This window comes from Heteronotia binoei, chromosome 20 (genome assembly GCF_032191835.1).
Source record: "Heteronotia binoei isolate CCM8104 ecotype False Entrance Well chromosome 20, APGP_CSIRO_Hbin_v1, whole genome shotgun sequence".
In the NCBI taxonomy this organism is placed as follows: domain Eukaryota; kingdom Metazoa; phylum Chordata; class Lepidosauria; order Squamata; family Gekkonidae; genus Heteronotia; species Heteronotia binoei.
This window is the reverse complement of record NC_083242.1, coordinates 24,826,655-24,970,833: the sequence shown is the minus strand read 5'-3', so window position 1 is coordinate 24,970,833 and position 144,179 is coordinate 24,826,655. Positions and strand designations below refer to the sequence as shown.

The 144,179-nt window shown below is 44.8% G+C and overlaps 2 protein-coding genes across 2 annotated transcripts; both read right to left on the bottom strand.

Annotated features, from left to right (window-relative positions):
• Positions 1–28,411: 28,411 nt before the first annotated feature.
• On the bottom strand, positions 28,412–29,081 carry BHLHA15 (basic helix-loop-helix family member a15). Its single transcript, XM_060260723.1, has one exon. The coding sequence runs from the start codon at positions 29,055–29,057 to the stop codon at positions 28,539–28,541; it is 519 nt and encodes a 172-aa protein (XP_060116706.1). The 5' UTR covers positions 29,058–29,081; the 3' UTR covers positions 28,412–28,538.
• Positions 29,082–39,373: 10,292 nt separating this feature from the next.
• Positions 39,374–122,160, bottom strand: LMTK2 (lemur tyrosine kinase 2). The gene is made up of 14 exons (XM_060260534.1): positions 122,014–122,160; positions 99,820–99,953; positions 94,525–94,669; positions 78,489–78,562; positions 76,211–76,329; positions 74,378–74,465; positions 63,283–63,416; positions 60,680–60,764; positions 56,733–56,854; positions 55,695–55,844; positions 52,049–54,893; positions 42,583–42,718; positions 41,064–41,316; positions 39,374–39,412 (listed from the first exon to the last, which is right to left on the bottom strand). Exons 1-14 carry the CDS (start codon positions 122,147–122,149, stop codon positions 39,388–39,390), a joined length of 4,446 nt encoding a protein of 1,481 aa, XP_060116517.1. The 5' UTR covers positions 122,150–122,160; the 3' UTR covers positions 39,374–39,387.
• Between the last annotated feature and the right edge of the window lie 22,019 nt (positions 122,161–144,179).

Sequence of the window (144,179 nt, the reverse complement as noted above, 5' to 3'; positions counted from 1 at the left end):
GAATGGTGGCAATTGGATTGCTGGGCCTAGAAGTGTCATTTTCAGTCTTACTAAAGGGACGTTGCATTGGAAGCCATCCATTGCCCTGGGCAATGTACAGGGGAAGAACAAAGCTCCATTTTCTCTCTCTCTCTCTTAAAAATGGATTTAAAGATTTCCCTTTACGCAATCTAGGTGTCCAACTGGCCCACTGATTTTTAGCCTTTTGGATGGAACTGATTGCAACAGCTGGCAAAGCGCGGCCAACTTTACCAGCGGAAGAACTCCACTCTGGTGCCTGGAGGAGTGGGAATCGCCTTCTCTCTCACTCCGGAATGAAGAGTGAACTTTAAATGTTGCAAGACTGGGTGGCACAAGCAGAGCACAGCCTGTATAGAACAACACTGGCATAATTAGGGTTTGTAGAATCTTTCGGGCTCAAGTGCCGTGTTCTACTGGAGAAAGTTTTCCTTCCAGACGTTTCGTTCTCAGCTGCGGAGAACATCCTCAGTGGCGTTGCAGCCGGAGCAGGCGCTCTGGCCTTCTTGGCTTCTGTGCATTGACTCAAGGAAAACTTTCTCCAGTAGAACACGGCACTTGAGCCCGAAAGATTCTACAAACCCTAATGATGTTACCAGCCGTGAAAACCTGAAATCTTTGATAACACTGGCATAGTTTTTAAAAAAATCAGTGTAGTCTTGATTGAAGTTCTGGTGCAACTTCCTTAGGAGGAAAGGCAACAGTTTTGGACTTTGGCCAGGGATGTGGGGAACTAGGCCTGACTCTGGATCCGTACAATGCCTTCTCCAGTCCAGGGTCCCCAAAATCAATTGCTACACTCCTGCAGTCTTGAGCCAGTGTTTTTGTTGGCCAGCCAGGAGACAAAAGATCAGGCTTCTAGTATATATAATCAGCTGTGTCCAATCCGGGGGCTTGGTACAGTCTACCAATCACAGAGGCCAATATTACACATGTCAGAGAGTGTTTTTTTCCCATAAAGGGGGTTCTGTAGGCCTGAATGCGCAGCATCCCAGGTCACTTCATTAGGCCAAAGCCCCTGGCGTTCTTTGTTCAAGCCCTCTTGGTGTGTAGTTCTTCCGGCAGTAAACACCATTATTTCATTTCAAATGGGACAAAGTTTGAGTCCAGTGGCATCTTTTAAGACCAACAATTGTATCTGAAGAAGCGTGCATGCTCATAAAAAACTTACACCCAGAATTAAATTTTGTTGGTCTTTGAGGTGCCCCTGGACTCAGACATCTGCCCTCCTGGATCTGCATTTTAAATAGTGACTAATAGCAGTCCATTTTGGGAACTGCGATCTTAACAACCTACTGGGTGTCAAATGGCACTTCAGGACCCACTGATAAGCCACCCTCTTGGGGTGGGGTGGGGTGAAAAAGCACCATCCTCCTTCCGAAATTCTCTTGAAGGGAGTGTTTTGAAACTCTGTCACCCCCTCCTGGCGGGCCTTATCATGGACACACAACAATGAGGGCCTTTGTGCGGCAGAGGCGATGGGCCAGGGAAAGCACTTGGCATCTCCAAACAACTCTTGAGTACATTTCAAGATTACTCCTCTTTTCTTCCTTTGCACGTACATTCCTCTCCCTCACCCCCCCCCCTCCCGTGAAAAGTTTGGTTCTGTTCCAGTGACAACTTCATCGCTCTTTATTTCCTTACTAGAGAGACAGTGGAAAGTACAAAGTGCTGACGCGCACAGCGATCCCAGCTATGATGAAAGAACTGGGAAGGGGCTTTCGATGCGCACACGCACATATCTTGGGCACAGATTCCCTTGTCCGTCTCCCGTTCACCTTGTGTTTTCCCAAGCAGGTAGAAGCACCCAGTAATCTCAGTCCCCAAACTGTGATTAAGGGTCTGGGATGGGGGGCGGGGAGAAGGGTATGCAGCCCCCTACTCTACTTACTTGGTGGTTTCAGCTTTCATTACCACCAGTCATAATGGTGGCTGAGGCTAAGTAGTTGAGGTTCATAGCCATGATTCTGAAATCAGACAACACAATAAATCCTGGTTTGATCAGGCTCCGGTTGGTCACGAAGGCTGAACATAGGTAGAATGCATCTCCTTAATTGCATCATCCTAAAATAGTTCTTCCCCCTCCCTCCCCCTTCCCTGCTCCCCCCCCCCTTTTTCTCTCTTCTCTGAAGAAGTTTGTTTTGTTTAGATTTCTCATACCATTTAGGTGCATTAATTAGTTGTCAGCAACCAATTTACTGTATGTAATATACTTTGTTCCTTTATTACTTTTTTAAAATTCTGCTTGCCTACTATGTAGCAATGTGCCGATATGACATTGTACATATCTTTAATAAAATATATCTTTAATAAAAAAATTTCTTTACCTTAAAAAAAAATGCTGAACGTAGGTGGTTCAAAGAACTCAAGTTGTTTTTGTTTCAAAACGTGGACTTCGAGCTTGGGTTTGTGGCTGGCTTTTTAACGACAAACTGGGCTTTGTTCTGACATCTGAACTCATGAGTCACAGTTTTGGTGCCCCTGACCCTTGCAGCCCCCCCCCCCCAGCTATGAGGTGCTTTCCAAGCTGGGGAGGAGGCTGGTGTTTTCCATTCTCTGCACAGTTCCTTGTCCCTTTTTCTCTCCTCCCCTCAGAGCGCCTCCAGTTTCAGGTGTGTAGCCATGTTCGTCTGCAGTGGAAGAGTCAGATTCAAGTCCAGCAGCACCTTAGAGACCAGCGAGATTTACAGGGTATGAACTTTCAAGAGTCAAACCTCCCTTCATCATTTATCTTGAGAACTTGTTTGTCTCTAGGGTGCTCGAACCTGGCTGTCATAGTATTTGAACACTGATTATTCCCTCTTCCCCTCTAATCTGAAAAATACACATTCCTGAATTAACTGCCATAAGCCTATACCAGTCTAATTATTGCTTGTCTGGGTGTTTACCTTGTGTTGCCTGCCGATTCAGCAGTGTATGGGCCCCAGTTCCTTGGGTCTAAGCAAACAACTTGTAGGTCCAGTACCTTACCATTGGGGCTTTCCGAGAACTGCAATTATTCCAGGTTTGAAATAATTTCTTTCCCTCCCTGCCGCTCCAGTTTCCTTGCTTCAGTTTGAGTTTGAAGCAGGCCTGAATTTGTAGGCTAGGAAGGAAAGAGAAAAATCTGCATTTCATTCACAGTATGAGACTCCTTCAAAGGGATGATTTCCCAACATTTGAACCAATCTTTAATTCTCCCAAAACCACCAATGCTTAGCGGGGCCACTTTTTTCTTTCTGTGTTACCCTTTCCTAAAATAGTAATAAGTCTGGGAAAGTGCATTCAAATGGCCAATGGAAGCCCCCTGCATTAGATGTAGCCCATGGAAATCTTCCAGGAAAGTGCGGCATCAGGGAGTCATTTTGTTTCCCACCAAAGGAGGAGGAGGAGGAGAGAAGCAGAGAAACGACAGCAGCTTCATCCAAGTGTTCTCTTTCTGCAACATACAAAACTGCTCATCCATTTTGTTTCCTTTGTAACGTTTTTATTTTAGGTCTGTCTAGCAGAAGAAAAGAAACAACGTGGACGAGCAGTTTTGTATTTCACAGAAAGAGAACACTTCTTATATTGCTTTTGTTTAAGCGGCTAATTTCATACCATACCAAACCTTTAATGGCCTAGCAATTGCAAATGAGAATACGCAGAATGTAAAAAGTTTAAATGTTGGAGATAAAAATCAAAAAAGAAACAAAGATTACATAAGCGTTCGTACACTGTCAGATTTAAATTTAAGAATATCTGCCAAAATTTTTGCCACAGTCTCGGTAACCGCCCACTTAGTATCATTGAGTAAATAATGGCAATGGCTAATTCGTATGTGCTCTGTTACGGACCATGGACAAGCCCGGCAATACCTAATATATTGAAGTAAGGGAGAAAAAATTGCTTTGAAAAAGATGGTGTCCTGGGGAAAATTTAACCAGATTGGAACCAAAAATTCTTGATGTTGTGGTTTTTGCAATTTTAACTGGCATAACCTGTACATTGTCAAGCATAAGTCATAAGGGCTAGAAACATGGTTTTTAAAAAAAACACCCAGGAAACTACAGTTTTGTGCCTGGTCTCACATTCTGTGTGTCTTCATCTGTGTCTTCACTTTATCTGGGTGTGTAAGAACTGCAACACCTCTCTGCAAGTACAGGGATGTACCAGTTAATCAGTGGGAAGTGGTTCAGTTCTGCCACCTCTGAGCCAGGTGGGGTTTGGAAGGCTTTTGCCGTTCTGCTTATGCCTGAACCCTCTACTTACTTAAAAACGGCAGGAATGGGGACTGAGATAGCTAGCTTCAGGTAGAGAATCTGTTTGCAGCTTTCTTCCTTTTATCCATTTTGTTGTATACAAGATGCAGTAAATCTCTCAAGGCCATGCTCTGTGAGTGAGGCATGGTTCTGGAGTGTGAGGAGGAATCTTTGAAGAGAGAGATGCTGGTGGAAGAGGAAACTGTGCAGTATATCCCCTTGCTCCATGTTGTGGGCCTTGATCCTTCCTCAGAGGCAGAAGAGCTTGACCAGCAGCACCAGTCCAAAAGGAGCATCCGATGAAAAACCCCAAGAAGCGGGTGGAAGGGGTGCCGGTGTGAAGATCCTGAGATCTGATGATTGCTTTATACATCTCTGCTTTTTTCTGTTTGTTTTCATTTTCAAGGGAAATATCTGCAGTGGCAAGCACAGTATGCTGAATTGCATGATGTGCTAATTTTATTGGATGTATTGAACCCTGTAATAAACAGTCATTACTTTATCTGTGTGTGTCTGCTTCCCCAGCCAGACCAAAAACACACCCAAAAAGACAGCCCCAAAACACACCCAACTCCTGCCCATAAGCAAGGCCACATTAGCAATGAAAGGAATGCAGAAGAGGTCAGTTGAAAAAGCTGAAGGGCTAAGGTGACAGTGGAACATAATGCTGGATCTTGCGTCATGGAGCTGTAAAGTGGAAGCGATGGATGGCTGTGGGATACACAAAAGGCCATCTATGGTTTGATTAAAGCAGAGCTCACTTGACAGAAAAATCTATGGGTAAAGGTAAGAGGTCTGCTGGCACAGAAAATGTGGGCAGAGGAGCAGAAGAGCTGCCGACAGAGGGGCTGAAACCTGCTAAGGTTTAAAACAGCTAAGAACATCAGAAGGGCCCTGCTGGATCAGATCAGTGAGGGTCCATCTGGTCCAGCATCCTGTCTCACACAGTGGCCAGCCAGTTCCTCTGGAGGGTCAACAGGGCAGAGAGACTGAGGCCTTCATAAGAACATCAGAAGGGCCCTGCTGGATCAAAGCCGTGAGGGTCTCTCTGGTCCAACAACCTGCCTCACAAGGTGGCCAACTAGTTGCTGTGGAGGTCCACCAAACAGGGCATAGAGATTCCTTCCTCCAGTGTTGCTGAGCACTGGTATGCAGCGATTTACTATCACTGGATTTGGAGGACTAGTGGCCACTAATGGTCCTCTCCTCCATTAATTTACTTAACCCCCACCCCATTACAAAACTATTACAGTAGCTGCCACAACATCCACTCAAAGTGAATTCCATCATTAATCGTGGGGTAAAAATTTCCTTTTGTCTCTTGTACATTGATAGTCCATCAACTCCTCCATTGGGTGCTCCCAAGTTCCAGTACTATGGGACAGAGAGGAAAAAATTCTCTGTATCTTGCTTTCTCTCTCCCCCCCCCCCCCATGCATGAGAAAAAGAGGTTGGATTTATACCCCCCACCCTTCACTCAGAGTGGCTTACGATCTCCTTTCCCTTCCTCTCCCCACAACAAACACCTGTGAGGTGGGTGGGGCTGAGAGAGCTCTGACAGAAACTGCCCTTGAGAGAACTGAGGCTTGCCCAAGGTCATCCAGCAGCTGTACATGGAGGAGGAGGGAATCAGACCTGGTTCTCCCAGATTTAGAGCATGTGAGCTTATTACACCAAACTGGCTTTCAGGTTTATAACTATAAACCTCTGTCATGTCTCCCTGAGTCATTTTCTAAACTGAAGAGTGAGATTTTTTTTAGTCTTTCCTCCAAAGAAGGGTGCTCCACCCCCCTAATCCTTTTGGCTGCCCTCCTCTCTATTTTCCCAGCTCTGCAATGTCTATTTTGAGATACAGCAACCAGAACTGAGGCTGTACCATAAATCTATATAAGGGGCCTTACAATATTGGCTATCTCTATTTTATTTATTTGCAATCCACCTTTTCACTGAAACTCAAGGTGGAATTCAGTCTTTTCCGTAAGGCAAACGCCAAAAGGCAACACCTTTCCATCTGGCGTTTGATCGTTAGCTACGGAATCTGATGCAATGATCACATCTAATCTACTATGCTACCATCAAGACCAATAGATGCGGCTGGTGTCTATTAAGATTACTTTAATGCCGCCTATTGGGGATGGGCACAGACCCAAACCCGAACTAAAATCTGGCCCAGACTATACCTTGTTCGAGGTTCGAACAGTTCGGTTCGGAAGTCACATGTTCGGAGCAGGAAGTCTCCGAACGTTCTGCCCAGTTCGGAACCTCTTGTGCACTTGGCAAAGAAACTCCACCCATGGAGTTTCGTGCGGAAAAGTGAATATGGGTGGGATATTTCCAACCATCGAGGGACCAATAGTGACAGTCTGAAGATGACAGGCAAGTCTGATTTCCAATGACAGGCATTGATCTGACTTCCTCAGGATGGGGGGGGGATGCATATAATCACTGGAGGCGCATTCTTGCATCTAGTTTTTGCAAGTCTTGTTCTTCTTGCATGTGAAAGAATATCTTTTGGTGGACTGAAAGGGGGAGGGGAATTACTGGGGTGGGTGGAGAAACCTGTTGAATCTCCTGGCCTCTAAACAGACTGCCAGAGTAAAAGCATCTTCTCTCTGTTTTTTCTCCTTTCCTTGCATTCAGAGCTACAATTCTCTCCCCCTCCCCCGGGTCTTTTTTTTTTTTTTTGCTGTGAGGGGTGGGAAACATGAATAGGTTTTTTTTTTCATTTAAAACATGGTTTTGATTTGATTTGGGGGGTGGACTGTTCACTTTTGCGGGTTCTGAAAACTGGCCTTTTCTCTGCAAGCTGGCTGTGGGGTCCCCTTTCTGCTCCTCCCAAAAGCACCCTGTTTCTTCCTGCATAGCTTGAGTCTCTGCCTGGGGAGTATCCTCTTCCACTCAGGCACCCAAACTACCTACACAGTTTCGGGGGGGGGGGGGCGGGTTTGGCTAACTGCTGTCTTCCCTGGCTGTGGGGGTCCCCTTTCTGCTCCTACAAAAAAGCACCCCGTTTCTTTCTGCATTGCTTGAGTCTCTGCCTGGGAGGTTTCCACTCTCCTCTCTCACTCAGGCAGCCAAACTGCCTACAGATTTCTGGGGGGGCCTGGCTAGCTGTCCTCTCTCCCAGCTGTGGGGTCCCCTTGCTGCTCCTCCCAAAAAGCATCCTTTCTCCTCTGCCACATATTCCCACACATTCCCTTAGCTAGTCCACCAGTGCCCCCTCCCACAGCTGTGCAGTGAGTCCTAGTTCCCAGGCTTGGTTGTCCTGTCACCTTCCCAGGTAGGATGGAAGGCTTGGCCCCAGTCAGTCATCATGTCATCAGGGCTGGGTGGCTGGTCCCAGAAAGACGCAGCCACCTGCAGCCATGTGGGTGGTCCCTGGGGAAGTACTCTGGGAGTCTGATGCCTGTAGCTTAACCAGGCCCACACTGTAGTGTCTCAAACTGACGCTGGACAACTCCCCCCAAAACAGTGTCCTGGGTGCACCTTGCTTGGTGGTCTGCTACTTGGACCCCCCCCCCAAATCTGATACGCATATAACACGTGGGCCATGTGGAGGGTCACCCCAGGGAGGAATTGCATGCATTGAAGGCCTCTAGCTCATCCAGGTCAGTTTTTGTCACTTCTGAACCAGCAGAGGTGACATCCCATTGAAAAGCATTGCAGTGAATGACCTTTTTTTAGGGGTCTGTAACTCAGCTCTCCCCCCCCCCCCAAGTCCAATGCGGATCAAACTTGAGAAGGGTGATCTGGAGACAACCCGCCATTTTGGAGTTTCGAAACCCCGTGGTGGGGCTTTTTAAAAACCCGGACCAGTTCACGAACCAGGCTGTGGTTCAGTTTGCAAACTGTTCCGGGAACCGGTTCGGTTTTGTTCGTGAACTGAACCAGCATTTTCTGGTCTGTGCCCATCCCTACTGCCTGTTTATTCATTATCATCATACTGAAACAGCACCTAAGTGTCATTTTAGTCTAATGTTTTTATAGTCGTTTTTATCCTGAATGTGAGCCGCCCTGAGCCTGCTTCGGTGGGGAGGGTGGGATATCAATCAAATTAACACCCAGATCTCTCTCTCAGTCTTGGTCAGTTCCACCCACTCCCTCTGTGACCATCTATTAAAGTAAGGACCTCTTTTTTATTCCCAGTGTACATCATGAAGCATTTATCTACTCATCCAGTTTGAAGAAATCTCCCTGGGGCTTCACATAACCCATTTTGCTCTGTGCTGAGGAAAACTTTATTTATTTATTTATTTATTCATTCATTCATTCATTCATTCATTCAGTCATTCATTCATTCTATGACTTATATCCCGCCCTTCCCATAAAATGGCTCAGGGCGGCTCACAGCAAACAATAAAAACAGAGTTTAAAATATTATTACATATATAAACATTTATAAGTCAGAACATTTAAAACCTAAACCTTAAAATCTTAACATCACATCTATACAGTATGATTCACAGAAGTGTCTTTTTTCTTTCTCGTTGCAGACCTGGCGCTTCTGTGCATGAACAGAAGTGCTTTTTAAAGCAGCTACTCATCTCTCTCTGGGTGTAAAGTGCCATCAAGTCCCAGCTGGCAAGGCAAGCGATTAAGCAGAGGTTGTTTGCCACTGCTTTCCTCTGCAGAGCCTTCCTTGGTGGTCTCCCTTCCAAGTACCAACCTTTCTTAGCTTTTGAGACCAGACAAGATCAGGTCATACCATACCAGTCCACATCCCCACTAAACACTCTGGCTGTTTCTCTGTTGCATTCTGGACTTGTGGATTGGACCCACCTAAATTATATATATATATGCAAGCCTGTAGGTTACGTGCTAGAATGTGTTTCAAAGAATAGGGGTTTTTTTGAGGCTGCCAAAAACAAGAACAAGCCCTTTAAAAACCCCTCTTTAGCTGTTACGATTCAGAGCATGGCGGAGTGCTTTCACAATTTGCGTCACAGCAGTGGCAGCTTCTTGATAGATGTCACTGCTTCTCCCCCACCCCTGCCAAACTGGAGAGGGTTTGGAAAGGGTGAAACACTCATCTGTCTTTTACAGAAGGCTGCTTTTTAAAAAAGACACGTGTGTCTCATGTTGCCATTTCCCACTTGGCTCTGAAGTGGTACAGGCCTAGCCGAAATCAAGAAAAGCAGCTTTTGTAGGAAACGGCTGTGTTATGTGATTGTTTATTGTTTGGTAGGTGTTCTTTGTACTGGCCATGGCATCTGTTATCCTTTTTGTACGGCAAGATTCAAATCCAGGACCCAGCAATATTTTCCAGGATTTGAGATTCAAAGCTCCCTTTGCCAGATACAAGTAGGAACAGGCGTATCTTTATTGCAAAGCTTTTGCAGTTTGGGAATTGACCTGGCATCCCAGGGAGGAGAGCAGGCCAATGAATAATAAAATAGCCTGGCATGGAGACCTGGTCCGGAGTGTCAGACCGAGGAGAACAGATTTCAGATTCTTAAAAGCTCACTGGATCTATAGCTTGCAGGCATTCCCTTGTTGCCTAAACTAGATTACAGGTTTATAGTGTGGATAGAAGAGGGACCCCTTGCCTTTTGCCCTTTCCCAGCAGAACTTGGCCACACCATATCTGGCCACCAGTGAGTACTTTCCTCATGCAGATCACCTCACAAAGTGGGATTTCCTGTGTCAGCGCATTTCCACAAGTGAGGGATGACTCATAAAAACAAAGAGGTGCACCATTTTATTCCCATATAAGCACTTCTGGGCACGAGAAGCTGCTTCTTCAGATGTGAATGGAATCCGGTAGTTTTCTAGAGACCTCGCATAATTTTATTCCAGGACAAGTTTTTGTGGATTTGAACCATTTCTTCACAAGTGGTATCTTACATACTTTAAGCGTCGCTGGACTCCTCTTGTAAAAAAAAGGAAAAAACCCACAAAAACAGTAATGCAATTTTATTTCAGCGTAATTTTTTTTAAAGCCCTTTATGGAGATGTAACTCACAGTGTGATTTGCTTTGCTACGTCTGCATCTGCGCCCAACCAGGATTTCCAAAATGCACCCCCAGCCCAGCAGTGCAGGCTTTCCTCCTTCTGGGAACCGAGCAGCTTCCTCATGAGCAGGAACATCTCTTACAAAGAAGCTGCAAGAAACCTCAAGCTTCTTCCCAGCCCTGCCACAAAGAGCCCTGGGAAATGTAGTCCCCCATCTGCATGGCTCATCCAGGGGCTTGGAGGGTTTGGCCGGGCAGACCAGGCAGAGGAGCAGAATCAGAGGGGCCAGAGGTCTGGCTCAGTTCCGTGGAGCTTTCTGCTAGGCACAGTGGCCAAAAAGGGTGGGGGGGGGGAACCGGTGTATTTTTTAAGGAACCAAAAAATTGCATGAACTTTGAACAGGCTAAATGGTACACATAAATGAACAGTTGCAAGTGATTACTATAATTTAACTAGAAATACAGAGGACTATAGCATCAAAAAAAGTTTCTGGGGCAGCTGACAGCTCATTTTCCAGCAATATTTTCCAGGGCTTCTTCAATGACAGCTTACCACTCACGTGTTTACAAAAGGCTTTTCCAGGACACAAAAACAAAACCCACTTAAGCCAATTTTACTGGGCAGAAGCCCCAGAGAGGGGGCCTCTTGCCATGATGGTTTCTGCCCCCTGTAGGCCATGAAGTTAACTGTGCCCTGCAGTGACCTTAGTGCTGTGTGTCTCGTTGCTATCTATGCAAGGTTATAGGATGGGGGAGACTTGGCTTAGCAGAAGTATGTGCGAAAAGGATCTAGGGATCTTAGTGGACCTTACGCTGGACATGAGTCAACAGTGCGATGCGGTGGCTAAAAAGGCAAATGCAATTTTGGGCTGTATCAACAGAAGTATAGTGTCCAGATCGCGTGATGTGACGGTATCGCTTTACTCTGCTCTGGTAAGACCTCACCCGGAGTATTGTGTTCAGTTTTGGGCTCCACATTTTAAGATGGATACAGACAAGCTGGAACAGGTCCAGAGGAGGGCGATGAAGATGGTGAGGGGTCTGGAGACCCAAGTCCTATGAGGAAAGGTTGAAGGAGCTGGGGATGTTTAGCCTGGAGGGGAGGCGGCTGAGAGGTGATATGATCACCATCTTCAAGTACTTAAAGGGCTGTCATATAGAGGATGGTGTGGAATTGTTTTCTGTGGCCCCGGAAGGTCGGACCAGAACCAATGGGTTGAAATCAAAAGAGTTTCCAGCTCAACATTAGGAAGAACTTCCTGACCGTTAGAGCGATTCCTCAGTGGAACAGGCTTCCTCGGGAGGTGGTGGGCTCTCCTTCCTTGGAGGTTTTTAAACAGAGGCTAGATGGCCATCTGACAGCAATGAAGATCCTGTGAATTTAGGGGGAGGTGTTTGTGAGTTTCCTGCATTGTGCCAGGGGTTGGACTAGATGACCCTAGAGATCCCTTCCAACTCTATGATTCTATCTGCATACTGTATGGTAACATTCATTAAGTATCTTTCTCCCAGTGCCAGGAGTCTCAAAGCACAGAGAATTGACTGGGATAGCCTGGTTCACCTGCAGAGAAGGGGCTGTTGGGACTGAACTCTGGGGGGAGGGAATGCCTTCTTTTGGCGCCTTGAGCTTTGAAATGTGTAACTGTCAGTCGCAATGTTTCCTCTAAGTGGAGTTAGCATGATCTAAATCACAGATTTTTAGCCTCTAGCTCACACATTTTTGTCTTAGCTCAGGAAGGATGACCCCAGAACACACTATTCTGTGCAGTAGCTCACAACTTTAATGCCAGTAGCTCACAAAGTAGAATTTTTGCTCACGAGACTTTGCAGGTCCGAGGGAATATGGGTCATAAGATATATGTAGAGGGGCTTTGCCTGCCAAAGCCAGTTGTAGCAAGAACTACCTGCCTGACATGTCTTCTTTCTAATAAACTGACTCTTGTTAATCTCTTGGGCTCGTTTAATGGAGAAGAACTTGACAGGTCCTCTGGAAGAAAACAAAAACAAGGCAGAGTCTGGCTCCTTTAGTTCTAAGTAAATGTATATCAGATGGCAGCCTTATACTCCACTTTTCTCCAAAACAGGCTTACAACATTTTTCCTTTCTCTATTTTATCTTCACAACAATCCTGGGAGGTAGATTAGAACAAGTGTGTGTGTGACTGCCCCAAGGTCACCCAGCAGGCTTCCATGGAAGTTTAAATTAATTTTATTTCCTTAATGATCTCCCAAATTACTTCACTGCTTTGACTCTCGAAAACCCCCACCCTGAAGATATTGCTGGTCTCTAAAGTTCCACCGGACTCAGGTGTCAGAACTTGTAACTTTACTTGTCTATGCTTAGTAAGAATCATATATTGTTAGCCTAACTGACTCCATGTTGAAAATGCTTACTAACCCTGTAACTTTGCATTTCAAACAAATACTAACCACTGAAGGGTGACTGATAACCGCTGGCAAACATCTGCGCATACCTTTGAAGCTGGCAGGCCGGAGAAGGACAGCGGGGTTCCTTCCTCCCTGATGGGAGATAAGGAGCCTGGGAACAGACTCCTGGGTGTGAGAAAGAATTTATTGTTTTATGTTGCCAATGTATAAGAATGTACCGATGGCCTTGGAAGCCATCAGAGTCAACCTGCTTCTTCATGGACAAGAGTTCTCAAATAAACGGATTAACTTTTTGAAACAAAGTGATGCGTTTCCTTTTGAAGTTCCCAGTTCTGACATCAGGTACACCTGTTCTTCTGCAGAGCAGCACAACCACCCACTGATATTAACTGTGGCAGGGTTGCCAACCTCTAGGTAGGGGCTGGAGATTACAACCAGATCTGTTCCCCTCAAGGAAATAATTGCTTTGTAAGGCAGGCTCTATGGCAGCAAACCCAACTGAGGTCCCTCCCCTCTCCAAACCTCACCCTCCCCAGGCTTCACCTCCCAGATCTCCAGGAATTTCCCAACATGGAATTGGCAATCTTAGTACCGTGAAAATCATGCAAGGTGAAAAATGACCTCTGATGTCTTGCATTTTTTAAATTTATTTTTAGTGCCTGCGTACTATCCACGTTGGCTGAGATCTCTTGCAGTGGCCCCAGGTGGGCAATGGGTGTGACGGAACCGGCCTGATTCTGCCTTCAGACTCTGTCCCATCAACTCCCCTTTGAGTTGCCAACTCCTGGAGGGAGCTTGTCCTCTTCCCACCACTAGGGCCACCACCTGTTCAATTTAGGGGTTCCTGACCGAGAGGAACGGGACTCCCAATCCCCCTTGCCGGTTCTGAGGCCCGGCCTCAAGGTCCTCTGCCAACCCAGCACCTGGCTATGACAGAGACCAAAATCCTTCTTTGGGAGACCCCTGGAGGATTCGCACCCTTGCCAACTGTACGCCCAGAAACTGGTTTTCCCTCCTGCAGCCTTCTGGGAGACCAGCCTGAAAAACTTCCTGTCTCTCGAGGAGGCCTCCTCAGAAGTGCTGCTTCCAGACAGGAGGGGAGGGGGAAGGAGGAATAGACTAGGCCAAAGCCTTGCCTAGAGTTTAATAGACGCCTAGCCAACTCCTAGACAAGCACAGGCCTAAAATGGCGTTTCTCCACAATGGGTATGAAGAACTTGCAAGTGCAACTGGTGATGTGCTGTGGGGCTGTCAGAAGCAAAAAAAAAAAAAGAGAAAAGAATGGAGGCCCTTCACACTGAACAGATGTATTGCTCACTTCCTGGTGGGACCTGGAGTTTTTCTGGGCAATCACTGCTTTTTACAAGCCCCCCACAGCCAAGTGAAAATAAAACCTTTTCTATCTGATGATTTCAGAATTGAGAGGGGCACCCTTCAGGATGTCCTTTGTGGCAGAGGCCTGCAGGCGTCACTCATAACTAATATAAAGGTATAACAACGAGCAACATACCACATTAAATTGCTGATGGGATTCTACTACCTATGGCAATGGAACCCCTCTTTGTCTGCTGTTATGGAGATGCTGGGCCAATATAGCCAGTTACCAGGCTTAAAGAGAGATTATAAAGGGGAGATTAGACCAGGGGTCCCCAGTGTGGCATCTGTGGGTGCCATGGTGTTCACTGACACCTTTCTGACAGCAACATTTATCGGTCAAAAATCTGGGAGTGCCAACGTGCATAGTGTGTGTGGTGTGATGACATCACTTGCAAGTGATGTCATGGCGCCAGCGACATTGCATACCGGCCACTCTAGGAGTTTCTGGAACCATAGAGTTTTCCTGGAAGTGTCTAGAGCAGCCGGCACGCAACGTCGCCAACGTGATGGCATCACTTGCGAGTGATGTCATCGTGCCAGTAACGGGAGGGGATCCTCCCACTGGCCCACTATGGCCTGAGTGGAAGTACCCCCACCCCACCTGGGAGCTTGGCAGCCCTACAAAAATCCAACCCATCTTACATTAATAAATGGATCTGAATAATTATTATTTTAAAATAAAAGGGGGAAGGGAGACACTGTTTTCAGTATCTCCAGTTGCACTACCACTGGTGGAAAGGATCCACAAAATCCAGGCCACAGTTTCAACACCACCAGTCTATACGATCTTCTTCCTAAATGTTGACATTTGTGCTAACTAACTGGACAAATACTTCCCTCCAGTTTTGGCATCCTTAAAAGGAATATTAATATCCTTGCCAAAAAGAGGGGGGAACCAATACAAACTTCTCCCCCCCACACCACAGTCTTACAAACGCAAGGCTGAACAAAGGCTGGGTTGATATTTACCCAAGGAAAGTGTACTCCTCAGTAGTACGCTGTGTGCTGCTTGTAAGTGTTGATTGCATTGCCAAATACCCAATATCTTTGTCTGCAACTATCATACAGATATTGTTACAAACCAAGTAAGATGATCCCCCTTTTCTGGTCCTTTGGCCTGGATTCTTGCCCATGAGAACAAGACAACTTTTTCAACCCAGTTGTCCTCTAAAGAAGAGCATTTGGCATTGTCAAACCAACGAGCTTTTGAACTAGAAATTCATTGCTTGATTTTGAGATATCAGAGCAGTACAGTTCATTTTCCACAGGTGTAGAGCAGAGGCAGAAGGAAATATCAAGAGGGGGGAAATTAACCTTTGTGGAATTAATTGTCAGAGGAGGCTGTAAATTTCACTTTAGCTTTCTGAAATACTGTTTCTTAGAAGTTGTCATTCCTGTGGATGACAGGCTGTAAATTTCACTTTAGCTTTCTGAATTACTATTTCTTAGAAGTTGTTGTTCCTATGGATGGCCCAGACTCACTCAGTCTCATCAGATCTTGAAAGCTAAGCAGTATCAGCTCTGGTTGGAACTTGGATGGGAGACCACCAAGGAAGTCCAGGGTTGCTACACAGAAGCAGGCAATGGCAAACCACCTCCGTTCATCTCTTGTCCTGTCTTGTACTGCCTGGGCTAGGCCAATCTCTTCAGATTTTGGAAGCTAAACAGGGTCAGCCCTGATTAGGACTTAGGTGGGAGACCAACCAAGGTAGTCAAGAATTGCTATGCAGAGGAAGGCAAAAGCAAACTACCTCTGAATGTCTTCTTGCCTTGAAAACCCCATGGGGTCATCATAAGTCAACTGTGATTTGGTGACATTTTTCACCACTATAATTCTTGGCCAAGTCTGTGAATTTCCTCTTCCAGGTTAGAATCATAGAATCATAGAGTTGGAAGGGATCTCCAGGGTCATCTAGTCCAACCCACTGCACAATGCGGGAAATCCCCCTAAATTCACAGGATCTTCATTGCTATCAGATGGCCATCCAGCCTCTGTTTGAAAACCTCCAAGGAAGGAAAGCCCACCACCTCCCGAGGAAGCCTGTTCTACTGAGGAACCGCTCTAACGCAGGAAGTTCCTCCTAATATTGAGCCAGAACCTCTTTTGATTTAATTTCAACTCATTGGTTCTGGTCCTACCTTCTGGGACCACAGAAAACGATTCCACAACATCCTCTAGATGACAGCCCTTCAAGTACTTGAAGATGGTGATCATATCACCTCTCAGCCGCCTCCTCTCCAGGCTAAACAGGCTCAGCTCCTTCAACCTTTCTTCATAGGACTTGGTCTCCAGACACCACACCATCTTCATTGCCCTCCTCTGAACCTGTTCTAGGTTGTCTATATCCTTCTTAAAATGTGGTGCCCAAAACTGAACACAATACTGCAGGTGAGGTCTTACCAGAGCAGAGTAAAGCGATACCATCACTTCACGTGATCTGGACACTATACTTCTGTTGATACAGCCCAAAATTGCATTTGCCTTTTTAGGCACCATATCACACTGTTGACTCATGATCCAGCGTATGATCCACTAAGACCCCTAGATCCTTTTTGTACATACTACTGCTAAGACAAGTCTCCCCCATCCTATAACCAGGCATTGGATTTTTTCCTACCTAAATGCATAACTTTACATTTGGAAGAAGAATTGCAGTCCTTCTCTCTGAATCAGAGACACAGAGTGGCTTACAATCTCCTATATCTTCTCCCCCCACAACGGACACCCTGTGAGGTGGATGGGGCTGAGAGGGCTCTCACAGCAGCTGCCCTTTCAAGGACAACCTCTGCCAGAGCTATGGCTGACCCAAGGCCATTCCAGCAGGTTCAAGTGGAGGAATGGGGAATCAAACCCGGTTCTCGAGAGAAGAGTCCGTGCACTTAACCACTATTCCTTCATCCAAATCATTTATAAAGATGTTGAACAAAACAGGTCCCAGGACAGATCCTTGAGGCACTCCACTTGTCACTCCTCTCCAAGAGGATGAGGAACCATTCACAAGCACTCTTTGGATACGATCTGTCAATACAATCTGTCAATACAATCTGTCAACCAGTTACAGATCCACCTAACAGTAACAAACCACATTTTACCAACTTGTCAACAAGGATAGTATGTGGAACCTTATCAAAAGCCTTACTGAAATCAAGATAAACGATGTCTACAGCATTCCCCTGATCCAGCAAAGTAGTCACTTTCTCAAAAAAAGAGATCAGGTTAGTCTGACATGACTTGTTCTTTAGAAAACCATTCTGGTTCTTAGGTTCTGAGGGAGCAGGAGAGAATGAGGATGCTGGGAATTGGAGAAGATAATGGCCAGTATTCCGGATGGTCCCCTGGTCTCGCCTACCAGACCTCATAACTTTTCTGGCCCCAGTGAGTTGTGGGAGCATGAATCTAACCAGACTTTATGCCACCTTCTCATAGGAAGTGAGGAGGAAAGCATCAGATTTAGAAGCAAGGCACGAATGAAATTGCTGGTGCTGGATGTAGAAAAGGGGTTTCCAACCTTTTTTCGCCCGTGAGCACTTTGGAAATCTGACACAGGGTAGTAACGTACAACCCAAAAAGGTCTGTTGCAGAAGGTGGAGCCAACTACATAACGTGAGGGGAATGAGGGTACGCACAACTCAGGCACTCTGTTAATGGGATGCTTTTAAATGCAAACATACTGTTTTAAAGTATGTTTTCTAAACGACTATACATGTTGAGCTAGCTAAGAAATACTAATCTCTCAGCTCTCCCGTGTCCTACCAGAAGCTCTGCTGGGCAAAAGTCCTCCTGGCTCCACCCACTTTTGGCAGGCACCAGGAAAGGTGCTGGGCACCATGTTGGGGGAACCCTGATCCGTAAAGCATTAATTAATTAATCCTCTTTCATAGTTTGCCCTTAGATCATCGGGGGTTTTTTTAATGTTCTCATAATATTAATTGGGTAACTAGATTAATGCCTAATTATGCATAGTATTTCCTATATCGTAATATTATACACACACACACAAACCAAATGTACCAACTCCAGGAATTTGCAGCAGTGTGAAGTCGGCAGACACGTGTGCCTATGGGAGAGAGAGACGACCACGCAGAAGCAATTATCTTGCCAAACCCTTGATGATGATGATGACGATGATGATGATGATGATGATCCCAATCCAACTGAAACAACAGCACAGGACAATCTATTCTCAGTCCCCCTGATTTGAATGGGATATGATCATGCCTCCCTCTTCTTGCATTGTGATTGTGACTGGAACGGGCTGTTTGAATGCCCCTGTAATACAATCCAGGCTTCATTGATGTGCGTGAAAATCGCTGCGACGTGGAGCGAAGGGGATCAAAAGCTTGGAGGCAGTTCAAGTCCCCCCGCAGAGCCTCTCGAGCCACCTTTTTGCCAGCGGGGAGGGCAGCATTGTTCCTAGTCCTTCTGCGGTTAATAGCCTTTATCCTGTTCTTACTAAATGATGCAAATGATTTGACTTTCCACCAAGGGTTTGTCGGCTGCCAGTCTCTTGTGAGTAAACTGTAGTGACCTTTCTAAACAGCTCTCCTTTCTTCCTCTGTGCTGCGGCAGAGTCTCGTTTTCAGGAAAGTTTCGCCCCCCAAAAAGAGAGTTTGGAGCGAAGCTGCTCTCAGAAAGGCAGAAGACCTTTAACCATTTCATTTGGTCTCTTCAGACCCTCCATTTAAAGGCAGCACCCGGCTGTGCCTCTGGATCAGGGACTGAGCGTCTCCATCCTGCCCTGTCCCACGTGCTTCAAAATGGCCTACTCTTGTGCTGGTTAGCAACCTCTCCCCCCCAAATCATGAATGCTTGAAACCTTAATTTTGGTGTGTGGAAAAACGGGGTGGGGGAGGGAGTGGGGGGTTGGAAAGGGCCATCAAGTTGCAGCTGACTTTTGGTGACCCTTCGTGGGGTTTTCGAGTCAAGAGACGAACAGAGGCAGTTTGCCATTGCCTGCCTTTGCCTTTAGCCACCCTAGACTTTCTTGGTCTCCCATCCAAGCACTAACCAGGGCTAAGCCTCCTTAGCTTCTGAGATCTGATGAGACTGGGATAGCAGGGGCCATCCAGGGCAGGGGAGGGAAATACGGGTGCTACAAATCTCTTCCGTAAAAGAGGAGATTGCTTTTTTGTTGTTTAACTTTTGAAAGGAAGGGCACCCACCCTTTCCTTCAGGGTTCTTCCCAATCGCATACAATTTGTACAGAGAGCCAGTTTGGTGTAGTGGTTAAGTGTGTGGACTCTTATCTCGGAGAACCAGGTTTAATTCCCCACCCCTGCACTTGCACCTGCTAGCATGACCTTGGGTCAGCCATAGCTCTGGCAGAGGTTGTCCTTGAAAGGGCAGCTGCTGTGAGAGCCCTCTCCAGCCCCACCCACCTCACAGGGTGTCTGTGGTGGGGGAGGAAGGTAAAGGAGATTGTGAGCCTTTCTGAGACTCTGTCCTTGAAAGGGCAGCTGCTGTGAGAGACCTCTCAGCCCCACCCACCTCACAGGGTGTCTGTTGTGGGGGAGGAAGGGAAAGGAGATTGTGAGCCACTCTGAGACTCTGTCCTTGAAAGGGCAGCTGCTGTGAGAGCCCTCTCCAGCCCCACCCACCTCACAGGGTGTCTGTTGTGGGGGAGGAAGAGAAAGAAGATTGTAGGCCACTCTGAGAGACTGTCCTTGAAAGGGCAGCTGCTGTGAGAGCCCTCTCAGCCCCACCCACCTCAGAGGGTGTCTGTTGTGGGGGAGGAAGGGAAAGGAGATTGTGAGCCACTCTGAGACTCTGTCCTTGAAAGGGCAGCTGCTGTAAGCGCCCTCTCGGCCCCACCCACCTCACAGGGTGTCTGTTGTGGGGGAGGAAGGGAAAGGAGATTGTAGGCCGCTCTCTGTCCTTGAAAGGGCAGCTGCTGTGAGAGCCCTCTCAGCCCCACCCACCTCACAGGGTGTCTGCTGTGGGGAGGAAGGGAAAGGAGATTGTGAGCCGCTCTGAGACTCTGTCCTTGAAAGGGCAGCTGCTGTGAGAGCCCTCTCCAGTCCCACCCACCTCACAGGGTGTCTGTTGTGGGGGAGGAAGGGAAAGGAGATTGTGAGCCACTCTGAGACTCTTCGGAGTGGAGGGCGGGATATAAATCCAATATCATCTTCTTCTTCAGTTCCCTGTGTGAACAGAGGCAGCCAAAACCAGTCAATTCAGAGCAGTGATGGGAAGGAGAATCTGTTTCTTTATATTGGTTTATTCAGATTGCAGGATCCCCAACGTGGCACTTACCATGGGTATTCCTGGTGCCCGCAGCCCACATTCTCCTTCCCCCAAAGAAAGAGATGAAGAGAGATGGTTTGGCCTTGCCTGCTTCTGCACAGCAACACTGGAATTCCATGGTGGTCTCCCATCCAAATACTAACTAGGGGTGACCCTGCTTAGCTTCTGTGATCAGGGTGTTACCTGATACCTTTTGTTAAAAATCCAAAACTGTCCACCGTCTCAACAACTGCGTAAGTAAAAGCTTCTCTCTACTGTGTCACAGTCTGTACATAGAACAAAGCAGTAGACGAGTGCACCTTTAAGACCAACTAGGTTTTATTCAGAATGTAAGCTTTCGTATGCTCTTAAGCAGACTTCATCAGACATATGGGAATGGACGCAGCAATTCTTAATATAAGTGTGCAGTGTGGAATCATGGGAATGTTTTTAGCAAATAAAAAGAATCACAAATAGGATCTGTGTTTGTTAGCGTAGGACAAAACGGCTGAAAAAACACTAAAAAGCAGACTGCTGTCGTAGGAGTGCCATAAATCTAGGTAACGTATGGGATAAGGTACTTAGAAACTGGGTTTTTGGAAAGAAACAAACTAGAGTCTCAAAGAATGTGATATATACTTCAAAAGAAGAACTAGGTTTGGGGTGTACCACAGTTGGAAGCATATTGTGAAGCATTCCAAATAAAAATGTTGATGGAACTGGATGGAAATAACAGAGATAAATGGGTAAGATGGGAAGATAGTATAAATAAAGGAGAAGGTAGATTTGGCATATTTACGCAAGAAATAAAAAGGGACATAAAAATACAATAGGACCAAAACAAGTGGGACTAAAAATATGGGGGGGAAAGAAGGCAACGTGGATGCCTACAATTTCAAAATGGGCACCGTTAGAATCATTAAGTAGGGAGTCAAAACAAATTGAGAGAACCTTTTGGGAGAAACTGAAGGAAAATGATATAAGGAAAGTGAAAGATATGTATGATACCCGGGGCACTTTAATACCAATGCAAGATTTATTAAGAATAGTAGGGAGTCAATATTGGTTAGGTGTTAATGGTTTATATAGTATGTTGAAACAACAGAATTATTCTGGAATATTTAAGGATGATACCCAGATGGAAGAACTATATTGAAGTAGGAAAGATGAGAGAAAAGGTTTAACAAGAAAGATATATATTATGAGGGGAAGTAAAGATTATATGATAAGTATAATACAGTCAAAGTGGGAGAAAGATGTGGAACTCTCGGAACAAGAGATAAATAAAGTAATAAGAAATACTCATTACCCCGTTCCTCCCCCCCCCCCCCCCCCCGCTTGCAGCCCTCCCAGCCAGCAACTGAGCCGCTCTTTGCCTGACTTGCCTTGTGCAGCTGCTGCTGGCATCATTGCCAAGTTTGCCTCTCCCACACAGCTTTGTCAAGGGGGCTTTTAAGAAAGTGCCTGCAAGCTGCAGTGGGGGTCATGGCCGGTGGGGCAGGCACTCTGACATAATTTTCAAGAGGGCCCTCAAGATTTTGACTGCTTAGGGGCCTCCACAGGATTTAACCCGGCACTGCCCGTAGGGTTTAGGGTTGCCAGCCCTGGGTGGGACAATACCTGGAGACTTTGTGGGTGGATCCAGGAAAGGACAGGGCTTGGGGAGGGGCCTCAGCATGGTACAATTCTGTAGAGTCCCCCATTTTCTCCAGAGGAGCTGATCTCTGCCAGCTGGAGGTCCATTGTAAAAGTGAGAGATCTCCAGGCCCCACCTGGAGGCTGGCAATCCTAGGATTCAAATCAGAGATGATTTGCATGGCAACCCTGAAGTTCCTTGGTGATCTCCTATCCAAGTACTAACCGGGGCTGACCCTGCTTTGCTTCTGATTTCCTGATGAGATCAGGTTAGCCTGGGCCATCCAGTTCAGGATGCTTGTGATATACTCCTGTTAAGAACCCCAAAAGAGCCCTGCTGGATCAGACCAACGGTCTATCTAGTCCAGCATCCTGTCTCACACAGTGGCCAGCTAGTTCCTCTGGACAGCCAACAACAGGGCATAGTAGGGTTGCCAGGTCCGACTCAGGAAATATCTGAGGACTTTGGGGGTGGAGTCAGGAGATTTTCCCATTCCTTAAATAAATAAAAATACAGCAGTACAGTTCCCCTGAATAGTCTTCATTTCCTCATCCCCCCCTCCTTTTTTTTGCCTACCCTGGCAGCTGCACTTCTACTAAATGAAAGTGAAATTTGTCATACCCTCACAAATCCCCTTGTCAGGCTTTGGAAGCATTTCCAAGCATGGATTTTTTTCGTAGCAGGAACTCCTTTGCATATTAGGCCACATAAACATAAATCAAATTAAACATAATTAAACAAAACATCCCTGATGTAGCCAATCCTCCAAGAATCTTCCTGTAAGAAGAGCCCTCTAACTCTTGGAGGATTGGCTACATCAGGGGTGTTGTGGCCTAATGTGCAAAGGGATTCCTGCTACAAAAACGCCCTGGCTTTTTAAAGGGACATGCACATACACTCACAAAACAGCCATAAGAAACAGCGTTTGCAAGCCCACACTCTTGTGATCTCACTGGGGCAATTTACTCATGGGAGTTGCTAAATGTAGCCAGCTTCTTCAGAGAGGAACAGGAAAGGAGAGCAGTCTAGGGTTCGATCTCATTTGTTAGGTCAGATCTGACACAAATGGAGCTTTGTGGGACTGGGCCATGTGTGTCATAAAATGTAATATGAGGTAGCAGAGATATAAACTTTATAAAGGACACAGACAAACACAATTAAATATATTAATTTTTACTGAAAATACAAACATGTTTAAAACTCTTGCAATATTTTGTTTAAAATTGAAAGGCGGAGGAATAGTGGGATTTCGCAAGGCAATTTTAAAAATAAAGCATCAAGAAAAAGCACAAGAATCACAGCAGAAAATATAAATATAAAATGCTGAGTCTGGGAAAATAATGGAATGGCATTGCAAGTTTCTCTCCCCCCACCTGGGGCCGACCCAATGGCTCTCCAGTGTAATATCTCCCTTTGGCTGTGGGTTCCAAGGTTAGAGTACTCACTAGGTCAGGTCCATTCAGCAGAGACGAGCTGGCTCAAAGCATCAGCCCTTTATTTGCAAGGACACAACTCTAGGAAGCATGAGCTTCAGCTGGCTATAGGAATGCTGAAAAATGAAACATGTAACACATTGCAAAACAGACACAGTTGCCTATCGATCTGGGCACAGAGACCTTAATGGAAAATCCATTCCACGTTTACCTTGCAGCTTTGCAGCTGGCAAAGACAAGGCAGAGAGATTTTTCAAAAGGATGAGAAGGGGGGGGGCAGGGAGAAAAGTGGTGCTTACCCCACCCGGTGCTTTCCTGCTGCCAAGATTTAAAGGCACACACAGCTTCCAAAACACAAACAGTTGCAAGCATCTTTTAAGTCTGCTGAGATTTAAAGGCACACAGTGGCTGTTGGGGCGGGGCTTCCCCCCACTGGCCAGTTGGTTGTTGGTGGGGAGGTGCTTGCAAAACCAAGGGATCTCCCACTGGGACCTGGAAACTGACAAGCATAGGACATAGAGGCCAAGGCCTCCCTGGCTGATGTGGCCTCCTGGCTCTGGGATTCAGAGGTTTAGTGCTCCTGCACATGGAGGTTCCACTCGGTCCCCATGATAGACCTATCCTCCATGAATCTATCTAATGCCTTGTAAAACTGTGGTCATCACTCCATCCTCTGACAGCAAATTCCGCATTTTAATCACTCTCTGTGTAAAGTGGTCTTTCCTTTTGCTGTCCTGAACCTACTGCCCATCAGCTTCGTTGGATGCCCTCAAGTTGTAGTATTTTTGAGAGAGGGAGAAAAATTTCTCTTTGTCTAACTCTCTCCAAGCATAATTTTATAAACTTATCATGCCTGTCCTTAGTTGGCTCTCTTCTCAACTGAAAAGTCCCAGGTTCTTCAGCCTTTCCTCATAGGGAAGATGTTCCAACTCTCTTGGTCTCCCTCCTCTGTACTTGAAAGCCAGTTTGGTGTAGTGGTTAAGAGTGCAGACTCTAATCTGGGAGAACCAGCTTTGATGCCCCACTCCTCCCTGGGCATCTGCCGATGTGACCTTGGGTCAGCTACAAGTTCTCAGCAGAGCTGTTATCTCAAGAGCAATTCTCTCAGAGCTCTCTCAGCCCCACCTACATCACAGAGTGTCTATTGTGGAGAGTTAAAGAAAGGAAAGGAGACTGTAAGGCACTCTGAGACTCCAAGCGAAGGATGCAGTATAAATCCAGTATCTTCTCTTCTTCTTCCAGCTTCGCAATGTCCTTTTGGAAACATGGTGACCAGAACTGTACACATTATTCCAAATGAGGCTGCATCCTAGATCTCTCCAGGGGCATAACAATAGCAGCCATTTTATTCTCAATCCCTTTCCTAATAATCCCTAGCATACAGTTTGCCTTTTTCTCCACTGCAGCACACTGGGTTCACAGTACAACCCCAAAGTCTTTTCCCCTCTCAGTCTCTGAAAGTTCAGGCCTCATTAGCCTATACTTGAAGTTGTGATTTTTTTTGCCCCAGTGTGCATCACCTTACACTTAGCAACGCTGAACTTCATTTGCCACACTGTCACCCACTCACCCAGTTTGTGGAGGTCCTCTTGGAGCTGTCTTCACAGCAGCCTGGGTTTTCACCTTCCTGAATAATGTGGTGTCATTTGCAAATTCGGCCACTGCACTCCTCACCCTTGGTTCCAGATCATTCATGAATAAATGAACCAACCCCAATACTGATCCTTATGGGGCCCCACTGCTCACTTCCCTCCATTTAAAAAAAATGTCCATTGATTCCTACTCTTTGCTTCCTGTCATTTAACCAGTTTTTAACCCAGAAGAGAACCCATCCTCATATCCCATGATTGCCAAGTTTACTCAGGAGTTTTTGATGAGGTACCTTGTGAAAAGATTATGTCAAACTTTTTAAAAAGCTCCGCCTTAATACTATGAAAAATGCATGCAAAATGTGTCTTCCAGGACAAAAAAGATCCTAAAGAGGTCTATGACATTGAGGGGGAGGGGGGGATGCAGCACTCATTTGCTTTAAAGGGCCTGTTGGAAGATGCACCGATAAATAAGTTCAACGTGGAGCCCCTTTCAGGTGCTTCTTCTGCAGCTGTTCTCTTCCAAGAAGTAGCAGCAGCAGCAGCAGCAGGACTTCCTTTGTTCATTTTGTCTCAAACATCACAACAAAGCCCTTCTCTGTCTCCTTTCCAAAGCTGCCAGGGCTTGTTTGCTTTGCCATTAAAACGCAAAGTGGTTGAGCCTGTTGTTTATATTCCAGCAGGTGCTGCTGGGCCTTGTCTGCCTTTGCCTATCTCTGCTCCACTCCCCGCCGGGTACTTTTCTCCGATATAAAAAACATACATTTTACTAGTTTGTAGATCATCACACGTTATACAGCAAGCCCGATGATAGAAAAGGCATGCCCTTAAGTGTGAAAGAGAGAAGGAAGAATGTCTCTTTCAAATATAAGGCATATTATTCTCACTCAGGGGTCCCCAACATGGTGCCTGTGGGCATAGGGTTGCCAAGTCCAATTCAAGAAATATCTGGGGACTTTGGGGGTGGAGCCAGGAGACATTGGGGGTGGAGCCAGATACATTGGGGGTGGAGCCAGGAGACATTGGAGACGGAGACAATTATGTGACAAGCATAATTGAACTCCAAGGGAGTTCTGGCCATCACATTTAAAGAGACAGCACACCTTTTAAAATGCCTTCCTTCCATAGGAAATAATGAAAGATAGAGGCACCTTCTTTTGGGGCTCATAGAATTGGACCCCCTGGTCCAATCTTTTTGAAACATGGGGGGTATTTTGGGGAGAGGCAATAGATGCTATACTGAAAATTTGGTACCTCTACCTCAAAAAACAGCCCCCCCTCCGAGCCCCCGATACTTCCAGATCAATTCCCCATTATACCCTATGAGAATCGATCTCCACACAGGGAATAATGAAGTGCCCAGCAGACATTTCCTTCCCTTGCCCCCCCCCTCCCCCGTTTCTGGTGACTCTGAAGTGAGGGATTGGCTTCTCTACTCACGAGTTGCAGCCAACTTCTTCCAAGTAACACAGACACACCATCCCAAGAGGAAGCCTTTCCAATCGGAGACTGAAGCCTCCGGAGGTGGAAAGGCACATGGGGGCTTTGGGGAGGGGCTTCCCCCCGCTGGCCAGCTGACTGGGAGCGGGAAGGAGCCTGGGAAAGCAGGAGAACCCCTGCTGGGACCTGGGGATTGGCAAGCCTATGTGGGCACCATGGCATCCACTAACACCTTTTCTGGTGCCCACCAAGTGTTTTTAGAAAGCAGGCTTTTGCCCAGCAGTGCTTCTGATGGAGCAGTGAAGATTTGATTGGCTGTGCTAGCACAGCACAAGGATCTTTGCTCCATTTCGTGGCTGGCTCTGCTGCGCCCACCACAATGTATCAGAATTCCAAAGATGTTCACAGGCTCAAAAGGGCTGGGAATCCTTGTATCCATTTTAGCTACTTTGGACATTTCAGCTATATAGCTGGAGTTTTTTTTAAGTGTTACTTTCTCACTGTAGAAGAATGGTTGGCAGAATGCAGAAAAGAAAATCCAGATTTGAGACTCTACAGACAATGTGGGACAGTGAGTACTGGGTTCAAATCCACCCTTTACTATTAAATTCCCTGAATGGTGGTGGGCAAGCCAAGGTCTGCCACAGCCTGGACTACCCAATAGGGTTGTTGTGAGGTTAATGTGCCCCATTGTGCCCCTCCCCCTTTTGAGTAGAGAAAAAATGGTGGGGTTTCAAATAAAATAAATGATTCAGCAAAAGTAATACCTTCTCCCTGATGCTCTTGGATTCTTGTGGTATCTGCCAAAGGATGTATGTGGGAGACTGAGAAGCTGGAAATACAATAATACTAGCCCATAATGTGTCCATTTAAAAAAACAAACCAAGAACTAATGAATTGTAATTCTCTTTGCTTTAAGAGCACCTTTTATTTTTAAATTATATTTCACAAGATATTATAAGTTGATTTTCCAAGAATTCCATACTGGCCTAGAATTAATTTAATCAACTGCACCTTGATTATAAAATAAAATAAATTAGGAATACATCTACCCGCCTCCCAAAATCCCTCTGTATTTTCAGATTGCAAGACCTGCAAATATATTAGTTAGCATTTTTATTATTTAGAGCTTATAACAAAACACTACCAGTACCTTCAAGTCTTCATTGTGCTTAGTGCTGTATAATGATAAATACTAAAAAGTCCTTTTGACACATCATACATTCTGCCTTGGATCTGATGAAAGAATGTTACCGTCTTGAATGTTCGCTTCGTGGCTCACAGGGTCGAGCATGTAGGCTTGCATGCAGAAACCACCAGGTTTTCTGCCTGGTATCTTGAGTTAAAAGAATCAGGTGATGGGCGATGCGAAAGGCTCCAGCCTAAGAACCTGATCTTGGCAGAAGGCAACTTCATGTACCCACATGGAGTGCCAAGTCAGATCTTTGGTCCTTCTAGCTCAGCATGGTCTGCCCTGCCTGGGAGTGCTTCAGGTGGAGGGAGCTTTCCCCGGCACCACCAAGTCAGTAGCCAGGAGGTGATGGAAAAGGAAAGGAGCAATGTAAATGCCAAAGGGCAAGACATGTTTTAAAAACAGCATTTCCCCCAATCCTGGACCTTGTTAGATCCAGCCACCTTTCTAGCTTCTCTGCATTTGCACCACTGTTATTTCCATGTAGGGAAGCAGGTAGATGGGCGGATAACCAGGACAGGCATCAAGTTCTGGATGTGTCCCGTTTTCAAAAGATCCCTCATAATCGTTAGAGCAGGGGTCTCCAGCCTTTTGGAATCTGTGGGCACCTTTGGAATTCTGACACAAGGCTGGTGGGCACAACCACACAATGGCCAGCCACAAAAGGGGTGCTGCAGGAGATGGAGCCACATACAGAGAGGAAGTCCAAGTGCAGGGGAAAGGGAGGGTAATTGGAAAAAGGCACCATTAAAGAGGAGTGAGAGAAAAGAAAACCAACTATGTGGTGCCAGTTGCCACAGAAACAATGCTATTTTAAGCCAACTGGCTGACTGGATCTCTAGCGGCCAACTGGAAGCCCCCTGGCTCCACTCACTTTCTAGCAACACTTAGTGGGTGGCATGAAAAGTGTCAGCAAGTGCCTGCATTAGGTGAAGTCATGAACCTTTTCTACTAGGGTCACAACAGCATCACTTGTTTGCAAGAGGAGGAGGGAGGGAGATTATACTGAGAAGCTTGAGTACTTCAGAACTTCTCCAGGAACTGAATCTCAAACTAGAAGGGGCAGCTGACTTTAGCTACCTTGCCGGAAGCTGTGGATCTGGGTGGAATACTTCTGAAGCTGCTCTGTGGACTCCTCTTCCCCACATTGCTGCTGATAATGTTCATAGAGTTTGGATCTGCTGCCAGAACTGGACCCGTCAACGGTAGAAGGTAGGTGTCCATTTGACATCCTGAGAATCGTTGAGGTGAGAGACTTGATGTAGTTTTTGGCCAAGGTGAGGGTCTCGATTTTGGACAGCTTGTTCTCTGCCCTGACATGTGGGATGACTTCCCTCAAGGCCTGGAAAGCATTGTTCAGGTTGTGCATGCGCTGACGCTCACGTTCATTGCTCTCCAGGCGTCGCAAACGCCGGTCTTTGCTGCTCCAGGGAAGCTTTGTGGACCGTGCAGAGGTCTTGCTGCTCTCTTTGTTCCTCTTTTCCTGCCGCCGTGAACATTTCAGTTTGTCTTTCTTCTGGGCTGGGTCCTGCTGGGCAGCATCTTCCTGGACCACGTGCCTACGTTTTCCTCCTTTACCTTTGGCCTTCATGGTTGGTGGGAAACAAGGGAATGAGGCAGCACCTTTATTCTTTATTGGAATGAGTTCCTGGGTCTAAACAGAGGTCTGTTTTAAATAGAGGACCATCCATAGGCTGCTGATTGTGCCAGAATTCCAGCAGAAGTCAACAGAAGTCACACGGCCAGGACCACAGAGCAGTAACACTGGAGGGACACAGCCTTAAGGTCCTCCTCCTGCAGTACAGAAGAGGACACAGAACACTGGAACAGACCACATACTGGAGTTTAGCATGCAGCATGGAAATATGACAAGTTACCATAAAATCACAATACAAGTTTCCTCTGCTACACTGAAAACCACTGTTCTGAAAGGTCCCTGGGCCACAGTTTAGGATCCTTTGATTTAGTGCTAAATGTATTGCTCAGTAAAGAATTTCCTACCCTGACTTGCATGGTCCAGGTCACAGGAGGCTGTAAATGTCACTTTAGCTTTCTGAAATACTATTTCTTAGAGGATCTCAGAAGCTAAAGCAAGGTCGGCCCTGGTTAGTACTTGAGTGGGGAACCAAGGAAATCCAGGGCTGCTTGCAGAGACAAGCACTTGCTAACCACCTCTTTTGGGTCTCTTGCCTTGGAAACCTTACAGGATTGTCGCAAGCTGGCTGTGATTTAACAGCACTTTCCACCTAATGGTGCAACTAGACTCAAACCTAGCTGTTCAACTGCAGGCCAACTTGGCTACCCTTGGTTGGGTTTGCTTAGTATTGGTGTTTATGCATTTGCATGCCTGGAAATCATGGCAACCCCTAGTGGGGCCAGGATGTTTTTCAGAGAGGTGGCTTGTATTGCCTGCCTCTGCATCCCAGTCCTGGTATTCCTTGGAGGTCTCCCTTCCGAGTACTTGCCAGGGCCAGCCCTGCTTAGCTTCCCAGACTGGCCTTGCCTGAGCTATCCAGGACAGGATACCCAGAAAAGCTTGTTGGTGTAATGGTGCAACTGGACTCAAACCTAGCTGTTCCAACTGCAGGCCAACTTGGCTATCCACTGAAAAGAGCTTCAGCCTGAGATGGAGAGCTTAGGTCATCGCGCAGCCTGCACCCTGGACAACTTCTACCTCGAGGTCCTGCCAAAGAAAATAGACTAGTGTGAATGCAAAGCATTCCGCTTGCTCTGCGTACTTGGCAGGGCATAAGGTGCATTTGATCTAGAAGAAGAAGAAGAACTGCAGATTTATACCCCACCCTTCTCTCTGAATCAGAGACTCAGAGCGGCTTACAATCTCCTTTATCTTCTTCCCCCACAACAGACACCCTGTGAGGTGGGTGGGGCTGGAGAGGGCTCTCACAGCAGCTGCCTTTTCAAGGACAACCTCTGCCAGAGCTATGGCTAACCCAAGGCCATACCAGCAGGTGCAAGTGGAGGAGTGGGGAATCAAACCCAGTTCTCCCAGATACGAGTCCGCACACTTAACCACTACACCAAACTGGCTCTCCCGAGTGAAATTGCACCTCAAAAACTGGCATTCTCATTTTTAAAAAATGAAGTATGGCACTTTCAAAATTCAGCCTTGAGCACACCTATTAAGCCTTACTGGTGATAAGTTCCACGATAAATATTAAGGACCAACTTGCTGGATTCAATCCCCTTTCTTCTCCATCACCCACACATGAAAGAGCCCATCCCAGCTTCCATGGCCTGTAGGAGCTCCATCAGACCTCCTGACAATTCCTCCCGCTGCTTGCAAAAGCATGGTGAAGAGAGGGATACTGGCAAATGTCCAGGACTGGTTCTCTGTCAAAGCTACCCAGGTGACGGCTTGGGGAAGCCTATGGAGAAGGTCTCCGATCCACCATTCACTCCCTGCCATGGCAGCATGCTCTGGGAGGTGATTGGCATCCCACCTCCTCCTGGGCCTGCCAAGCTCTGAACCTAGCTGGTGACACCACAGGCTTTGGCTTGGGGCAGCGAAAGACCTTGGACTAGCCCAAGTCCTTTGGGTAGGCAAACTGTTAATGGACGTAGTGAAGAGGCCTACACATTACCAGTCAAATTTCTTCCCCTTGCGTACCTCCTTCCTGGGCCTAAGCTCTTAGGCCATTTCACACACTAGATCTTTAAATGCCATTTGTGAAAGCGCAACCAACTATATCCACCCAGGAGCTCTGTTTTGCTCAGCTTCCCACTGGAGAGGACCCAGAGGTTAAAGGCATATTTGCGCACTGTGGACACAGCCCTTGCTTACTTCTCATGCCCTCCTCCCCTGCAGTTGCTGCTTTCTCTTTTCATTCACGCTCCCCTCCTCCGGGTGGAAAAGATTCATTCTCCTAGCAGCTTCATTCTACAACGTAGTTAACTTTTCCAAGTTGGCAAAAAGAAAAGAAAAGAAAAGAAAAAAGGCTAGAACTCCAGAACAGGACCACTTGAAGAAGCAGAAAACTTTAAAAGGCAGTTTCCTAGAAATGATTTTTTTTACCAATCCAGACATTTTCTGCAAATGGTCCTGCTGGCACCGTAGGAACCAATGAGGTTTTTGAGGCATAAGCTTTTGAGGGTCAAAGCTCCCTTTGTCAGAGCTTCGGTTGGGTTTTTTTTAGTACTGGTGTTTATGCATTTGCATGCGTGGAAATCACGGCAACCCCTAGTGGGGCCAGGATGTTTTTCAGAGAGGTGGCTTGTATTGCCTGCCTCTGCATCCCAGTCCTGGTATTCCTTGGAGGTCTCCCTTCCGAGTACTTGCCAGGGCCAGCCCTGCTTAGCTTCCCAGACTGGCCTTGCCTGGGCTATCCAGGACAGGATACCCAGAAAATCTTGTTGGTCTAATGGTGCAACTGGACTCAAACTTAGCTGTTCAATTGCAAGCCAACTTGGCTACCCTCTGAAATGAGCTCCACGAATGATCTATTACTCTCACGCACCATTGTTCCTCTCCTTCTGTAGCCAGCCGTTTCCTAGGGGCGCTTCAGTGGCTTCAAGGCCAAAACCAAGTTGGGTGTCCTTACCTAGTGATGAAGCAATTGCCAGTGGCATCTCTATCCATGCAGGGCTGGCATGGGCAGCAGAAAGACACAGCCTGACAGCGAACGAGTGAACTGGCATCCAGGAGAGCAGTTATTTTGGCTTCCTTGTTCTCTTGTAGACTGCTATACCGGGGCTAGGACACGTCACTTTAATGCATGAGCAAGGGAAAAGGGGTGGAGTTTGGCTTGGGGAAATCTTCTGCAAATAAGCCAAGGGGGTGTGTGTATGTGTGGCAGTGGAAGATTATGACAGGGAACTGTGCTCTGCCATATGGGCCTGGGTGCTTTGCACACATTAGACAGAAGAGAGATCCTGGCGCTGCTCCTGCATTATGCAAGAAGAGAGGCTCGTGATCTTACAGCTAGTGTTATTGTTTCCACTGGTCAGAGCACATGAAGTGTGCGCACACGAAGGATTGCCAGGAGCGAAGTGTGCAGACTGTGACATCCACCTACAAGTCACCAAGCTGTCTACAGCAGAACAGCAAGATTCAAGTCCAGGAGCACTGGACGTAAGAGATTTCACAGCTATAAGCTTTCCCACAGCCAAGGCTCCCTTTGTCAGATGCTGATGAAGGGATGAGGGGAACTTTGACTCTTGAACGCTTATTCCCTGGAAATCTTGTGGCTCTCGAAAGAAAACAAATCAACCAGTATCGTAAATGCCCCTGTATAAATCCATGGTGCAGTCTCATTTGGAGTACTGTGTGCAATTTTGGTCACCACACCTCAAAAAGGATATTATAGCATTGGAAAAAGTGCAGAAAAGGGCAACTAGAATGATTAAAGGTTTGGAACACTCTCCCTATGAAGAAAGGTTAAAATGCTTGGGGCTCTGTAGCTTGGAGAAACGTCGACTGCGGGGTGACATGGTAGAGGTTTACAAGATTATGCATGGAATGGAGAAAGCAGAGAAAGAAGTCCTTTTCTCCCTTTCTCACAATACAAGAACTCGTGGGCATTCAATGAAATTGCTGAGCAGTCAGGTTAGAATGGATAAAAGGAAGATAAAAATGACAAGAGCAATATATACAGATCAATATGCAAAATTGTGTATAAATGCAGATCTTACTAAAGAACTGAAAGTGAGTAAAGGAACAAGGCAAGGATGTCCGTTATCACCACTGTTGTTTATAATGACCCTGGAAATATTGTTACAACAAATTCAAAAAGATGAAGAAATAGAAGGTTTAAAAATTAGAAGATTCTCTTATAAATACAAAGCTTTTGCAGACGATGTAGTGTTTATACTGGAGAATCCGATTCAAGTGTCACCATTGTTGTTAGCCAAGATAAAAGAGTATGGAGAACTAGCAGGATTGTATATAAACAAAGAGAAATCAAAATTCTTATGTAAAAATATGCAACCAAATAAAATAAAAGAACTACAAGAGGTGACGGGTTGTGAAGTCACATCCAAAGTTAAATACCTTGGAATAGAGATAACAATGAAGAATATTGATTTATTCAAAAATAATTATGAAAAACTGTGGTGCAAAATGGACAAAGATTTGATGAAATGGAACAGGCTTAATTTGTCCTTATTGGGTAGGATAGCTGCAATCAAAATGAATATTTTGCCAAGAATAATGTATTTATTTCAAACCATCCCGATTGTAAAAGATGCAAAACAATTTAACAAATGGCAAAGGAAAATCTCTGACTTTATATGGGCCGGAAAGAAACCAAGAATAAAGATGAAGTTTTTAACAGATGCTAAAGAGAGAGGAGGTTTTCAACTTCCTGATCTAAGATTGTATCATGATGCAGTTTGTTTGACATGGATTAAAGATTGGATAATGCTGTTAGATAAAAAACCTTTATGGTTAGAAGCTCACGGAAATAAATTCGGCTGGCACGCGTATATGTATTATGGGAAGAATAAAATGGATGGTCTTTTCTCTCACCACTATGTTAGAAACACTTTACTAAGTACTTGGATAAAATATAAGAAATATGGGGACGAGAGAAAACCGCTGTGGATAGTGCCAGCAGAAGTAATAAAAATAACAGCTGAATCCGACGATAAAAGAGAAATGTCATATAACCAACTGCTCAAGATTCGAGGAGATAAAATTGAATTAAAATCTTCGGAAGAGCTAGACAATAAATATGATTGGTTTCAAATGCAACAAATTAAAAGCTTGTTGGAAAATGATATAAAATTGGAAGGAATTAGACGAGAACAAACAGAATTGGAAAGGGTCCTGCTTGGTGATAATGAAAAATTGATATCAAAAGTATATAAGTTATTATTGAAATGGTCTACAGAAGAAGAAGTAGTAAAATCTCAAATGGTCAAATGGGCAATCAATGTGAATAGAGAAATACAAATGGATGCATGGGAATACCTTTGGAAGAACTCAATGAAGATATCAACTTGTCAGAGCATAAAAGAAAATTGTTTTAAGATGATGTACAGGTGGTATATGACCCCGAAAAAATTGGCTAAGATGAGCAAGAAAATGTCGGATAGATGTTGGAAGTGTAAAAAACATGAAGGTTCTTTCTTCCATATGTGGTGGACATGTGAAAAAGTGAAAGAGTATTGGAAGATGATACAACAAGAAATCTCCAAAATATTGGGTTACGACTTTAAGAAAATTGCAGAGACATTTTTGCTTGGATTACAATTAGAAAAATATCCAAAGGAAGATAGGACTCTAATTTGGTACCTGCTATCAGCTGCTAGGACATTGTATGCGCAGCTTTGGAAGCAAGAAAAAATACCGGATAAATGGGATTGGACTATGAAAGTTCTATCGTGGAGTGAAATGGATAAATTAACTAGAACATTAAGAGACTATGATTTGGAGATATTTAAAAAAGAGTGGAGGAAGTTTAAAGAATACATAGAGAAAGAGTCGAATGTAAGAAGACATTGGACAATTTTTTAGTAATAATGGGGGGGGGGGGAAACGAAGAAGCAAGAAGGGGGGAAAATATTTATATAACGAATTTTGATTAGTCAGATGTATCTTTAGTATTGAATTAGAATCTATAACCTCGGGGAAGTCTATATTGGAGGGAGGGGGGATTGAAAAGTCATATGGGTTAGTATTGAAGCAACGAAGGGAAATTAAGTTCTGTAACCATATGCTATCAATAAATTGGTTAAAACAAAAGAATGGATAAAAGGAAGCACTTCTTCACCCAAGGGTGATTAACACGTGGAATTCACTGCCACAGGAGGTGGTAGCGGCTACAAGCATAGCCAGCTTCAAGAGGGAATTGGAAAAAATATGGAGCAGAGGTCCATCAGTGGCTATTAGCCACTCTGTGTGTGTGTGTGTGTGTGTGTGTGTGTATGTATATATATGTATATATTTTGGCCACTGTGTGACACAGAGTGTTGGACTGGATAGGCCATTGGCCTGATCCAAGATAGCTTCTCTTATGTTCTTAAGTGCTACTGGACTCAACTCTAGCTCTGAATTTCCCATTGGCATGATTACAGCTCACAAAAATGTGTGTTAAGTGTCATCGACTTGGCTGTGACTTGTGTTGACCCAATGAATTAATGGCCTACAAAATGTCCTATCATAAACTGCTCTGCTCAGGTCTTGCAAACTTAGGGCCGTGGCTTCCTTGAAGAAGTCAATACACCTCACATCGGGTCTTCCTCTTTTCCTGCCACCTTCAGCTTCTCCTAGCGTTGCTGTCTCTTCCAGGGACTCTTGTCTTTTCATACAGTTTGATCAAAGTACAACAGCCTCAAGTTTAGCCATTTTAGCTTCTAGGGGGAGTTCGGGCTCAATTTAATTCAGAACCCACTCATATGTCTTTTTGGCGGTCCACGGGATCCATAAAATACTCTTTTGACACCACAAAAGGCTGCCTAGGAAATTTAGCTCTACATTCCTGGATTACATTTCCTAGATTTGCATTTTCCACGTAGGGAATGCTAGCAGCCTTCTTAGATGAAAAGTATGGGAATAACCCACACACTGACCACAACTGCTTATGTGGAAGAGATGAAGCAGAAGATCCGGTAACTTGTTTATTTCACTCCCCAGCTACATGGAGGATCAAGAATGACAACAAAAAGTTGGTTTGTAGTCAAAATCACAAAGTTTTAGAAAGGCTCAGAAAATGTGTTTCCGTCTTACGGATACAGGTGTGTAGGCCCTGAGCCTGCTTTGGTGGGATAGGTGGAGTGGTGGTAGTAGTAGTAGTAGTAAATTATCAGGCACAGGTTTGTAAAAGTTATAGAGAATTCTGGAGGAACGAGGAGGGAGACAGTCACTCCTCTAATGAATGAAGGGATCTTTAGTCCTCTCAAGTGGTCTTTGCCTCTGTTTGCATTCTTCTGCCTCCGGAAGACAGGTTGGGGACTTGTGACCGATGAAACAGAACTCCGACTAAAAGACTGCTGAAACAGATGTGCCAACCAGAACATTTTTTTTTGTTTGAGCCCAGAGAAGGAAACCCAATCCAAAAAGGTCAGCCTTGGAAGTGAGCAACCATGAAAACTGAAGTTCCTTTCCTGCGGTGTTCTTCAACCACACACTGTTCTTCATTTGACCTAAAGAGGAAAAGCATCAGCAAATACAAAAGAAAACACACAGGCAAGGAAGATGTTAAACAAAAAAATCAATACATTCTACTCGGTCCGCAACTGAGTCTCAAAACCTGTTCATCTAGTTATGTTATTTTAGCTGCGTAGCCCTCTTCGTAACCAACTTTCCTTGACACAGGAAAAGTAATTTTTTCTCACTGTCAGGAACAAGGTCCTGACAAGGTTGTTTGTTCTGGTTAAGTGCTCTATACTCATTCCGATAGGTTTGGAGTATCCTAGTATTATTGCCATTACTTATTATGCACCAATTGTTTTATATTTAGCCAAATAACTGAATATATGAACACGTGGTGAAAGTTATCTATAAGTTTTTACTTGGAACTAACCACCATGTATTTTAATAAGTTTATTTTGTAATATTGAACATTTTAAAGCACTAACCTAACATTAGTAGAAACAGCATATATGGGAGTGAGCCTGCTCAAACATGAAAACATCTGGGAGAGCTTTTATCTCATCTCCAGCGAAATGGAGACACGAAGAAGATGATATTGGATTTATATCCCGCTCTCCACTCCGAAGAGTCTCAGAGCGGCTCACAATCTCCTTTCCCTTCCTCCCCCACAACAGACACCCTGTGAGGTGGGTGGGGCTGGAGAGGGCTCTCACAGCAGCTGCCCTTTCAAGGACAGAGTCTCAGAGCGGCCTACAATCTCCTTTCCCTTCCTCCCCTACAACAGACACCCTGTGGGGCTGAGAGGGCTCTCACAGCAGCCGCCCTTTCAAGGACAACCTCTGCCAGAGCTATGGCTGACCCAAGGCCATTCCAGCAGGTGCAAGTGGAGGAGTGGGGAATCAAACCCGGTTCTCCCAGATAAGAGTCTGCACACTTAACCACTACACCAAACTGGCTCTCCAAGATGTGTCTACCTTGGAATGCGTGGCCTTGGCCTGGGAAAACATCACAGCCTGGGAACCCAATCTGAATGACTTCTGGCAGGAGGTCTGAGGGAGAGAATGTGTGTCAGCTATCTGGTATCTATAGAAGACTTTTAGGTTTCATTTATTTCTGGCAAGACCTCAGTCTTGCTAACATGCTACACGGCTGTAATAAGCGTTTGGTTTGCTGATTCACTGCAAATAAACTTTTTCTGCTTCTGCATGAGAAGTCTACCTGAGTGACACCTGAGCAAAACCTTACACTCACCTTTGCTACACTAACCCACCTGCGAAACAAAAGTGCTCAGGATGCGACAAGCTGATCGCCACAACTGTACTGGTACCTTCTTGCAAAACTGGCCGTTATAACCAACAGTGCTGGCAGTGAGTCCTTAAGAGCTGGCAACAGAATTAAAGGAGGAAGATACTGGATTTATAAATATATAGCTTTAATTTATTTTGAATATTAAATAAGGTTGTTTTTTTTAAATTACAAGCAGTCTTGAATCACACTATGTATGATCAATGTACAGTAGAAATATTACATTTTTTTTTTAATTTACAATTTTAAAGACAATTTGACCTGAAATTTTCTTCTAGCTATAATATTGCCATAAACCTCATACCTGTATTAAATTCCAATAGGAAAACCTCTCTGTTGTGGTTGTTACATAAAAGCATACATTTGAACATTTCCACAGCTTAAGTCACCTCACCTAAACCCGTAAGAAACTACATCTAAAATCATTGCCTAAAAAAGTTCAGGACCTGCCCTACAACTCTACATACCATTGCAAGCTCTTTGTTCTCCGTTGTGTAATCTGTGTTTAATATTTATCACTCTGTGTGCAATCTGGGAAGAGAGACAGACTGGCCCTCCACACAAGGTCTCAATGCCACTGAAAAGCTGAGCAAAGATTTCAAGAGGCCTGAAGCAAAAAGAATTAACCGCATGGGGACAACTATGCTTCCAAACATAACCACGGCAGGAAAGAAAACACAAACCAAGTGCATCACGTCCACATGTGTTGGCGAGCGACGGCACAGGCTGGTCCAGAAGATGCCATTGATACAGGGTCTGAGTTCCTTGCAGCATAACAGCACTACCTTTGGCAATTTGAATGCACTTGATGTCATCCCTTTCCATAGTCTTCATGGGGAAGGGGATGGGAAGAGGGCAACGTGCCCCCATAAGAAGCAGTACTATCACATAAAAAGTCCAGAAAGTGTATATATAAAAAGGAAGACTCAAGCTGTGAATGGTCTGATAAGTGCATTGCCCAGGAAAGGAAACAACAAGTACAAAGGCAGCTAGTTGGACAGGCCAAAGCAACCAAGAAGCAAAATGAATGGCTTTATACAATACAGGGACTGCCTATAGGGCACCTGGCTAATTAAGTAATGGGTGGATTCTCAGAAATATGGCTTGCTATACAACAGCGTTCCAAGTGACAATGGCCACCAGCTGCTCAGCTATGTACAATTTTACACATTCATACAGATAATACATGGATATAAAAGGGTATATGATACAATCCTATATATAAACCGGAACATAAACCATTTTACATATTTCATTACAATTTTTTTTTGTTTGTTTTATGTAGAATACTTCAAGTACTGGGAGTGGACGGGGGAGTGGTCAGCAGAGAGTCATTTTTTTGTCTGTTTTTAAAGGAAATGCAAAAATGCACCAGTTTCAAAAACAACACACGACAAGAGTACCATACGACTTCGGAAGTTCAGCTCTCGATCCGCCTTCAGCGTTTGCCAAAGTTCAGTCACCGAGGGGTTGGCAGACCCGCTTTGTTTCCAGATGTGCACTTTTTAAAAAATACCAGGCTGCTGCCCCTCCCCCAGAAGTCCTTGCAAACACATTCAGCTGCCTAGTCTCTCTCTCCATCTTCACTGCTTCCTGTGGAAAAGAAACAAAACCATCAGACAGCAAATAAGCTTGGATGTTTTACCTCCCAAAGGACCCCTTGAGACTATAAAGATTTTTCTTTGGCTCTACTTTCCAGGAAAGTTTTTCGATGTATTCTTCCACAGAAATGAGGAACCAGTCCAGAAACTAGAGCTGCTTTGGTGGTGGTAGTGCAACTCCTGCTGACCCTCTCTAGCTGCATTCAGACACCACAGTAAACCACGGTGCAACCAAACCCCAATGTCAGTCGCGACGGCTGAGAGAAGACAACCCAACAAATCAGAATCCCAAATTAGGGCTTGTTAGCCTGAATCCCCAAACCCCAGTTTGTTGAGCAGCACTGGGGTCATGCAGTCAAACAGCCACAGAAAAGATGGCACTGATCAGATTTCCCCCCTGCTGAAAGCAAACCAGGATTTCTCACTTCGAGCGCAATCCTAAACATAGTTATGCTCCAGCAAGTCCACTGAAGTCAACAGGATTAAAAGGGTGTAACTGGATCAATCTGCTAGACTAATCACAATTTGCTGCATAGCCAGTTTATTTAATAAACTACCTCATGATGTCTACATTGCACTACAAGTGGTTTCCAAAGGGTTGGACCCCTGGACTTGTTTTCCTCCCTCAAAAAAGATCCTAAAGCACAGTAACAATTCCTTTCTATGCTGAAATCCACCCCCAAGGGACACACCTGTAAGTCTCCCAGGCACAACTGTCCCAATCGCACACTTCAATGTCACCGTTTGGGGTATGGAGAAAGCTGTGCCTTATCTGAAACTCTGGCCTTTATTAATAAAAAAAGCCAAGCAAAGAGTATTATCAGACTTCTAGTGCAAATGCAAACAACAACGCTTAGCTGAATTCCAAAAATGAACTCCTGTACCAACACACCCAGGACCAGGGTCACCGCAGCTGCTCAAAACAGATCTATGTTCTAATTCTACCATAAACACACAAACAGGCCACTGATGAACTTGCTTACTTGGCATGCTTTGCATTCCAAAGGGTCTGAGAATTCTTTCTGACAAAGAAAAGCAGCTCAAAAAGATCAGGTTGTGTGTAACAGGGCGGACCCATCAAAGCTCAACAGAGAAAGCTGTATCTTATCTGCAACTCTGGCCTTTACTAATACAGCCTCCTCTGACCGGCTGCAGCTCTCTGGCGACCAGGCGTCCAAAGAGGGAGGGTGGCAGCAGCCCGGCCCACAAGTAACCGCAGGTGCCCCTGCCCTCCCCCAAGGAGACCCCATAGGTCCAAGAGGGGCAGGGCGGGCACCCAGCTTCCTACGCTGGACCCCCTGGCCTGCCCCTTCCACCCCTCTTGTAAAGAAGCAGTGGCTGCCCTCCCTCTCCACTCTCCCTGCGGCACTGCAAATGGGGCTCGGGGTAAGTCCGGATCTCGGCTTCTGGCAGCATGACCCCGGGAAGCAAAGATCTGTGTGGCTCCCGTTCCGCAGTCCTTAACATTCTATCCTCCACCCCCCTCCAACCTTAATTGGGCCAACTCTGTCGGAAAGCAGCAGTGCAGTTGCAAGAGGAACCTGGGGTAGTAATTCTCCCTTCACCTGTACATAATTTTAACATTTTTCCAGCAATCCCGATGCAAGGGACAACCTAGTGCTTGAAGGGAAAAAAACACTTGCCTCCCTGTTCAATATCGGAATCCGTAAGGTGCGTGAGAGAAAAGCTGGCAATGTTTGCCGGTGAGACGGTGAATCTAGAGTAAGGTAGTGAACGTGGCCAGACTTGCTCAGGGCTTCGAGGCAGCGGCGGAGGGGAGAAGTACTTTGACGTCTGAAGGGAAGAAGTGGAACTGATGAGAGTGTTTGCTGCCTTGGATATGAAAGAGGGTTCTGGAGAAGAGAAGTCGTCGTCCCATTCAAAGCCTCCACCTAAAAGACATATGAGAAAAAACTGAGGAAGAGAAAACAAAGAAGTAGAGGCCAGAACTTCCATGGAACTGACTCCCAGTGATGCTCAGCAGAGGCAGCTGTATCTTCCCTGCAGTCACCATCATAGGTCTTAAGTGCAAGGCATGGCTTCCTCCTGAGAAAGAGCAACAGGCATAGCTAGCCTGCACAACTGAGTGCTGTGTGCACAAACTTTTAAGACACAAAATCTGGCTACCGCACACAACTCAACAGGTTAAATTCCGTCGTTCGCACTTCATGAAAGTAGATTTTGGAATGCTTCCAGAGCCATATGGGCCAGACAAATGAGCAACTGGGAATGGATGGGATGGAGACTAGGTCTAAAAGTTGTTCATACCAGAACAGAAAACTTGCTTTTATACCAGGCGTTTAGATGAAAACCAATGCGGAGACATCCCCGCTTTGCTTAAGCCTTGCAGGTCATCATGTTTTCCTGTCTTTCTCACCAAGTAAGGAGAGAATGCCTGAAGGTTTCCAAATGTCTGTCCCTGCAGATGTGCTTCAAACTATGACATTCCTTCTTCAGAGAGACTGGTCTTTCCTCGTCAAGCGTCACCTTCTGCCAGCAGGTAAAGACTTCTGAACTCTTTCATCTGATGAATCCTAACTGACACTACATATGCAATTGTTTATTTTTATCCCACTCTTCTCCCCAGTTGGGACTCGAAGCGGCTTAGAACACAATTCTTATCCATTCTCTCATAACAATCCTGTGAGGTAGGGCCAGGGGGAGAGTCTATAACAGAGCAACTATGACAGGAGTGGGGATTCAAACTCAGGTCTCCTAATAGCCTTAAGTTCGACATTCTATCCATTGCCCCACACCAGCTCTCATTCATCGTTTTTAAAAAGCTGACTTTAATGTCTTTTTAATGGTTTGCCACTTCAAGAGCAGAAAGGCAGCGTACAAATGCTTTAAATAAAAATGCGCTGCATTCGTACAGGAACTTAAAGCGCTATCGAGTTGTTGGTGGCTTGTTGGTTTCCACTGCAGCTCCCTGCTTAAGTGTCAAGCTATTTTCTTCTTTAAATACCAGCATTAACACTGAAAAGAAAGGTCTATTTTCCTGCAAGGCCAGAGGGAGGGAGGAAGGTGGTGCAGTCCAACACCTGCCCTTTGTGCCTGGAGTGAGAACACACAAGAAGCCCCATTCCATGAGCACTTTTCTGGTAGCAACATTTTTAACCTCTCCCCCCACAACCCCCCCCAGTGTTTTGTAGAAGTACCTTCTTCATCAGTTGAGCTTTCCGAATTAGTAAATTTATTCAAGTAACCAAGACCCAAAGCTGGAGGAGGAGCTTCGCTGGAGCCCGAATGGTTGGATTCAGCAGCCCGGTTCCCGAGTTCTTTGGTTGGTGTTTCCTTGAAAATCCAGAAGAACTTCAATCAATCACTTCTGTTATTGCGGACCTGCAATGGCCCCTGCACCTCATGCTTTGGGGGATCTAATTCTGGTGGGTAGCCATGTTGCTCTGAAGCAACAGAACAAAGTTTTGAGTTCAGTGGCACCTTTAAGGCTAATGAAGTTTAATTCTGGGTACAAGCTTCTTCCAAGTGTGCACCCTTACACTTAAGGGTGCCACTGGACTCCAACTTTGTTCTTTTGGGGGACCAGATCACAGATCTCATATCACTCGGCCGTTTTATTAACATGAGGCACAATCTCTGCACTTGTGGGAGGGCCACCTTTGTTCTGTTTCAATGGAACACATCAGGTGACATCTGACCTAGAATCATAGAGTTGGAAGGTACCTCCAGGGTCATCTAGTCCAGCCCCCTGCACAATGCAGGAAACTCACAAACACCTCCCCCTAAATTCACAGGAAAAGAAAAAGAGTCCCGTGGTGCAGAGTGGTAAAGTTGCAGTATTGCAATCAGAGCCCTATGCTCACAACCTGAGTTTGAACCCAGTGGAAGTTGGTTCAGGTAGCCGGCTCCAGGTTGACTCAGCCTTCCATCCTTCTGAGATCGGTAAAATGAGTACTTGCTGGGGGGGGGAGTGTAGATGACTGGGGAAGGCAATGGCAAACCACCCTGTAAAAAGTCTGCCGTGAAAACGTTGTGAAAGCAACATCACCCCAGAGTCAAAAACGACTGGTGCTTGCACAGGGGACTACCTTTACCTTTTTACCTTTAAATTCACAGGATCTTCATTGCTGTCAGATGGCCATCTAGCCTCTGTTTAAAAACCTCCAAGGAAAGAGACCCCACCACCTCCTGAGGAAGCCTGTTCCACTAAGGAACCGCTCTGTCACAGGACGTTCTTCCTAATGTTGAGCCAGAAACTCTTTTGATTTAATTTCAACCCACTGGTTCTGGTCCTACTTTCTTGGGCCACAGAAAACAATTCCACACCATCCACTATATAGCAGTCCTTCAGGTACTTGAAGATGGTGATCATATCACCTCTCAGTCATCTCCTCTCCAGGCTAAACATGCCCAGCTCCTTCAACCTTTCTTCATAGGACTTGGTCTCCAGATCCCTCACCATTTTCATAGCCCTCCGCTTCGTCACCCTCTGGACCCCTTCCAGCTTGTCTATATACTTCTTAAAATGTGGTGCCCAAAATCGAACCCAGTACTCCAGATGAGGTCTTACCACAATAGAGTACAGCAATACCATCACTTCACATGATCTGGACACTATACTTCTATTGATACAGCCCAAAATTGCATTTGCCTTTTTAGTCACCACATCACACTGTTGGCTCATGTTCAGTGTATGGTCCACTAATACCGCTAGATTGTTTTTGCACATACTACTGCTAAGACAAGTCTCCCCATCCTATAGCCATGCATTGGATTTTTCCTGCCTAAATGCAGAACTTTACATATATACCTGTTAAAATTCATTTTATTGGTTTTAGCCCAGTTTTCCAGCCTGTCAAGGTCATCCTGTATCTTGTTTCTGTCTTCTACTGTATTTGCAACCCCTCCCAATTTAGTATCACCAGCAAATTTAATAAGCATTCCCTCTATTCCTTCATCCAAATCATTTATAAAGATGCTGAACAAAACAGGTCCCAGGACAGATCCTTGAGGCACTCCACTTGTCACTCCTCTCCAAGAGGATGAGAAACCATTCACAAGCACACTTTGGGTGCGATCTGTCAACCAGTTACAGATGCAACTAATGGTAACAGGATCCAAACCACATTTTACCAATTTGTCAACAAGGATAGTATGTGAATCTTATAAAAAGCCTTACTGAAATCAAGATAAACGATGTCTACAGCATCCCCCTGATCCAGCAAGGTAGTCACTTTCTCAAAAAAAGAGATCAGATTAGTCTGACATGACTCGTTCTTGAGAAAACCATGCTGGCTCTTAGTAATCACATCCATTCTTTCTAAATGTTCCAGGACCGACTGTTTGATTATTTGTTCTAAAACTTTTCCAGGTATAGACGTCAAGCTGATGGGTCGGTACCCAGATCCTCCATTTTCCCCTTCTTGAAGATGGGGTCAACATTCGCCCACCTCCAATCTTCCGGCATCTCTCGTGTTCTCCAAGAATTCTCAAAAATAATAGCCAGAGGCTCAGAAATTACATCCGCAAGCTCTTTTAGAACCCTTGGATGCAATTCATCTGGCCCTGAGGACTTAGGTTTCATTTAAAGAAACTAGGTGTTTATGTACTACCCCTACGCTGATCCTAGGTTGAAACTTCATACCCTTCTTATATGTTCTGTTTTTGCCATGTTGAGCACCGTTTCCCTCAGAAGAGAAAACTGAGGAAAAGCAGGAATTGAGCAGTTCTGCCCTCTCTTCATTACCTGTTACAATTTCACTTTCCTGCTCTTGCATTGGGCCTACCATGTCCTTGCTCTTTTTCTTACTTTGAACATAAGAAAAGAACCTTTTTTGTTGTTTTTAGCATCTTTGGCCAGCCTAAGCTCATACTGAGCTTTAGCTTTCCTAACTTTTTCTCTACAAGCACTGATTTGTTTATATTCATCCTTGGTTATAAGGCCCTCCTTCCAATCCCTAAAGGAGTCTTTTTTATTTCTCAAGTCTTTAGACAGCTGTTTATGGAGCCACCTCAGCTTCTTTAGGTTTCCTACATATACTGCTATGCCTCCGTCCTTTCTCATTTGTCTGTCCCTTTTAAATAAGTTGTACCCCTGTATCCTAATATTCCAGTTGTGAGTGTCATCCCACCAAGTTTCAGTAGGGCCTATTTATGTCATAGTCTCCTTCCTGTATTAAGACTTCCAGTTCCTCCTGTTTGTTTCTCATACTCTATGCATTAGTATTCATTTCACTTTGTGGTTCATTGCTTTGCCTGAATCAGTGGTTCATTTCATTTCATTTCATGTTTTTTTTTTTAAAAAAAAAAGTTCTGAATGAATTGTGGTTCATTGGTTCGTTCGGTTTGGGAGGGCTAGAAAGCATTGGTGCGCTGCAATGTGCCCGGAGTGATGATGTCACCCAGAAGTGACATCATGACAGGCATGTTTGTCGGGGCCTGGCACGATAAATGTCACTTCTGGGTGATGTCATCACGCCGGGCACACCGCCCTGGCAAACATGCCTGGCACAATAACATCACTTCCAGGTGATGTCATCATACTGGGCACGTTGCGGTGCGCAACAAGGATTCTCTTCGACAACGACAAACCACCCAAAAAACAAGCTGCTTCATTTTGTGAGTTGTGCAAAGCACGAGCACCCAAACAAATTTGGAACGAACCACAAATCAGCTATTTTAGGCACAAGTTGTAATTCGCTCCCATCCCTACCTGGGACCTTCTGCTTGCCAAACAGATGCTCCATCACAGAGCCACATCCAAGAACTAAGTAGGATCAACCTTGCTTAACTTCCAAGATCTGATAAGACTGTGCTAGCCTGGCGATCCAGGTCAGGGCAAGAGATTAAGAACATAAGAGAAGCCATGTTGGATCAGGCCAATGGCCCATCCAGTCCAACATTGTGTGTCACAGTGGCCCAAAAAAAAATTATATATATACACACACACACACACATATATATATATATATATATATATATATATATACACACTGTGGCCAATAGCCACTGATGGACCTCTGCTCCATATTTTTATCTAACCCCCTCCTGAAGCTGGCTATGCTTGTAGCCGCCACCACCTCCTGTGGCAGTGAATTCCACATGTTAATCACCCTTTGGGTGAAGAAGTACTTCCTTTTATCTGTTTTAACCTGACTGCTCAGCAATTTCATTGAATGCCCACAAGTTCTTGTATTGTGAGAAAGGGAGAAAAGGACTTCTTTCTCTACTTTCTCCATCCCATGCATTATCTTGTAAACCTCTATCATATCACCCCGTAGTCAACATTTCTCCAAGCTAAAGAGCCCCAAGCGTTTTAACCTTTATTAGGGTTTGTAGAATCTTTCGGGCTCAAGTGCCGTGTTCTACTGGAGAAAGTTTTCCTTCCAGATGAACATGGCACTTGAGCCCGAAAGATTCTACAAACCCTAATGATGTTACCAGCCGTGAAAACCTGAAATCTTTGTTTTAACCTTTCTTCATAGGAAAAGTGATCCAACCCTTTAATCATTCTAGTTATCCTTTTCTGGACTTTTTTCCGATGCTATAATATCCTTTTTGAGGTGCGGTGACCAAAATTGCACACAGTATTCCAAATGAGACCGCACCATCAATTTATACAGGGGCATTATGATACTGGCTGATTTGTTTTCAATTCCCTTCCTAATAATTCCCAGCATGGGGTTGGCCTTTTTTATTGTAATCACACACACTGTCTTGACATTTTCAGTGAGTTATCTACCACGACCCCAAGATCTCTCTCTTGTTCAGTCTCTGCCATTTCACACCCCATCAACTTGAATTTGTAGCTGGGTTTCTTGGCCCCAATGTGCATTACTTTGCACTTGGCCACACTGAACCTCATCTGCCACGTTGATGCCCACTCACCCAGCCTCAACAGATCCCTTTGGAGTACCTCACAATCCTCTCTGGTTCTCACCACCGTGAACAATTTAGTGTCATCTGCAAACTTAACCACTTCACTGCTCACTCCCAACTCCAAATCATTTATGAACAAGTTAAAGAGCATGGGGTGCAGTACTGAGCCCTGTGGCACCCCACTGCTTACCGTCCTCCACTGCGAAGACTGCCCATTTATATTCACTCTCTGCTTCCTAAATTAGCCAGTTTTTGATCCACAAGAGCACCTGTCCTTTTACTCCTTGACTCTCGAGCTTTCTAAGGAGCCTTTGATGAGGAACTTTATCAAAAGTTTTCTGGAAGTCAAGGCAAACAACATCTATTGGGTCTCCTTTGTCCACATGTTTGTTCACCCTGTTTGTAACAGGTTAGTGAGGCAAGATCTTCCCTTACATAACCCATGCTGAGTCTTCCTCAATAGCCCATGTTCATCAATGTGCCTACTCATTCTATCCTTGATAATGGTTTCTACCAACTTTCCCGGTATTGAAGTCAGACTGACTGGCCTGTAATTTCCCAGATCTCCTCTGGAACCCTTTGAAAAGATTGGGGTGACATTTGCTACTTTCCAGTCCTCAGGAACGGAGGCAGATTTCAATGAAAGATTACATATTTTTGCCAGGAGATCCACAAGTTCAACTTTGAGTTCTTTCAGAATTCTTGGATGTATGCCATCTGGACCTGGTGACTTATTAGTTTTTAATTTGTCTATCAGTTGTAGGACCTCCTCTCTTGTCACCTCAATCTGACTCAGGTCTTTCAACACCCCTTCCAAAATTAGTGGATTGCCATTGCCTGCCTCTGTGTAGCATCCCAGGACTTTCTTGGCGGTCTCCATTCAAGTATTAACCAGGACTGATCCTGCTGAGATTCCAAGAGCTGATGAGATGGGGATTATCTGGGCCATCCAGATCAGGACTCTGCCTTTTCTACCACTAGCTGTCATCTCCATTTCTTCACACCATGCTTCATCCTTTCCCTCCTTTATTAAAATACAAGCTTGAAAACTACACCAGCTAAAAATATAAATCAAATAAAATGACAACAGTAAAGCAACCTTCTGGAAACTCACAGAATCTGATCATTTGACACCAGTAACTAAATGTAACAATTTCAAGAATATTCCTAGAAAGAAAAATTATTTCAACCACAATTAGGATTCTCCTCCTAAAATTCAAAGTTTCTATGCTCATGGAAAGCATACCAAAACAAACAAGCAAGCTAAAAACCTCCGCCGTTCTGCTGTACTCAAGCATGCAATTCCAAAGACATAAGGACACACATAAGGGAGATGGCTCCCACTGCAGACTCCCACCCCACTCTGTGCACTGTGCAAATTCTGAAGGTCCACCAACTGCCAGGAACAAAATTTGGAGGAAGGGCTCAGGGAGGTGCAACAGCCAGAAGGGAAATTACCTTCTCATGAAAATGTCAGAGCCTTTACGTCTTTAGAAATGTCTACACACTTTTAGTGCAAGAAGCGGAATTAATAAATAGAGTCTTGGGGGTCACCACCCTTCCCTTATTTGGGCTATTTCCCAGTACTTCAGACAACACCCAGAACATTCCAGATGTTCTTAATCATTCTGCAGCCCTCTCACAGTTCATTTCTACGTCTTTGCAGAAAACCCTAAATTTGCCATGCTGGTCTCTCTTCCCACATGGTATTTCCTTTTGTATGCTTAGGTTAGAATATAATTAAATAAAACAGATAAGACTATTCTAGATAAAGCACCTTCGGCCCTAGTCTGTAGGCTTTATTAATGGTAGTAATAGATATACCATCAATTTTCACAGACTTTTCAAGCCAGTCTAGCATAAGTTTAGTCATTGTTTTGCCATCCTCCACACCTTCCCTATCCCTCTTATCTTCAAATTCCGCTCTCTCCAACAATTCTCCAAAGATATTAGCTTCTCAGTTGCCATTGATTCAAAGCTTTGCAAAGCCCTAATCTCATCCTGAGCTTCATGTAACATCTCCGTGGCATTTTCTGCAACCTTAGAGGTTTCTTTGAGCTCAGCCGTGAGGGAATCTAGTTTGGAATTTACCGGCTGGAGCAAGTTAGTCATCGAGTTTGTAAAGTACATACAAAGATCTTCCTTAAAGGTGGCTAGATCTTTCTTAGTGAGAGGGGCATCCTCATTCTCTGTATTAGAGTCATTTCGGGGCGGACTGGTAACGGGCGCCATTTTAGCTATCTGAGGAGAGCCCCGTTCAACTGAAGAGACGATGTTAGTTGAAGGAGAAAAAAGTTTTTTACCGATTTTGCTGATTTGTTTGCAGAACTAGGGGTCTTCCACAAGCTTTTTCTCATGTTTTGCAAGAATTTAGGCCATCCATAACGATTTCTTTAACAACAAGGAGGAAAAGAGGTCGGAGCTCTCTTAAAATGCACCCACCGTGTTGAAGCGACACTCCACCCCCTTAATACCTATTTATACAGAGCTGTGCCCACCTGTACCATTTTCCTGAAGGGTGACAGAGCTTTGTTTACAGGAGATTATAACAATTACCCCCAAAATAGCAAAGCCACAACTGATCTGAACAGATCAACTGAATGACTATCTCTGCCACAACTGCAGCAAAGGGCTTATGCTCCGCATGGGATGGAAATTAAGAACTCCAGTCATACATCCAATTGGCCCTAGAAAACTGATAAGGTTGCCAGGTCCTTTCTGGCAACTGGTGAGGGGTGCTTATAGCAGAGCAACAACAACAACAAAATTTTATTTGTATCCCGCCCTCCCCGCCGGAGCAGGCTCAGGGCGGCTAACAACATCATTCAGGTTTCAGTTATACGAAGGTGAATAAAATTACATTTAAGCATTATAAACATTTCAGTTAAAATTCTGGTTAAGTTTAAAAATTAGGTTAAAATTAAATTGATAAAGTGCTAATGCTATGTTGGTTTTATGTTTTTTATGATGGCGGTTTTCATTAGCAGTTTCCTTATTCATCAACGAAAGCCAGTCGGAAGAGAAAGGTCTTGCAGGCCCTGCGGAATTGTTCTAGATCCCGCAGGGCCCGCATTTCCTCTGGAAGTTGGTTCCATAGGCTCGGGGCTATAGAGGAGAAGGCCCGGTTACGGGTGCTTTGCAGCTTCACCTCTCTCGGTCCAGGGGTAGTCAACAAGTTTTTTCCGGCTGACCTCAGTGCTCTCTGGGGCTCATATGGGGAGAGATGGTCCCTAAGGTAGACAGGTCCTCGACCATATAGGGCTTTAAAGGTAATGACCTAGGAGAGACCTAGGCTGGTGCTGCAACCATGTCATCAACAATGTTACTTCTGGTGTGCACTTGAAGTGACATCATCCCATTGATGCAGGATATTTTGGTATTTCAGCAAAAATTCTGTGGTAGATGCCTTTCTAACACAGTGTTTGTCCAAAAAACTGAGTGTCCTAAACCACTAGCAATGTGATGACATAATTTATGATGCATGCCAGAAGTGATCAACAATGTCATCAACAATGTCACTTCTGGTGTGCACTGGAAGTGACATCATCCCATTGATGCAGGATATTCTGGTATTTCAGCAAAAATTCTGTGGTAGATGCCTTTCTAACACACAGTGTTTGTCCAAAAAACTGAGTGTCCTACACCACTAGCAATGTGATGACCTCTAGGGTCATCTAGTCCAACCCTCTGCACAATGCAGGAAACTCACAAACCCTTCCCCCTAAATTCACAGGATCTTCACCGTTGTCAGATGGCCATCTAGCCTGTCAGATGCAGATGGCCATCCAGCAGTCAACTGCTTTTTCCCTGATCAAAAATGCCCCAGAAGGTAACAAGGATAAATCTCTTTTTTCCCCCCTAAAGCTTAAAACAGCCCAGCTGAAGAAGGGAGTTCTTGATCCAGGAAACAGCCCAAATAAGGGAAGGGTGGTGACTCCCAATCCATGTGCCTGCCACTACACTACCCTTCAGCATCTACCTTTTAGAGCAAAGGAGGTCTAGTCACAAAAGTCCAGCATTATATGTCCTCTGATCCTAAACTACCCAAAGAGGACATAAAGCTCTTATTTTACAAAGAAGCCCCCATGTTGTATGAAACCTTCAAAAAATCACAAAGAACTAAATCAGCACTCTGAATGTTTGGTTACGGACCGCAACAATGAACTCGAACAGAACTCTGAATGTTTACTTCAGTGGTTTTAAAACACATGTTATTCAGACAGTAAAGTTTTTCAGCCAACATGATTGTGAACTGGGATGGACCAGTCACTCCAGAACCTCAACTGATCCTTACAGACTTAAAACTACAACAGGGGTCCCCGATATTTTAGAGGCTGTGGACACCTTTGCTATTTTGAGAGGGGGTGGGGAGGACTGTCTCAAAATGGCTTCTGCAGGAAGTGGAACTATACCCAGAATGGCTGCCTCAGGAGGCATAGGGATGAAGAAAATCCCAGAGAGGGAGCGGAATCACAATCTGAAGAAAATCCCAGAGACAGAATGGAACCATAATCTGACTAAGCAACCAGCTACTTACCAGTTCTCCTCAATCTCTGGTGGAAAACTCTTTCAGCTGAATGGCTCCACCTGCCTTTTGAAAAGCTGGGTGGGCACAAAGAAATCCACAAACACCATGCTGGGGAATCCAGAACTACAAACTTACAATCATTTTCTCTCTCCCTTTTCCCCTCAACTAGCCATTAGTAGAGCCCAAGTTTTGCACTGGTTTTATCAATAACTAGTTCCAAGCCTGGAGTTCTGTGAATCAAAACAAAGGGGAGATACCTGATCGAAGAGATAAACGGTAACATCATCGAAGAACGTGACTGCTTTCCTTTCAATCTTTAGGGAGTTTTCAGAAGGAATGTTCTGACTCAAAGGTCTTGGGCACCTCAGCAAGCTCTTCAGATGTTTTCCATCATCCCTATCAATAAGGATTACTGGTACTTGATGCACAACTTCCTCATCGCTGTCAGAGCTGAGTCCATGCAGATGGAAAGTTCTCATGTCATCCTCAGAATCGTCACTGTTTTCATCTTCTTCGTCTGCATCATCTCCATCCAATGACCGATCAAGCATCCCAGACACATCAAGTTTACCCAGGTATTTTCCTTCCACATCTGGCTCTTTGAGCTTGTGACCATCTAAATGGCACAATGGAGACCTTTCAAATGTTTCAATGGGGCCCAATAAGCTAGGTGCAAGCTTCAGATCACCCATAGGGTCAAAATCTGCCGTATTTGTCCCTGTGCAAGAGACACCTTTGGGGGAATCCTCATACAGTTTGATTTCATCTTCATCGCTAGGTTCTAGACTCACTGCAGGTTGGAGTAAAATTGTATTACCGTCTTCAGGAGGACATACTGTTACATCTATATCATGGAGTTCTAGTTTCTCATCTAACCCCAGCTGTGAATCTGAGTTATTTGCAAACTGGGCATCAGCAACTTGATCACAGTTCAGCTGATTCTCTGCACTGGCACACTTTTTTATTTCTAAATATTCAGTACAAGTGCCATCCTCCACTACTGTTTTTAGATCCTCAGGTGTGTTTGTAGCCTCTTCAGATTTCTTGTCTAGCTCAGAATCATTATCAGAAAAATAAGCAGAATCCCTGTAGGATTTCTGAAGCCTGTCCAAAGAAGCCGTGGCAGCTTCTTCAAAACAATTCATGATATTTGCTGTGTCTACCTCGACATCTGAAGACACGATAATCATCGGCCTTCCATTCAAAAGACCACTGTCACCAAGAACAGACAGATCTATGTCTTCACTGGAGTCGGTGCCAATGAGGTGTGAAGTCCATTCGGGAGACTCCAGATTTTCTGTTTCATAGCCACTGTCAGCAGGTTTATCAGGTGGCAAAATTTTCTGGGGACTTTGACTCACTAAAGACTCTAAGACTTCATTAACATCTACAGAATCCAAGGAGTCTGGTGTGTCTAAAGATTGCCCTACGCTCTGCGTGGTGGTTGACATGCTATCTTCTAGCAGGCTGTCTGTGCTCGACTGGTCTGAAGGGAGGATAGATGTGAGCATAACTTCTGTGTTATGTTTCTGAACCTGAGCTGAATTTCCATTGCCTTGGTCCAAATGACAGCTGTCATCCTGTTCTAATCCAGATTCCTTACTCCCCAAGTCATGGATCAGCTCTTCCCAGCCCCCACTACAGCAGTCAAGTTCCTGGGTTTTTTTCTGCCTCTCTTGATCGTGAACATTGAGTACAATGCTTTGAATGGGGCTAGTCCCACCTGGTTGGTTTTTGGCATTCATGGACAATGTTTCAATAGAGATGGCTTCAGAGCCCTGATCCATTCCAAGATAGGAATCATGAATACTACTGGCAGAGTTATCATTCACTTCTATGCCGGAACTGTCTTCCCCAGCTTTCAACAGGGGAGCCACCTGCTGCTTATCCATCACAGGTGAGCTGCATGGCACCTGACTGTCCACAAAGGATGGAAGCCGAACACCTGTGCTTTTGTCAGTGGCTATTTGTATCAAACTTTCATCTTTAGGGGTTGGGATATTTCCAGCCACTTTAAGCTCAACCTCCAGAGAGTTCCTATTTGGTGCCTGCAGCGTACTTGTGTTGTCTGCATCAGCCATGTTATTAAATGCCCCCTTTAACAAGTTCTTCTCTTGGAGAAAAAGGAAGTTGTTGCACAGCTCTTCCGAAGTCAACAAGCCAGAGTCCTGCATGGCACTTTCGTGCCAGTTAACGCTTTTGTTTTCTGAAACATGCATGGGACTTCCCTTTTTCACTGGGTCAACTACTGCTGATTCCTCTAGATCCAAACAGGGAACTGCTTCAAGCTCTACATGAATATCATTCAGATCAGTTAACTCCAACTGATTTCTTTCATCAGGCAACTGTTCAGCTCTGGAAACATCAGCCAATATATTTTGGAAAGGGCTATCCTGCTGCTTTGCTCCTTCCTCGGAACTACTATTGTAACTGAAAAAGTCCCCATCCGTAGCAGACTCTATACTATCAAAGCCTCCAAGAATCACAAAGTGAGAATTTTTGTCTTTGGGGACTTCAAGGTGGTCCACTTCAGTCATTGCCGTGACATTCTGGTTATCAAAACTCATGCTTCTGTTCCCGCTCTTCTCTTCCAGTTGGATGTAATAATCACTGCCAACAGAAGGTTTGTGAGCGTTGAACACGGGAAGTTCTCCGGGCACATGAAAAGATGTCTCCTGACCGCTTTGGTCCTGCATGCCAGGTTCTTGTCCCAAGAGACTGTTCTTAAAAACTTCCACCGGGAAGAAGATATTTGTGTACGCCACTCCTTCGTCAGGAGTCATCTGGCCACAATCAAAGTGATCATGCCTGGCGGCTTCCCATATGTATTCGAAGCTGAGCCCTCGGCTGGTTTCAGTTACTGTGAGGACCTCTTCCATCTCGCGGCCAAGCCTGCTGCCCATGAAGGGATCCAGAATCGGAAAGGCAGAGCTCACTGACAATTCCCGGTCAGAAGTGTTGGGCTTTAGAACGTTCCACTGCTCAGGGTCAATCACTGAATCCTTTTGGCTCTGCATTCGGAGATACGTCAGAAGCTTGTGGACCTCATCAGCAGTTGCTCTCTTGTCCACAGGCAGCCAACAGAACTGCAAAACTTCATACCTACAAGCAGAGGAAAAACACGCAGTGGTCAGTACTACACAGGCATTGGAGATCACCCATCAGTTTCCATCAAGTTGGCCTCTTTTTTCCAAGTGTGTTTTTCAAGTCGGTTTACATTTGATTGGTTGAATTTCTACAACGTTTTCATCATGAGCAAATCTGAACACAACATTAATGTGGTTGTGGTTAATCTGCTAACAGGCACAAATTCACTGGGTCCTTTCAGTGAATCTGTGCCTTTCTCATAAAAACTAAATCCGGCAAGATACTCAGCCCCAGCCACTCCACTTACCAGCAACCAACAAACACTGTCCTATCTTAAACCTAGTTTAAAGGCTACTAAGAAAGTAAGCAATGTATGAGGTTGGGGGGGGGGGGGGGGGAGGAATCAGTCAGCCTAGACACAAAAGTTCCACCAAAAGCTTATTGAATGTCCCATTTTGTTGACTGTACTGATTCACTCTGATTCACCAAAAGCCGTCTTGGTTAAGAGCAGCAGATTCTAATCTGGGGGAACTGGGTTTGATTTCCCACTCCTCCACATGAAGCCTGCTGTGCGACTTTGGGTCAGTCACATTCCTCTCAGAACTCTCTCAGTCTCATCTACCTCATGAGGTGTCTGTTTTGAGGAGAGGAAGGGAAGGTGATTGTAAGCCACTCCAAGACTCCTTCAGGTAATGAAGAGTAGGGTATAAAACCTACTCCTGCTCCTCCTCTTCTTCCCCTCTGTGTAATCTACCTCAAGTCCCCGTGAGAAAGGCGTACTATAAATAAGCTAAAGTAAATAAATAAAAGCTCTACCATCTGTCAGAACAGGGCTGCTCAAGAACCGGTTCTGGGAGCTTTGTCCGCTTCTCTTTGATGACTTGCAGCAAAACCTCCTCGTTGGATAAATGCGAGTAAGGCACCGCAGCGCCGCTGAACAGCTCCCATAATGTGACGCCCAGGGACCTAGGAAAGAGAAATTCTGCATGAGAAGTCTGTTACAAGAACCTTTTAGTTTAAAGTACCACTTCCCAGCCCAACTACATCCATGAGAAGCCAGTGTGGTATAGTGGTTGGGAGTGTCTGATCAGTATCTGGGAGAACTGGGTTCAAATTCCCCCTTGTTCCATGGAAGCTCACTGGGTGACCTTGGTCCAGTCACAAACTCTCCACCTAACCTACCTCCCAGGGTTGCTGTGAGAATAAAATGGAGGAGAGGAGAACGATGTAAGCTGCTTGTCAGAATGGTGACCTGCCATGAGTTCAGTCATATATATTCACGTGTCACTTGTAAGCTGTAAATGGGGGTGTGGAGATGGGATGCTTTGATCTGTAGTGTAGCTCTGCCACTTCCTTGCCATATAGCTTATCTAGCTGTCACGGAAACGGGGACCTAGTGCCTGGAAGTATAGCCTTCCTCACCCAGCCAAGGAATATAAACAGCCTGGGAAGACGTTGAACGTGATAAAGGAAAGGAATGTTTAGTGATACGCAACTTGTTGTGAGGAAAGGGGAAAGGGGAAAGGGGAAGAAGCCATAACTGCCTGTGCAATCTGATTATATTAACTTTGTCTGCAGCCGCTAGTCTTATTCCTAGCAATGCCAGCCTTGGGCCAAGAGATCTAGCTCCTGTATAGAAACTAATCCACTTTACCTATGTAAGATGTTTCATGGTTTTCATCATACCTAGCAGATAGCATAGTAAAAGTTTTCATCATACCAGGCAGATCCTCACTGCTTCAGGCCCCCACTGGGGGAAAAGGGGGGGGTACGAATGGTGTAAATCAATACATTTTGGATAGTCAATGGTGCTAGTTTATCTCAATGAAAGGCTATCACAGATCATCTTCATACCAGATGTTACTGTACTTTGTTTGTTCAGCAGTTAACAGCCTGTCTTGAAAGCTAGTCACCAGCTCAGGAGCAGTCCATCGAAGGGGCACCAGCTTCTTTTCATCTGTTTCAATATAGTCGTCCTGACACAACAAGCCAAAAAGAGAGAGAAAACCGAACGCAAAAGTTCAATGACACCTGTCCTTTGTATCTTCCCTCCTATCCGCACCAACTTGCCCTGCGGCCATGACCCACCAACTGTGCTGCAGCTATGCGGGTCTTGGTTTGTCAACAACTGAAAGGAAGTTCTTCTGGGGAACCTCCTGTTCCATATCAGACAGAACAAAAGCAGGACGTAAATGAAATGCATTTTAAAAGCATTTTTTGAACCCTGCTGACATTACTAATCGAGGTGTGTAATCTTCAGAACAGACAATGAGATCAAACTGTAAATTTTAAAACTAAAAACTGGGTGTTTGTTTACCTCCTTTGTTAATCTTTGTGAAAGTGAACACTTTGGTTATTTCCAGCCGTAAGAAACGTTATTTATAACACGTGAAGCAAACAAGAGACTGTAGCACCTTAAGGACTAACAACATTTGTGGCAGGGGATGAGTTTTTGAGTCACTGCTCAGTTCTCCAAAATTATCTGAAGAGGTGAGCAGTGACTCACGGAATGATTTTAACTACCCGCAGATTGATTGGGTCAACATGTGTTCTGTTCGAGAGAAAGAGACTGAGTTTCTAGATGCTCTCAATTGCTGTGCTATGGAGCAGATGGTCACAGAACCTACCAGGGGTGAAGCAATCCTGGATTTGGTCCTAAGTAATGCCCAAGACCCGGTGAGAGACGTAAAAGTGATCGCACTGCTTGGGAGCAGTGACCATAACGTTATTTATTTCACCATTTGTATAAATAGAGAGTTGCCCCAAAAGACAAGCATGACCACGTTTAACTTTAAAAGGGGTAAATGCTCTGAGATGAGGAGGCATGTGAAGAGGAAACTGAAAGGAAAGGTAAATACAGTCAAAATCTTTGGGGAAGCTTGGAGGCTATTTAAAACTACAATCCTAGAAGCTCAGATAAAATACATACCACAAGTTAGGAAAGGCACAAACAGGTATAAGAAAAGGCCTGCATGGTTAAAAAACAAAGTAATGGAAGCCGTAAAAGGTAAGAAGGACTCCTTTAAGCGGTGGAAAACTAGTCCAAGTGAGATTAATAAAAGGGAACACAGGCTGTGGCAAATCAAATGCAAGACTGTGATCAGGCAGGCAGAAAGGGACTATGAGGAGCATATTGCAAAAAACATAAAGACCAACAATAAAAATTTATTCAAATATATTAGAAGCAGGAAACCAGCCAGGGAGGCAGTGGGGCCCTTGGATGACCAAGGGGTCAAAGGATTACTGAAGGAGGATAGGGAAATGGCTGAGAAACTGAATGCATTTTTGCCTCCGTCTTCACTGTAGTAGATGAGAGGTGTTTGCCTGATCCAGAACCACTTATTTTGAAAGGGGTGTTGAAAGACCTGAGTCAGATTGAGATGACAAGAGAGGAGATCCTACAACTGATAGACGAATTAAAAACTAATAAGTCACCAGGTCCGGATGGCATACATCCAAGAGTTCTGAAAAACTCAAAGTTGAACTTGTGGATCTCCTGACAAAAATATGTAATCTTTCACTGAAATCTGCCTCCGTTCCTGAGGACTGGAAGGTAGCAAATGTCACCCCCATCTTTAAAAAGGGTTCCAGAGGAGATCCGGGAAATTACAGGCCAATCAGTCTGACTTCAATACCGGGAAAGTTGGTAGAAAGTGTTATCAAGGACAGAATGAGTAGGCACATTGATGAACACAAGTTATTGAAGAAGACTCAGCATGTGTTCTGTAAGGGAAGATCTTGCCTCACTAACCTGTTACATTTCTTTGAGGGGTGAACAAACATGTGGACAAAGGAGACCCAATAGATGTTGTTTACCTTGACTTCCAAAAAGCTTTTGATAAAGTTGCTCATCAAAGGCTCCTTAGTAAGCTCAAGAGTCATGGAGTAAAAGGACAGGTCCTCTTGTGGATCAAAATCTGGCTAATTAATAGGAAGCAGAGAGTGAGTATAAATGGGCAGTCTTTGCAGTGGAGGACAGTAAGTGGGGTGCCACAGGGCTCAGTACTGGGTCCCATGCTCTTGTTCATAAATGATTTGGAGTTGGGAGTAAGCAGTGAAGTGGCCAAGTTTGCAGATAACACTAAATGGTTCAGGGTGGTGAGAACCAGAGAGGATTGTGAGGCACTCCAAAGGGATCTGCTGAGGCTGGGTGAGTGGGCGTCAATGTGGCAGTTGAGATTCAATGTGGCCAAGTGCAAAGTAATAATCATAATTATAATAATAATAATAATAACAACTACTACTACTACTACTACTTTTTATTTGTATCCCGCCCTCCCCGCAAGCAGGCTCAGGGCGGCTAATGCACATTGGGGCCAAAAATCCCAGCTACAAATACAAGTTGATGGGGTGTGAACTGGCAGAGACTGACCAGAGACTGATCTTGGGGTCGTGGTAGATAACTCACTGAAAATGTCAAGACACGTGTGCGATTGCAATAAAAAAGGCCAACGCCATGCTGGGAATTATTAGGAAAGGAATTGAAAACAAATCAGCCAGTATCATAATGCCCCTGTATAAATCGATGGTGCGGTCTCATTTGGAATACTGTGTATAATTCTGATCACCGCACCTCAAAAAGGATATTATAGCATTGGAAAAAGTCCAGAAAAGGGCAACTAGAATGATTAAAGGGTTGGAACACTTTCCCTATGAAGAAAGGCTAAAACGCTTGGGGCTCTTTAGCTTGGAGAAACGTCGACTGCAGGGTGACATGATAGAGGTTTACAAGATTATGCATGGGATGGAGAAAGTAGAGAAAGAAGTACTTTTCTCCCTTTCTCACAATACAAGAACTCGTGGGCATTCGATAAAATTGCTGAGCAGTCGGATTAAAATGGATAAAAGGAAGTACTTCTTCACCCAAAGGGTGATTAACATGTGGAATTCACTGCCACATGTTAGCATAGCCAGTTTCAAGAGGGGGTTAGATAAAAATATGGAGCAGAGGTCCATCAGTGGCTATTAGCCATAGTGCGCGTGTGTGTGTATATATATATAATTTTTTTGGCCAGTGTGTGACATAGTGTGTTCAACTGGATGGGCCATTGGCCTGATCCAACATGGCTTCCCTTATGTTCTTATGGAAGTTCATCCCCCGCCATAAATTTTCTTAGTCTTTAAGGTGCTATTGGTCTCTTGCTCTTTTCTGCTTCTAAGACAGACTGACACAGCAACCTGTGGAGTGAACGTTTCCCCATACTCTAAACGGTCAACCACCATCACCTAAATATTTATCTGAGTTACTGTGCTCCATACTCACAGGAAGAGCAAACTGCAGAGGATTTGACTGGAGAAATGGTGGGAAGAAGAGAGCAGAAGAGCCAGTAGAGAGAGGGTTAAACGCCCCCCTCTCACAACCACATCCCCAATTTAAACTCAATTGGTTTTCACTGAAAAACGAACTCATCTGGGATGCACTACATAAGACTGTAGAGTTTGCCCTCGTCTTCCTACCTGACGTCAGTTCCTAACCCTGATGACACAATTCTAAGTATTTGATGCGTCTGTGGACTAGAAGTTGTATTCACAAGAAATAAAAGTAAGCATCAAGGGGCAACAACAGCAAATCCAGAATATTCAGAATAAATAAATCCAGCAAATCCAGAATAAATAAATCTGAAAATGTATAGGGCGCCCCCCAAAAAGCTACAATATACATTCGAAAATCCAATTAAGCACCATCAACATAAAGCAAGGTCCCCCTGCCCTCGTTCATGTGCGAGATTCGGGCAAATTAAAATTTACACCACCAAAACTCAGGTCTGTGTCTCTAACAGTCTTTCAGTGCACTAACTTACCTTGTACCTACTGAATCCTATTCCGTAATCTCCAACTTTTACATTTAAATCAGAGGTAAGAAAGCAATTCCGCAAGGCTAAGTCACTGAGGGGAGAAAAATTCAAAAGCATTGCAGTGAGAACAACAGAAAGCTCAATAACAAGCTCAGGTGATTAAGCAAAAAAAACCCCAATCAATAACACAACCAACGTAGCATGTTTTTTCTAGCTTTCTCAGTGTCATACTAGACTCAAGAACATTGTGGTGCTAAAGTACTGCAGCCGCTCAAAGAGGAAAAGGTCTATGTACACGTTCTCATACTAGAGAGTTAATACAGTGTGTAGTGGTTTGAGGGGGGGGCACATTCTGGCCTGAAAAGAGCTGGATTCAAATCACCACTCAGCTACGAAATTCACTTGGTAATCCCAGGCTCATAAACCTAACTTGATTTACAGGAATAAAAATGAGTAAGAAATCCCATGTAGTTTACCTAGAGCTCCTCAGAGAACAAGGGCAATACAAACTAGATATTGCATTCTTTTCTATATGCTGAGTACATTCTAAGAACTGCTTAAACTAGCAGCGAGTTTACCTGAGCAGATAAAAGAACAAGAAGAGTTGGATTAATACCCTGCTCTTTACTTGGAGACTCAGAGTAGCTTACAATGTCCTTTCCTTCCTTCTCCCTATAACAAGCACCCTGAGAGGTAACTGGGGCTGAGAGAGCTCTGAGAGAACTGTGACTGACCGCAGGTTACACAGCTGCTGCACGTGGAGCAGTGGGGAATCAAGCCTGTTTTTCAAGAGTCTGCCACTCTTAACCATTACACCAAACTGGCTCTCTTTTTGCACAGAGTGAATTTCATCTGATGTTTGAGAAGCAGGGGAGCAGAAGAGCACCCAAAAACGCATAATTAAGGGACAATTCACGTTTGAGGCAGGTGAGTTCCCACCAGAGGAGAGATTTCCATTTGTAATCAAAGTGCTGACATCGACACCAGTGTTTCCTCTAAGCTGAGTGAGCTAGCTCACAGGGGTTTTTTAGCCTCTGGCTCACACATTTTTGTCTTAGCTCAGGAAAAATGGCCCCAGAGCAAACTAATTTATGCAATAGCTCATAACTTTAATACCAGAAGTTCACAAAGTAGAATTTTCCTTGCAAGACTCGACAGCTTAGAGCGAATATCAATACCCTATGCCAGGGGTGGCCAACGGTAGCTCTCCAGATTTTTTTTGCCTACAACTCCCATCAGCCCCAGCCAGCATGGCCAATGGCTGGGGCTGATGGGACTTGTAGGCAAAAAACATCTGGAGAGCTACTGTTGGCCACTGCTGCCCTATGTATTTATGCCCCAGGAGGCAAAAATGAATACATTTTAGGTGTTACTTCACTTATTGTCCACCTTTCTCATAAAAAACTCAATGCAGAACAGATGTCCAACTTATCTGCCCCAGAAACTGAACTGGGCCATATACTCTCATCTCAGTGGCTGTGAACTCAGGAACAGAAAACAAACATAGCACATCTACATGCCTGCAGGGAAATCTAGGCTTACAGACTTTCCCCATGACTACACGGATTTCATGGTTTTTCAGATATGCTTGCCATGCTTCTCTCAACTCAACTGTCTTTTTACAGGACTAGCAAAGCAGCATCATAACTGAAATCAAAATAAATAAGACACTTGAGATTTAAAAGAGCACAATAGACACAGCCATTAAACCCAAAAGCACGGCAACTCACCCAGTATTTAACATCAGAAGTAACTCTTGTTTTGGCAAAACATTTAACAGGCACTGTGCTATCCTGGGTTAGTTGTCAAAATAACAATGAGTCCAGTGAAGACCAAAGTGAATTTCAGCATGTCAGCTGTAATTCAGTTACCTTCTCTCATTTTCAGATCATATTTTGGCTGAAACCAGAGCGTTACCAGAACCGGTGGCAGGATTGAAGGCTTTTTGTACAGGTAAATAGAACTGCACTTGTAATGAAATCGGCAGAAAGTTGCATTGGTCAGCTGTGACTTGCACCTCTGTATTGCTACCTGAAGTATGCTTCAGAGTAGGTCGTTTCTACACCACTTAAGTACATGGTTTGTTTTCAGCTCTGTTTATTTTTTTTTCCTGTTGTCCAAACCCTATTGCATTGCTCACTGGATGTCCCATCCTGTTGATTGTGCTCGATTTCCACTATGTACATCTGCCTTGAGCCACAGTGAGAATAGTGGACTATAAATACACAACCGACATTTAAAAAAATTATCATACCACCAGCTCCAGCGATGCTCTGGTTTTAAATAAACAATGAACTCAGAAGAGGAGAAGGAACCTGAACTGCAGCAAGAGAGGCACATGGGACTACAAGGAGGCCTTTCTATAGTTCAAGCTTCCAAGTTTGAGAGCTCCAAAACTCATGCATGAATCAAAGTAGGAGCCAAGCCACAACAGCCATCACTGTCTTCCCTGGGGATGTGGAGAAAAAAGGGACTGAGCTTCACTATGTCTTGGAACTTACTGTATCCAGAATTTTGCTTTTTGAGCTTTTATCAAAAGTCTTTTGAAAGACTCTGGGAAGTCTCACTGTAGCATTAGATATATATATATACACATTGGGAAGTCATACCCATGCACAAAATTTTGCTTATGCATAGCAGTGAGTCCAGCAGCAATTTCACACGCCATCCTCTGCAGCAGCATGATTTGGGAATCTCCTTTAATGTTCTCCTGCTCCACGCAAAGGTACGTTTTAAGGTCACCCTGCAAAAACAAGTCATGAAACATGCATCAATGGCTTCTCACTCTAGTTGCACCCAACAGGTATTTAACGAAGCAGCAACTAGACACAGTTTAGTTCTCATCTGTCAGCAAGGTTCTTGGGAGCAGTTATAAATAAAGCTTGGTGCTTCAAGAGCCCTGTCATCAGATTTCAAATCTCTGTACGGTTTCTTAGACAAGGCACCTGAGGTACGCACCATAGTCCTTTTAAGGCCTCCCATGGGCACGTCGGTTCAAACATACATTTGAATTAGGTAGGTATGCCTACATTTCTGTTTTGGAGAAAGAAAGGTCTGAAAATGGAGCGTGGGAGGTGCTGGAAAGGAGTTCGGGAGAACCACAGGCGATCAAGACAACACGGTGAAGCAAGAATTGTAGGAGCAATCACACATACCATACCATAATGTTTTTCCTCAGCCAGAAAAGGAACTAAAGGTTTGAACAAAAACAACAGTTTTGAAACCAGGACCTCCATTTCCAACTTCAGAATTATCCAATTGTATTGTCCCGGTCCTGTTACAAGCAGCCAGACATTCACAGGTTTCTCTAATACAATTCTGTACTCCACTTTTTGACAGGAGTCCCCTGTACAAATAACCTCATACCTTTATTTCAAACACTAAGGGAGATCCTGGTGGGGCTCTACCAAGGATCTAATTAGTTGGGAGGAATGCCCAGCTATTCCCCCACAGTCTCAAATCAGGACGGCTACATTTATGTATTCCACTGAGGAAAGCTTAATCCACTCCTTTAAAGTCCTTCCAGACTCTGAAAATCACCGATAAATTGGCGCAGCGGAGGGCAACACTCTTGTGGCTGAGAGACAGTAAAAAATGTCTTCTTCAGCTCTTGTTTTCTCCAACATTAACACAGCTGATCAGGCTCCATCTGAATATTTGACAGCTCAGAATGACTCTGGAGAAATCTAAATTACTAATAGTATATCCTAGAGAAAGAATGGGCCAACCTGGAGGTAACAGAAATTCATTACTGCAAATTCCCATTTATACATTTATTCTTGCATCAAGAGCCCATGACCCTTCACAGCAGGAGTGTCAAACATGCGGCCCAGAGGCTGAATCAGGCCCCCGGAGGGCTCCTATCAGGACCCCAAGCAACTGGTTGTCATCTTGCTTCCTTCTGCATCACAGCTTGCTCTGCCAAGGTTGCTCAATCGCACAGGAGCTACAGAGCAAAGCCTCTGTTTTCTCATAGAATCATAGAGTTGGAAGGGACCTCCAGGGTCATCTAGTCCAACCCCCTGCACAATGCAGGAAACTCACAAAAACCTCCCCCTAAAGTCACAGGATCTTCATTGCTGTCAGATGGCCATCTAGCCTGCTTAAAAACCCCCAAGGAAGGAGAGCCCACCACCACCCGAGGAAGCCTGTTCCACTGAGAAACCACTCTAACTCTCAGGAGGGTCTTCCTAATGTTGAGCCAGAACCTCTTTTGGTTCTGGTCCTACCTTCTGGGGCCACAGAAAACAATTTCACACCATCCTCTTATGACAGCCCTTCAAGTACTTGAAGATCGTGATCATATTACCTCTCAGCTGCCTCCTCTCCAGGCTAAACATGCCCAGCTCCTTCAACCTTTCTTCATAGGACTTGGTATCCAGACCCCTCACCATCTTCGTCATCCTCCTCTGGATCCGTTCCAGCTTGTCTATATCCTTCTCAAAATGTGGTGCCCAAAACTGAACACAATACTCCAGGTGAGGTCTTACCAGAGCAGAGTAAAGCGATACCATTACTTCACGTGATCTGGACACTATACTTCTGTTGATACAGCCCAAAATTGCATTTGCCTTTTTAGCCACCGTATCACACTGTTGGACTCATGTTCAGCGTATGATCCACCAAGACCCCTAGATCCTTTTCGCACATACTACTGCTAAGACAAGTCTCCCCCATCCTATAACCATGCATTGGATTTTTCCTACCTAAATGCAGAACTTTACATTTATCCCTGTTAAAAGTCATTTTATTGGTTTTAGTCCAGTTTTCCAGCCTGTCAAGGTCATCCTGTATCCTGTTTCTGTCTTCTTCTCCATTGGCTGAGGCCCTTCCTTTGGGGAGGAAGGGGGGGGAGGGAGAGCTTGCTTTGCCAGACTCAGAGCTACTGATTCAAGCCTCCCTTACTTCTATTGACTGAGGCTCCTACCCCTCTTGGTCCACTGGGAAGGAAGGAAAGAGCCAGAGCTTCCTTTGCCCAGTTCCCTGGATTGCACAGGAGAGATACAAAGAAAGCACCTTAAAGATCAATGAGTGCTATTGTTTTAATAATGTTTTAAGTTTTTATAAAAAATTTTAATTGTGTTTGTCTGTGTCCTTTATAAAGTTTGTATCTCTGCTACCTGGCATGACATTTTATGACACCCGGGCCCGGTCCGACAAGGCCACATTTACGTCAGATTCGGCCACAAATGAACGTGACACCCCTGCTTCACAGGGTAGTCTGAAGCACCAATGAAGCCAATGGCAGCCATCCATTTCAAACTGTGCACCTAGCTCAGAAACAGTGGCTGCATTATTCTGCGCTTTGTGACGGCACGCTGCACTAAAAAGCATCTTGCCTGAAGTGATATGAAAGTGTTCTTATGGCTCCAGAGCTGCATAGATGCACCCATGAACCTGTCCTTCGTAACAGAAGAAGCAAATGTAAATCACTGAACAGAGCCACCTCACTGCCTCTTGGGGGTAGCAAACCACAAAGCAAAAGCTGCTGTTCAATCAGAAACCGAACCGTCATTTAATCTGCTGCATTAAATTCTTCATTTTTCATTAATTAAAATGAAATTGCTAAAACATGGAATTAAGATTTTTTTTTTTGGGGGGGGTGTTTTTAAACAGGAAAAGTGTTTTTCTAGACGTCCTTTTATCCCAAAGCCTGTGTGTGACAAAACAGCTCACCTAAAAAGTAATTTGGGCAACCCGCTTTTCAGAACAGAAAAGGGTTGTTTAAGCAAGCCTTGCTGGAAAGGCATGCAATAAATCTGACTGGGGAATGATAACAATACTTCTTCCACCGTAAGTGCCCAAAATCATTCTGAACATAATGGGTTACTATAGCTTGAAGATGGTGGGAGATAACATCTGCATCACACAACACACATTTGAAGCCATCGTTTGAGAGACACAGTGCTGGAATTGCACACTGCAGGTGGACTAGGAGGGGTAGGAGCCTCAGTCAATAGAAGAAAGGGAGGCTTGAATCAGTAGCTCTGACTCAGCATTCGATACACATTCCGTGGCTCTTTGAAGCACCATTCCCCAAGTCTGGCAGCTCCTCTACAGCAGCAAATATTGCTCTTTTGGTTGATGTTAATTGTAAATGTGGCTTTCTACAACCCACAGAGTAAGTGCCATTGTTTTATATGTTAGCAACTCAAGGTTTGGCAACCAGATATCGACTGTTTCACACTTTTAAAAGGTAAGCCCGATCTCTGCCGCTGACTGTACACTCTGGGTGTATTGGGTCACTCCACCGGGGACACGCACACTTGATTGCAAACATGCTTATGGTCTCCACAGTTTTTGTTCCTGCTTTGCTTCACCAACTCTGCAGCATCATCAGGACCCCCAGATTATTTAACAGATCATGTAATGACTTCATTCCCTGATACACACCTAAAATAGCTCAGGAGTGTGACGCATCCCCAATACAGTGTGAGCTTTAGACAGAACAGCCAAGGCACAATGGAAGTTTTAAGCTTCTTTATGGTTTCTGCTTACATAAACAAATGGGAACCTCTCTCTTTCAGAACAGCTGATGGGGAAAATTTCGCAAAAGAAGAAAAAAAGAGAGAGAGAGACGAGACTTCTGTCAAAGCCACCCCAACAGATTCAAGCCTTTCTTTAGGAAAAGAACCAAGTCAAAGTTATTCACAGCTTCATAGATGGTGGTCTTTAGGACCTGCCTGAACAAGTTTTTACAGCTAGAAAAAAATTGGTAGACGCTAATTTTGGTCTGAACGATAAAGAGGAGGATGGGATAGAGAAGATGCAACAAGTAGTGCAGTCTACCTAACAGAATGAGAAAGCGTCAAAGTGGCCCAAGGAAAGTAAAAAGTTGGGAAGAGACAGACGGTAGGTGCTCAGGCACTTGCCCACTGCCATATTTGGTTATTGCATAAAACTCCCAGGACTCATCACTATCAGTTCCTCCCTTTCCATCTCTGGATGTTCCCCCTATTTCTGGAAATTTGGGACATAGCAGTGATGGGTCAAGAAGGCCTTCCTTCACAGCCAGGACCCGAGCTAAGCAACACTGTGTACTGAAGGAGAGGCAGAGTGCATATCGAGTGACTGCAGACTGCTAACTTCATCTGCTCATCAAGTTGCAAAGGCTCCCAACTGGCGATGTTCTGCAACAAGTGAGTACGGCTGACAGGCAAAGCAGCCCTGTCATATGCAAAGTGACGTCCACTTTATAAGAGGATTCTTTGCTTCCCCCACCCCCATTCACCATTCTATCAACAAGGAATTCTGCATGCTGACAAAAGGTTGGCTGCACACAGCTGGGCAATATATTACAGTTAATAGGCTCTTTACTATACTATTTTTAAACCTGGTACAGCCCCAACGACAAAATGAAATGATACACCATTAGTTAATTATAGATTAGGAGGACTGCCACAAACACACCGCCGAGGATACAACACAATCCTTTAAGACAAGAGGGGCCCTAGGGAATTATCTCTTGTTTTAGAAACATGGGCACAGCTTGCCCCAGAGGCTGGGAGAGAAACTGGCCCTCTTGACATCAGGTACTCCAGTTTACCTTGCTGGATTTTAAAAATGCACCAAATCAAATTATGCTGAAGGGCACAGCTTTAGAAGTTGACATCATATGCTTGAGAACTCTACATTCTCACAGTACCAACTACTAATCAGATCGGAGTCCAGCAATTCCCATGAGTACAAACATGCCACCTTCCAAAACTGAGTCCAACTACTCTCATGACCAATAAACTATAACCAGAACAAAGCTGGCTGGATCTCCAGGGAATTGCCAAAAGGAAGGAGCAACCTTGATGCAGATCTTTTTTCTTGCACAGAAGTGAATCACTGCCGCACACTCCTACAGAGAAAGTGAAGCTCTGCACTTGGCAAGAGCAGTATGGCAAGAGCAAAAATTGTCCCCTGTTGCCCAAGCTTTGGGGCCAGACCATCGTTGGCAGGAAACCCACAAGGATTGTAAAGGCCTTGGATGCAATCCCGGGCCCACGTGCACCTATCACAGAGGTTGAAATGTGCTATCTGTAAAGCACCCAAAGTCGGATTTGTGCCTGTTTTGAACACAGATCTCCCCAAATCAAAGTCCAGGATAAGACAACAGACATGGAAGAAGAAAAAACTTGATCTAACACTTGTGCATGTGTAAAACATATCTGCGTGTGCAGTCAAGTCACTATTACAACCAAGACTGAGCTCAATACAGTGGGCTACTGTTTACTTTCTGACTAGGCCCTCTCGTGCTGAGGCTTATTCCCAACAGACAGCGACCCACGATATGCAGCAAACTGGCCCTTGTGGGTGATTCTTCGTCTCTTGCTCCCTTTGCAAGCTGCGGAGGCGGCAGAGAGGATGGAACGCATGGTCTGGGAGCACGTGGCTCCCCAATGCCCTCCCTCTGCTGGAGACCTTTTTTTGAGACGCAGCCCTGGCCAAACCAGCTGGAACTACATCCCTGTGCAGTCCTGCTCAAAAAAACCCTGGTGCAGAGTCACCTACTGTTTGAAGCTGTTTGAAGAACTACACTGCGGATTCCTGAAGAGCACTGAAGGGATTTGGAGTGGGGGTCAAACTTTCTTGTAAGGATCTTGAGAGTGCCTCAGATTCCTTGAGAGTGACTCAAATTGCTTCAAGAGTTAATTTCTTGAATGGTAGTAAATGGATTCACTTGTGCCTAGCTTGCCTTGAACTATCCTGGTCTTTTCTTTTTTTACTGGGAGGAGCCACGGGGGCACATAAGCAACCAAGAGAATGGACTGAGTCTGTGCTGTGGCAGCATGATTCAGTGGGTCAATTGAGAAGGCATTTAAATGCCTTCCCAACTGGAAACTATTCCAGCGATCCCTTTCACTCCCCCAGCTTGGAGGTGGAGGAGAGTGAGACGGTTTGCTGAAGCAGCTTACAAAAAACTTTTTAGGGAACGTTCCCTTTAAATGGCTTTTGTAAGCCATTTCAACATTTCAGCGATCCTCTCTTGCAAAGCACAGGGGAGAGAAACAGATCACTGAAATGGCTTCCAAAAGCCAATTAAAGGGAACGTTCCCTTTAAATGGCTTCTGCAAGACTTTCCTGTCCCTTACATTTTGCTGGCCTCAGGGAGCTGCCCCCAGCAGAAAGGAAGGAGGGAAGATCCATGAGGGGGGGTTGTCCCAGTTTATGCTCATCCCTTATTAGATCCAACTTCCAGTATTGGTGGATATCAGATTTGCCATGAATGATAGAGCTGAATCAATGCTCACTAGTACTGGTCACAGAACACTGACTGTCTTCTAGCTATGGCTATTCTATGCCATGGCTAAATGGCTATGCCATGCAATAGGGTATTGCTGCCAGCTCCACCACTTCTCAAGGGCTTCTGAAATCTACTATTCAAGAAAGCCCGCTGGTTTGACTAAAAGAGAACATACATGGCCAGAGGGGTCAGTTAAATGGCTCATCATCCAAGCCACTTATGTGACAAATGTGAAAACATCATCACACTCTGCAGCATCATGACACATTCTAACATCTCTCCCTCCATTCTGTTTTTATTTTGCCCTTCCTACAAGGAGTTCAGAGTGGCTTAGATGGTCCTTCCCACTTCACTATTGTAATAACAATCCTATGAGATAGGTTTGGCAGAGAACAACTGGCCAAAAGTCACCCAGCAAGTTTAAGCACAGCAGAGCATTTGAACCAGGATCTCCCAGATGTACGTATGAAATTCCAAATCACCTCTCTACACTGGTCATGATGTGCATCCAAACATTCAAGAAGATAAAAAGAAATGCATATCATAGGAACCAGAACAGATTGTTTACATGCAAACACTCTGGGAACTGTGCATGTCAGATGCATAACAAACCCAACTAAATTGTAGCCAAGGAGTTCCCACAGAAAATGCCTGCTTTCCCTCCTTCCTCCCTTCCCCCATCTATAAAAGGGCTAAGAAATAAAGGGGAAACTAATCAGTACCAATCTCTGGAGATGTAAGACACACTGCTAGAAGAGCGGTTGTCCTTAGATCAAACCCAGGGTTTCACTTCATCTAGCTTATTTCCCAAAAGAGTTGCTCCACACTAGATGAGAGGCACTTTAAAAAGCTGGCTACAAGAAGCACCAGTAAACCATCTGAAAGGCCCCAGATTTTAACATGCCTGAGACCAGCTTCACTGGAGCAGGGTCTTCTGCAGGTACCAAGCTGCAAACGGACAAAATCAACAACTGTCCATATACACAGTTTCTCCACTGTGGCCCTCACCTGCCTGAGGAGGTCAGGAAGGCTCCCACTCTCCTGGCTTTCCACAGAATAATTCAGCAATGTTGAATTATTCAAGAGGATTTACTACAATGGCAATAGGGTAGGAATGTAAAAAATGTTGTTCTTTTATCAAGAAAAAAACTTGCTTGGACATATTAAGTACTGTGGTCTGTACTACTGCATAAAGCTTGCTGTAAACTGGGTCCTCTAATGTAATTCTGCATCATTTAATCTGTCATGTCTGAATCAAAGCAAAGCATAAGTGTTAAAAAATGACTCATTAAATGATGCAAAATAACATATTGGAAGTATTTCAAACTTCTGGTTCATTTTACAACCCAAATTCTATGTTACTGGTAACTGAATGTCCCATCTTGCTGACTGTATTGACTCACTCTGTAACCTGCCACAGTTCAAGTCTGAAAGGCAGACTATAAATAACATAAAAAAGAGGTAGACTTACTATGAAGGAGAAGAAGCTCAGCCACAGTGGAGCCTTCCCCCAGCACACACTGAATTTATAAGGAGTCGGCCAGACAATGTTTGTCAGAACAGCAGCAAAAACATACTTGCCTTTCCCTAGATATCTTCACACACTGCAGGAAGACCTGGGTTCAAATCTGTTCTTAGTGAAAAGCAGAACCTTGGGCCCATAAATCTTAACCTACATGCCTTGTCAGGGAATTCTTTGGAGGCAGCGCAAGTACTAGGAGTTAGGTTATTTTTTAAAAAAAATTGTATCAGCAATGTCTGTGATCTGCAGACAGGAAAGTTGGGGTGATATAAGAACATAAGTCATGTTGGATCAGGCTAATGGCCCATCCAGTCCAACACTGTGTATCCCACAGTGGCCAAAAAAATTATATATATATACACACACACACACACACACATATATATACACACTGTAATAGCCACTGTAATATAATAGCAATATAATAATATAATATACACTGTAATATAATAGCCACCCTAAACACTAAACAAAAATGTGGTGGTGATGGCTACCAGGATCAGGCAAGAAGGGGAAGCGTGCTTCTTCTGCCCACCTATTTCTTTTCACCCCACCAGGAGAAGAAGAGACGTAAGATGAAAAGCAGTCAAGTGGAGGGAAAACCAGGCTGGAAGCTGAGCAAGAATACATAAAAGGCAGTGGAACGGCCTCTTTGCACAAGTCCTTGACAAGAGTCCTTTCTCTTGTCAAGAAAAAGAGCAAGGACATGGTAGGCTCACTGTGAGGGCAGGAAAGTGAAATTGTAACAAGTAATGAAGAGAGGGCAGAACTGCTCAATTCCTACTTTTCCTCAGTCTTTTCCAAGGGAAACGGTGCTCAACATGGCAAAAACAGAACATATAAGGAGGGTATGAAGTTCCAACCTAGGATCAGCATAGGGGTAGTACATAAACACCTAGTTTCTTTAAATGAAACTAAGTCCTCAGGGCCAGATGAATTGCATCCAAGGGTTCTAAAAGAGCTTGCGGGTGTAATTTCTGAGCCTCTGGCTATTATTTTTGAGAATTCTTGGAGAACAGGAGAGGTGCCGGAAGATTGGCAGTGAGCAAATGTCTCCATCTTCAAGAAAGGGAAAAAGAGGATCCGGGTAACTACCAACCTGTCAGCTTGACATCTGTACCTGGAAAAGTTTCAGAACATATCATCAGTCAGTCAGTCCTGGAACATTTAGAAAGGATGGCTGTGATTACTAAGAGCCAGAATGGGTTTTTCAAGAACAAGTCATGTCAGACTAACTTGATCTCTTTTTTTGAGAAAGTGACTACCTTGCTAGATCAGGGGAATGCTGTAGACATCGTTTATCTTGATTTCAGTAAGGCTTCTGATAAGGTTCCACATACTATCCTTGTTGACAAGTTGGTAAAATGTGGTTTGGATCCTGTTACCGTTAGGTGGATCTGTAACTGGTTGACAGATCACACCCAAAGAGTGCTTGTGAATGGTTCCTCATCCTCTTGGAGAGGAGTGACAAGTGGAGTGCCTCAAGGATCTGTCCTGGGACCTGTTTTGTTCAACATCTTTACAATGATTTGGATGAAGGAATAGAGGGAATGCTTATTAAATTTGCTGATGATACTAAATTGGGAGGGGTTGCAAATACAGTAGATGACAGAAACAGGAAACAGGATGACCTTGACAGGCTGGAAAACTGGGCTAAAACCAATAAAATGAATTTTAACAGGGATAAATGTAAAGTTCTGCATTTAGGTAGGAAAAATCCAATGAATGGTTATAGGATGGTGAGACTTGTCTTAGCAGTAGTATGTGCAAAAAGGATCCATGGGTCTTAGTGGATCATACGCTGAATATGAGTCAACAGTGTGATGTGGTGACTAAAAAGACAAATGCAATTTTGGATTGTATCAATAGAAGTATAGTGTCCAGATCATGTGAAGTGAGGGTATCGCTTTATTCTGCTCTGGTAAGACCTCACCTGGAGTCTTGTGTTCCGTTTTGGACACCACATTTTAAGAAGGATATAGACAAGCTGGAACGGGTCCAAAGGAGTGCGACGAAGATGGTGAGGGGTCTGGAGATGAAGTCCTATGAAGAAAGGTTGAAGGAGCTGGGGTTGTTTAGCTGAGAGGTGATATATATGATCACCATCCTCAAGTACGTGAAGGGCTGTTATCTAGAGGATGGTGTGGAATTGTTTTCTGTGGCCCCAGAAGGTACGACCAGAACCAATGGGTTGAAACTGAATCGAAACAGTTTCCAGCTAAACATCAGGAAGAACATCCTGACTGTTAGAGCAGTTCCTCAGTGGAACAGGCTTCCTTGGGAGGTGGGGGGCTCTCCTTCCTTGGAAGTTTTTAAACAGAGGCTAGATGGCCATCTGACAGCAATGAAGATCCTGTGAATTTAGGGGGAGGTGTTTGTGAGTTTCCTGCATTGTGCAGGGGGTTGAACTAGATGACCCTGGAGGTCCCTTCCAACTCTATAATTCTATGAACTACTATTTTCATAAACATGATGCCATAAAGGTTTTGTAAGGACACAGTTTTAAAACAGAAAACAAGGAAGAAACTGAAAGCCCTTCTCAACAGCAGAAATTATTTACCTATACTGTACCTGTCTTTAGTTTACCACAGTATATAATGTAAGGAAGATATGTAGAGTGTACCATTAGAGATTCCCAGAGACAAACCACCATATAATGGGGAACAGGAAGTAAGGTATTCCTCTAAAGACTCATGCAGTAACCATTACGGAGTTTGGTAGATTTCCACTTGATCAATATACAAAGCCACACACAGACGAAAGATAAGGATTAATGCCCTTTAAATCACTTTCACTCCCATATTTCCTGTAATGCTTCCCTAGCAGGTCATTCATATGTAGAACTGAAAAAAAAATCTGAATCCAGTTCCAACTCAACTTTTTACCATCCAGTCAGCACGCACTAGCAAAACATCATAAATGCTGTTATAGTGAAGTACCATGGACTTACCAAGTCACAAAACTCAAACACCAGAAGACAGGGAATGGCTTCCACATACTGCCCAATACACTGGAGGACATTTGGGTGCTGAAGATTGCTGTAAAGAAAGTGAAGGAGGAGGCTTTTAAGTCAAGAAGACATTGCTTCATCCCAGGGTGAGGAGCTGGGAAATCAAAGATGAACAAAATCTCCTAAGAATGGGAGAGGCCCATGGGGGGACTTGTATCTCTACCTTTTTGAGAGATGCATCTGGATGTAGATCCAGGAGGCCACATTCATCTCAACCACCCACACTAAAGCCCAAACCAAATTCACTTGTGATGTGTGTTTCTGACACTAGCAATCTGCAACTTCTATTAAATCTAATGTTATCCTAATACTTTTTCCAACCATTTTCAACTTCTCTTTATTGTTTGTTTATAGACCAGTCCTGTGGCACCTTCATTTTTTTTTTTAATTTGAGTTCGCTTTTATGGACCAGATGCCCCTTTCCCCAATGCTATGAATTGATCCAGTATACAGCATGTGAAGTTGTGCTGGAATAAAATCGCTAGCCACTTTTATTTCGGCTACAACACACTCACATGGCTCCCCTTCTGAAAGTCTGACCCACAAAAAGCACTGCAACACAGTTTGTTTTGCTATCCCCACACCTTCCACAAGCTCAGGGCTGTTGATGCAGTTATAACATCTATAATCACAATAAAAGAAAGCAATCTAAGACATAATAATCAATGCAGAAACAGAGCTGGAATTAACCCATGGGTCATCTAGTCCAACCCCCTTGCACATTTCAGGAAATTCATAGCTCCCCCTCCCACCCTGGTGACCCCTGCTCTACACACAAAGGAAAGCCAAAAACCTCCCTGGGACAATCTGTCCTGGAGTAAAATTCCTTCCTGACCCTAAACTGTTGATTGGCATTACCCTGTGTCAAGCATGCATATTTACATGTGCCATGTAGGCCCAACAGACACAGAGCAGAACACCACTCTGGCCTGCTCCCCACACCTTTACAACTAAAGGGTGCATAATAATGCCATCTGGCCTGAGGATGTTTAGGTTAGCCTTGCAGCAACGGTGTAATACGCCTCTCCCCCAGTTTCACACAGACAGGTCTTATCTACTCTCCGAGAAAGTGTGAGAAAGGGAGATGTTTTTATTAGCTTGATTCCTTAGCAATAAAAGAGATACTAGATAGTAGCCTTTGAACCCGTGACTCAAATTGCATCTGTATGTTATCCTTTTGAAGTCTTCCTATAAAGTAACTATTCGGATCTGTATACGTCATTACTTCCAAGGATTCTGTCCTTGACTAAGCTATGGAGTTTTACAATAAAGAAACTTTTGATTCAACAACAAAAGCTTGATTATTGAGAAATATCGATGCTTGACACCCTGACATTAGTCGAAGCCCAGCAGACCTGAATTGGGAGCTAAGCAATCTATGTGGAAAAAGCACACACGAAAAAATGTTGTACCTGCCTTTCCAAAAGTAAGATCTTCCAAAAGATCTCCTTTAGAAGACTACTCCAGAGGAGGGGCAGCAGTGATTGAAACTGTGCCTGCCCTCGCAGTAAATGTGTGGATTACTCTGGGGGAGGAGGGAATAGGCACAATTAGCAATATCTGCTGGACCAACCTAAGGGGGCACATGGATTGGCACCAGGAAAGGTAGTTCATGCAGTATGGCAAGTTACAGGGTGTGAATGGCTTTCAAGATTAAAAAAAACAACAGATTTTTCAACTGAGCCTGACAGCCAATGAAAGCTCTTCCCAAAATGCTTCCTGACATCCCAAGGGCAGCCTCATGTCACTACAAACTACTGAGATCCTACTCACAAATATGGCTCTCCGTGCCTCAAGAATCGTTCCTGTTCTTTGGGATCGGCACTCGCTTTCAGCTCATTCACGATCACTCTTGCCACACTGGTGCCTGTGTACACCTCACCAAGCAGAACCTGAAATGCAGAATCAGAGAGTTTTGATCACCTCTCGGAATTTTTAATGCCCTTTGCTTCCCCCCTCAAAGCTGACAAAGGCTCCACTTCCCAAAAAGTATGTTAATGCTCCAAAAAACAAAGTGCCCAGTGGAACACCAGACTTTGAGCGAGACTGAGAGGAAGAGAGGAAAATCACCAGAGAAAACTAGGAGGCACATGTATGCAAGGTCTTGGTCAAACAGTTCTGGATTTCTCATCTGTTTTTTTCTCGGTTTCCTTCCTTCCTCCCCCTCCCTTCCTCCCTCAAAGAAGAGGAACAGCCTAGAAGAAGGAAGCAAAAGCTCTGTGTGTGTGTGTATGACAGGGAGGGGGAAAGAGGGGGGGAAAGAGAGAGAGAACAAACCTGTTACCATTAGGTGGATCTGTAACTGGTTGACAGATCGCACCCAAAGAGTGCTTGTGAATGGTTCCTCATCCTCTTGGAGAGGAGTGATGCCTCAAGGATCTGTCCTGGGACCTGTTTTGTTCAACATCTTTATCAATGATTTGGATGAAGGAATAGAGGGAATACTTATTAAATTTGCTGATTGTACTAAATTGGGAGGGGTTGCAAATACAGTAGAAGACAGAAACAGGATACAGGATGACCTTGACAGGCTGGAAAATTGGGCTGAAACCAACAAAATGAATTTCAACAGGGATAAATGTAACGTTCTGCATTTAGGTAGGAAAAATCCAATGAATGGTTATAGGATGGGGGAGACTTGTCTTAAGCTGTAGTATGTGCAAAAAGGATCTAGAGGTCTTAGTGGATCATACGCTGAACATGAGTCAACAGTGTAATGTGGTGGCTAAAAAGGCAAATGCAATTTTGAGCTGTATCAACAGAAGTAATAGTATCCAGATCATGTGAACTGAGGATACCGCTTTACTCTGCTCTGGTAAGTTTTGGGCACCACATTTTAAGAAGGATATAGACAAGCTGGAACGGGTCCAGAGGAGGGCGACGAAGATGTTGAGGGGTCTGGAGACCAAGTCCTATGAGGAAAGGTTGAAGGAGCTGGGGATGTTTAGCTGAGAGGTGATATATATGATCACCATCTTCAAGTACCTAAAGGGCTGTCATCTAGAGGACGGTGTGGAATTGTTTTCTGTGGCCCCGGAAGGTAGGACCAGAACCAATTGGCTGAAATTAAATCAAAACAGTTTCTGGCTAAACATCAGGAAGAACTTCCTGACTGTTAGAGCGGTTCCTCAGCGGAACAGGCTTCCTCAGGAGGTGGTGGGCTCTCCTTCCTTGGAGGTTTTTAAACAAAGGCTAGATGGCCATCTGACAGCAATGAAAATCCTGTGAATTTAGGGGGAGGTGTTTGTGAGTTTAGAGCGGTTCCTCAGTGGAACAGGCTTCCTCGGGAGGTGGTGGGCTCTCCTTCCTTGGAAGTTTTTAAACAGAGGCTAGATGACCATCTGACAGCAATGAAGATCCTGTGAATTTAGGGGGAGGTGTTTGTGAGTTTAGAGCGGTTCCTCAGTGGAACAGGCTTCCTCGGGAGGTGGTGGGCTCTCCTTCCTTGGAAGTTTTTAAACAGAGGCTAGATGGACATCTGACAGCAATGAAGATCCTATGAATTTAGGGGGAGGTATTTGTGAGTTTCCTACATTATGCAGGGGGTTGGACAAGATGACTCTGGAGGTCCCTTCCAACTCTATGATTCTATGAACAAAGCTGCCATGGAGCTCTCTGTCTGTAATGGGGGGGGGGGGGGGAAGAGGCAGAAACAAGAAGCAAAGAACCACTTAGGGAGCTAGGGAAAAGCAAGCTATGGTGTGGCTGCAGCAACACCCCTGGAAAAGGGATCAGGAGAAGGAAGTTGCTTGGGAGACAGATTTGAGCCCTGCATGGGCCACATATTTGACACCCCTGCCCTACAGCACTGAATAGACTTGCACTTGAGAAGCATTTTGAAGAACTGAAGGATAGCAACACTGCTGCTGCAAACAAACGTTCTTTCAGCAAATACCAACCAAATACCTTGTGCCTGGGTGTTCATGTACACAGAGAAACACAAGAGAGATGCATACCCTGCAAAACTGTTTCTGCTATTACTGCAATGGAAAATATTTTGAGAGGACACGAGCAAACCCCTCACCAACTTAGAACATTAACGGTGTCTCACCTTCCCAAAGCAACCATTTCCAATTTCTTGAATATAGTTTAGATTCTGACGTGCCACTTGAAACTTTGATTCCTCTGAAATTAAAAAACAACAACAAAAGGACATACCAATGAAAAATTAACCATAATTTATGCTTCATTACTGAAATACTTCCTTTCTTTATAAATCCTTAAACAAGTTCATTCAAACACAAACCTAATAACTAAGGGTTTTTTTTAGCACTGACTGTTCCGCTACAGCTGATGATTACCGCAATAGCCATTTAACACGAAGCAAGTGACAAAACATTCTCTCTAGCCAGTTTTCGAGCTCAGATTCATGTGTTACCTCAGGGAGTGAAGCAAAGACCTGATCACTGGGTGGGGTGCTGGCAGGGAAAGACAGACACTCTGGACAGCCACCCAGATACCACTCCGCATAATCCAGCTGCGGGTTTGGAGGCCATGGTCGGATGGTTAAAAAAGAGCCATCTGAGATTGAATCCAATAAATAGAGAGGTTCTGTGGACCTCAGGGTTGGGACGTAAACCTCCCGCTCTTGACAGGGCACCGATGACATTGGGGCAAACCACCAGAAGTTTGGGCAGGGTACTCGATACTCCCCTTCTATGGAGGCCCAGGTCATGAATGTTGCCAGGCTAGCATTCCTCCTACTACACCGAGCGTGGCAACTAGCCCTTTTCTTGCCACGGCCTGATCTAACCACAGTAATCAATGCAACCATCACATCCAGACTAGACTACTGTAACTTGTTCTACTCTGGTCTGCCCTTGAGACTGAACCAGAAACTCCAGCTGATCCGGAATGTGGTGGTGTGAGTCCTGACTTGAATGCCATCGACAGCATTATATTCAACCTGCGCTGCAGCAGCTACACTGGCTCCCTGTGGAGTACTGAGTCAGGTTCAAGTTTTTCATATTGACCTTCAAAGTCTTAAGAGGTCTGGGACCCATGTATCTTCGGAACCACCTCCTCTAGTATGCCCCTCGAAGAGCATTACGCTTTGCTAAGAACAATCTACTAGCCTAATCCTAGCCAGTTTGGTGTAGTGGTTAAGTGCGTGAACTTTTATCTGGGAGAACTAGGTTTGATTCTCCACTCGCAGCTGCTGGAATGGCCTTGGGTCAACCATTGCTCTGGCAGAGGTTGTCCTTGAAAGGGCAGCTGCTTTGAGAGCTCTCTCAGCCCCACCCACCTCACAGGGTGTCTGTTGTGGGGGAGGAAGGGAAAGGCGATTGTGAGCCACTCTGAGACTCTGTCCTTGAAAGGGCAGCTGCTGTGAGAGCCCTCTCAGCCCCACCCACCTCACAGGGTGTCTGTTGTGGGGGAGGAAGGGAAAGGAGATTGTGAGCCACTCTGAGATTCAGAGTGGAGGGCGGGATATAAATCCAATATCTTCTTCTAGCTGTCCTCAACCAGAGAAGGCCTTGGCAGAACTCTCAGCCAAATGACATCAGGTTCCTGTGGGACTTAATGCAAATCTGTAGGGTCTGCAAGGCAGATGTTCCACCAGGCTTTTGGTTGATGACAGCAATGGCCTTTACTATGGCTGGCACCCTCCACCTCTCCCCCATCTTCTCTCTCTTCATCTTGTGAGGCAGCAACAGAGTTTGGAAATGCTTTAAGATGTCATCTGGAGACTTTTTTAAGAACGTGATTTATTTTTATGATTTTAACAATGTCTGTGATGTATTTTATCCTACTGTTGGACATCACCCAGAGCCCTGTGAACTCAGGGACTTGGCAAACCATACATTGGAATTATATATATAAATATTCCTAGACTAAGGTGGGAAAGAAGGAGGATAGCAAAAGTACTCAGATTCGACCCCTGGCATTGCTAGATTAGCAGGGTGGGAAAGCATCCTACTAAAACAGGCTTCTTTGTTAAGCTATCTGATGCCCCTCGCCAGGAGGCTGTTTTGTTGCTTGCTCCTTGTGGGTCTAACTTGAGCCATGCTGACTTACAAAAGCTGCATTTTTTTTCTTAAGCATTTCCTTTCCCCTGCTCCCCATAAAGGAGCAACTTCAAGCAACGTGCAGAGATATTATTCAACTATTCTTCAGTGTCATGGTACCTCCATGCATATAATCAACTATTAATGGAAACGATTGCGGGGGATAACCCGCCTAGTTAAAAATGAGCACAAAGTAAAAACTGCACAACTGGATTAAACCAGGATCCATATGGTCAAACATTCCGTCTTCAGACTGGCTGACCAACCAGATGCCTCTGAAAATTCACACGCTGGCTAGGAACAGCAAAATCATTGCTTGCCCTGACATCTGTTGAGTGTAAAGCACCATTAAGTCACAGCCCAACACTGTAAGGTTTTCAAGGCAAGAGACATTTGGAGATGGCTTGCCATTGCCTGCCTCTGAGTAGCAATTCCGGGCTTCTTTGGTGATCCTGCTTAGGGCTGACCCTGCTTAGATTCTGAGATCTGACCAGAACAGTCCAGCCTGGGCTATCCAGGTTGGATATCCACAGCATCTAGCACTGAAATATGCATTAACAGAGCAGCTTCATTCAGCTAATGTGGCTAGTTGCTGCTGACAAACCTATCCTCCATGAGTTTGCCTAATCCTTTTCTGAAGCAGGGTCGGGGGGGAGGACTGTCGTGTTTCATGCAAATCCATCCTAAGCCTTTGCCAAAATCTAAGGTTTATTTCAGACACTTGTCAAGGCAGGAAGGCGCTCAACTCTCAACCAAGTACCGGATGCAGGCTTAGAGGCTCCATCTTCTGATTTCCCAAACAAGAGCCAAATGAAGGCTATTTTTATCAAGGTTCACAGCTCCTATTTAAAATCTTTTCAGAAGCAAGATTAAGAAAGATCAGCCCATACTGGGAATAGCATTCTGTGGGAGACTGATAAAATAACAAGAAAAGCATTAAGGGGGGGGGGGGGGGAATCCAGAACATCTGATGAAGAGATAAGAGAATAGGAAAGCACAGGACAGACAGCGTTACTGTTAAAAGCCAATAAGTTGAAAAACAATAACATTCGCCAAAACGTGCACTGGGAGCTGTTTAAAATAGAAATTTGAAGGACCGTATCATAAGAACTGCATGCAAGATGTTATCAGGCTAAGACCCCTCCCCTCTGGGAGGTACAACAATTGTGCTCTCGATTTGCTTAACAGCTATCATGAGGAGGAGGGAAACCAGCATGGTGCATGTTGCGGAATTAGAGCTGGATTGAGCTATCTGCCTATGTCAACCCAGTACTCTTTCAATTCCTATATTAATTAGATTCTGTAGTTGAAACTTTGGCTCTGTTTCCCAGGAGGCTCTGCGTGATCTGACCTTCTGGGCACAGATAATGCTGTCTTTTGCCTCACATGACTTTGCCTTTTGGAGTGTTTATATACTAGCAAATTCTAACTAGAACCTAGATTCCTGAGACTCTTTTAATTAACCTCAACTCTCTGTGTCAACCTAGCTTAACCCAGCTTTCCTGGATTCTCAATACTCTGGAAGATAGGAAGAGCTGAACTCTGTTGTGTAGAAGAACAACACCACCACATTGGATTTATATTCCACCCTCCACTCAAGAGTCTCAGAGCGGCTCACAATCTGTTTTATCTCCCTCCCCCACAACAGACACCCTGTGAGGTGGGTGGGCCTGAAAGGACTCTCACAGCAGCTGCCCTTTCAAGGACAACCTCTGCCAGAGCTATGGCTGACCCAAGGCCATGCCAGCAGGTGCTAGTGGAGGAGTGGAGAATCAAACCCGGTTCTCCCAGATAAGAGACCGCACACTTAACCACTACACCAGACTGGCTCTCTCTCTGACATATAGTAGTATCTGACATATAGTAGGTCCCTATATGTCAGATACTCATCAAAGAGTCGATCGGAAGTTATACTGGCTCCTATGGATTGAAAGACATACTTAATATGTGGATTTATTCTTCCTCGTTCTGGCCTACCTCCCTGTGTTAAAGGACTTGACAGAATGACCAAGGATACAGACTTTATAAAATCACAATGCACTCTAATTTTATTTTCTATTTTTATTTCATTGGGAGGGGGGTTGTTTTTCTCCCCAACTAAAAGATGTTTATTGGAAAAAGTTGGAAAGTACAATGAAAGGCATAAACAAGAAGATAGAAAATCCATCAAAACAAGATACGGAATACAGTAGTAAGCTTATCGAAAACACAATTTGTCTAGTTTTCAGAATTTCATCCTGTACAGTCAAACATTCCAATACAGAGAACCAGTTTCAAAGTTGAATGTGGGAGTATGAGATTCTACATCAGAGAGGCTGTCAGTGATTTTAGCCATAACATTTAGGCTCCATAGCTGAATGTGTAGGCTTGATTAGCTTTTCCACTGTAGAGCTATTACGTTTTTAGCAACATATAGAAAAATGGAAACAGTTTCTTGTACAACCTTTAGATAAATTTTATCAGGCCAATCATTTTTAAAAAATGTGTTCTGGCTGAAGCTAGATATTAATACCTAGTATGCAGCATATGCATTGTAAAATATCTAGCCAGAAAGGCTGTATCAGTGGACAGTCTAGCCAACAATGAAGATAAGAACCAGTTTGGTGTAGTAGTTAAGTGTGCGGACTCTTATCTGGGAGATTCCCTACTCCTTCACTTGCACCTGCTAGAATGGCCTTGAGTCAGCCATAGCTCTGTCAGAGGTTGTCCTTGAAAGGGCAGCTGCTGTGAGAGCCCTCTCCAGCCCCACCCACCTCACAGGGTGTCTGTTGTGGGGGAGGAAGGTAAAGGAGATTGTGAGCCACTCTGAGACTCTTCGGAGTGGAGGGCGGGATATAAATCCAATATCTTCTTCTTCTATTCCTCCACAGTTTCTCCAGTAAGTAGGAGAGGCTGATTTGGAAAGGTGAGCTATCTTCTGCAGAGTCAAATACTACACCGAAATATTTTGAAATTTTGCATTCTGATTTCTGTAATATTGGATGAGAACAGAGCTATATTCCATATTGAGTTGCATTTTTCCTCCGGTAATATTTTGCCAATTAGATTATGCCAGTTGGATTGGTAAATCAGTAGAGAAACACTCTCTAGGTTAGTGGAAAGGGAAGGTCCCCTGTGCAAGCAACAGTCGTTTTCGACTCTGGGGTGACGTTGCTTTCACAACGTTTTCACGGCAGACTTTTTATGGGGTGGTTTGCCATTGCCTTCGCCAGTCTTTTACACTTTCCCCCCAGCAAGCTGGGTATTATTTTACTGACCTCGGAAGGATGGAAGATTGAGTTAACCTTGGGCCGGCTACCTGAATCCAGCTTCCGCCGGAATCAAACTCAGGTCGTGAGCAGAGAGTTCAGACCACAGTACTGCTGCTTTACCACTCTGCATCACGAGGCCACTAGGTTAGTGAGTGTGCTATAAATTCTAGATTCCACATGATTTTTAGTATGTCAGGCTTTTTGTTGCCTTCGCTAATCTCATCACCCAAGATCTCCAGGGTTGGGAATCAGGTGAGCTGTTTACTGGGAGGGTGGTTAGTCTCCACCTTAATCCCTCTCCAGAGACTCTTGGGGAGACATACGGACCCAGGTTATCTATCTCTCTGGTATCTGTCCGTCTTTCTCTGTTCCCCGAAGAGTGGTTCCTCATGGGCTCCTCAACATCCCCCTTTTATTCCCCCGCCTTTTCCCCAGACCTCTTGGCTGCACCAATGGGGTTAGGACCTCCTCTAATAGCCAACAAGACACACCTGGCTTGACCTTCCTGAAGCTTCTCCCTTCTCCCGCTAGCCCTGGGAGCTGCCTGTTTTAGCCAGTTGGTACTGGCTTCTCCCTGCTCGATAGGTTTCCTCCCCTTGCCTGACCCCACTCAAGGATGAAGACACCTGGGCGTTGGGTTCTTCTCCACTCAACCCTGCTGACTCCCCTTCTTGGGTCTCTTCTGGAAATGGCCCTAGGTTGTCTGGTCCCCAGAGGTTTGCTCCACCCCAGAGGATTTCCCCCTTGGTGGGACGGAAGTCCAGGTCCTGGCTTAGAGGACCTGGACAGTATTATAGGAGTATTTAATAATTTGTTCAAAAGCTGTCGGTGGTGCTTTCACATTTTTGGTCAAAGCAATTGTGGAACACACATGCTGGATTTGAAGATACTGGTACCATGGGATACTCTGTCCTAGTAGAACTTATAAGAGGTCTTCTGGCATGAGACTATTGTTATGCAATAAATCATTGACCATCTTAAGGCGTTTCTTCTTCCAAGCAAGGCATCTAGTGTAGTTATATCCAGGAGCAAACCATTTTTGTCTCAAATAGGTACGATGCCTCAAAATTACCAGCACCAATTTTGATCACATTTTCTCTCATGAAAAATGGGTTATTTTTCTAATGAAGGGAAATGCTCAGCGTTGGGAGTGCCAAATAGTTTCTGTTGGATCACTTGGGTAAGTATAATAATACAGCATGTTAATCCAATCTAAGGAATGAGATGGTGTAAATCAGGGGTGTCGAGCTCATTTGCTATGAGGGCTGGATCTGACATAAACAAGACTTTGCTGGGCCAGGGGTGTACCTATTTAAGATTAGGTAGCAGAGATATAAACTTTTTAAAGGACACAGACAAACATAACTAAAGATTTTTTTTAAAATTAAAATAAAGCATGCTTAAAACATTAGCACTTGTTGGCCTTAAAGGTACTTTCTTTGTATTTCTCTCATGGAATCCAGGGAACTGGGCAAAGGAAGCTCTGGTTCTTTCCTTCCTTCCCCAGGTGACCAGGAGGGGGAGCAGCCTCAACCAATGGAGAAAACTGAGGTTTTGCTCTGTAGCTCCTGTGCAACTGAGCAAGCCTTGCAAAGCTAGTTGAGATGCAGAAGAAAGCAAGAGAGGGGGAGAAGGAAGCAGACAAGAGCCAGTCGCTTAGGGGCCTGATAGGAGACCCCCGAGGGCCTGATTCAGCCCCTGGGCCGCCGCATGTTTGACACCCCTGGTGTAAGTATCATCACTATATTGGATAAATATATAGCCTGATAATATCTGTGTATATTAGCGAAGCTTTTTCCTCCTTTAATTAGCAGTCGACACAAAGTAGATTGGTTAACTCCGTGTTGCTTAAAAGTCCCCCTCAAAATCAAGCAAAGTTTTCCGCCGCCGATGAATATGGGCAATGTTAACTTTAATGGGAGTGGCTCTAAGCAGAAAATGAACTTTGGCAGGGCAAAGGTTTTAACCAGATTGAGGCTGGGTACAGATGGGCAGCTTTAGGTACACTGGAGACGTCCCAAACTGTGGTGTCCCGAACTGGAATGGCCAAATCCCGATCAGACACTCTCGCACCACTGTGCCCATATATCGTGCAGGGGGCACTTTGATGCATTCACACAGTTCTTGCATGCCACCCCCTTAGTGCAGTTTGGGTTTCTTTTTTTCTCTTACATTATCAGTGGCCATGGTTCTGGACAGTTTTTTGTTTTTGTTTTTTAAAAGAATACTGGTGAGTGCCTAGAGCGGATTGGTGGGTTTACACCACCAATCCACCTTACTGGTGTGCTCCCGTGGTCAGATGCCCAGAAAGATGGATGGAATGCAGCAGAAGAATTTGCTACCACTTCCCAAGTGGTAGCTATTTGATCTGTCTCAGAGACATCAGAGGATGGGGTTAGTGCGGGAGCAGGATGGGCGGTAGCTGTGCTTGTCTGACCTTACTTTTTTAATCTGCCAAGGGGCCATCCCTATGTTGACTCAAATTGGATGGTGGAAGACAGAAGGGTCTGGCGTGACTTGGTCCATGGGGTCGTAAAGAGTCAGAATTGACTGTGTGACTGAACAGCCTGAGTGTGTCTTACCAAGAGAGGTGTAGCTTATGTCAAGTACGCAATAGAGTTTGTAGGTCTTTGAACATGATGTCATTAAGTTTACAGGATCAGCAGGTAATGTAATGCCAAGATAAGGCATGTAAGGTACACCATTTATATTGAGTATGTGACTTCAGGTACATATCCATTTGCTTATCTAAGTTCAGTAGCATCAAACAGGATTTTGATACGTTAATATTTAGACCAGAAACTGCTGAGAAGCCATCTAACAATGAGTGCAAAGACTGCAAGGACATCCTTGGTTGGGATAAAAACAGAAACATTTTGTCTGCAAAGATGGACAATTTATATTCAGTATTTTTAATTTTTATATCAGTTACAGGTCGATTGAGATGGATTTGTGAGGCCAGAAATTCTAATATTAATGTGATTAGTAATGGAGAAAGTGGGCACCATTGTCGTGTACCCCACTGCAAGGTAAATTACCAGAGTTGATATTGTTTGTTTATTTATTTATTACATTAAGCTTATATCCCGCCGTCTCCGCAAGCGGACTCAGGGCGGCTCACATTACATTGCTACCATTAAAACCAATAAAACATATAAAACATAATTACATATTTAAATTATTTAAAAACCATTTCATGGTGCTGTGTTAATATAGTACAATATAGGCGTACTGGAGATGTGCTTAGGTGAGTCATACATTTATATGGAGATGTGCTTAGGTGAGTCATACATTACACTGATTGCCCTATTAAAATTTTGCCCAGAGCTCATGTGAGAAAGAACCGCTTTTAAATAATTGAATTCCACTGAGTCAAAGGCTTTTTCAATATCAAAGGATACACAAACAGCCCATTGTTGAGTAAGTCTGCCGTAATTTAAGATATTTAAAGCCTTATATGTGTTATCTAAAACTAAGATCATGGCATCCGGCCCCATCACACCTTGGCATATAGAAGGGGAGACATGGAAGTAGTGATAGACTTCACATTTCTGGGATCCAAGATCATTGCAGATGGTGACTGTAGCCACGGAATTAAAAGATGTTTGCTCCTTGGAAGGACAGCTATGGTGAACCTAGGCAGTATAATAAAAAGTAGAGACATCACCCTGCCAACAAAAGTCCGTATAGTCAAAGCTATAGTATTCCCAGTAGTAATGTATGACTGAGAGAGTTGGACCATAAGGAAGGCCAAGTGCAGAAGAATAGATGTTTTTGAGCTGTGGTGCTGGAGAAGACTCTTGAGAGTCCCTTGGACTACAAGAAGATCAAATCAGTCAGTCCTAAGGGAAATCAACCCTGACTGTTCCCTGGAAGGTCAGATGCTGAAACTGAAGCTCAAATACTTTGGCTATCAAATGAGAAGGGAGCACTCACTGGAGAAGATCCTGACGTTGGGAAAGACAGAAGGTAAAAAAAGGGGAAGGCAAAAGATGAGATGACTGGACAGCGTTACTGAAAGGTCAGATGCTGAAACTGAAGCTCAAATACTTTGGCCATCAAATGAGAAGAGAGCACTCACTGGAGAAGATCCTGATGTTGGGAAAGACAGAAGGCAAAAAAAGGGGATGGCAAAAGATGAAATGGCTGGACAGCGTTACTGATGTAACTAACATGAATTTGAGCAGACTTCGGAGGATGGTGGAAGACAGGAGGGCCTGGCGTGACTTGTTCCATGGGGTCGCAAAGAGTCGGAATTGACTGTGTGACTGAACAACAAATGTGTTATCTGTTAAATCTCTAGAGGGCATAAACACAACCTGACCTTGATGAATTTATTGTGTAATGAAAGCATTTCATCTAGTGGCCAAAACTGGTAAAGATTTTAAAATCAGCATTCAATAATGAGATGGGTCTGATTGAAGAAGCTTACGACAAGTCTTTGTTAGGCTTTGAAAGAATGATGTTTCTGCTTGACTCCATGAGGGAGGCAAAATACCTTCTTCTAAAACAGAATTACATGTATTAACTAGTAATGGAGCAATCAGTGAAACATTTTTTTACAAAAATTTAGCATGTAGCCATCAGGGCTTGGCACTTTATTGGATTTTAATTTTTTGATAGCATCCAGAACTTCTTGAATAGTAATTAAGTTGTCCATACTATTTTTGTGGTCTTGTGTAAGTTGTTTAATACATTGCTGGTCTTTGAAGAAGTCAGTAAGTTTCTTTGTATTTGCGATATATCCAATGCTTCCAATTCTTTTCTTGCTACAGAAAGTTTTTTGTAAATTTCTGGATTGCCTAATTTTTGTGCAATGTCTCTAAATAATGTATGGTTCGTAATAATTCTTCTCTTGTTTGCTGTTTCCTTTTTTTTTCAGGCAAGCTGATTTGGATATAATTCAACCCCAAAGCACTGGTTTCATAATAATAATAATAATAAATTTTATTTGTATCCCGCCCTCCCCGCCTAGGCGGCTCAGGGCGGCTGACAACATTTTATGCATATACAATAATAAATAAAAACTTTAAATTTAACAATAAAAACTTTAACATTATAAAAGCCAGTTAATATATTTAAAAATTCAAATTACAAGTTAATTTAAGTTAATCCGGCAGCAATGGTGGCATTCCGACGCTGATTTCTGCCAGCTTAAATAATTCCATGGTAATGTAGGTCCTTAAAACAGGACCGTGCTGGCGGGTCCTTAATTCACAGCAATTCAGCGGTCGATGTATGCTTGTTTAAAGAGGACAGTCTTGCAGGCCCTGCGGAACTGATCAAGGTTCCGCAGGTCCTGTACTTACTCCGGCAGCTGATTCCATAGGGCAGGGGCCGCAGCTGAAAAGGCCCGTGCTCTGGTATTCTGCAGCTTGACCTCTCTCGGCCCAGGGATAGTCATAGCATCCCAAGTTTCAGCTAATGTGTTTTCTTGAAGACATGTTTTAACACGCTCTTCAATTTTGGTTGCTATGTCAGGCGTGTTTAATAAACTGTTATTAAAAATCCATTTTGAGTGACGCATATGATTTGCAGTCCAATTTATCTCACATTCTATCCAATTATGATTGGATCACTATAATGGACCAGTCTTTATGTAGTTCACTTTCTGCGGTATAGAGGGGGATGCTAGGATATAATCAATGTGAGAATATGTCCCGTGTCTAGTTGAATGAAATGAGTAATCCCTTTCACTAGGATGTAATTGCCACAATATATCTACAAGGTGAAAATGTTCTGTTATGGAAGCAAGCGGTGGGGTGGTTGTGGTAGCAAGCAAAGCCTTCATCTTCGAAGGTGTAAATGAGGATTTATCTGGTTTGCTGTCCATAAGAAAATTCAGATCCCCACCAAGTATTATTCCACCTTCTGCAAAAGTAGACAAAAGGTATTTTTATCTTATTTTTGGGATTTATATCCTTCACATCCTGCTGAGACAGGCTGAGGGCAGGTAACAGCATAAAAAATGTACATTAGTTCATTGCAATCCTAAAAAATCACCAAAACAATAAATTACAATCCAAACAGCATGGATTAAACACAAGACAGCTGTAGTCCTTAGATCTGCTCAAGTATGCTAATAGCAGCTGAATTCATAGGCGTTTCATACAGTAAACGGTATAAACACAAGTCTGGACCAATGTACAACAGGAGGGGAAGGTCAGGTCCCTTACTTAATTAATTAGGTATTTAAGTAATTAACAAATTAATAATTGGGTGTTTAAGTAATTTGATTAATTCTGTATGCCGCATACCTGAATCTTATATATTTTAATGAATTTACATTTGGGATCGAAGTTAAATAAATAACAGGTTTTTTGGAACTGTCTCCCCACCAGTATAGTCCAATGTTATCCGATCCTGAAAGCTAAGGAGAGTCAGTACTTGGAAGGGAGACCACCAAGGAAGACTCTGCAGGGGAAAGCCATGGCAGATCACCTCTCCTCCTACTTGCCTTCAAAGCCTCTTGCTGGGCTTTGGCTGATGTTGGCTGTGATTTGACAGCACTTTATGCACACACATCATAAGGAGGAGTTCCACTCATGGGACCAAACTTCAGAGGACAGTCCAGTGACATGGTTAGACTGGTGTCAGAACTTGTAACTTTGAATGCTTTGCTTGACTGAACTGACTCCATGTTGTAACTTAGAGTGCCTGACAGCGGTCATTGACCCAGGCCCCTCTGCTATGCAAAATATTTAGGGCAGTAAGACAGGCGGCAGAGAGTCTCTGCTTAACATCCACAGGTGCCCTTTGAAGCCAGGCCGTTTGGCCTTCGCAACAGGGGGGCATCCTCCTTCGCTGATAACGAAGGCTGGGAAGAAGAGACAACCGCTTGAGACCGTGTGAATTATTGTTTTATTATGCTTTTGCTGTGGGCATAAAATGTAACCAACTGCCCAGACTCGCCATTACTGTTATTTCGTTACTATAGTACTGTCGTTCTTCAATAAAGATCCTAACTTGCAACAAGTATTGGACTCGTCTGAAGTTCATCCAAGTTCTGACATTATAACAGTAATCCTTTTGTTTGGACTTATCTGTACTGGCAACCTGGCCCGATGGCAGCACTGGCCCCAGACAACGGAGAGCCCAACCTCCCACCCGATGAAGAACCCCTCGACCCGAAGGTAACCGGGGCGAGGAGAAAGATTAAAGTCCCCGCGCCGTTTTCCGTCGACGCCTTTCCTCAGCGAACCTATAGTCCGAGGAAGTCTACGGCCGCCATGGAGGCCGCGGAACAGCGCTACCGAGTCCTCGCCGCGGGCGCAGGAGAAGGGGACGAGGACGAGCCCAGAGACGAGGGGCTCGGCACCTATGGCGGAGGGGACCCGATCCGAACACTACGCAACGAATTGTTCGATTGGGTGAGAGAGATCCACGACGAGGTCCACGCATCCCGAACCCTGATGGCCGAGGAGATGCAGCAAAACATAGGAGCGATTCGAGACCAAATACGCACGCTCCAAGGAATCGTGGCCGCAGGACAAGTCCCAGGGGGGGGACCGGTGGGCCCTCCAGGCAGTGCACCAGTCGGCCCGCCGGCAGGCCCTCCGGCCGGTCCTCCGGCGGGGCCCCCGGCCGGCCCTCCAGCGGGACCGCCAGCCGGCCCCCCGGCGGGCCCTCCGGTGGGACCCCCAGCTGGGCCACCGGCGGGACCACCCGCCGGCCCCCCAGCAGGGCCCCCGGCCCCGCCGGCAGGTGGGCCGGTCGCTCCGGTGATCCCAGCCCCGGCCGCCCTAGTCGGAGGGGACGGGGGGGGGGGCACCGAGAACTGAAAATCACCTTCGACGGAGACGGGGACGCGTACTTCCGCGTAAGGATTAAGGAGGGAGACGAGTGGAAGACAGCGTTCAACACCCCCATGGGACAGTTTGAATATCTAGTGATGCCATTCGGGCTCCAGGGCGCGCCGGGGGTTTTTATGAACTTTATAAATGAAGTGTTAAGAGAGTTTCTATTCAAGGGGGTGGTGGTGTACCTTGATGACATCATTATTTACTCGAAAGACCTTGAGTCTCATGTACCCCTAGTGAGAAAAGTGTTAACTACGTTGTGTAAAAACAAATTGTACGCCAAACTATCCAAATGTGAGTTCCACAAGACAGAACTAGACTACTTGGGATTCCGAGTGTCGGGGGAGGGACTGGCAATGGATCCCGCAAAAATCCAAGCAGTTCTAGATTGGGAACCACCCCGAACCCGACGGCAGCTACAATCTTTTCTCGGGTTCGCAAATTTTTACCGTGGGTTCATTCAGGGGTTCGCTCGGGTAATGCTCCCCCTCACCGAACTTCTGAAGACAAAGGGGAAAGGGGAGGCAGCGAAAAAACCCGGGGCGCGCTTAATCTGGACGCCGGAGTGCCATAGAGCTTTCCAAGAACTCAAACAGCTCTTCACCTTTGAACCAATATCGGCTCACCCCAATGAATTAAAACCATTCGTGGTTCAATGCGACGCTTCCGACGTCGCCGTAGGAGCCATATTGATGCAGAGGAACGAAGAGGGGGAACTGCGTCCCTGCGCTTATATCTCTCACAAATTTTCAAATGAGCAAAGAAACTGGTCAGTGTGGGACAAAGAGGCCTTCGCCGTAATGTTTGCATTGAAAACTTGGAGGTCCTGGTTAGAAGGAGCCCGAGTCCCTTTTGAGATCTGGACCGACCACAAGAACTTAGAAGCCCTCACGGGCCGCCGCAAATTGACTGCCAAACAAATCCGGTGGGCGGGGTTCTTCGCTAAATTCGACTTCGTGCTAAAACACATCCCGGGCACTAAGAACTTTTTGGCTGACGCACTTTCACGCATGCCCCAGCACGATAGTCAACGGGAGGAAGTCATTGATTCCCTCATCCCTCCCTCCGCAGTAGCAGGGGGGGTCACCACCCGCTCAGGGAAAAAGACAGAGACCCCGGGACCACCTCCAAAAGAGCGCTTGGCATCGGAGGCAGACTTAGAAGGAGCAGAGCGTCCCGAAGGGCTAGAGCAAGGGGAGGGGGGACTGTGGTTCCATAAGGGGAAGATTTACGTACCCAAATCCATGAGGAGAGAGGTCCTAGAACAAAGCCACTCCAGCCGTCTAGCAGGGCACTTTGGGTACGTAAAAACCCTCAATTTAATTACCCGGCAATTCTGGTGGCCGAAGCTAAAACGAGACGTTTCAGAATTCGTGCTAGCATGCCCCACATGCATCATGTCCAAACGCAGGGGGGGGAAGCCTCCCGGCCACCTAGTCCCTCTCCCTACAGCCAGCCGCCCATGGGCCGTGGTATCTATGGACTTCATAGTAGAGCTCCCTCCATCCCAAGGGAAAACGGTGATACTGGTGGTGGTAGACACTTTCTCAAAACAAGCCCACTTCATCCCTTGCAAGAAATTACCCACAGCCAGGAAACTAGCCCAACTTTTCTTTAATCACGTGGTCCGCCTACACTCATTCCCTGAGAAGGTCATTAGCGACCGCGGGCCACAGTTCGTTGCCAACTTCTGGCGGGAGTTTTGCAAATTAGCTGGCATCGAACAGGGCCTTAGCTCCGCTTACCACCCGCAGACGGACGGACAGACGGAGAGGGTGAACGGGCTTCTAGAACAGTACTTGAGGTGTTACATTAACTACCAGCAAACGAACTGGGTGGATCTCTTGCCATTCGCTGAGTACGGCTATAATAACAGCCTCCACAGCTCCACCAAAACCTTCCCCTTTCAGATAGTGAATGGTTACGAGGGGAAGCCCTTCCCAAACCTCCCCCCTCCCCACGGGACCAACCGAACCCACTTCGTGTCAGCAATGGTGGGAAGGAATAAAGGCAGGGTGGAAAGTGATTCAGGAAAACCTGGAGGAGGCAAAGAAAGAGTACAAAAGACACTTTGACAAAAAACATGCCCCGCAGTGGGAACTGAAGGAGGGCGAGACCGTATTTTTGTCCACCAAGAACTTGCCCCTCCCACAAGGGTGTCGCAAACTCGCTCTAAAGTACCTGGGTCCATTCAAAATAAAAAAGGTTATCAACAAAGTGACTGTGGAATTAGAACTGCCCAAATCCCTGAGTAAGATCCACCCTGTTTTTCATTGCAGCCTTCTTCGCAAGGATCCTGGAGCTACGCAATTCCATCCTCGTTCCCCGGAGCCGCCTCCGACTATAGTGAAGGGTCAGAGTCACCATGAGGTGTTAGAAATCCTGGACTCTAAAGTCCAGAGGGGGACACTGTACTACCTGATCAGATGGAAATACTTTCCCCCCAGTTGTGATGAGTGGGTGAAGGCTAGTGATGTATCTGCACCGCAATTACTAAAGAAATTTCACCTACTGTACCCGCACAAGCCCAAGCCCAAGAGCTTAGGGGGGGCAGTATGTCAGAACTTGTAACTTTGAATGCTTTGCTTGACTGAACTGACTCCATGTTGTAACTTAGAGTGCCTGACAGCGGTCATTGACCCAGGCCCCTCTGCTATGCAAAATATTTAGGGCAGTAAGACAGGCGGCAGAGAGTCTCTGCTTAACATCCACAGGTGCCCTTTGAAGCCAGGCCGTTTGGCCTTCGCAACAGGGGGGCATCCTCCTTCGCTGATAACGAAGGCTGGGAAGAAGAGACAACCGCTTGAGACTGTGTGAATTATTGTTTTATTATGCTTTGCTGTGGGCATAAAATGTAACCAACTGCCCAAACTCGCCATTACTGTTATTTCGTTACTATAGTACTGTCGTTCTTCAATAAAGATCCTAACTTGCAACAAGTATTGGACTCGTCTGAAGTTCATCCAAGTTCTGACAACTGGGGGTGGGGGGAGGGGAGAGGTACATCTTGCCAGCCAGGGAGATCTTACCCGTAGGAAGCTGGAACTGTGATGCAGCCGGCAGAGAAACAGTTGGAACCGAAAGTATGAACACTTCTGCTGGAGACTGAACAGATGGTGTATCTTCTGCTGGCGGGGTAAAGTCTATTTCATCATCAAAGTTGTCTTCAAATTCCTATAAAAAGCAAAAAGAGCAGCAAACTAAAAGGTGTTCTCTGTGTTAGGTCCTTCTTTTGAAATGGCCTTCAAGAGTGGGTGCAGTGAGAGCCTTCGCTTGCCATTGTGTTCAGAGCACAATTGGTGGGAGGTAAACTGCCTTTCACTTTAACAGTACTGGTTTTCAGCCAATGAAACTCAGACGGGCATAATATTTACAAAAATGTACAAAATCTGGCCTCTGTTCTTGGTTGAAATGATCAGGGATATCAGTTGCAAATATTTTAAGTGCTACAGCTCTACAGACTCAGTGGACACTATTTCCCTGCAGGGCTGATGAGGAACTGAACCCCATTAGCATGGAGGAAAACAAACTGCCCCTCTTTTACCCCAAGGCTTCTTCCTGAGAGTTCTGTACACATATTTCCTCCACCCTCCTACAGAACATTTCCAGCAGCATAGATATGGGAGGGATGGAATTATCTGGGTAGTTCATCTGTTTCTTTTTTTAATGAAGAATATGCATGGCTAAACGCAGGGGTGTATAAACATTTTAAATAAATAATCTTCCCCTTAGCCAACATCAGGACAGTCTGCCTGGCAACAGTAGGGCCTTGGGCACTCTCTGTGGCAGGTCCTTTCCTTTGAAATGGCCTTCAGGAGTGGGTGCAGTGGGAGCCTTCATTTGCCGTTGCGTTCAGAGCACAATTGGTGGGAGGTAAACTACCTTTCACTTTTGTTAACAGTACTTGTTTTTAACAGCCACTTTTCATTGTATATTGGTTTTAATTTGTTGGACACTTACAACGTCTTGCTGTTTCATTAGCTGCCTTGAGTATGCAGAGGTAGAAGTGTCTTTTAATAAATAAACAAACAAAACCACCAAGAGAACAAGTCCAGAAAAAGGTCACCCCCAGTCCCAACACTTCCTGGGGAATAGCACTGGTTGCCTCACGGCCCTCTTGCCTCCCCTGCAGTAAAAAGGGGGCAGGTCATTAATGTCCAAGAGGAGGAGACACTGGACTCAGCTCAGTGGAGACACACACGCTCTTTTGGCAAAAATTCATTCCGACGGCCCACTTTGCTGCTCAAAGGGTTAACCTTGTCAATGTTTCACAGATTTCTACTTGCATGTATCTTTAATTAAAAATGCAAGAAGTGAAGAAAAGGGAAGCTTTTTTCAAAATGCAAGCTCCCATCAGGTCATAGAAATGAACAGCTCAAAATAGCTTTTTTTTAAAAAAAAGGTGTTTTACACCAACCTTTGACAAGTGTATTCACACATTAGACTGCACGTGAAAACGAGCTGCGAACAATTCTTTAAGAAGATCTTTGGTTCTGGTTTTTGTAAACGGCATGAATTTGCACTGATACACTCTGCAGAACCACCTGTAACTTGTCATCCTTAGGTGCATACAGCACAAGTAATAATCTGAGTCACATTCTCCTCCTGATCTAGCAAAGTCCTTTCTTCTTTCCTCATAAGGGAAGCCAGCCTTGGTCTAGAATGTACACTGGAATGGCAAGGAAGCAGAGCATAAACTGAGACTTACCGCAACAAGAAATTAACTTTAGAGTCATAGGGAAACCCTCTCTGCTGTCAGCATGCTGGCTAAAATCTATGAAGTAAGTCCAGCAGCCAAACATATCCACTCAGTTTGGATGGCCGCCTGCATCTTGCAGACACAGGGAAATTATTAAGCATACAGCAGGCTATAATAAGCTCCACAGGTCAACTCATAACCAAAGTATCACACCCACATTGCCATCTCCAGACAATACAGCACTAAACTCACAAAGAGAAGTGCGATGCCATCAAGTTGTTGTTGACTTCTGGTGACCTTGCAGGGTTTTTAAAGCATGAGACATTCAGAGGTGGTTTACTGCTGCTTGCCTCTGCTAGCAACCTTGGATTTCCTTGGTGGCTCCCCACCCAAGTACTAACCAGAGCTAATTCTGCTTCGTTTCCATGATTTGATGAGATTGGGCTAGCGTGGGCCATCCAGGTAGTGGCAGACATAAAACTACCCTGAAAAAGAAGATCTGTTTTCTCTGCAAAGAAACACACATAGACAACGTTGCATTGGAATGGGGGAAAAGGTGTGGTTAAGTCTCAAATGATAAAATGGGCGATTAATATAAAGAAATACAGATGGAACAATGGGAGTACTTATGGAAGAACTCTATGAAGATACCGACATGTAATAATATTAAAGAAAACTGTTTTAAAATGCTTTACAGGTGGTACATGACTCCTAAGAAACTGTTGAAAATGAACAATTAGGTGACGGATAGAGGCTGGAAATGTAAAGAGTATGAAGGATCTTTCTACCACATGTGGTGGACTTGTGAATTGGCAAAACAATTTTGGCAAATGATTCAGCAAGAGATTTCAAAGATTCTGGGTTATAACATAAAGAAGGCACCAGAAATCTTTTTGTTGGGATTACAAATAGAAAGTTTTTCAAAACTAGAACGAACAATACTTTGGTACATGCTTTCAGCTGCACGGACATTATATGCGCAGATGTGGAAGCAGGACAAAATACCAGAAAAGTGGGACTGGATTATGAAAATTATGCATTGGAGTGAAATGGACAAGCTTACAAGAATCTTAAAAGAATATGATATAGAAAAGTTTAAAAATGAGTGGGGAAAATTTCAGAAGTATGTTGAAAAACAATGGAAGGTAAAAGGACATTTGGTGATTTTTGACAATAGTTAAACACTAGAGGAAACATAAATGGACTATAGTTAAAAAAATGTGATTATAGGATTATACCCTGTATTTTTTTATTTTTTCAACCTATCTTGATAAGGATTATAGTTAAAGTGAGATTATGGGAATATATATTTCTTCAATTTATTTTAATGAAAAGGATTGAGGACTAAAGGATTATAATGAAGATGGATAATAATCATAGCTAATGTTTTTTTCCTTATTTTTAATTTACTATAGCTATAAGGGTTTTTTAATGAAGATTCTTAAAATGTTAAAACTACCTTTTATTTCTTTTTAGTATTTTAAGTAAAATGCACCGGTGGAGGTCATGAAAAGGGGGGAGGGAGGTGGAAAATGTGATGCAATGTATTGGTACTACATTTTTAATAACAGTTGAATAATATTATAATATGTTGCAGAATAATAAAAATTGCTTTTACAAAAAAAAAGGCATGGGGGGAAAAGGTGTGTTTTGCAAGATTTGCCAGTAGGACACCTGGTCCAGGAGTCAAAGAGACACGTGCATGGTAGGCAATCACCAAAGGCCATGAAAGTAGGAACCAGAAAACACAACACCAGACTATAAACCATTTGAAGAATTCCCTCAGTTACAAAAGCTGTTTGCCGTACAGCAGACTAGTCCCCCGGTTTGGAAATACAAGCTCAGAACTAATCACAGCTTTTTATCTTGGCCTAGATTCTTGCTGACTCGGCTCAGATTTTTCCTGTCTAACTCATGCAGCTTTTCTGATCAAAGTTTTTCACCTGCATTCCTCTGAAAAAGGGGGGAATGGGGGTAGAGGAGAAAAGTTGTATCAGAATGATTCCCTTCATTGTTCCCTCGGCACATGACAGAATATTGTCAAGACTCTCTCCCACACAGGACGTGTCAGCTTTCAGTGAGGTTAAGTTACAGGACTGTAGCTGGAAGGAAAGGAGAATGCCTTTGGGGTATTATCAACAGCAATGGAATCAAAACCTCACTAATAAAAAGGCATCTTTTCAAGTTCATCAATCTCTACTATGTTTGACTAGACAGCTGCCAAAACAATATCCTGTTTGTCTCATTCTTTACATTCCAAAACTCCAAATCACACCGTATGAAGATTCCATCCTCTGGGTGTGTTTTAGAATATCTGATCCAAGAGAATAGTATTTTTTTTCCATAATAACCACTAATTAAGAAGTCTTAGCCTTTCCCAGCTATTACAGAGGCTGTTTTATTAACTGAGTCCATAGCGAGTTAGGGTTTTCTTTAAAAGATCAATATAGCAATTTCTTCAATGTAAAAGGGAGGCATTTTCCCCCATTTATTTAAATCTTTTTATTTTAACATATACAAGACTAGGTTTCTCAGGTCAGAAAGGTAGTAAACAAAAAACAGCACAAAGTCTTCCATACCTATAGCTCTGATTCATTACAAATCTTAGCAAGATTTGCCAGAGTGGTATGGTGGTCAGAGGGCTGGACTAGAATCTGGAAGAGCCAAGTTCAAATGGCCACAAAAGCCTGATTGGTGACCTTGGGCCAATCACACACACTCTCTCTCTCTAACCTAGGGGTGGGCACAAACCGGGGAAATGGCGGTTCATCCTGGTTTGTGGGGTCATACAAACCATAAACCTTCACGAGCCTCCCCATTTACCAAACCAGTCTGTTTCATGAGATTTGTGATGCAGTAGGTGGGAAAGATCCGAGCTCTTCCCTCCCTCCTTTCTGCCAGTGGCGGCTCCCAAGACCAGCAAAATGGAAGGAAGGGGGACAATCTTGCAAGTCCAAGTGGCGAGTTCACTCGCTTCTGGGTGAATTTGTTGCTTGGACTTCACTCATGCACAAACTGCCAACACGAGTTGTGTAAACCTTCATTAAAAACATGGAGGTTCATTGCCTGTTCGTTGCGGGTACAATCACGCAACCCTGAATTGAATGACGTTTGTCACGAAATTAGGTTTGTGATGAGGTCTACACCCATCCCTAATGAAGATAATATGGAGGAAAAGAGAGCAATGTATGCATCACTCAGCTCTCTTGAGGAAGTGCAGGATAAAAATGTACTAAAATAACTCATTCTCCAATTTACTTTGAAAGTAAGAGGAGCTACAAGGAAAATGTTTCTTGAACTAGCTCTGCTCATCTCTTGCCCTGAAAACCCCATAAGGGGGAACTTCACAAGGTCACCAACAAATTAGTTACAAATCAACAGCACATTTTTTTTCACCCCTTAGTTTGTCCATTTGCTTACTGGAACCATAATCGACTCTAGAATGGCTCAAAAACTGGTAGTTGTAGGGAAACCCTGAGTTAAAAAAACCCAACAAAACAGCTCAGACTCCAGTGATGAAAACCATCAGAAAGTGAAAGTATGTACATAATAAGAGAAAATTATGTATATAATGATCAGATACCAGACAAGAGGCATAGTGCTTTTCCTACCTCCTGTGACTCACCTTGAAGTTTATCTCTTGATCTTTACAACAGGATACACAGTTCACGGACAGCAGAACCAGCACCGCAAGAGTGCAGAAAGAAAGAATAATTAACGAGAATGGAACTTCAACTCCTGCTGCTGCTGCTGCTTCCCCTAGACAGTGGGTAGAAATAAATACAATTGTATAAATTCAAAAAATTCACTTTCTCTACCCTTCAAATTATTTACCTTTACAGAGAAATCCCACTTTACTGACATGTCGGGTTTTTTTAAAATCCCAACCTTGCTCCAAGGAGCTCAGAGTGACACACATCCCCTCCCCTTTATCTTCACAACAATTCTATGAGGTAGGCTAGGTTGAGCAAGACACTGGCCCAAGGTCACTCAGTGCAGTCCACTGGTAGAGTAGGGGATAAGAACAATGACTGGCTTCCTTAACTATGCTCAATTCTTAGCAGGTTTTTTTTTTGGAGGGGGGGGGCACTGACTGTAAATTAAACAAAGCCATATTTTTCCCCATTCCTTGGAAGTTCCCAGAGTATATAAAGAAGAAGAAGAAATTGGATTTATATCCTGCACTCCACTCCAAAGAGTCTCAGAGCGGCTCACAATCTCCATTCCCTTCCTCCCCCACAGCAGACACCCTGTGAGGTGGGTGGGGCTGGAGAGGGCTCTCACAGCAGCTGCCCTTTCAAGGACAGAGTCTCAGAACGGCCTACAATCTCCTTTCCCTTCCTCCCCCACAATAGACACCCTGTGAGGTGGGTGGGGCTGGAGAGGGTTCTCACAGCAGCTGCCCTTCAAGGACAGAGTCTCAGAGCGGCTCACAATCTCCTTTCCCTTCCTCCCCCACAACAGACACCCTGTGAGGTGGGTGGGGCTGAGAGGGCTCTCACAGCAGCTGCCCTTTCAAGGACAGAGTCTCAGAGCGGCTCACAATCTCCTTTACCTTCCTCCCCCACAACAGACACCCTGTGAGGTGGGTGGGGCTGGAGAGGGCTCTCACAGCAGCTGCCCTTTCAAGGACAGAGTCTCAGAGCGGCTCACAATCTCCTTTCCCTTCCTCCCCCACAACAGACACCCTGTGAGGTGGGTGGGGCTGAGAGGGCTCTCACAGCAGCTGCCCTTTCAAGGACAGAGTCTCAGAGTGGCCTACAATCTCCTTTCCCTTCCTCCCCCACAACAGACACCCTGTGAGGTGGGTGGGGCTGAGAGGGCTCTCACAGCAGCTGCCCTTTCAAGGACAGAGTCTCAGAGCGGCTCACAATCTCCTTTACCTTCCTCCCCCACAACAGACACCCTGTGAGGTGGGTGGGGCTGGAGAGGGCTCTCACAGCAGCTTCCCTTTCAAGGACAGAGTCTCAGAGCGGCTCACAATCTCCTTTACCTTCCTCCCCCACAACAGACACCCTGTGAGGTGGGTGGGGCTGAGAGGGCTCTCACAGCAGCTGCCCTTTCAAGGACAACCTCTGCCAGAGCTATGGCTGACCCAAGGCCATTCCAGCAGGTGCAAGTGGAGGAGTGGGGAATCAAACCCAGTTCTCCCAGATAAGAATCCGCACACTTAACCACTACACCAAACTGACTCTCCTAGAGGCCCCAACGTTGTCTACAGGTGTTCTTATTTTGATATTTTTAAAATTCTCTTGTTGAAGGGAGCCACTTCATTATTAAATACAGTGATGATCTGATTCTTAGAGCAGGCAGTTTAACACCATATTCTTCCAAAGGTACTGAGTTTAAGATATGGAGCTGACTGAATGCTCAGCTTCTTCTTTGGACCGGATCAAACAGTACCTCAACTATAAGCATACATGTCATGATATTGATGCCATTATGCCATCCTTTAAAAAGGCAATTTAATGGCTCCTGTTATGGGAGCTTCTTACATCGGAGCATTTTAACTGCAATCATCCAAACAGTAAGATCAGATTTTGGGTGCAGTTTTTACTGACTGATGTCAGTAAAATGTACACGATGCAATACTCTAAGAACAACCCTGGCCTGGATGGCCCACGCTAGCCCAATCTCACCAGATCTCAGAAGCAGAGGGTCTGCCCCGGTTAATACTTAGGTGGGAGACTACCAAGGAAGTCCATGGTTGTGATGCAAAGGCGGGCAATGGCAAACCATCTCTGAACGTCTCTTGCTTTGAAAACCCCACCCAGTTGCCATTAAGTTGGCTGCATCTTGATGGCACTTTACACAAGCACAAGAAAACATTTTTGCACAGAAGTTCAGCTATTCCTAATAATCACTTCCACGCACAGTCATATAAATGTTCAACTATTAATGAGTTAACTACCTCTTTAAAAACTCTGATAGCATATTCATGATGCCTTACTGTCACAAGGAACTACCCTGTTATGCAAATTGCCCTTTGGAAGTAAGGGAACAAATTTTCCTGAGGACTGGAAGGTAGCAAATGTCACCCCCATCTTTAAAACGGGTTCCAGAGGAGATCTGAGAAATTACAGGCCAGTCAGTCTGATTTCAATACCGGGAAAGTTGGTAGAAAGTGTTATCAAGGACAGAATGAGTAGGCACACTGATGAACACAAGTTATTGAGAAAGACTCAGCATGGGTTCTGTAAGGGAAGATCTTGCCTCACTAACCTGTTACAGTTCTTTGAGGGGGTGAATAAACATGTGGACCAAGGGGACCCAATAGATGTTGTTCTGAGACTCTGAGATCCACTTTCAACCCCTGGAGTCTACAAAATACCCTGCTCCTGTGGTGCAGTCTACATTGGCACTACCCAACGCAGTATCAACACCCGTCTCACCGAACACAAGAGACACTGTCGCTTGTTTCAGCCAGAAAAATCAGCTGTAGCTGAACATGCACTTCAAGAAGGAGACCACGTCATCCACTTTGAAAGAACTGAAGTCCTTTCTATAGTCTCACATTATCATACTCGCCTGAACAGAGAAGCTATTGAGATTTACAAACACCAGCACAATTTTAACAGAAAGGAAGAAGGCATTTTCATCCACCAATCTTGGTACCCAGCTCTGCAAAACACCCTACAGACTATAAATTGCAGAAAGTCTCAGAACAACCAGCAAATTCCACAGAACAATCAGCACAGTCAACAACCATCTTCCTTATCTTCAAACCCCTTCTTACCTTCCCAGCAATTAACACAGAACAATGGTCACATTCAACAGCCAGTTTCCTTATCACTACCCTTCCAGGAAGCCCCACCAAACAATGGGCACATCCACAAAACAATTGCCCTTTCATCACACCCCCTCCAGCCTACAAATAGCAGCTCTCCAGCAGCCCTGGCCCCACTCAATGCACAGCAGCCAAGAAGGTCTGAGCGCCTGCTCCAGCTGCAACGCCACTGAGGATGTTCTCCGCAGCTGAGAACGAAACGTCTGGAAGGAAAACTTTCTCCAGTAGAACACGGCACTTGATCCCGAAAGATTCTACAAACCCTAATGATGTTACCAGCCGTGAAAACCTGAATTCTTAGATGTTGTTTACCTTGACTTCCAGAAAGCTTTTGATAAAGTTCCTCATCAAAAGCTCCTTAGTAAGCTCAAGAGTCATGGACTAAAAGGACAGGTCCTCTTGTGGATCAAAAACTGGCTAATTAATAAGAAGCAGAGAGTGAGTATAAATGGGCAGTCTTTGCAGTGGAGGACGGTAAGCAGTGGGGTGCCGCAGGGCTCAGTACTGCGCCCCATGCTCTTTAACTTGTTCATTAATGATTTGGAGTTGGGAGTAAGCACAGAAGTGGCCAAGTTCGCAGATGACACTAAATTGTTCAGGGTGGTGAGAACCAGAGAGGACTGTGAGGCACTCCAAAGGGATCTGTTGAGGCTGGGTGAGTGGGCGCCAATGTGGCCGATGAGGTTCAATGTGGCCAAGTGCAAAGTAATGCACATTGGGGCCAAGAATCCCAGCTACAAATACAAGTTGATGGGGTGTGAACTGGCAGAGACTGACCAAGAGAGAGATCTTGGGGTCGTGGTAGATAACTCAATGAAAATGTCAAGACAGTGTGCAATTGCAATAATGGCCAATAATGGCCAACGCCATGCTGGGAATTATTAGGAAGGGAATTGAAAACAAATCAGCCAGTATCATAATGCCCCTGTATAAATCGATGGTACGGTCACATTTGGAATACTGTATACAATTCTGGTCACCGCACCTCAAAAAGGATATTATAGCATTGGAGAAAGTCCAGAAAAGGGCAACAAGAATGATTAAAGGTTTGGAACACTTTCCCTATGAAGAAAGGTTAAAACCAGCAATCATTTTGTAGAAAAATAGGTGGTGGAGCTCATCTAGGGATTGTTATGCAGCTGCATCTACTATTCAATGGACAAGGAGGTGGAACTCTCAGAATAAGGAGGTGGAACTCTCAGAAAGGTTCAGGAGCTGTGCTCCTGTGAGCTTCCACTGAATCTGAGGCCTGGTTAAAATGCTTGGGGCTCTTTAGCTTGGAGAAACGTCGACTGCGGGGTGACATGATAGAGGCTTACAAGATTATGCATGGGACGGAGAAAGTAGAGAAAGAAGTACTTTTTGCCCTTTCTCACACTACAAGAACTCATGGGCATTCAATGAAATTGCTGAGCAGTCGGGTTAAAACAGATAAAAGGAAGTATTTCTTCACCCAAAGGGTGATTAACATGTGGAATTCACTGCCACAGGAGGTGGCGGTGGCTACAAGCATAGCCAGCTTCAAGAGGGGTTTGGATAAAAATATGACGCAGAGGTCCATCAGTGGCTATTAGCCACAGTATATTATTGGAACTGTCCGGGGCAGTGATGCTCTATATTCTTGGTGCTTGGGGGGGGGGGCAAAGTGGAAGGGCTTCTAGACCCACTTGTGAACCTCCTGATGGCACTTGGGCTTTTGGGTTTTGGGGGGGTTTTGGCCACTGTGTGACACAGAGTGTTGGACTATATGGGCCATTGGCCTGATCCAACATGGCTTCTCTTATGTTCATACCCAGCTCCCTCAACATTTCTTCATAGGACTTGATCTCCAGACCCCTCGCCATCTTTGCCCTCCTCAGGACATGATCTAACCTGTCTATATCCTTCTTAAATTGTGGTGCCCAAAACTGAACACAATACTCTAGGTGAGGTCTAGCCAGAGCAGAGTAAAGCAATACACTCTGTGTGATCTAGACACCATACTTCTGTTGATACAGCCCAAAATTGCATTTTGCCTTTTTTTGCCACTGCATCACACTGCTGACTCATGTTCAGTGTATGGTCCACTAAGACCCCTAGATCCTTTTCACAGAAATTAATCAAGAGAAAAACAGAGACGGGAAGAATGTGCCATCATTAAAATCTTATTTAGTATGGGAGGGAGGGGGGTAGGTGGGAAGAATGCTGCTGAATGACTAGGCCTCTCCCTTAACAAACAGTAATACCACAGCTGTTACATCCTCCTCTTGTGTTAGATCTTTGTGTGAGCCATATCACCCTGCGTTGCAAGGACTGCTTTCATGAAATCCCCACTCAGTGACAACCTGCCAGCCAGGAAACTGGATATGAAAGAATAGCACAGGTCAACAGATCACAACAGATCAGACCAAGTCAGTTTTTTGTGAATTCTTGCACTCATACACTTTGGTTTGTAAGAAATTTCTGCCCACCTTCTTAGCTGCGCTACTGAAATGTGTCTCCCCCCCAGCTTCTATACGTTTCCCACCCCAGCCTTCCCAGCCTGTTCTCCCTCTTATGCTGTCCTTCTCTTTGTTGCTGCTGCCCACCCCCCACGTGAGTTATACAGACTAGGTAGCTAAGACAACTTCCAAACCTGCCAAACTACTGCATTATGGAATGTCGTAATTCATATAACTACAAGCCAGTGAACATGCAAGGAAAGGAGTCTGTACATGACACAAACATTTAACTAGCCTGCCTTGGCAGGATGGGCGGGATATAAATTCCATCAATAAAACAAACAAACAAAACTAGTCAAATGCCAAACATTGTCTCTGAAAAAAAATTATGAACACAAGAGCACAAGTAACGTGATATGAGGATCTCGTATTGCCTCCCTGAAACAATCCTGTTCTTCAGGACTTAAACGAAGACATTTTCTCCTGGAAACCTGTGACAGCTTTCTCCCTCGTGCTTAGCGATGACTCAAAGACTTAACATAGCTATTTTTAAAAATAGAAAATGGTTTGATAATTAAAGTCAGTTGGAAACAGCTCCAAAAAGAGCAAGGTATAGGATTTTAGTCAGAGAGAGAGAGGAAGGAAAAAAAGTCAGGGTGTGTTCAAAAGAACTTCAGCTGAAGTTATAGAAGATGAAAATCAGCATCTTTATTCCCATAGCGAAGCTGGTCAATTTTTGGATACTCAAATCCAATGACCAAAACTGTAAATGGGCAAGGCAGCTCTTTCTACAGATCTGAAAAGGGCACCTGGTTTGCAGAACAATGGGAACTCTATGGGTGGAAAGCACACTGAGAAAAAGATGGATTTATACTGCACCCTTCACTTGGGGTCTCAGAGAAGCTTACTATCTCCTTACCTTCCTCTCCCCACAACAGATACCCTGTGAGGTAGATGGAGCTGAGAGAGCTCTAAGAGAAACTGTTCTTGAGAGAATAGCTCTGAGAGAACTGTTACTAACCCAAGGCACCCAGCTGCTGCATGTGAAAGTGTGGGGAATCAAGCCCAGTTCTCCAGATTCGAGTCTACAGCTTTTAACCACTATACCAAACTGGGGGCTGTAAAAAAAAAAACCCTGAAAACGATAAAAGGAGCACCAGTAGCTTTAAGCAACAGACTTCCTCAGTGGTTGTTGCTAAGCGACCACAGCCAGGCTGGATTCTGTCAGTAAAGGGGGGGGGGGAGGAAATGCAGGACCATTTCCAGGCCTATTTTGGCCTTTGAGGGAGGGCACCTCAGGGCCAGGTCCGACTAGTGTTCCCAGCTCCAGGTTGGGAAGTTCCTGGAGATTTTTCACTGGAGTATGAAGGCAGGGTTTGGGGAAGGAGAGGCCTCAGTCAGATATAATGCCACAGAGCAGAGGTGTCTAACTCATTTGCTACAAGAGCTGGATCTGACATAAAGGGCACTTTGTTGGGCCAGGCCATGCATGCCATAAAATGTATCACGAGGTACTGAAAATATAAACTTTATAAAGGTGATTTCAGATGCTGAGTGGCAATAACAGGTTTGATTGGATTGAAGGGTAGTAGGTGTAGAGATACCAGCATTAGTAATAAAACATGAAACCTAGGTCTCAGTTCCATCCAGGAGGATACAAAGAATAAATGGACATAAGTCTGACATTATAAACCTCAGTCCTAAGAGTAGCAGAGTTCTTACAAAGGGATTTCAAAGGGAGATTAGAAAGAGGGACTGCTGAATTGCAATTGATAATGAAGCTCAAGACAATGCATCCTCCTGGACTGAACTGAGGCCTAGTTTTTCGGTCTCATCAATCATTTGGCATCTGAAATCACCCCACTCTCCAATATATGACCAATCCAAGTGTTCTAATTCCTAATCTTTTTGAAAGCAAATAAACTCCAGATAGGAATAGCAAAGTCCAATTTCTAAAACACACACAAACACACACACAAACTTTTCAGAATAAGTCAAAATAATTTCCTAATGTAAGTTGCTCTTGTCAGAAATTTACATTTCCTAACGTAAATGGTTCCCTCTGAAGAAGTCCACCTATAAGCCTCTGTGTGCAATAAAATGTTATTGGTCTTAAAGCTGCCATGGGACTCCAGCTTTATCTCTTCCTCCCTAAAGCAAGAGAAGCAGCCCTGGAGAAGGAAGCAGAAGGGGGTGCATGTGAGGGGGGGGAGTTGCTCTCTGTATCTCTCCTGCATGAAGCAACCACTAAGGAAGCTCTGTGGGGAAGAGTGGCAAGAAAACAGTAATCAGAGAGCCACTGAGGGAGTTGGAGGGTAAAGCAAGATACAATGCAGGAGAAGAAAGTTGCTCAGGGGCCAGATCCATCCCATATGTTTGACACCCCACCATCTTCCAAATCAGCCATTGCCAACCTCCAAATGAGGGCTGGAGATCAGTTGCCCTGGAGAAAATGGCTGCTTTGGAGAGCCAAGCCCATGGCATTATATCCTGCTGAGCTCAATTCCCTTCCCAAGGCACCACCCCCAAATTTCCAAAAACTTCCCAGCCTGGAGCTGGCAACCCTAAGTTGATCTCTGTAGTTGGGCAACTTGTTGTGATTCCTGAAGAGCTGTTGCTGCTACTGCTGGGGGGCAAGCAGCAGGTGAGTGGCTGGGAGAATGATGGAAAGAGAGTGATGTGGGGCAGAAAGAGAGAGAAAGAGTGATGTGGTGGAGGCAGAGAGAGAGAGAAAGTGAGAGGGATGGAGGAGAGAGAGTAAGGGATGACAAGAAAAAAAAGAGTGTGGAAGAAGTAGGGGGAAAGGAGAGGAAGGAAAGGAGAGGAAGGGAAGGTGGCAGGAATGGGATAGCCATTCCTGTAAGTTTCTTGCAGGTCCCCATTTGTGAATCTTTCATTCTACAGTTTGTACTTTCATCAAATTCAAATGGGGAAGCAACCAATCACTTCCCTGGCTGCCTCTGGTAAGAACTGCCTACATGTGACTAGTGAGAGCACCTTTGAGAGACCAGAAGAGAAGATTCTCTCCCCTCCACAAGATCCACTCGCCACAAGCATATGTAGGTGAGCTAATTAAGTTGCATATGGGTTAGTAGCACGTTATTCAAAACTGGACTACAAGGGCCAGTTGAAGTTATAGCCCACCAATGCTACATTCAGAAATGTTCTACAATCACTGAAATAAGAGGTTACTTGTAGAGAGGAGGCACTAGTCAATTTAGGAAGCTTGATGCAGTCTAGGGATTCACAGCTTGTCAATCTGAGGTTACCATACCAAGTCTTACTGGGTTTAATAAGCAGCCTTTCCTACAAATTGTGCACAGGATCATCAGCAAATGCTTCCCCAGAGAGATGCCTAGATCCAGCTCCCAGTCCTGAAGCTTGCAGGAAAAGAGAGAGCTGCCAGGCACCTCTCTACTATGCCTGAGTCCAACTCAGGTTAAGAGTTCCCTTCCTTGCAACTATGAAGTGCCATCCTGGAGGCCAGCAGACAAATGCACTTCTTTTATTAATTTAGATAAAGAAAGTCTAAGCCAGGGGTGACAAACATTTGGCCTGTGGGCAGAATCAGGCCCCCGGATGGCTCCTATCAGGCCCCTGAGCAACGGCTGTCAACTGTTTCCATCTCCCTCTCTCGTTTCCTTCTGCATCACAGCTTGCTTTGCTAGGCTTGCTTAATCACACAGGAGCTGCAGAGCACAGCCTCTATCTTCTCCATTGGCTGAGGTTCCTCCCCCTCCTGGTCCCCTGAGGAAGGAAGGAAAGAGCCAGAGCTTCCTTTGCCCGGTTCCCTGGATCCCATGGGAGAAATACAAAGAAAGCACCTTTAAAACCTCTGAGTGCTAACATTTTAAGCACATTTTAAGTTTTTTTTAGAAAAATATTTAATTGTGTTTGTCTGTGTCCTTTATAAAGTTTATATCTCTGCTACCTAATCTTAAATAGGTACACACATGGCCCAGCCCGACATGGCCTGTCCCAAGGTCCAGCCTGGCAAGGTCTCATTTATCTCAGATCCGGCCCTCATAACAAATGAGTTTGACACCCCTGCCCTTTCTTTTTGTAATAACAATTATGTCCAAGGTGGTATACAATAGGTAAATCAGCAAAAACACAGTACACAAAAAACAATTACACCTGGCTCTGGTCTGTTTATTTAGATGTTTTGCCCTGCTCTTCTACCAATCCAGGGATTCCAAGACAAAAGCCACAAAACAAAACGCAATGTAAAGATGCAAAACCTAACAGGCCCTCCAATGCCCCCAATGAAACAAACAATATGCGTCAAGCTTGTCCTGGGCTGGTGGCAGCTCTGACATCATGGCTCACTGCGCCATGTTCAGGATCGGGAGCCATGGCCTAAGACAGGGGTCCCCAACCCCTGGACCGTGGATCAGTACTGGTCCATGGCCTGTTTCCAAGTGGGCCGCGCAGTCACCCCCCCCCCCCGCACAGCCTTGCCGCCCCCGTTTATACCACTTTAAGGCTGAGGAAGGTGCCATGAAGCGCCTTCCAGGCCAACCTCCCCTGCCCCCTGCTGATCAGCTGATCCAATCAGCAGGGAAAACTGCAACAGCAGCAGCACTGCAGTGGTTTTCCCGGCCAATTGGATCAGCTGATAGGCGGCAAGGGGGAAGGTCGGTCTGGAAGGCACTTCACCTTCCCTGGCCTTAAAGTGGTAAAAACAGGGGGCGGTGAGGCTGCAGGGGGGGCAGGGCAGAGGAGGAAACGGGGGGAGGAGACACCACTGGGGGGGGGGCTGCTGGCTCTGGGGCCATGCTGGGCTGGCCAGCCCTGGGGCCGGTCCCTGGGACAAAAAAGGTTGGAGGCCACTGGCCTAAGAGATAAATGGCCATCCCTGAAGTGATACCAAACTTTAAATTACCTGCAGAAAGGCAGGGATAACTGCTCAGATGTCAATTCCATCACTTCCTCCCAAGCTAGCAACTACCACTAGCAAGGTCACAGATGCAACCAACTTTTTATCATGCCTGGACCAAGAACCCACTAAAAATTTATTTTAATTGATTTTGGATTAATCTTACATTGCTGCAGGCAGCGAGAACTTTTTTTTTAGGGGGGGCTGAAAGGTGACATAAAAATGCAAATAATCTAAAGATCTCTGTATCCTTTTCTTTCTAACTCACTTTAACTTCTGACTTGACTCTCTTGGCTACAGAGGGGGAGAATATTGTTACTTCACTGATGCCCCACTTTCTTCCCAATGAGAAACCAAAATGCCTTACATCGCTCTCAGTTTGGTGTAGTGGTTAAGTGCACGGACTCTTATCTAGGAGAACCGGGTTTGATTCCCCACTCCTCCTCTTGCACCTGCTAGCATGGCCTTAGGTCAGCCATAGCTCTGGCAGAGGTTGTCCTTGAAAGGGCAGCTGCTGTGAGAGCCCTCTCAGCCCCATCCACCTCACAGGGTGTCTGCTGTGGGGAAGGAAGGTAAAGGAGATTGTGAGCCGCTCTGAGACTCTGAGTGGATGGCAGGATATAAATCCAATATCATCATCTTCCATTTTATCCTCAGATTAACCATGTGAGGTAAATTAAGCCAAGAGCATGTGACTGGCCCAAAGTCACTCAACAAATTTCCATGGCAGAGCAGGAAAGTACTTTTCTCCCTTTCTCACAATACAAAAACTCGTCGGCACTCAATAAAATTTCTAAGCAGTCAGGTCAGAACAGATAAAAGGAAGTACCCAGAGGATGATTAACACATGAAATTCACTGCCACAAGAGGCAGTGGTTGCTACAAGCGTAGACAGCTTCAAGAGAGGATTGGATAGACATATGGAGCATAAGTCCATCAGTTTCTATTAGCCACAAGGTATAGATGAAACTCTCTGTCTGGGGTACATGATGCTCTTTATTCTTGGTGGTTGGGGAGGGGGGTAAACAGTGGGAGGGCTTCTAGTGTCCTGGTCCCACTGGTGGACCTCCTGATGGCGCCCGGGGTTTTTGGGTCACTGTGTGACAGTGTTGGACTCAATGAGCCACTGGCCTGATCCAACATGGCTTCTTATGTTCTTATGATCCATACCTGGGTGCCCCAGATGCCACTCTGTCTCTCTAACCACTACACCACACTGGTTACCAAAGGGTTCTACTTCAGTTTTAAAGAGCATGTAATAAATTTCAGATGACAATGTCAAAAAGTTGCAAAGTTCAAACCAGCAGGTACAAGAATTTTTTCACCTGAGTGAAGTGTCATTTTAGAGGTGTCAGCTACACTGCAATAATTCTATTGCACAGCTAATATAAACAGTGTAACATCTTTGGAGAGAGCCAAACATTTGGGTTTCAAAAAGCATTTATAATTTCTAACCACAGCCAACCTCAACAGCATCTACATAAACCACAGAGTGAGAAAAAAGTTCAGAAGTAATTTTCACTTCTGTTTTTCAAGAAGCCTGTGAAAAAGGAACAAACTTCAGAAGAATCAAGTCAGTTTTCTTGGCAATGCATCAAAGGTGTCAGCAATGGTATAGCTGAGGCTAGAATTGACAAGAAAATAAGAAAATGCAATAAATTCCATTGTAGAAGCTAGAAAGCACAGAGAAGTAAAGAATCATGGAGAAATGAGAGGTCCAACCTCGAATAGGTAAGGTACAGGCACAAAACAAAGAAGATTTTAAGTGTTCAGTGTACAGAAATGTAAGTTAACAGGCAAAAAGTATATACCCTGCATGCAGCTTCTCTCCTTCACTGTACCATCTGTAGATGAACTCTTATCCCTGATATAACCCCCTCACAGTCTCTACTAAGCCAATGTTTATTAATAAACTGGAAAAAAATAATACCATTTAGGTCAGAGGCGTTGAACTCATTTGTTATGAGAGCCTGATCTTACTTAAATGTAACTTTTTCAGGCTAGACCATGTGTACCATAAAATGTAACACAAGATACAAGAGATATAAACTTCATAAAGATGATTTCAGATGCCAAATGGCAATAGACTTGATTGGATTAGGTGTGATATCCAGAGGGGTAGCAAGTGTGGAGATATCACCACTGGGGATGAGACAAGAAATCTAGATCTCAGTCTGGTCCAGGAGGATGCATATAATAGGCACACAGAAATTTAATCTTTAAAAAAACCCTTTTCATAATAAGTCAAACCAATTTCCTTTTAATTCCCCTTATCCCAGATGCATCTCTTTCCTGCCCCCCTTCCTGTTTAGTGTGTGTGCGCGTGAAACTCCCCCCCCCCCCGAAGTCAGAATGCACACGAAAACTTTTATCTGAAATACAACTTTGTTGGTCTTAAAGGTGCTCTCTCTATCTCTCCTTCCATCTCCCTCCCTCTCCAAACGAGGGAAGATAGGCTTGGCCACACAGCAGCAGCCCCAGTGGAGGAAGCAGGAGAGAGAGGAGGGAGCTTTTCTCTGGTGCACGTGCATGCACAGTCTTTTTCCTTCCCCCTTAAGAGATGCTTTTCAACACAGCTGCAGTAATGTCCAAGAGAAGGACGTAGGAGACAGTCAGTTGTTCATGGGGGCTGGATACCAGCCCTACAGGGGGTGGATAAAGCCTCCGGACTATATGCTTGACACCCCTGATTTAGGCAGATTGGTGCACTATGGTATGCTTTGATTTTTTGCCCCTGGTTTTCAGGACAGAGAGTATGCCCACCCTCAACTACAATGAACATTCTTTGTGTGTGCATGCGTTAAATACCTTCAAGGTGCTTCTGATTTATGGTGACCTTATGAACGAATGAACTCCATTAACAGCCAATCTCATAAACTGAGGACTGTGGCTTTCCTAACTGAGTCAATCCATCTCATGATGATGATATTGGATTTATATCCTGCCCTCCACTCCGAATCTCAGAGCAGCTCACAATCTCCTTTATCTTCCTCCCCCACAACAGACACCCTGTGAGGTGGGTGGGACTGAGAGAGCTCTCACAGCAGCTTCCCTTTCAAGGACAACTTCTGACAGAGCTATGGCTGACCCAAGGCCATTCCCTCAGCTGTTCTCCCAGATAAGAGTCCGCACACTTAACCACTACACCAAACTGTTGGGTCTTCTTCTTTTCCTGTCTTCAATTTTTTCTAGCATTATTACTCTTGTCTTCTAATAGTGTGACCAAAGTATGATACCCTCAGTTTAGTGATTTTAGCTTTTAGAGAGAGTTCAGGCTTTATTTCATCAAGAACCCACTTACTAGGGTTGGGTAGTCCATGTATCCACAAAACTTCCCTTCAATACCACATTACAATGAGCACTAGGCAATATTAAGATCCCTAGAAAAGTGTCACAAGAAGGAAGAAGGAAGCAGGAAGCTGCTAGCCATTGACAAAGCAACTGTCCTTTTTATGTCATCCCACACAAACTGTTTGACAGGGAAGAAGAAGAAAGAAGAATTGCAGATTTATACCCCGCCCTTCTCTCTGAATCAGAGACTCAGAGTGGCTTACAATCTCCTTTATCTTCTCCCCCTACAACAGACACCCTGTGAGGTGGGTGGGGCTGAGAGGGCTCTCACAGCAGCTGCACTTTCAAGGACAACCTCTGTGATAGCTATGGTTAACCCAAGGCCATTCCAGCAGGCGCAAGTGGAGGAGTGGGGAATCAAACCCAGTTCTCCCAGATAAAAGTCCACACACTTAACCACTACACCAAACTGGGAAGAGAACAGCAGCCCTTTAGAATGATTTGATTTGCAGCCTGCCCTATTACAAGGGACTGGTGTGAGTTGTACAGTTCAAACTTAAAATAAATCATATATACAAAATAATGGTTAAAACCTGACCATGGTACAGCCCTACCCAAAGATGCCAAAGCAAGTTTAATTTCTGGGGTCTCCTGTGTTATTTTTGGTGCAGCTTCTCTGCAATGTATTACAGCCTTAACCCAGTGCAGGAAAGACAGCTGCTCCACATCTATTTCCCAGGTTGCAAACAATGCAATATTCAGCACTCAGCCCATTAGCAAGATGACAAGAAGGCCTACACAGAGGCAAAAGTACCTTTCCCACGCTATTCACAACTTAAAGAAATCTTAACTACAGAAGTAGGAAACCTTCCTGTCCACAAATACTCAAGTAGACAAAGAAATATGCAGTTTCAGGGAAGAAGCCATGTTGTTCAACAGTAGTAGAGCAAGATTCAAGGCCAGTAGCAACTCAGAGATCAGCAAGATTTCCAAAGTATTAACTTCCAAGAGTTAACAATAACTGACAAAATGGCCTTTGACTCTCAAAAGCTTATACCTCAGAAATTGTGGTGGTCTTTTAAGAAATATTCTAGTGTATACAACTGGCAATCATCACAGGGATAGGAACAAATGTAAACATGAGGGAGGCATCCAGAGCAATTCCTATCCTGCTGCTCTCTGCAACACACCAACCATTTGTTTACTGATGCATATGTATCCTACTGTAGAACAGTCATCACATAGCATGCCAATGCGGCAGTCCAATCTAACACTTCTAACAAGCAAGGACTACAAAAATCTGCTCTGCAGCCATGTTGCTCTTGGTAGCAGAATAGAAGAAAAGTTGATGGCGGTCACAGCGCTGGCTTAGCAGAGGTGGGAACAACTTTAAATCTGTACTCAGCCACAACTTCCAGCCCTCGCTGTCTCCCTTAGAATCACCATCAGGGAGATGCAGAAGTCTGAAGCCTTCGTACAGGAAAAAAGAGCCACACAACCAAGATAAAACACATGCTGCATGCTGTACAGAGGTTTCTTGGCAAATGATCACTAAAGAAAACTGAAAACCACAGCTCCCTGCAGCTGGAAATCAAGTGGGAGGTCCAGCTTGGGGTTACTATAGCCTAAGCCTGCAGTATTTATCCTAGCAATAATAATTACATAGCAGAATAGTCAGGACCCTAAAGGTGCCTCTGGGCCCATCACCTTATGTCCCTCTGCCACCTTTTGGTGGAACCATTGCAAATTTTATCATCTTCTGTGCACTATGTCTGTTTAGCAAGGACACATCAGAAGGCCCCTTCAGCATCCACTCAACAGAGACCAAAGATACAAAGTCTGTATTTTAATTTTTTTTAAGTGACACTATAAGCCTCTCTTGTTTCGGCTGGTTTTTAATAGTCAGGTTTAAATATGTACGGGGTGCCTTTCAGCCAGTTTTTATACGAACTTTTGAGACACTGGCATTCTACTTATAGTTTCCTTGGGGCAAAACCAATTTATTTCAATTTGAATAAATCATAAAAAGGAAATCAGAGAGCCTGCTCTGAGCCAATAAAGCCATACACATGAGGTCCATGGAAGGAAAAGAAATAACCAAGTTTAAAGCATATGCAATCCAATCACATTGTCAGAGAAGCAAGGGATAAGTACTGGAAGCAAAGAAACAGAGCAAAAGAGATTCTAGTAACAGCAGCTCTGCAACTTAGAATGAGCCCCAAGCCCAAAATGCAAGTCTCAGTCAAAAAAGGACCCCAGAGGAACATCAAAGGGGTGTGTGTGTCACAGTAGTACATGAATGAGCCACATAAGTCCTGGGTCTCAAGGAAACCACTCAGCCCTTCAAAGACTGCAGCATATGCAGAAGCAATATTTTACAGCTTTCAGCCTGATACAAATACATACACCCTGTGCCCAAGAAAACCAGCCCTCCACACACACATACAAAAAAGCATCCTAGCTAACAGCAGAACTTTTGAGTGCAGAGGTGACAAATTCCCTTCTGGAAATGAAGAATTCAGATGCTGGGCAACATAAAAACAATATTTAGAAAGGGAAAAGCCATGATGAAGGATTTCAACTGTTTGCATCCAGTTCCTTTTCCATCCAGAACCAAAAAATACAGCTTTCTGCCAGCTCTAGTTCGGTCAACACCAGCCACTCTATAGGATACCTTTGCACAGTCATCCACTGACTCCATTTTCGCACATTTCATCCGCATCAACACATCCCCTTATTCCTCCTTCAACTGCCCACTAACTTTGACCTAGCACTTTGCCTTCATTCAGCCATCAACTTCTTTCTCAGATATCTTGATCCAAAGTGGGGATTTCAAATTATATGAGTCATTAAGGGCTGTCAGAATGAGGGGGTGGTAATCATTGCATGGCAGACTAGTAGAATATAATCTTGTTTACAAAGCATATGTTCTTTCATCTTCCGCACACCCTTCACTCCCTAATCTGCCTTCCATCACCTATTATTTCCTCATGCAGAATTCTGAATAGACACACTTGGGGCTCCATCCTGTATGGAAGTCATAATATATAACCTGAAAGCTTCCCTTCCTAATTCAGATGCATGGTCAAGTGAGCTCCTACTATGAAGTGCTCTTACCTAAATTTAGAGGCTATAAATGTCACTGATTTCATTCCATTCCTTGAGCGACCCTCCCTCAGCCCTCCATTTTCATCAGCAATGATGGAAATTTGATTCTCTGGGCATGGTCTCAAAATCCATTAAGGTGGATCGGTTAATAAACGTTAGTTTTCACAGTAATCCCTCCAAGGGGTGCTTTTTGTATTTTCTGTGCCTATGGTGCAGACACACGCTGGAAGATACTTTTCATTTTCTATTCCACATTAACTGCACACACATTTACCCAACAGCACCAAGAAAGGCTCAAAGGTGCTTTTCAGCATCACGTGAAAATGCCCTTTGGACACCTAGCAGAAGCCTAACACTTTGGATGAAGCAGCAGAGATCCACTGCAACAGCTGTGAAGACTGCCAGTGCTGGTCCAAACACAGAAGGCATCCTCCTCCTCACAGCTCCCAATGAGCAAAATTTCAGCTAGCGTGGCTTCCTTCAGGGCCTTTTCCATAACAAACTCTATACCTACTGAAATGCCATTTTTCATACAGCTTCCTACTACTGAGCCAACAGTGTGGCGAGTTTGCCAAGTGAATATTAGGCACAGAAAAGCGAAATGGCCGTCTGTAAATTGTAAGGCATTCCAGTAAAAAGCCGGGGGGGGGGGGGGAGAAAGTTTTCTTTTGAAGAAATAGCCTTTTTTATTTTCAGGATACTAGCAGGTAACATCAGCGTAGCTTCAAGACAAACTGCACCTGTTTCCTTATCTATACAGCAGCTGAGTAATACTTGCAGGAGAAGGAGCTGGTAATATACCCCAAGCTAGCCCCTTGGCACAGAGTGGTAAAGCTGCAGTACTGCAGTCAGAGCCCTCTGCTCACGACCTGAGTTCGATCTCAGTGGAAGCTGGTTCAGATAGCCGGCTCGAGGTTTACTCATTCTTCCATCCCTCCGAGGTTGGTAAAATGAGTACCCAGCTTGCTGGGGGGAAAGTGTAATGACTGGGGAAGGCAATGGCAAACCACCTCGTAAAAAGTCTGCTGTGAAAACGTGAAAGCAACATCACCCCAGAGTCGAAAACGACTGGTGTTTGCACAGGGGACTACTTTTATCTTGATCTTACCAGACCTTGGAAACTAAGCAGGATTGGACTTGATTAGTATGGAATGGGAGACCAGCAAGGGAGTCCAAGGTCACTACACAGAGGCAGGCAATGACAAACCACCTCTGAACATCTCTTGCCTGGAATATCCCATTAGGTTTTCAGGTAAATATGAGTAATACACTTAGGGTGGGACTGTCTAAAGAACACATTTGAGAACATCTTTCTCTTGCTTTTTGCTGATACTGTCATTTGGGTGGACCAGTTCATAAAGCAGAACTTGACGGTCCAATTATAAAGCTAACTGAGGGTGCAAGCTAACAATATTGTGACCTGAATCTTGTGAGATCTCAGAAGCTAAGTTATGGTTAGCCCTGAGACGGGAGACCATGAGAAATCCAGCATCACTATGCAGAGGAAGGCAAACCACCTCAGAATGTCTCCTGTCTCAAAAACCCTACAGTCTGCTGTGACACCAACTGAAAGACCCACCAACCCACCCCAATTTAAATTTCTCCAAATTTAAAAAAAACAATTCACACAAACAGCAAACTGGCCCCATAAAATTAAAGGTTCTATTAAGAACATAAGAACCTAAGAGAAGCCATGTTGGATCAGGCCAACGGCCCATCCAGTCCAACACTCTGTCACACAGTGGCAAAAAATTTTATATATACACACACACTGTGGCTAATAGCCACTGATGGACCTCTGCTCCATATTTTTATCTAAACCCCTCTTGAAGGTGGCTATACTTGTGGCTGCCACCACCTCCTGTGGCAGTGAATTCCACATGTTAATCACCCTTTGGGTGAAGAAGTACTTCCTTATAAGAACAAGTACTTCCTTATAAGAATATATTCTTCCTTTTTTGCTCATGGTGCTTTGATTTTTCTGTTTGGAGGGAACTTTTAGACACAGAAGCATTCCAAAAAAATTTTACCCCTTGCTGGAGTCACCATAGGTTTACTGCAAGTTTTTTTTTTCCCCAGGGGAAAAAAAACTTTATTCAATGTTTTCAACAACAATACAGATAATTCAATATATCAGTTGTTACATTAATTCTGTTGTAACCATGTTATAATACTTTGGCCCAAAAGGAAAAAAAAAGTTGTTAAAAATAGATTATTTTTTTTGTAACAATGATTTTTTGGAATAACATCATTTTCTGTGAAATATGTCAATTCAGGGTACGAAACAGCAACAAAATGTCTTTCATATAAGTCATAAGTTGTCTCGTATGAGAAGCATTCTAAAAGTTGATCCTCGATGATCCTCTGCCAGCAGTCTAAAGTGGAGCAACTTGGGAGGCAGGAATTAGATCAGAAAAAGTGTGGGAAGCATATGAACATATGAAGCTGCCTTCTACTGAATCAGACCCTCGGTCCATCAAAATTATTTTCTACTCAGACTGACAGTGGCTCTCCAGGGTCTCAAGCAGAGGCTTTTCACGCCTCCTTGCCTGGACCCTTTTTAGTTGGAGATGCCGGGGATTGAACCTGGGACCTGCTGCTTACCAAGCAGATGCTCTACCACTGAGCCACCGTCCCTCCCCTACAGGTTATCTCCCCTCCCACCCAGCCTCAGATTCAGTGGGAGTCACAAGAGCGCAGCTCCTGAACCTTTCTGAGAGTTCCTCCTCCTCCTTCTGAGAGTTCCTCCTCCTTGTCCATTGAATAGTATGTGCAGCTACATAACAATCCCTGGATGAGCTCCACCACCTATTTTTCTACAAAACAACCCCTGCCTCCCACCAAGTCTCTTTCCTTGATCCAATCACAGGAGCTCTGACCATGGACTTCCCAGAGACCTTACCCAGCTTAGCATCGGGGCAAACACAATGCATCTACTTCCTCATCTGCAATGTGGAGACACCTAGATCTTGCTCTTACTTTTTAATATATATTTTAAAAACCTTCTTATTTGTTCTTTCATCGGTGTAGTCAGAGAACCAGTGAGGTCAAGGATTAGACACACAGGTTCAAAATCCCAATCAGCTGCGAATTTTACTGGGTATCCTTGGGCCAGCCTAACTTAGATCATAAGGAAGCTGTAAAAATAAAATAGAGCAGGAGCGGCCAACGGTAGCTCTCGAGATGTTTTTTGCCTACAACTCCCATCAGCCCCAGCCAGAATGGCCAATTGCTGGGGCTGATGGGAGTTGTAGGCAAAAAACATCTCGAGAGCTACCGTTGGCCACCCCTGAAATGGAGGAAAAGAGCAATGACAAAAGCCTATTGGTCAACTTGGGGCCAGTCACTCTCCCTCAGCCTCATCTACCTCACAGCGTTGTTGTGAGGATCAAATGAAGGAGAAAACCATAAAGCACACTTGGGTGACTTGGGGCCAGCTATGCTTCCTCAGTCTATCTCAAGGCTGTTGTGGGGATCAAATGAGAAGGGAAGAACCATGAAACTTACTGGGGGATTTCAGGCCAGCCATTCCTGCACAGACTATCCTGCTTGTGAGGATGAAATGAGGAGGGGAAGAACCATAAAGGACACTGGGGTAACTTAGGGCCAGCCACTCCAATCCAATCTACCCTGCCTCCCTGGGTCGTTATGAGGATTAAATAAGATGGGGGAGAACACTAGGTGATTTTGGGACACCCATTCCAGGTTAGCTGCCCAGAGCTTCCTTGAAGGAAGTGAGGAAGAACTGTTAAGATGACGTTACTGACATGCGAGCCATGCTGTTAACCCTTAAAACCATTCAGTAATGCGGTATGAGATTGTAGGATGCTCAAAGTTGTGCTCCGTGTTTGTATTCTTACAATATTAGCTCTACTTTTGGCCTACTATATTTATTTTTGCCACTTTATTTCACTTGCTTTACCCAATTTCTTCCTTTTGTTTCCCAACTTCATTGGTGGTGTTAGCACCCCCCTTCCTCCTTCTCTTAACCAAGCAAGGGTGTGTGAGAGATAAGTTTGACAACTTTCTGCTTTCTTTTATTAATTATATCTTTTATTATTATATCTTTTGTGGATTTTTTGTTCCTTCTGAGTATTCATTGGGCTGTAACTGAATTAATATTAATTTTTCTGTTTTTCTTTTGGTGTTATTTATTTTGTGTTGTTTCAGATTAGGCTGTCCTTGAGTATTCTGGCAGGTGCTCAGTTGAGACAGCTGTTTTAAACTGAGTACATTTATTATCTTTCATTATGTTTATTTATGGTGGCTTCTGCCTTTGCAGCAGCCCCCCCCCCCCCAGAAATAGAAAGACACCTAATTAGGGTGTTGGCCCTAGCAGGTATAAAATAGCACTGAATTGTTTTAGCCCTTGGAAGATACTAGAGAGTTTTTAAACTATTATATTAGGAATTGTATTAGGGATTTTTTATTGAGGATTTTACTTAAAAATATGGAATTTTAATATAAGCTCGCAGGTACATATACCTACAACTGTTAACTGAATTATAAAGTAGATATAATTTTGATCTTTAACTGGTTTTGATTAAAACATTAGATTTGGGTAAAAAGAGGTCAACTGCAGGTAATTCTCAGAACCATTATAGTTTAAATGAAGAAGACAGGACTTTTTAAAAAAAAAAAACCCTAAGTCTTCTGTTACTACCAAGAATATAAGTTTTAGATGTGGCTACCCCAGTCCCTACTAATGCTTTGACTGAGACAGGGAACTGCAACCCCAAAAGCAACTCAACAGTTGGCTGCAGGAGGAGGATAATGGCTACAGAGAGTCCTTTTATTCCCAAGCTTTGATAAAGCAGACATTCTCAGTCTATCTTACCTCACAGGGTCGTTGTGAGGATCAAATAAGCAGGGAGAAGAACCATGGTACACAGTTTTAGATGTGGCTACTCCAGTCCCGACTAATGCTTTGACAGAAACAGGGAACTGTGTGGCTTCTCCCCATAAGCAACTCAACAGTTAGCTGCAGGAGGAGGATAATGGCTACAGAGAGTCCTTTTAATAATAATAATAATAATAAATTTTATTTATATCCCGCCCTCCCCGCCTAGGCAAGCTTTATTCCCAAGCTTTGATAAAGCAAGACATTCTCAGTCTATCCTACCTCGCAGGGTCGTTGCGAGGATCAAATAAGCAGGGAGAAGAACCATTGACTTTGCACCCATCCCCTACCTCGCAGGGTCGTTGTGAGAAGAAACGGGAAGAAGACCCAGGCAGGTTGCCCTGAGCTCAAGCGCATTCGTATTCGTTAGACGAGGCTACTGCGAGCCGCGGCTTTAGCCCTTTCCCTCCCCTCCCCTCCGCTCCCGGCCTTACCTCCACCTGCTTGCGGAAGTGGGACGGCCGCGCCGCTTCCCAGGAGCAGCAGCAGGAAGAAGGCCAGCCGGGCGGCCAGTGTCGGGCCGGGCCAAGGGGGCGACCCCCCGCGCCGCCGCCGCCGCCTCCCGCGCATGCCGCCCCCGAGCAGCGCCGCCGCCCCGCTCTCCTCGCCGCTCCCCCGCCGCTTCCTCAACGCCGCGCTCCGCCAGGCCTCCCGCCGGCCGCCCGAAGCCCGCGCCCCTCAGCGGCTCCCCGCATCGGGTCCCGCCAAACGGGCGGGGAGAAGGAAGGGGGCAAGCCGGCCACCGAGACGGGCAGACGGCCTCCGCTCCGCTCCCCTCAGTCACGCCACCCGGCCGGCCGCAACGGCAGCAGCCCCTCTCTTCGCCGCCATCTTCCGGGCTACCTGAGGAGGCGGGGCGGGGCCCAGCGGCCGAGTGACACCTGCCGGCAGCCAATCTGTGGCTGATCCGCTCTCCCGCAGAAGAAAAGGGGAGGTGGCGAGGAGAAGGGGGGAGGAAGGGAACGCGCGCGAGACGGGGCGGGCCTGAGCGGGGTGATGGATAGGTCGGGCGGACCAATCGGGTTCTCTCGTGAAGGCTAGGGCAAAGCAAAGCATAAACACCCCCCCCCCGCTCTTTTATATATTTTTTAAAAATGGACATGATGTATTGCAGAAACTTTGAACTATGATGAGCAGCCAAGGTTTAGCTTTTTAAAAAAAAACACACATTAAATATACACTGAGAAAGTGGCTAAATTTCTTTATTCTGTTTTAAAGGCAGCCAGAGGATCTCATAGAAATAGTTTATGTTTATGCTTTTCCTGATGTAAATGTATGCAATCGCTCCATTTTATCTTTTTTTTAAACCAATTTGCTCTGATACACACACACACACATTATATATCATGCCAATAAACGCTAACTTAACTTAAATATACACTGTCAGAGTGGTAAGAAAGTGCATAATTTTAATTTATGTGTATATGTGCGTGGATTATATCGTATAGTTATATATGAAGATATATTATATATACTGTGTATGTATATATGTATTTATAAACACTTTATATATAATACTTTGCACCACTATAGTAACAATTATAGTACTTTGCATATATATGTATACATATGCCTACATGGGGCTGCCCATTACTCAACTTCGAAGGCAGCAGCTGGTGCAAAATGCAGCAGCCAGGTTGTTAATGGAATACCTGTACGGGAGCACATTCAGCCTGCGCTGAAAGCGTTACACCTGATGCCTATGGTGTTCTGGATTCGCTTCAAGGTGCTGGTTATAACCTTGAAAGCCCTATATAACCTGGGACCTGTCTACCTTCAGGACCGCCTTTCCCCACTACATTCAGGGTTTCAAAGTCTCCCCCGAGAGCACTACGTTCGGGGTCTCAAAATCCCTGAACCGAAATAAGCTTGATTGACCAGCACTACAGCCAGAGCGTTCTCGGTAATAGCCCCCACTTTGTGGAATGCCCTCCCCGAAAACATCAGGGCCCTGAGGGACCTACCGCAGTTCTGCAAGGCCTGTAAGACCAAACTATTCAAACTCGCCTTTAATGATTAGGGGGAGGTGGCTATTACCTTCAGCACCTGACAATCTCACTGAACTAATATGATGGAAATCAGAAGCTCGCCGTCTTGGATTTTTAATATGTATGGAAATTTTTTAATATATATTTAATTTTAATATGTTTGAAAATTGCTAATGTTTTTAAACTGTTGTTAGGCGCCCTGAGCCTGTCAGGGGAGGGTGAGATATAAATCCGATAAGTAAATAAATTTCAGCTGCCAGACTAGGAACTCTGCATTTGTTCCTATTGTGATGGGAATGTGCTCAGTAGCACCATCCTCCAGTTTTCAAAACAGAGAGAAATGGCAGGGAGCTGTGTTGGTCATTGTGAGGGTGAAAGTCAAAGCAACAGTACAATTTTACTATCTTGGTGTGCCTTAAAACATTTCCAAAGCTTTAGAATTTACTAAGCTTTTTTTTGAGTTGAGAAAGCAACCTTTTTTTCTGTCCCACTCAGTGCCTTTTTTTCTCCTTAACATCCACTGAACTCTTCAATAATGTATTAGTGCTCTGCACGCATTATACATCATATTAATCTAATGCAATAGGTGGTCTTCCATGAAAATGTTCATGCTACATATTTGGAGTGAGAAGTATCATCTCCCCTTGTACTGTCCAGCCTTTTGAGTTAAGATCTGCCTCTCAGGCGCTCAGTGTTGGGAACACGTCCTTGACAGTTATAGCTGTTGGTTTTGCTGGTGTTATTTTCTTTGCTTATTAATGCTCCATTATTATGTTGTTGTCATTGCATTTATACAATGTACTAGCGCCATACTGTGATTGTATCCATGAATACGAACCCCATTGATTTTTGTAACTATTTAGTATTTTGTATGCTGTGGGATGTTCCAGACCTGCAGGTGGAAGAGGAGCACAGGGAAACACCACTAATCTAGTCTCCTTGGGTAACGCTGATAGGAACCAACTGAAACAGGAAGTCTATGTGGATATCCCACGTGCTATTAGAATGCTGTTACTACATCAATGTACAGCATAGCATTTTATCACCAATTCTTGGTAGTGTTTTAAATTTACCGGACTCACACAAATTGCTTTTTTTTGCTAAACAATACTGCTGATGATGTTACTGAAACTGTGGCAAAGTTCCTCCAGGCAGCTCTATTTATACATAGTACTATGATGAACTAAGGAAGAGCCCTGTGGTGCAGAATGGTAAAGCTGCAGTACTGCAGTCCTAAGCTCTGCTCACGACCTGAGTTCGATCCCGGTGGAAGCTGGGTTCAGGTAGCCGGCTCATGGTTGACTCAGCCTTCCATCCTTCCGATGTCAGTAAAATGAGTCCCCAGCTTGCTGGGGGTTGGGGGGTGGAGTGTAGATGACTGGGAAGGGCAATGGCAAACCACCCCGTAAAAAGTCTGCCATGAAAACGTCATGAAAGCAACGTCACCCCAGAGTCGGAAACGACTGGTGCTTGCACAGGGGACTACCTTTACCTTTTTTAAAAATTATAAACTAAGCTATTTTATAATGATTTAATTCATAACTTTTTAAGAATAGAACTGAAAGATGGAATATGTTGTTTATACATGTGTATGTTTTATTTCTGCATTTTCTTTTATCCTACCCTTTTCTATACTAACGGCTTTATAATGCCAGTAAAGGAAATTGCTGTTTATGACTATGTGGAATGTGATCTTGGCTGGAAGTAACACCGAGGCATAGGAATGCATATTAATTCAAAAGACTTTTAGCGGGTTCAGGAAAGAGGGAAGCCGTAATGTCATAACCTTTAAGTGTCAAGTGTCTGCCAATCCACTTCAGTCTGGCAAGACCCAGACTTGCTATGCTGTTTGCTTCAATCTCATCGTTAAAGCTTCTTTCGAACCAACTTAAGGAGCTCATGATTGAACTTGGGCAAAACCTTACACTTGCCTTCAGAGGTGAGGCAGGTAAAAACCAGAGACAGGGCCTTTTCATCCAGCCTTTGGAATGGCCTCCCATCTGAGACTCACCTGGCCACCTTCCTGACGACTTTCAGATGCCAGGGCAAAATACTTCTCTTTGCACAGGCTTTCAGCTAAAGGGGTTTTTTTAAACTGTTTTATAGTCTGCTCAGAGCCTCCGTACTGTTGTATCAATACAATTTTAGACTGTTTATACTGCTTTTATGTCCTGGCATGTTTATTAATGATTTGTTTGATTTTAATTGTTTTAGTAGTGAGTCACTTCATGCAGGTTCTAGAGATACAGCAAAGGAAGGAAGGAAGGAAGGAAGGAAGGAAGGAAGGAAGGAAGGAAGGAAGGAAGGAAGGAAGGAAGGAAGGAAGGAAGGAGGGAAGGAAGGAAGGAAGGAAGGAAGGGTGGGTATTTAAAAGCATTTCACACATTCCAAAATAAACTATTTCAAATTAGATTTTTATTCAGTGCTCCAAAAAAAGTGCTTGGGGAGGAAATTTGAATTTCTGTTTTTCTTCCCTAGGCCTTCACATTTACAACTGTTGTGCTGTCTCTGCTGGTTGGATCAAAAATAAGCGGCCCCTGCCAGATCTACTCAACCCAACTTGCCCCTGTGGTGTTTAAGAGGAGTCACAGCTCAGTGGTAGATCATCTGTTTTGCGCACAGAAGGTCCCAAGTTCAATCCCCAGAGAATCCAGCTAAAAAGATCATGTAGAAGGTGATGGGAAAGACCTGAATCCCAGGAGAGGAGCTGCCATTCAAGAGAAGGCAATAGAATCACAAAATCCCAGAGTGGGAAGGGGCCATCCAGGCCATCTAGTCCAACCCCCTGCTCCATGCAGGATCAGCCTAGCGCATCCCTGACAAGAGTTCATCCAACCGCTGCTTAAAGACGGACAGTGAGGGGGAGCTCACCACTTCCCCAAGTAGCTGGTTCCACTGTTGAACAGCTTTTACTGTAAAAATTTTCCCCTAATATCCAGCCGGTACCTTCCCACCCTTCGTTTAAGCCCTCTATCGCAGGGGTGGCCAACGATAGCTCTCCAGATGTTTTTTGCCTACAACTCCCATCAGCCCCAGCCATTGGCCATTGGCCAATAATGAGATCTTAGAGGTGGCCGTTAGTTTCTGGCCTCTTCCGTAGTCCACTGGTGGTGGAGGAGGTGGTGGCAGTGGTACTGTGGTTGGCAGCTGCTGCCATCCCCGCTGGTCGGGGGGTGTCAGGGGGTTTAGAGCTCTGTTAAGCTGCTGCCTCATCTCTTGGGCCATGAACACATTGTTCACCCTCATCTTCTCCCACAGGTTGCACGCCATCTCCACCATCTCAAATCTCATGATTCGGAGGAAATCCCTTGGCTTGGGAGTTTGTTCTTCCTCCTCTCTCTCGTCAGGAATCGGGTCGGTGCCGTTTTCCTCTCTCTCTTCACCACCACTTGTCTCCAATTGGTCCCGCTCTTCCTCTTCCTTGCTCCTGATCCCGAGGGGAGGTAGATCTAGGATCGCTTCTTCCTGAGCTGGACCCATGTCCATGAGGCCTGTGGACCTACAGGGTCCTCAGTCTTTTGGGGTGATGAATAGTCGCTGAATATGCAGCGGGGAGCCTCTCCCTGCTGGTCTCCTGGCATCTAGGATGTGTCACGGAGCTTGCTTTGGAATGGCTCCGGTAGCTCAGTCTTCTGAACCCAGTGTTGCCGGGGTTCCTGGGTCTTGTCCGTTATCAGGGGCTTTTTCCGCCGTAGCGTTAAAAAGTCTCTAAGTTCGGTTAAGTCCCGGAGTACTGAGTCTTTTCGCAATGTCAAGCCCTGAGATTCCAATAATGAGATCCTTTGTTATTTCAAACAGATGCATTTATTAGAATAACAGGAGATGCTTCACTGACACTTGTCGGTGAAAAGATTGAAGAATACAGGTTATACATTCACTATATAAGATCACACAAGCCATTACCAAATGGCAGCATCATTCAAAGCTAAAGGTTATAAGGTTAACATAAACACTGTAATGTTCCACTACAAAATGTTCTAACAAGGACCTGTGAATAGATAAGAACCTTGGGAACTAGGGAGGTTGACATGATGCGTTCCACAGGAAATACAACAGGCACTATCTTGGGTTATGAACATTGGTCTGCTAGATGGCTAGGCTGGCTAGGTAGTAAATAACAGAAAATAACAGAAGCCTTGAGCCGCAGTTCTAGAGACAATGGAGGGGCTTGAGACTGTCCCTGGTTTAACAACTTGCCCTACCAGATGTTTAAGCAGAGCAGGCACATATAAGCTTAGTAAATTATAAAATATTCTAATGATACCTCATTGCTTCAGGTTTTCTGCATCCAGCCAGGCCCAGTCACATGGTCAAATATGATCAAAACAACTGGAACCGGTGTAATCAATGGAAATAACAGAAAAACCACCGGAAGCAACAAAATTTACACGGAAAAGTGTATAAATACATTTTAGTGCAAGCTTAAATGAAACTTAAACAAAACAAAACTAAGGAACACTGAGCTTTCAACATATGAATTTTCCCACAATCTTTCAGTAGCCCTGTAAATCGGCTTCCTTTGAGTAGACAGTTGTGGGTGAACGCTTTTTTCCTCAGTGCCCAACTCCTAACGATGTGGAGAGAGTAAGGAAGGAACTGCTTATGAAAGGACTCCTCGCGGTTTCGATCACTTCGTCAGCCTCCTTCTCCCGACGTTACATGGAGCTGTTATTAATAACATAACATAAATTTATATCCAAATCTAATCTCCCTTAATACAGAATTGTTGATGCAAACTCACCCTCAGCTCAATTTTTTCAACATGGGTCTACGCATGCTCTCATCAGTTGCTGCTGGCTCTTGCTGTTCACAATCTGTATCACTCATTAAATCACCAAGAGAAACATGCGTTTAAAGAGATCTAGTTCCCAAAACAAAAAATGAAAAAACGCCAACAAAATAGACAGCATGTGATTCTTAAGCCTTTCAACCTGACAATGCTAACCGTTCACATTCTAATTATCACTTTAATTTGATGGATAGTGATTGTTATCTTTAACACCCGGCGGAACTCCCACTCTCATTATAATGACGCTGAGTTTTATAAATAATCAGCTTGGCTACAGCCAAACTAAAGAAGCAAAAACCACAGAAACAAAAAAACAGATTCTCTGGATCGACTGACTCCCATTCACAGAAATGGTGAAAAGTCTATTGCCAAATTCATACCACTAGGTGCCATAGTCTGTAACCTGAATATCCACAGACTTTCCTGCTGCAATAGTATCTTTTCAACATTCTCTTTAATATAAGGCTTGGGACAGTATCTGTATAAGGCAAAAAACCTCAAATCCCTAACTGGGTGCCCACTCTCAGAGAGGTGTGCAAACATTGGCATCTCAGGCACTTTCCTTTCAAGGCATGCCTTGTGCCCCAAAATCCTAACTTTGAATGCATGTGTTGTTTTTCCTAAGTAATAGATCCCACATTTGCATACAGCTGCGTACACCTGTTGTTTTGAATTGCAATTAACATAGAAATCAAAAAGTTATTATTTTACCATCCACGGGATTAATAAAATATTTGATGGCTAACATCATGCAGCATGCAGAACAATTTCCACAGGGAAAGTTCCCAGTCACCATTTCCTTTGTTTCTCTTTGCAACTTAAGATCTGCTGACACCAATCTAGATCTTAAACTAGCTGGATTGCGATAATCTATTTTAGGAGGTGTTTGACACCCCGGAAAATGTGCTACAATGTGCCACAGATTTTTAACAGTTCTGCTAATCCTGTACGCTAGGGGAGAGTTTAAAAAGCCACACGTTATACCAACAGATTCTTTCCTAGGTTTATCTTTCAATAAATCCCTTCTGTCAACTTTATTTGTTCTGATTTTAGCTTTCAGTACCACCTGTTTCGGGTACTTACAAGCTACAAATTGCTGAGTGAGCTTCTCTGCTAATGAACTATTAGCAAAGATAATGTATATGCACAAGGTAATCAAAAGGGGAAAGTATATGAATTGAGTCTTGCAGGTAAAGAATTACACCTGGCACATGAAAGGAAAGATGAAAGGAAAGCCTGGAATTGTGGCACAGATGTCTTTGCCATAGGTAATCCTAGACTTTCAGAACAAGAACCTCGCCAAGGGCATTAAGGTACAGCCAAGTGACATCCATGGTATAAGCATGGGTGGAACAGACTTGCTGGAACAGGCTGGTGTTTGGGTGACTTGCTTGTGATTATGAGTAAAGACAACCTGGGTCCAGATCACCAGGTCACCTTAGACTAGTTATAATTCACTCAAGTCTCCAATGAGAAAATGAGGACAATAATACTGACTGCTTTACTGCAGGGGTGGCCAACGGTAGCTCTCCAGATGTTTTTTGCCTGCAACTCCCATCAGCCCCAGCCAGCATGGCCAATGGCTGGGGCTGATGGGAGTTGTAGGCAAAAAACATCTGGAAAGCTACCGTTGGCCACCCCTGCTTTACTGGGTCATTGTGATGAATACTGAGATAATTGGTAACCAAGAGTTTTGTGTTCACTTTAATGAATTTATTGTTTCATAAACTCAGCTGAGCCAGAGCTCCCTTTGCCAGATGCATGATGTGTTAGAGACATAAAGTTGGAAGGGGGGCCTCAAGGGTCATCTGGTCCAACCCTCTGCACAATGAAGGAAATTCACAGCTACTTCCCACTCTCCCAGTGACCCTTGCTCTATGCTCAGAGGAAGGCAAAAAAAAAAAACCCTCCAGGATCCCTGGGTCAATCTGGTCTGGAGGAAAAATCCTTCTTGATCCCAAAGCGGTAACCAGCATTTAACTCTGGACATAGAAAAAAGGTCCACAAGAGCCAAACACTGGTTCATCCCTTCCTGCCCTCCCTCTCACAATTTGCCTAAGTTCATAGTGAGCCATACAATCAGCATTGCTGTCAGATCATCATCTAGCCTCTGCTTAAAAACGTCCAAAGAAGGAGACCCCACCACCTCCTAAGGAAGGCTGTTCCACTGAGGAATGGCCCCAACTGTCAGGAAGTTATTTCTCGTGTTCAGCCAAAACCTCTTTTGATTTAATTTCAATCCACTAGTTCTGATCTGACCTTCTGGGGTAACAGAAAACAACTCTACTTCATCCTCTATATGACAGCCCTTCAAATACTAGAAGATGGCTATCATATCACCTTTCAGTTGTCCCCACGGTGCAAGGTTTTGCTAAGTAACACTCAGATAGACTTCTACTATGAAGACATAGGAAAGCTTTATTGATATGTTACAGGTACATAGTTCTCCCTTGGGAGGCTTTGCCTGAAATGGGAGGGAAAGCTATTTGTGAATTTCCTGCATGTGCAGGGGTTGGACTAGATGACCCTGGAGGTACCTTCCAACTCTATGATTCTATGCTTCTGTTCTATGAGAACAATAAGCATGGACAGCATTAAGTAATTCCAAAAAGTGTGGGCTTTTTTTCCCCCCACTCCCTGCAGACCCTTGAAGGGCTAACTATTTACCATACAGTTCATAGAAATCCCAGCCTGAGACACCAAAGTAACTCTCATCTCAGCCAGATGGTACAAAGAAGGCCCCTGCATTCCCAGGCACTCAGTTACATCTCTACAAGCAATCTTGGGAGGGGGGAGGCCTAATAACCTTCAGCAGACTACCACACAGGCATAACATTCAACATAGCAAAATAATGACGCAAAGCAAAACATGACAGGAGACAGAATATGGACTGCTATTTGGGAGAACCGGGTTTGATTCCCTCCTCCTCCACTTGCAGCAGCTGAAATGGCCTTGGGTCAGCCATAGCTCTGGCAGAAGTTGTCCTTGAAAGGGCAGCTGCTGTGAGTCCTCTCAGCCCCACCCACCTCACAGGGTGTCTGTTGTGAGGGTGGAAGATAAAGGAGATTGTGAGCTGCTCTGAGACTCTTTGGAGTGGAGGGTGGGATATAAATCCAATATCTTCTTCTTCTTCTGAAACACTGCAGGCTAAACCAGGGGTGTCAAACATACGGCCCGCAGGCCAGAAGTGGCCCTGCCATGCCATTAATCAGGCCCACAGGCCAAGCTTCCCCCCCCCCTCCCATTTTTCCATGGTATTGCCCCTTCCTTCTGCTCGGTTGGGAGGCTCCCTTGCATGCTTTTGTCTACAAAAGCCCTATGGGTGGCTTCACATGACCCTGCTGGGCTTTTCTAATTGTCTCTGATCCATTGGTCCCTCTCTGCTCCTTCCAGCTGAAGGTGGTTTTGATTATTTACAAAGAGAGGCTCCGCGGGATTGGAAGTGCCTGTGATCAGCTGCAGTAGTCTCTGCCAGATGGATCAGTGAGATTGGAGGTGACCCTGCTGGGCTTTTCCTTCCTGACTCAAGTTAGCTGCAATTGTTGCTGGAGGCTCCTGGAAGTGGTTTCAGTTTTGTTTTTTTTACAAACAGAGACTCAGCAGGATTTCTGCCGGCTATTTTGTTTTTTTACAGAGGTGCAAACTGAAATGACCCTGCCGCTGATCTCCCCCCCACACACACACACACCTCTCATAGCTTCTATCATCTGTGGGGGTGAGTTGTCAAAATGCTTCTTTTTCATTTTCAGTATGTGCAGGGATCTTCATTGCAGTCAGATGGCCATCTAGCCTCTGTTTAAAAACCTCCAAGAAAGGAGAGCCCACCACCTCCCAAGGGAGTCTGTTCCACTGAGGAACCACTCTAACAGTCAGGAAGTTCTTCCTAATGTTGAGCCGGAAACTCTTCGGATTTAATTTCAACCCATGGGTTCTGGTCCTACCTTCCGGGGCCACAGAAAACAATTCCACATCATCCTCTATATGACAGCCCTTCAAGTACTTGAAGATGGTGATCCTATCACCTCTCAGCCACCTCCTCTTCAGGCTAAACATGCCCAGCTCCTTCAACCTTTCCTCATAGGACTTGGTCTCTAGACCCCTCACCATCTTCGTTGCCCTCCTCTGGACCCATTCCAGCTTGTCTGTATCCTTCCTAAAATGTGGTGCCCAAAACTGAACACAATACTCCAGGTGAGGTCTTACCACAATGCAGTTGACAAATTAGATTTTTTATTTCAGTGCAAAGTTAACAAAAAGCTAATTGCATCAAACTAGATAACAGCTCAGTTAGTGCACAGATTCTTTGAGAGACATGCAAGTTTAGCCTACTGGGACTTTCCTGGAAAGAATGGTTATCTGCTTTATATGGAAAACATAATTTTTTGCACAGACTTCTCATACCTGCTGTGTTGACCTTGAAAATCCCTGTTTGGGTTTCACTTAGTCTGAACACACACACACACACACACACACACTGAATCAGACCCTTGGTTCATCAAGGTCCGTTTTGTCTGGAGACAGTTTGTTGTAGTGGTTAAGTGTGCGGACTCTTATCTGGGAGAACCAGGTTTGATTCCCCACTCCTCCACTTGCACCTGCTAGCATGGCCTTGGGTCAGCCATAGCTCTGGCAGAGGTTGTCCTTGAAAAGGCAGCTGCTGTGAAAGCCCTCTCAGCCCCACCCACCTCACAGGGTGTCTGTTGTGGGGGAGGAAGGTAAAGGAGATTGCAGGCCGCTCTGAGACTCTGTCCTTGAAAGGGCAGCTGCTGTAAGAGCCCTCTCAGCCCCACCCACCTCACAGGGTGTCTGTTGTGGGGGAGGAAGGTAAAGGAGATTGTAGGCCATTCTGAGACTCTGTCCTTTAAAGGGCAGCTGCTGTGAGATTCCTCTCCAGCCCCACCCACCTTACAGGGTGTCTGTTGTGGGGGAGGAAGGGAAAGGAGATTGTAGGCCATTCTGAGACTCTGTCCTTGAAAGGGCAGCTGCTGTGAGAGCCCTCTCCAGCCCCACCCACCTCACAGAATGTCTGTTGTGGGGGAGGAAGGTAAAGGAGATTGTGAGCCGCTCTGAGACTCTTCGGAGTGGAGGGCGGGATATAAATCCAATGTCTTCTTTTTCTTCTTCTTCTACTCAGACTGGCACTTGCTCTCCAGGGTCTAAGGCAAAGGTCTTTCAACTGGAGATGCGGGGGGATTGAACCAGGGACTTTCTGCATGCCAAGCAGCTGCTCTACCACTGAGCTGCAGTCACTCAGTAATGCTTATGCTGTTGTGTGTTCACATTTATTTTTTGAGGGCAGGGGAAAGCTCGTGCTTCAAAATCTATTTTTTGCATTTGCCATTGGCAGCTACAACTGATCGATCTTCTTGCTAGGTATGAAATGCAAAAACTGCAAGCCAAATACATGGTTCACAGTGCAGGGGGGAAAAGAGGCCTGAACGATTTCCAAATAGGTGTATCTACCTAAACTGAAGCAAAGCCAGAAGTGGCAGTAGATAGATGGTACAAAACCAGGATTATCTAACTGAACAGCTGCATGCTTTCTGATTATGCACTGCTATCACTGCCACATTGCTTGCGCTGCTGTTGTGTGTGGGAAGTGTTTTAAAAAAATTTCTTTTTTTAGACTGGATTGATTGGATTAGCTCAGGGAAGCAGTGCATTTTACTGCTTTTATATTAACTTTAGTACTTCTCAGCCACGTCTTCTGTGGGAAATGCAACTCCAGCATCTGAAACGTGAAGGCCATTTGGCAAGGGGTCAGTGTGGCAGTAGGACAACTAGGATATTGGGGGCCCAGGTTCACAACCTCTGGCTTCCATGAAGCTTGCTGAGCAGTCTTGGACTAGCCATTCTCTGTTTAAATTTTATTATAATTTTATAATTAATTTTAATTTTATTACAAACATACCATACACAAAATCTGCAGGATTTCATTACTTAATTCACTCCGTGCTTCCTCCGAAATATCTAGGGATCACAGCTCAGAAGCAGAGCATCTTCTGGGCCTGGAGCAGGGCTCGCTGGGGGATGTATGTGTGTAAGGAAAATATTTGTGCAGGGGGTTGGACTAGATGACCCCCGGAGGTCCCTTCCAACTCTATGATTCTCTGATTCTGTCCACTTAAAAGGAGCAGGCAGGAGGCCTGGAGAGCGACTGTCAGTCTGAATAGACAGTATTGACCTTGATAAAGCAATGGTCTGATTCAGTGTAAGGCAAGAGGAAGGGGCTGTGGATCAGTGGTGGAGATCTGCTTGGCATACAGCTTCATGTGTTTTCATAGTGTGTACTGAAAGCTCTTTCCTCCATCTTCATCTAGAACTCCACTTGATTGTACCTGGTGCAATGCTGTGAGATCCTATGGCCTGGTGGAATCGAACAGTTAATCAAACCCAGGATATCTGCACTGTAGAAAATGGACGCTTATTCAATGAGGTGTGATGCTTAGATTTGTACAAACGGACCCAGGCGGGAACTTTTCTATTTGGATTTTGATGTTCAACACCTAAGGTTTTTAAAGCACTGGGGTCTCATTCAGAGGTGTTATCTGGATTCTTTCAGAATCACTGCACTTAACCCAGTTGTATCTCCCCAAGTCATTACCCATCTCTACTCCTGGCAGCATCTGGAAACAAGAACAGAAAACGATGGGGGCGTTTAAAGAATGGGGGGAGGGCTGATCCCGTTAACAAGCTAATGTTGTGAAAGGAAAATGAAAGACAAGGAGCAAAGCCCAGCATTTGCAAGGGAAACAGCTGACATTTCAAACAGCGGCTTGATGCTGATTAAAGGGCATGACTTTTTTTTAAAGGTCTATTTAAAAAAAAAACCTTAACAGGTCCATGTTAACAAAAACTGTGACCCTGGCACAGTTAAAATATTCTCTTTGTTCTTTTCTGATCTGGGGGGGGGGGGAGGCTTGTCTACTTCACCCTGTAGCTTTCGTGGGAGGAACAGGATTGATCCCAATTCAGAAGCTGGTGGAGAACAGAGCAGGTGGCAGCTGCTGTCCAGGATAATAGTGTGGTTGATTTGCTTTGCTCTGGTCTCAGTGAGGTTGAGGAGGGAACTCTTCAAGGAGGCGGGGAAAGGGGAGCTTCTATATGGCCTCCAATCCTTGGGCATGAGCCAGAGAGCAAGCTCCTGACTGTTAGCCTGGGGCTTGCAGCCGCGGACTTCAGAGGAGCAAGTATATGTGTCCAAGGCCAAACCAAGACACGGTCTGATGTTGTACTGTTTTGTGCATTGGTTTGTGTGCACAGTTCTCTTTTGTGTTGTTTTTTTGTAAGTTGCTTGGGGAACCTTCAGGAAGAGAAGCAGGGTACAAGTTCTTAAATAAAAGCACGTATGGATTCCATTGGCTTAGCTGCTCTGATGTCACAGAGATCTTGAACAGCCTTGGGTTAAGTAGATGACCAAAGGGAGATCTTAGGATTTGAATTTCTTCTTCCATGAGCAAGTGTTGTTCAACTGAACGATGTAATCACTGCCTGTGGGTCCTGGGTACTCGAAAGTCACCCTCATTAGTCACAAGAACATAAGAAAAGCCCTGCTGGATCAGTCCAATGGTCCATCTAGCCCAGCATCCTGTCTCATGCAGTGTCCAATCAGTTACTTTGGAGAGCCAACAACAGGGCATAGAGGCCAAGGTCGTCTTCCGATGTGAACATAAGAAAAGCCCTGCTGGATCGGACCAATGGTTCATTTAGTATGGTATCCTGCCTCACACAGCCAGCCAGTTACTTTGGAGGGCCTACAACAAGGCATAGAAGCTGAGGCCTTCCCCTGACATTACCTCCAAGCACTAAGATTCAGAGACTGACTGCCTTTGAATGTGGAGGTTTGCTTTAGTCACCACGGCTGGTAGTCACTGAAAGCCCTGCCTTCCAAACGGTTTCCAAGGACACAGTCACAAACTCCTACTCACCAAAGACACCACAGCGCCTGCTAGCAGGTCGAAGAACACAGTGTGAGTGCCAGGCTCCATATGCCAGTACAGACCCTTTAAGAAGCCTTCCTTGCTCAGAAAGTGGGGCACAGTTGGATCTAGCTTAGCCTGCCCTCCCCACAAATTCTGTTTAAGAGCACCGTGTCCTCTAGCAGCCCTTGAAACAGGCACGCTGCTTTGGCGCTATCCAAGGTTCTGTAGTTTGCCTCCGGCCAAGCTGATTTCCTTGCGGGTAGCAAGCAACTCCACCATTTCGGAGAGCTCTCCTGTGCTCGTCAGCACTGTTCTGGTTCTGTTCTACTTACCTTCTTCTGGTGTTCTACTAGTTCCCCCTGCCTCCCTTCTGTTTGTTGCTGGGTTCTCCCCCCTCCCCTTCCCTCACAACTATTAGAGTCACCCGTTTCCCAGAAAAGTATTTGAATTCCATTAACGTATCTAAAGGAAATCTTCAGATATACGAGAAGCAAGCACAAGATAAAAGAGGCGATGTTCTGTCATTTCCTCACCCTCCTTTTCTTCTTCTTCTTCTTCTTCTTCTTCTTCTTCTTCTTCTTCTTCTTCTTCTTCTTCTTCTTCTTCTTCTTCTTCTTCTTCTTCTTCTCCTCCTCCTCCTCCTCCTCCTCCTTTTCCTTTTCCTTTTCCTTTTCCTTTTCCTTTTCCTTCTTCTTCTTCTTCTTCTTCTTCTTCTTCTTCTTCGCCTTTCTCTCAGTTATAAAATAATCTGCTGTGGGGGGGCATTCTCATGAAGGGGAGAGGAGATGGATGCCCCAGACCAGCTGCTTGGGCAGTGGAGGAAAGAAAAGAAAAGAAAAGAAAAGAAACCTTGCTGTGCATATTTACACGTTTCCGCATGCCAACACTTCATTCATGCCCTCCCCAGTGACATAGCTATATTACTGACTCCCACTAATATCCTTCTGAGACACATCACATGTAAGCCAATCCTTATGTCATTTAATGGAAATCCTGACCATTTCCTCTGTGGCTGGAAACTGCTTGGCATTCAAAGGACATATTTCATGTCAGTAGGATCTGTGTCACAGTGTTCAAAGGAACGCATTCCTTGAAATCATGCCGTATTGTTCTGATTCCATGTGGCAGAGGAATAATAATTCTAAGCAGACAGTAAATTTCCTCAGCAGGAGGTTATAGTGCAAGGAAATTTTGCTGACAGAAGCTCTGCTGAAAATTCATTTCCTCCCAGGGATGTCTCAACAGAAAATTCAAAGATTCCACACATGCTCTCTCTCTCTCTCTTGTGATGCCCTGTAATGTATTATAAGAATTCTTTAAATGACAAAGAAGTACATCAGATGAATTGTTATTATAGATTTTCACAACTATTAGAGTCACCCATTTCCAGGAAAAAGTATTTGAATTCCATTAATGTTTCTTAAGGAAATCTTCTTCAGACATATGAGGAGCAAGCACAAGATAAAAGAGGTGATGGGCCCACCGCTGGGTGAAAAATGGAGACACTCTGACAGAAAACAGAGAAAAAGCAGAACGGCTTAATGCCTATTTTGCCTCAGTTTTTTCCCCCCCTGAAAAAGAGAACAGGCTTATCTAGAGATGGTAGTAGGCAAGGAACAGTTTCTGGGCTACTGGTTGACACGGACGGAGAGGTAGTTGAGAAGCACCTGGCTGCATTGAATTCAGTCGGGGGGGGGGGGGGGATGTATTGTCTCGAGCTTCATTATCAGTTGCAATTCAGCAGTCCCTCTTTCTAATCTCCCTTTGAAATTCCTTTGTAAGAGCTCTGCTACTATTAGGTCAACAGCTTCTAATGTCAGACTTATGTCCCTTTATTCTTTGTATCCTCCTGGATGGAAGTGAGACCAAGGTTTCTTGTTTCATTACCAATGCTGGTATCTCCGACCCACTACCCCTCCGCACATCACACCTAATCCAATCAAGCCAGCTATTGTCATTCACCTACTATTGCCACTCGGCATCTGAAATCAGCTTTATAAAGCTTATATTTCCAGTACCTCATGATACATTTTATGGCACATACGGCCTGAACCAACAAAGTAACATTTATGTCAGATCCAGCCCTTGTACAAATGACTTCAACAACACCTCTGCTCAAGGCGGATCCTGTATTGAGCAGGGGTTTGGACTAGATAGCCCATATGGCCCCTTCCAGCTCCGTGATTCTAGGATTCTATTTATTTATTTATTCTTCGTACTTATATCCCGCCCTCCCTGCTGAAGCAGGCTCAGGGCAGCTAACAACAATTGAACTTCAGACAGTAAAAACAGTAAGTAAACAATTAAATTAATAATCCATTATCAATTAAACAATTAAAACAGTTTAAAAGCATTAAAACAATTTTTGGTGCTAAAGTTGGTACAGTACATTCAGCAATGTCGGGCATCTACGTAGTTGGGCTGAAGGCCAGTCGAAATAGAGTTGTTTTGCAGGCCTTGCAGAACTGGGCAAGGACCTGCAAGGCCCTTACCTCTTCTGGGAGTTGGTTCCACCAGTGGGGGGCCGCAATTGAGAAGGCTCTTTCTCTGGTAGCCTTCAGTCTCGCCTCCCTCGGCCCGGGGATTGACTGTAGATTCTGCGATGCAGATCTAAGTACCCTCTGGGGAACATGTGGGGAGAGACGGTGGCTCAGTGGGCAGAGCATCTGCTTGGGAAGCAGAAGGTCCCAGGTTCAATCCCTGGCATCTCCAAAAAAGGGTCCAGGCAAATAGGCGTGAAAAACCTCAGCTTGAGACCCTGGAGAGCCGCTGCCAGTCTGAGAAGACAATACTGACTTTGATGGACCAAGGGTCTGATTCAGTATAAGGCAGCTTCATATGTTCCTCCTTTGGGGAGGGACGGTGGCTCAGTGGTAAAGCATCTGCTTGGGAAGCAGAAGGTCCAGGTTCAATCCCTGGCATCTCCAACTAAAAAAGGGTCCAGGCAAGTAGGTATGAAAAACCTCAGCTCGAGACCCTGGAGAGCCGCTGCCCGTCTGAGAAGACAATACTGACTTTGATGGACCAAGGGTCTGATTCAGTATAAGGCAGCTTCATATGTTCATATAAGACGGTCCCTAAGGTAGACAGGTCCTCGGCCATATAGGGCTTTAAAGGTAATAAAGCCAGCACCTTGTAGCGAATCCGGAATACTATTGGCAGCCATTGCAGTTTCCGCAGTCCTGGCTGTGTTCCTGTACAGAGATACCCAGTAACAACCTGGCTGCCGCATTCTGCACCACCTGCAGTTTCCAGATCTGGGACATGGGCAGCCCCATGGTCTTTAATGTGCCTCTGGACTCAAACTTTGCTCTGTCGTTCAAACCAACATGGCTTCCCACCAGGAAATAATTAAGATGAAAAGAAGAAAGCAACAAAGAAGGAATGAGAAAAATGTAGAAAGGGTGCAGACGAACACTGATAACCATTATTGTTTAATCCCATGGTGTACATGATTCACTGGAAGTTGGTCAAAGCCGCGCTGGGCTAATAATAGAGCCACTTTCACAGCAGAAGGCCATTGTGAAGAAACACAAAGCCGGAGGGAGGCAATACCAAGCTTCTAAAGATTCAGACATAACCTGAAATTGCTGAGAAAGTTGATTCCCAAAGGAAGCAAAGCTATTTCTGAACTGAGTGGATGAGCCCGGGCTTAGATGACTCAGATGGAAAAAAAAATCACTTTGAGAGCAGCATCAAAGGAGCTTAAACTTTCCTTTGCTTTCCCCGCTTGTCTCATGTCGTTTTTGCATCTCAGAGCCAACCACAATAAGGAACCTGAAAGAGAGAAAAGCACAGTTCTTCTCCCCTTCCGCAATTCTTTTTGACTCCACCTCCTACAGCTGCCATTTTGGCTTTGGTCCCGACTTCAGAAGCAGCCTTTTTTGGAGCAGTGCTAACCATCATCCTTCAAAATTCCAAGCACGCCTGCAGCATCATAGAGGCTGGGAACACTTGCCCTAGGTTCTTCCCTTTATAAGAGCCAGTTTGGTGTAGTGGTTAAGTGAGCGGACTCTTATCTGGGAGAACCGGGTTTGATTCCCCACTCCTCCACTTGCACCTGCTAGAATGGCCTTGGGTCAGCCATAGCTCTGGCAGAGGTTGTCCTTGAAAGGGCAGCTGCTGTGAGAGCCCTCTCCAGCCCCACCCAGCTCACAGGGTGTCTGTTGTGGGGGAGGAAGGTAAAGGAGATTGTGAGCCACTCTTAGACTCTTCGGAGTGGAGGGCGGGATATAAATCCAATATCTTCATCTACCTCACAGGGTGTCTGTTGTGAGGGAGGAAGGTAAAGGAGATTGTGAGCCGCTCTGAGACGCTGTCCTTGAAAGGGCAGATGCTGTGAGAGCCCTCTCAGCCCCACCCGCCTCACAGGGTTTCTGTTGTGGGGGAGGAAGGGAAAGGAGATTGTGAGCCGCTCTGAGACTCTTCGGAGTGGAGGGCGGGATATAAATCCAATATCTTCTTCTACCTCACAGGGTGACTGCTGTGGGGGAGGAAGGTAAAGGAGATTGTGAGCCGCTCTGAGACTCTTCAGAGCGGAGGGCAGGATATAAATCCAATATCTTCTTCATCTTCAATATCTTCTTATAAACAGTGGAGAGAACTATCATTCGATTGTTTGATACCCAATGCATCCTAGTGCTTACAGCTGCTGTATCCTTGCACTAAGTCCTCAAGGCCAGATGAACTGCATCCAAGGGTACTAAAAGAACTCGTGGACATAATTTCTTGTCTGCATCTTCAAGAAGGGAAAAGGAGGATCTGAGTAACCACTGACCTATCAGCTTGACATCTGTTCCTGGAAAAGTTTTAGAACAAGTCATCCGTCAGTCAGTCCTGGAACATTTAGAAAGGATGGCCGTGATCACTAAGAGCCAGCATGGGTTTCTCAACAACAAGTCATGTCAAACTAACCTTGGCTGCGATCACACACACTAGATCAGGGGTCCTCAAACTTTTAAAATAGGGGGCCAGTTCACTGTCCCTCAGACTGTTGGACGGCCAGACTGCCGTTACTGTACAAGGCCGCGGGCCGTCAGTTCTCCGTCTTCTGCATCTCTCTCCCTTCCCCACACCACACACCCCGGCCTGGGAACTCACCTCACCTCGGTATCGCCTCACACTCTGTCTCCGCCGCCTCAGCCCAGTGCCGGAAGTGTGCGTTGCTAACGCGAGTTTAGGTCGAACGTCACTTCCGGTCTGATTTTGCCATAACCCGGCGGGCCACATAAACGTCCTCAGCGGGCCACATCTGGCCCGCTGGCCGTAGTTTGAGGACCCCTGCACTAGATAATGCACTTTCAATCCACTTTCCACCTGGATTTCATTGTGGTCGTTCATGCATGGCTCCTTTCCCTCACATTCTCATAGTTCCCTTGGGTTTTCTCAGTCACTCTGCATGCCAAGCCACTGCCACTGCGCCTGTCCCGTGGGGTTATTTTTAGTTCTGCATTCCTTTTCTGATTTCAGCCTCCAACTCACCTTTCAATCCCATTTTCTGCAGGTTTCTCAAGACTGCTTTAATGAGGAATTATGTAGTCCCTCCACTTCTAGACTGCTTTAATGAGGAATTATGTAGTCCCCACAAGCAGACGGATTCATTTGAATGCCTTCCCCCTCCTTCCACGCCCCTTGGCGTTAAGCCAATCCTTGTGAATTTCCTCCTACTCGTCCATTCATTCACCTTCCGGCATCATTTGACCACTGGAAAAAGTGACTACTCCAGCACCAGGGCGCAGCCTCTCCCCTCTTTTTTCCCCAAGCAGAGTTAGTTTATCAATACGAGTTTATCGATAAACTAAGAATGTTTAAAATATCGTTTTGCCCTCACTTATGTGAGTCCAATGGCCACTGACAGGAGAGCACCAACTCCACAGAGCTTGAGTGGAATTGCAGGAATGGAACAGGAGGAAGAGGAGTCCAAGGCCTGGGACCTGCCTACCTGAAGGACCGTCTCTCCCCACATGTTCCCCAGAGAGTACTGAGGTCGGGAACTCAAAACCTTCTCACCATCCCCGGGCCTAAGGAAGTCCGTCTTAAGACAACCAGAGACAGGGCCTTTTCCATAATGGCCCCTACATGGTGGAACCAGCTGCCGGAGGAGGTGAGGGCCCTGCGGGACCTTACTCAGTTCCGCAGGGCCTGCAAGACAACCCTCTTCCAGCTAGCCTACACCTGACTGGAAAATAAATGTAGCTTATTAAACTCCTGTTTATTATATTGCATTTGATGTTAAGTTTTAAGGTTTTTAGGTTTTAAATGTTCTGACTTTTTTAAATGTTAAATGTCAACTTAAATTCGGTTTTATCGTTTGTTGTGAGCCGCCCTGAGCCATTTTTATGGGAAGGGCGGGATACAAATCATAGAATAAATAAATAAATAAAATAAGGTGGTGAGAGACTAATAGTTACTTCACCCATGTTCTGGGAAGCTGTTTCCCCAGCCACATGTCTCTCAAGCTACCACGGTTCTCTTCAGCCCTGTTTCAGTGCTCCTAATGTTAACACCAATCCAACTCCCCATCTCAGAGCCATGGTGATGAGTCAGTGAGGAAAAACCAGCGTCTTCTGCACTCTGCTGTTTTATGGCGTGCTGTGGGGGGAGTGGGGACAGAGGCCAGCATAGGTGCTCTGACAGGACGCCCATCTGCAAATATGGTGGCAGAGGGGATCAGAGGGCAAACTAGAGGTTTTCTGTGACAGAAGCAAGCCAAATGTACACCCACCCTGTTCTCGTCAACAATACCGCGATTTCAACCAGGCTTGTAGAATAAACACTTTGCTTTCAATGTCAGAAAAAATGTAAAGAGACTTTGTGTGCAGATCACTAGCACAATTGAATTTAACCAAGGCGAGCCAAGGTCTCTGAAAACCAGGGATAAAAGAGAGTTCAAAATGGGTTTGTATGAACTGGCAAAATCCAGTAGGAAAGCGCATTGAAAATGCATTATTTAGTGTGTGTGACTGTAGCCCTTATCTCTCTTTGTTCAGAAAGTTACTACTTTGCAGGATCAGGGGAATGATGTAGACATGTATCTTGATTTCAGTAAGGATTTTTATAAGATTCCAAATTCCCAAAATTGGTAAAATGTGGTTTGGATCTCAACTGTGCAACTGAACAACAACAAAACTGTTAGGTGGATCTGTAACTGGTTGACAGATCACACCCAAAGAGTGTTTGTGAATGGTTCCTTATCCTCCTGGAAAGGAGTGACAAGTGGAGTGCCTCAAGGATCTGTTCTGGGACCTGTTTTGTTTCATATCTTTATAAATGATTTGGATGAAGGAATAGAGCAGGGGTGTCAAGTGCAGCCCAGGGGCCAAACCAGCCCCCCAAGAGCTTCAGTCAGCCATACGGGGCTCTCTTCTCCCTCCTCTCCCCTCCTGTCCTCACCCTGTGAAGTTCTGAGGCTGCTGACATTCCCAACTCCTTCTGCCTTCTCTTTGCAGAGGCTAAAGCTTAAAGCAAAGCTGCAAAGAAAATGTGGAATGGATTTTCTTCTCAGGCTTCTGGGCAGAGCAGATGTGAACAGAAAATCCACTCCACGTTTTCCTTGCAACTTTGTCTTTGTGCTTCAATGGAGAGGAACTTCCCAGCGTTCCTATAGGCAGTTGAAGCTTCCTGCAAACCAAGCATTTATACTTTGAGCCAGCTTTGTCTCTTCTCCATGGAGTGAGAACTAGTGCCTAGTGAGTACTCTAACGTGAGAACCCACAGTCAAAGAGGGATATTACACTGGAGAGCCATTGCTAAATAAAATTGCTAATCTGAGTGGGGAGGGGGAGAAAAGCTTGCAATGCCTTGACATTTCATATTTTCCCAGGCTGAGAGCATTTTATTTTATTTTTAAGTTTCTACTGTGATCCTTCTGCTTTTTCTTGATGTTTTATTTTTAAAATTG

Coding starts and splice junctions, on each gene's coding strand:
- BHLHA15 (XM_060260723.1), bottom strand. CDS start 29,057: ATGAAGGCCAAAGGTAAAGGAGGAAAACGTAGGCACGTGGTCCAGGAA.
- LMTK2 (XM_060260534.1), bottom strand. CDS start 122,149: ATGCGCGGGAGGCGGCGGCGGCGGCGCGGGGGGTCGCCCCCTTGGCCC. Junction 63,417..74,377: donor TGTTTGAGTTTTGTGACTTG/GTAAGTCCATGG, acceptor TTGTTTTTGCAG/GGTGACCTTAAAACGTACCT. Junction 60,765..63,282: donor AAGCAAAATTTTGTGCATGG/GTATGACTTCCC, acceptor TTCTCCCCTCAG/TGACTTAGCCTTGCGGAATT.